This window comes from Oreochromis aureus, linkage group 1 (genome assembly GCF_013358895.1).
Source record: "Oreochromis aureus strain Israel breed Guangdong linkage group 1, ZZ_aureus, whole genome shotgun sequence".
Classification (NCBI taxonomy): Eukaryota; Metazoa; Chordata; class Actinopteri; order Cichliformes; family Cichlidae; genus Oreochromis; species Oreochromis aureus.
The window spans coordinates 36,810,924-36,955,102 of record NC_052942.1 but is presented as its reverse complement, the minus strand read 5'-3'; the positions used below and the strand labels follow the sequence as shown (position 1 = coordinate 36,955,102).

At 39.1% G+C, this 144,179-nt stretch overlaps 1 protein-coding gene and 1 long non-coding RNA gene across 3 annotated transcripts; both read left to right on the top strand.

The window, feature by feature from the left end:
- Positions 1–10,925: 10,925 nt before the first annotated feature.
- Positions 10,926–15,581, top strand: LOC116323673. The gene is made up of 4 exons (XR_005613387.1): positions 10,926–11,232; positions 11,876–11,905; positions 13,274–13,350; positions 15,218–15,581. It is a non-coding gene; the product is annotated as an uncharacterized LOC116323673 (long non-coding RNA).
- Positions 15,582–39,501: 23,920 nt separating this feature from the next.
- On the top strand, positions 39,502–137,736 carry cdh8 (cadherin 8). 2 transcript variants are annotated; one of them, XM_031742768.2, is made up of 11 exons: positions 39,502–40,012; positions 79,923–80,214; positions 106,605–106,724; positions 112,876–113,043; positions 113,311–113,498; positions 119,560–119,807; positions 127,669–127,805; positions 130,325–130,446; positions 131,184–131,301; positions 135,214–135,465; positions 135,642–137,736. In XM_031742768.2, exons 1-11 carry the CDS (start codon positions 39,755–39,757, stop codon positions 136,133–136,135), a joined length of 2,397 nt encoding a protein of 798 aa, XP_031598628.1. In that variant the 5' UTR covers positions 39,502–39,754; the 3' UTR covers positions 136,136–137,736. The 2 variants fall into 2 exon arrangements, with proteins under 2 accessions (XP_031598628.1, XP_039469299.1); XM_039613365.1 differs by lacking the exons at positions 39,502–40,012; positions 79,923–80,214; positions 106,605–106,724; ... (4 more) ...; positions 130,325–130,446; positions 131,184–131,301 and adding an exon at positions 133,465–133,506.
- The last annotated feature ends 6,443 nt before the right edge of the window (positions 137,737–144,179 follow it).

The window sequence follows — 144,179 nt, the reverse complement described above, 5'->3', positions numbered from 1 at the left end:
TTTACTCCAGACTAACTAACACTAGCAAATCTTCTTCCCTAAGATGTATTCAGGTTCTTTTTTTTTTCCTGATTACAATTCCCCAGAAGAAACAAACAAGCACAAGAGAACATGCTGTTTTTGCTCTAGTCAACTGACAGTGTAGCTGGTCAGTGAGGACGCATTTGCCAGGGTCGTCATTTTAAGAGTTGGTAAGTCAGAATGGCAAAAAAACTGTGGAATTTTTAGAAGATAATGTGGCTGTTTGTACTCTTCCCAGATTTCTTTTTTTTTTTTTTTTTTTGAGTAAAAGACATTCAACTGTCAATATACCATATTTTCTTGGATTTGTGACATTTGGGCCCCTAATTCTTAAACAGATTTCAAACTGATAACCCTGCATTATATACTCCTCCATAGCTAATAATCAAAATTATTAACTAATGCACCTTTTTTCTATGGTGTGTGTGTGAGAACAGGTAACAGGTACCTAAAATATACTGTACTCGTTTGCTTTCACAACAGATTGACAGTTTGCTGCCTCACTACTGTGATACTGTCCACATCTATGTGTATGCAAAAACTTTTTATGAATTGCTTTCTGCTCATTTGCCAGGCACCGTGTCTCCCCTGCTTGTCTGCAAGCCCAGTCATCTCCACTGACCTCCCCTCACACCCTACTTCCCCACTTCAGCCCAGTGATTTGGACCCCTCCCTCCACCCCCACCTTGCTGCCAATTTGACTGGAACAGCGAGTGCGGGCTGGGCAGCGTTCCAGGAGCCTTTCTAAAGCAGCTGAATATTCATCTTCATTAGGGGGTATCACCACCCCCGCTCCGTCCAGGGTTGGATCCTTTTAACAAGGAGCAAGTGCTCTAAATGCACTTGGGGAAGGGTTGGGGGGTTAGGCGGCAAGGGGTTGGTGAGATGTGAAGACAAGTTTTTTCCTTCTTTATTTTTTGTCTGGAGGCTGTGTGGGCAGTCTGCCCTTGTCAACATATTTTTAGTATTTTCCCAGACTTGTTGTTTTGACACAGCAGGTAGAAGACTGGGAACAAGATGGCTGCAAATAGTTTTGGAGCTGGTGCCACTGATTTGTCACTGCCTGTTGAACATCAACAAGAGAACAGAACACAGAAACATCAAAGATCTGACAAATCCTCCATAGATGTTCCATTTAAATTACAAATCCCATAGTTTAGGTGCAGAATTCAAAATTCATGGTTTGTCTCCAGAAAAGCAGATTGCTTAGCATTCTCGTTTGGCACAATACTTTCTTTATTTTTCAGTTTGTTTTTGGTTGATTTGTTTTGTTGTGTTTTTTCGGTAGGGGTTCTGATTTCAAATGGACATGGAAATCTATGTCAAAAGGGCAAAACACCACTTGAATTGCTGCATATGCTACCTGCAGTCAAATGATTATCTTTTTAGTGCATACCAACAGAGTGAATACCTGCAGGAAGAGACAATGGACCTATCATTTATCATTTCCAGTTACTGCTATGGAAATGGCTGCCTTGTGGGCATGTATGGGTAAAAATTTGTAGCTATAAAGGCTTTGATTTTTTTTTAATGTAAGGTTGGAGATGACATCTAAACTTTTATTATACATTTTTGCAAGCTAGTGAAATCAGTTGTCATTTTGTCTAGTTTTTCATATGTGGAGGTAAGAGCGTGCAACCTCTTGTTGTACCATAAACAAATTGTTCCAGGTGTAGTGAACTGCAAGTTTTATTTGTTAAAAAAAGGTAACAGATTTGTCCAAATATGTTCAGAGCTGCTGTCTATTATTTTAACTCCTAAAATATGGTCTTTCTGATAACTCCCAAGTATGAAAAGGGATATATTCAGCCACTATCAGTTTTGCAACTGATAGGCTGAAATGAATAATCGTGAGCTCTAGGGGGAATTCTGATAAATTACTTTTAGTTCTATCACACTACCAGTTTGAGATGTGTAAAAATTTACATTTTTACTTCTGTCCCACCAAATCTGTAAGTTAGAGACAGTTAAACACACATATAGCTATCAGTAAAGTAAAAACTGCATTTTGACAACTCAGCCAAGTCAACAGAAATGGAGCACTCGCACAATGCCATGTCAATATGAGTCATATTAGCGCATTAGTGCATCATTTTTTTCCCCCAAGATGCAGTGTTTTTTCTTTCTTTATTTCATTTCAAATGATTAAAATTTCAAGAAAACAAACACAGGAAAAGGAAAACATAAATAAAAAATGTCCAACAAAATGGTCGGTACAACAAAAACAAAAAGTGTTCGAAAGAGAGCAGGAAGAAGCCGTGGATTATCCAGTGCTGTTGCCTACAAATTCTTAATCAAAATGGTAACCACATGTATACACATACACAAACATATATACATATATATATATGTATAAATATACACATATTATGTATAAACTCCTATATTCTCATTCTATACAATAGCACATCTATATACTCCTAATGTGAATCAAAAGACAAAATAAATTATACATCTTTATATCTAATCTCTTTCATTTTAATACCCATCAAATATGTATTGCTCATATTTATTTTTAAATTGTGCAATATTTTTACTTTGTTTAATTTCTTCTTCTATCTAGGCCATTCCACAAGGTCACTCCAAAAACTGATATGCACATACACGAAACATGTTGGGGTTTTTTTGCAAGATGTAAGCTGTTTGTTTGGATCTCTAATACTGATTTGAATCATACTATTTAATTATATTCAATTCAGTTTTTCCTCAACAAAACAGAATTAAGAAAAAAGGCTTTTAAATACGCTGACCCTGTTTCCTGGAATAATTTGCAAAAGGAACTGAAATGATCAGAATTGGTTACCATGGAGGAGTTTAAGTCCATCTTAAAGGAACTAGAGAATAACTCTTTTACTCAGTGTGATTGTTTTTAATGTCACTCTTAATTGATCTGTTATTGTACATTTTTCACATATTTGTACGGGATATTGTATTTGTTTAAATGTTATGTACTTATGTATGTATTTTTGACTTTTGTTGCCATGATGCTGGGTCTCTCTTGAAAATGAGATTTTGAATCTCAATGAGATCTTTACCTGGATAAATAAAGGACTAAAGCCAAATCACAATACCAGTCACCTCAAGGCACTTTATATTGCACTTGGTGACAGTGGGAAGAAAATCCTTGTAACAGGAATAAACCTCCAGTAGAAATAGGCTCAAGCAGGCACAGCTGTTGGTTGGGGGTTAGGGGATAGAGACAAGACAAAATAGTTAAATTTTAAATTTGCACAAAGAAAGTTCATTTCAGTTCAGTCCTTTTTTTTTTCTTATCCATGTTGAAGATTAGCTTCCCTAAAGTAGAAAAAAGGTGATGGCAAAGCAACATGTAATGTAATGTTAATGTAAATGTATGTAGGGGTTCATTTCTGCCCTTTGGTGCAGTATAAATAGCTATGTATTACTATTACTATTATCATTATTATTACTATTAATATTTACCATCTTGCTTTATCTTTCCAAAAAAATGGTTCAGAAAATCAAAAACTGGAGAACTTCAGTATGTTATTCATCCATTGTTAATTTTAATTATCCATCCATCCATCCATACATCCATTCGCTTCCGCTTATTCTTTTCAGGGTCACGAGGGGCCCTGGAGCCTATCCCAGCTGACTTAGAGCGAGAGGCAGTGTACACCCTGGACAGGTTGCCAGTCTGTCGCAGGGCTTAATTTTAATTATTAAGAGCTCAAATTTAATTTGGAATGGTTTTTTATTACAAAAGATATTTAAAAGTATTACATTTGATGTGGACACTCCTCCAAACTACCCAGTGATACCTGCTAAGTTTTGGATTTCATTTCTTGAGAGGGGTGATATAGTGTCTAAAGTTTGGGAGCTTGTAACTCCGTGCATCAAACTTTTCTGTTGTTTTCCCTTTTTTACAATCAGAAGAAAGGTATTCGTCTATTTTCATACAGCTTGACAAGAAAAGAAAATAATGACAGAAGAGTAGCATGCTTTTCTACTGGGAGCACGTCAAGAGTTGGATCATTTTCAGCTCTGGGGTGCTTCCTCAAAACTGCCAGAAGCAGGTGAATGCACAGTGCCTGTGGTGCAAACCAGGATGCTATGCTTCAAATTCAATAGAAAAAAATATTACTGCACAAAAAAGGGTGCATCGCTCTACATAAAATGTCTCATGTGTGATCATGTCAATCCCTTTAAAATAATGCGACAATAGAGCATTTTCAATAAAAGTGATGCACTGAATAACGTTAGCGGTGGGCTGCTACTAAGCTACCAGGCAAAAATGGTTAAAACATATAGGAGTAGTTGTCTTTACAGTATGGTATCTCGGAAGGCTTATCTTGGACCTGAGGGCAAAGAGCCTCATGCACACAGTAGAGTTCCATGCAACCTTTCCAGAGTTAGGGTGATTTCTTAGTTATTGCAGTATGTGTATATATTTTACTCTTTTGCCAAAGTGAATGAAGAACTTCTGCAGAACACAAAGCTTCAGACCCAAGACATTTTCTGCCAATTACATCATTTATTTCTCCCAGTTCTGAGTCTAAAAGGGATTTGCCATTTTTTGCTGCAATTCCCTGATGCTTGTCAGATTGTGCGTTGAGTCTCTGCCTAAACCCTTCCACCAAACACTAAAATATGCATTACTGCTTTGTTTAGGATTTGTTTTACCTACCTGCCAATTACGCACATGATATGTCTAGCCATGATGTTTTATTGATACTTCTAGGCTTTGTTTGTCTCCCTACTTCTGAATATGCTGCACAATTAGAGGTGAAATGTAAAAATGATTTGGACTCACTTGCAGCTCATGATATTTATATGTCATATTTTAGTTTTATATAATCCAGGATGTATTTCTTTCTGTCCTCATGGGAGTAGCCACCTAACAATACATAAATCATAGAATTTAGGCAATATAAACAAGTTCAGAATAGCTGCAGGTTATTAAATCTTTTTTCCCCTTCTTTTTTTCATTCTAACACTGAAATAATTTGCTTTGATATTAAAAAAAGAAAAAAGTTACCTGAACACTTGAAGACCTTTGGGAAATCTAGAATATTCATGCCTTTTACAATTACTTACAAAATAGATCAGCATTAGTTGTGCCAAATTTTCTTCCAACTAAGACTTTGCCTCCTCAAAGGGAATTTTCTACTCCGTGGTAAACAGTCTTTTTCTATAAAAGTATGATAGAAATTGTCTGTGACAACCGCCACTCAAACTGAGCGGCCCATAACGACAAGAGAGCCAAGAACAGGCTTAATACTATTTATAAATCTCTGAAATGGCAGGGTTTGCAGGAAAGTGTGAAGGAATAAGGGATGGAGGGTAGGAGGTGGTACTTTTTTTTTTTTTTACCCCAAAGCTTCTTATGACCTTAGTGTTCCTCCAGTCTAAACATAGCCCCACTCTACACACAATAGAGCCTTCCAATCCAATGCACCCCTTAGACAAGCATGCATTTTAATCGCCATCACACTGCAACATTGCCGTTTTTGTTTATTGGGAATAATTTGAAATTGTTTTCTTTTCTATTTCAGTCCTTAATCATTTGGGGTTTTGATCATGTGTTAATCATCTGTACTCAGACATAAACATTTTCTCCGTTTCTGAGGAGTATTAATTTTCCAAGTGAAATATTCTTAATACCAAAAATAGTTTTATCCTGCACACCATAATTTCAACTCTTGACTCTAAGTCTCCTTACTTTTCCAAGAGCACAGCAAGTGTTCAGTCCTACAACATCCAGTTCTAAGAAGTCCCAAAGGATTAGCCAGATTATTGAATCACGGCTTTAGATAATACCATCAGTTACAGTTTACTTCTGAGAACAGATGCAAAAAGGGGCAATATGGCAATGTTGTGAATGTGCTAATGATAGCAGCAGACTTTTCCTCCAAATAAGCAGATGCAGTGAAGTTTGAACAGCTGTCAAACGTGATGAGCGTGACACAAGCGCCTGCAGTGGAAACTGTGGGACTTCCTATGATATAGCAGCCTACACACCAACAGAACATACCAGATGACAAATCACGCTATCTGTGAAACACCTGGCACTTCTCTTTGAGAGAAGATTCGGAATGCAGAGGAAATATAATTTAATCAAATGCAGCATGAACAGGTAAAGTAAGTATAACAACCCAAAGATTACTCAAAATGACACTACAAGAGCAAAGCATGTGCAGCTTTATGTCAGCTTACTATATATTGTGTAAAGAGTAGAAATTCTGTTATCGTTAGAAGCAAATCTACAGTGCTCTACTGTACTAGAATACATTCACTGGCTTTCAAACATGACAAATTTTATGAGACTGCTTTCATCTGCTTACGTTATTGAAAACAACTGGTGCAATAATCAGTTTAACAAGTATCACTTACCCTTTGTGGTGTCTACACATGCCAGTTATTTTGGTTTTGTGTCCTACTTGTGTGTTGTGTGTGTTTGTGTGTGTGTGCGTTTGACATTTATTCCTCCACCACAAAATGACAATGGTACTTACACTGCCCAAAGTCATGGGAAATTACATTTAAAAGACAATCTGTCCGTATAGCAACATTGTTCCATTTACTCAAGGTAACCCATGGAGGACAAGTTTTCAGGTGGTACTAGTTCCCCCCCTCCCAAGAAACTGCTCCTTTCACTTACCTTGAGCCTTACAAACTGTGTTGTAACAAAACACTTTTGCATTTGCAATTTAAATGTACATATACATATGAGCTACTGTTCTGGCACAAAAAAAGAAAAAAGTCCGTTCATTATTTCAGAAGACCATTTCACTGCATTTTTTTCAAGGTAGCCAACAATCAGTGACTTTGAGGTCTGAAATCTGCGATATCATCTGTTGCAGAACAAATGATTCAAGCTTTTGGACATTAGTGTATGAAATTTTGCTAAAAATTGTAAGCAGCTAGACTATAATATTGTGATTTTGCATCTGGCTTTCAAAAAATCAACATACTTAAGCATGTCATACTAACAAAACAATACCAGTTAGATGTCATCTGCGACCTTAGAATGTCAGTGCTGAAGCAAAAAGAAAGTAAAATGTCTTTATAATGACAGAATGTTTGTTTTGTTTTCCCAAATCTTTTGCAGCTAATTTATTTTACATTTTGCCACTGTGAGAGGCCTGTGGCTTGTCTTGTGAAACAATAGGAAGTGTCAACATAACATCATGTAACACAAGAATACTTTTAGAATTAAATCTTGTTGGTGTTCATGAAGAACTGATTAATTCTATCCTTGTAAATATAGGAACATTATGCTCTCCAGGTATCTTTGCAATGAAATTTCACCTGTGGTAGTCATCCTTAAGACAAATAGTTAAATAAATTATCATGTAGGTCAGTGGTCATGATTTAACAATAAGAAGGATACCAGGCAAAAATGGTATCCCAGGTAGAGTTCCAAGGTCAAAACCACAGCTGACTAAAATGAACATAATGGCTCATTTCACATGTGCCAAAAAAAAAATCTTGATGATCCCCAAGACTTTTGGGAAAATATTCTGTGGACTATCAAGATAGACGGTGAACTTTCTGAAAGATTTGATTCCCATTATATCTGGCATAAAACTAACACAGAACTTCATAAAAAGAACATCACACAAAGAGTCACACATGGTGGTCAGTGTGATGATCTGGGGCTGCTTTCCTGCTTCAGGACCTGGACGACTTGCCATAACTGATGGAACCATGAATTCTACTCTCTACTAAAAAATCCTAACAGAGAATAGCACGAGTATGAATGTCATGGTAAGTATGTATTTCTTTTATTTTTCTCCCATCGGCTCAAGCGATGCACCCCAACTATTACTTATATGTTCCTTAGCAAATCGCACCTTACCAGACACTTTTGTTACCCATCGACACGGATCAGGCATAATTTTGGCTGGATAATTGAACACTGTTCTAATTCATTTAAATTAGCTGCTTTTCTGGCATAGACCCAGCTTTTAAGCATAGTTTTAAGTGTCATATTAGCCTTCTTTATCCATTCTAAAACAAGGTATCCAGTGTCCATGTTTTCCAAAAGTAATTTTACATTTTTCATGTGGCCACAGAACAGCTTTTCACTTTGACCTGAATGAACTTTGGCTGAGAGAAAGTGGTGGCATTTTTCAAACATATTCACATATGGCTTCTTCTTTGCATGATAGAGTTTATATCCAATTACTTGGCTTACCTGTTGTCAACTGAACTAATTAGTCACAAAAGGTTCCTGCAGCTCTTTGGTGTAATGTTTTTTAGCCTTTTGTTGCCATCCCAACTTTCTTGTAAAACCTTGTTTCCATCAAATTTAAATTTGATTATTTTTTTATAAAACAGTATACACAAATCTAGTACAACATTATGACTAACTGTCAAATATTTTGAGACTCTAGCAAAACAGCTCTGACCCGGCGAGGCATGGATTCATCTAGACCTGTCTTGAGGTGTCTGGCACCAAGATGTTGACAAAAGATCCTTTACATCTTCTAAGTTGTGAGGTGTGATCTCCATGGATCAGGCATGTTAGTCCAATCAAGCATTTGTGGGATGTGCTGGACAGAGATCTTGGGAATGGAGGCCAAGTCAACACCTCAAACTTGGTGCTGTGCTCCTTAAACCATCACTAAATCATTGTTGCTTTGTGGTAGGGCACATCACCTTGCTGAAAGAGACCACAGCCATCAGGCAATACAATTTCTATGAAAGCTTTTACACAGCCTGCAACAAGCTTAGTTAGTTGGTAAATGTCAAAGTGACATCCACATTGTTGGCAGTACCCAAGGTTACCCAGCAGAACATTGCCCATAGCATCACACTGCCTCTGCCAATTTCCCTTCTTCCCATCCTGCGCATCCTTGTGCCAGATGTTTCCCTGGCAAGTGACGCATTGTACCTGGCCATCCACTTGATGTAAACAAATGTGATTCATCAGGCCATGCCACCTTCTTCCTTCTTTGCTCTGTGAGGTACATCCTCACATGGATGTACCTGCCTGTCATATAAGCTCAATAGTACCCCCCAGCTGCAGTTATTCAGTTACTCAGTTACAATACTCAGCCTACCACAGTACTGTAATTGACCATGTCCCTTCCTTTATGACCAAAGTGTACACATTTTCAGATAGTTGCTTTCAGCAGGATAGAAAATCATCTCACAAAGCTCAAAGCTCAAATTATCTCAAACATTATCGTGTCAATACGAAACAAAATCTCTGAGCAATTTTTCAGCACTGAATCTGTCTTTTTTGACTTTCTTGGAATTAAGTTAGTTCCAAAACCAAAAGTGGGTACCGTATTTTTCATACACAAGGCGCACTGGATTATAAGGCGCATTAAGCGAAACAAAACAGTCAGAAAAGTGAAACTTTACTCAACTCATTCTTCTTGCTTCCTCCACTTCTGTACCATGGATTCATTAATGTTGAATTCTCTCACAGCTGCTCTATTCCCGTGTTGTTGCAGTATATTATAACTAACCTCATATTGTGGATAGATTACAATATGACTGAAATCAGCTGATTGTAGTGTTCAAGATTGTTCTCCTGACTGAAGTTTGGTCCGTTTACAGTATCCTGCGTTGCGATATAGTGCGGAAAATACAGTATAAAAATAAAGTGTCTGTTGAGTGTATGTTTCTCTGGTCAAAATAAACTAATTCATGTTTTAAACCTGTGTAGGTAGAACTAGCTTGTGATGCTATGCACTACTTTTAGAAATTTTATGGACAAAGCATTTAGTTTAATACTGCATAACTGTCAGTTAAATGCAGTCTTATATATGAATATTTGATCAGTAATGTGTTAAATTCTTTGTGATCAATTTAGAGAATGACTAAATCTCCTTCACCTCACTCTCCCCACTTGACAAGCTGCCACCACTGCCTGCACTTCTCTGTTCTGTTACAATTACAAGATTAATGGACAGGGTGGATTTTGGTGCACAGGAATTAATTGTGTCTCATTTTATTCCCATGCCCCGACAGACGAAACAATCAGGGCAGTAAACCTGGTGGTGATTCTTGTCAACACGAGCGCAGATGCAAATTAATAGATGCTCAACAGGCCATAACTTCCCACAGCAGTCTGGGCAGGTTCAGGATATAGTGGATATACAAAAAACCCTCTTGGCGTGACAGCACTAAAACATTGTTTTGTTGGTTTTCTCCTTCAACCGTTCTCTCAGCTAGGGTCAAAATGTTGTGTACAGCTCATGCATCAACTAAATATTTCTATTTATACTGTAACCTCTAAAAACTATTCTGGCCATTCATTTCAATAAAACATTTACTGCTGAATCTGTAAATGTCAACACATGTTTTGGATTAGACGCCATGCACTAGACACAAGCCTTTAATCCAGTGACCACTTATTTAACTTACGTTGACTTGAACCTGGCAGATCATTTTGAAATGTGATGCTTAGTAGTAGATTTCTTGTAAGTAATGATTACATTTTTTTTCTTTCCTTCTTCTTCTTTTTTTCCTTTTTACAAAGTCCCAAAAGAAAAATAAAAAATAAAACATAATCATATAGACAGACATGCACTTAAATATATAGTATAGTGAATGTTTTCCAGAGAAGAAAAAAAATAATTTTGAAAGTCAGGCAGCCCACTGTTAAACATGCTCTGCATGACTGTTTTTTCTCCCCCCAAAAGGAGGGAGTATGTAATCAGTTTGTTTGTCCGTCTGCCTGTTTGTTAGCAGCCTAGTGTCCACAGTTTTCAAGACATCATTTTCAAACGTTGCGCGATAATGGATACCAATAAGAGCTTGAGCTCTTATTTTTTGTCAAAAATTGGTTAAGGTCAAACTCACATCAAATGTGAAAAATCAGTAAAACCTATATTAGCCAAAACTTTTTATGGAACATTTTCAAACTTCACGACAATGTAATAAGCCCTGGTGGACATGAGTTAATAAGTTGGCCTACACTGTAAACCCAGATTTTGTTTCTAGTTAAACTTCTGAGTGATCATTACTTATACTGTTATGTTTTGTAAAAACCTGCTATCATTACTAAACAACATTAGTTAATTGTACTTTTTAGCTGAAATAGTAAGTGCCACTAATCCGGTTTAGTAGAATTAACTTGGTGTGTTTAGTTTTATAACAAAGGGGAGGGGCCTAATTCAAAACTTCACTGGGCGCCCCACAAGGCCTCTGCAACGGATTCAACGCGGACTCTGCGGGAGGGAAGAAAGCAGACTGTTGCCGACATTTTCTCAGCAGCATTGAACGCCTTGAACGGTTAGTATGTAAAATAAGTAGTATAAATATCTTTGTTGGAACATGCAACACCAAAAAGCTTGGAGGTATTTTTTGACGCTGTCACTTACTGTACGGTTTAAACTTGGTGCATATCGGTAATATATAGGCTACTTATTGCTAGCTAGAGTCCATCTATTATTGTCAGCAGAATAATAAAGTTAGATTTAGTCAGTTTAATTTGTCAACCACAATTACTTTGATATATAGGGTAACATAAGTTTATATTTGCTGAATCAACGATTTAGAACACTATGATGACCCAGGTCAGAAACTCAGAACACGATGTCTTAGAGAAATGATTAACATTAAAAAAAATGTAACAACGTTAAAAACAACATTGTTAGACAAACTTTCTTGTGGCCTTCTGAAGTGTTCTTTAATTTTTCACAACTCTGCTTGGCTTGTTATCAACTTTTACACATACTGCCACCTTTCATTTTTAACATAAAAGGTCTTAAAAGACTAACTAACCTGTAGGAACTCTGTTCTCGTTCTCCCTCACTCTCTCTTACCTATTTACGTGCCAGTTTTATGGTAACACATATATTTTGGTTCTATTACTTTTTGTGTTATACAGCAATATTATTTTGGTCTGATAGTTTTCTTGTTTTATGTTTTACAGATCCTTGTGTTGTGAAGATGCTGTGGAAGTGTAAGTATTGTGAGTTTATGTGTGAGAAAAGGGTTACCTTTTAAAACATTACCGGTTAAAACACGGAAACTATGGAAGAACAGCCCCATTTCCCTGCTTACACCAAGAATGTGTGTGCACATTCAACTCCATGAATGCACTCAAGGTTCACTTAGCAAAGATCCACCAAAAACCCAGGTTCCACAGCCAATATATACTGCACAAGTAACCTTTCAGTGTCAGTCATGTGACTTTTCTGCACCCTGCACAGAAGCAGTCTTCCTCACTCACTTGCGCAGTACACATTTGAAGGTAAATCACAGAGTCCAGTGTCCATTTAATGGCTGCAACTTTCACACCAGTGTGTATTCTACATTTAATGCACACAGAAGTAAAGAGCACAGAACACTCGACTGGAGGATGTTCAGGCCGGAAATTGTTGCTGGTAATGTAACTAATGAAATGGCACAAGAATATCACGAGCCTCCCAATGACACCTCCGAATCGGAAGACAATGAGGACTCTACCAATGAAGATCTTCATGATTTAGAAAAACAGCTGGAGCACAATCTTGCTGCTCTTTTTTAAAGATGCAAACAGTGCTACACATTCCAGAAAATACAGTACAAGAAGTTATAAAACAGCTGCTACAGATTTGTGAACTAGCCCAGCCACTGCTGCATAATGCAGTCAAGGAAATTCTCAAACCACATACAAATGTGGAAGATTCTGTTGTGGAAGAATTAGTAAGGGCTGCTGAAAAGGGTAATGTAATGATGAAATTCTGTGGCAAGAATGGCCCCTTATCAACTACAAAAAGGAGAGCAGCATATGTGAATAAAAACTTTACAGAGGTTAAACCAGTAGAGTACCTTATTGAAAGAGGAAAAAAATGTAGTGCTGTATATGTACCTTTGCATCCAATGCTACAGAAGATGTTGAGTAGGGCAGACATTTTGGATAAAGCTCTTTCCATCCAAAAGCATGTGCAACATGAGTACAGTTCATACAGAGATGGTACATACTGTAATGAAAATGACCTCCTTAAAGGGGATGAATTCAAAATCGCTGTTGGACTATATACAGATGATTTTGAAGTGTCCAACCCTTTGGGAACATCTAGAAAGAAACACAAAATGAGTGCAGTGTATTGGGTGATAGCTAATGTCCCATCAAAGTACAGATCCACACTCCACTCCATCCAGCTTGCTGTCTTGTGTAAAGCCTCTTATGTGAAAGAATTTGGCTATGCAAAAATTCTCCACCCACTCATTCAAGATCTAGCTTCTTTGGAGCAACATGGTGTCTATGTTGAGAAGTTGGGAGAATGTGTTAAAGGGACAGTTGTATATGTGGCTGCAGATAACCTGGCTGCTCATTCTCTGGCAGGATTCTTCGAAAGCTTTACGGTGGACAGATTCTGCAGGTTCTGCATGGCAACAAGGGACGAGATGCAAGCCAAAGAGGTAAATTCAGGTGCTTTTGAACCCCGCACTATTGATGCTCACAATCAGCAGGTGCAGGAGGTAAAGCAGGATCCTACTAAGGCAAAACAATATGGTGTTAAAGGAGAGTGTGTACTGACTGATGGTCTGGAGCATTTTCACGTTGTCCATGGGTATCCCCCGACATCCTCCATGACCTTTTGGAAGGATTGTTCCTGTTGAGCTATCACTCTGCATTTCAAACATGATTTCTAAAAATATTTTACCATAGACACACTGAACTATGCTATAAAAGCTTTTGAATATGCCTTTGATGACAAAACTGACCAGCCTCAGCCAATTTCCCACAGCTTCTCTACCAAAGGGACCATTGGTGGCAATGGCCATGAGAACTGGGCTCTACTTAGGCTGCTCCCACTTATCATTGGCCATAAAGTCCCTGAGGGAGACGATGCATGGAACATTTTACTGCTCCTAAAAGAGATTGTTGAGTTGGCTGTTGCAACAAAGCACACTGAAGAGTCAGTACATTTCCTTGACTGCAAAGTGTCAGAACACAGAGAATTGTTGCAAACAACATTCCCAGATTTTAGATTACGGCCAAAACATCACTACCTCGAGCATTACCCCGAGCTGATCAAAGCATTTGGTCCCCTTTCAGACGTTTGGACAATGCGATTTGAGGGGAAACACAAATTCTTCAAACGGGTCATACGTAATGCCCACAACTTCAAAAAATGTAGCTCTGACATTGGCTGTTAAGCATCAGAAAATGATGGCTTACTATTTGGACACAAGTTCATTTTTCAGGCCATCAGTTGAAATGGACAAGGTCACTACAGCATCAATCAGATCTTATCCTGAGGATGTCCAACAGGTTTTCTGCCGGAAAGTTCCTCAGCTCACATCAGTGCTTGTTGCATCATCAGTCTCTGTAGATGGAGTTACATATCGTTCTGGCATGATAGTCTCTGTTGGTTCATGCGCTGGGCTACCTTCATTTAGGCAGATCAAACAGATAGTGGCACTCAACACCGAGATCCTGTTTATTTGTAATGAGATGACTGCTTGGTACCACGAGCATCTGAGGTCTTTTGAACTCATCTGTGACAGCAGGAACCCCTCTCTGTGTGTGGTGCAGCTGAAAGATCTAAATGATGTGTTCCCTCTTCCAGCATACACATATGGTCAACATTTAGTAGTGACCCTCAAGCGTCATATTATATGCTAAAAAGCAAAAGTGTGGTTTCTGCAATCAGTCTAGACTGTAAGGTTTTTGTCTAATTTTAGAGCTCATGATGAAATATATAATAATACAGTCTGAGAAGGGTTTTATATTTTTCATAAATGTCTGACTATTTTAGTAAATGTTTTTCTTGTACATTTGAGTAGGGGGCTTCTATAGAAATAGACTAAAAATGGAATTACCACTTAAATCTCAGGATAAATCATAATTTTCTTATCTTACATAGAACACCAAGACAAACAACAAAGTCATGTACCACACAGACACAAGCAACACCAACAAAAACAACACACATTTATTGGATGTACAACTTCAATCTCATGGACATCCATAGTTTTTCCCCCTCTGGATAGTACTCATAACTTGTTTCTGTGTTGGTGATAGTTCAGCTTGTTCAGTGTTTTCCAAAGCCCAGTATGATGCTCTCAAATATTTTGACTTGAAATCATAAACACTTCTATCATTTAAGTTATCTTAATTATTTTCATAGTGATGTTTCTTCTGAAGGAAAAAAGTGTACTGAATTTAGGCAACAAATGCATTAATCAACTATTTTTGTGATGCACATAGTGATTGTTTAGCCGTTAAATTCCTTTTTTATATATGTAAAGTTATATTCTAATTGTTGTTTCTATTTCCAAGATGACTGCAAACCAGAAAATGACCATGAGAGTCATTCTAACAGAGGCAGATATAAGGAAAGTCATCCTACATTCAAGGCCTTCTACAGTAAAAGACTTGATAACCAAGCTTCGAGAGTCACTGGGACTTCAATACAACTTCAGTCTCCAATTCCAAGACCCTGAATTCAATAATGAACTATGTAATCTAACAGATCTTCAAGAACTTCCAGAAAAACCAACCATTAAAGTCCTGCCTGTCTTTGACCTGGTGCCTGTCTCATCTGATGACGTCTTTAGCGACACAAGTACTGCAGATACAGAGATACTCTCACATTCACCTCAGGATCGACGTGAACCATGGCCAGAATTTTTTGACATTCCAACATTTTTCTGTTGATGTGGAGTATAGACTGAGGCAAGCAGATTTGCTGTTTATGAGTGAAGGAACACACCTTAAGGTCTCAAAAGAGCTGAAACATGAGATACTAGAGAGACTGGCAGAAAGCATGTATAGCTACACAGCATACCCAACTGCTGCTCAGTTTGAAAGTGTTGCAACAGCACTGATAAACAAACACCCCTGTCTCCAGGAGCGAGGCTCTGTCACTCGCTGTTGTGGTTGGAAAAATAGTCTAAAGCATAAAATGGGAAATTATAGAACAAAGCGCAGGCAATCAGGATGCCTTGATGTTGCAGTAAATGCCGGTAAGCGGGGAAGGCATTCATCAGATGGACAACCAGCAAACAAGCGGATAAAAAGGCAAAGAAAGGTGAAATCAACTACTTGCCCAACTTTCCGGATGGATTTGATCAAGCTGCCCTGGAAGAGGCCCGTAAGGACTTGGCTGATGAAATGCAGAAGAGAACCCCAAATGGACTTCTTGTAAAACAAAAGATGGATCAGACTTTTGCTTTGAGAAGAAAAGAGGTTGTGGACTCTGAACCCCCCATAAACATGATGGTGAAACGCTGGCCTGCCCTCTTCACAGAAGATCAGGTATGTTCACAAAAGCAAAGATAACTAATAACTATCTGTGTTTTATATAATGTGCCTAGATGTCGATTTCTTTTGACCCCTTTAAGGAAAACATGGATGACTTTAATGTGGAGCATGTCGTTTATACATAGAAACATCAAAACTTAAAATTCCACAAAATGACATTCATGGCTGTTTCTCCAGCTCTACTTTGCAGATGGCTTGTCTTGTACAGGTTGGTTATGTTAAGTGCTTTTTTTTTACTCTCTCTCTCTTTCTGTATTTTTCAGGTGTTCATGGAGTTCAGCAGGATTGTGGGCAAGAACCTCAAGCAGGAATTTTATGAGAACATCGATCGGCACAGTCCTCGTTTCCTTGAGTTATTTCGTTCCAAGAGAGGGAATGTTGGACAGTTGTTGACTCAGATTTCACAACAGACCAATGTAAGTTCATACAAATTATGTTTAGTATTGTTCTTTACAGGTTTTACAAACATCATAGTCCCAGTCTATAGTTTGTGTAATTCAGTTTATTGTTGATCAGTAGCTTTCTTACTGATAAGTTATTTTGTTTTATTTTAGTCGTCTAATTTGTTATTCTGTTTCATTCCCAAAGACTACTGACCCAACTGCAATCCGGACACAGGTGCTCAGAGGGCTTCCAATCATCCTGGGGACAATCCTTCAACCTTCTTCAAAGCAGGCTTTGTAAGTACACTCTTGTGTTCTTTTAGCCAAACGTCTCCTGGCACAGCTTCACCCACATGCAAGGTGCACAGAGAAGGTCAAGAGTTGATTGGACAGACGCCTGCAGTAAATAAAACGCTTTGAGGTTATAGGAAACAATAATCAACCTGGAAATGCACAAAATATATTTGGAAAAAGAACAAAAGAAAAATAATATGAAAAATAAAATATCAAAAGGAATGCAAAGAAAGAATGTCTAAGTATAAAAGGAAGTAATTAACACAATTAGAATGGAATTAGAACCGGATCAAGTCTGAAAAATCACTTATACTGATCCAGTTCAAATTGCTTTTGACCCAATTAAATTGAAGGTACCACCCCTACATTTTGATTGGTGTATCGACGTTCCTTCCTATATTATGCTGCATATTTAAACGCTGGTTGGTTGGTTGTTGTTTTTTGTTTCAATAACCCTGTCAATCTACTTATGAAGATTGTTTTATAGCACTTCCAAGTGTTCCCGAAGCCTCTATTCCACTCTTTTCTTTTACATTTCACTATGACACTCTCATGGTATCATGATTGAAGTTTATTTTTGTAACGAGTATTCTAATGATTATGTACTTTTGTTTTACAAGGAATCAGATGCTGATTTTTTCCGTGACCTTGACATCGGGATTCTTCTCACTGAGCGTGAAGAGGCTGTGCTCACATCTGCCCAGCATCCAAGTCCAACCTTGTTGAAAATTATCATTGAGGGAGAAGTCGTGATGGAAAACATCCAAGATCTGCCTAAAGCAATGTGCATTCTGTTTGGACTCACGTATGCACTCCATCTTAACTATCCTAAAAGTATGAAGCTGACCTTTCTGTTCATCCAACAGATTTTGCTCTCATTAGGCCACACTGACCTAAAGCCAAAGATACAATCTTTGAAAAATCAGCTTACAATGTAAAGTGATGTCATCTCTACTGTGACATGTTTGTTTTTTTTTCCTCACCTTTTGGTTCTGTAAAACAGCCCAACAAAAAGGCACAAAACGCAGAAACAGACACATTCAGCACCCAGTCAGAACAGTCCCATACAACACCTACAAACAAAAAACACTACACATAAACTTCTATACACACAAACACACACACACACACACTTAGATGCTTTAGAAGTGAGCAGAAGCATGTGACGTGAAAGTAAAAATTGAAGAGTTGTACCTGAAAGACAGACATTGTTTAAGTTGTTGCATCATAAGTCTTTGTAGATGGAGTTGGATATTGTTCTAATTAGAAAGTCTTTGTTAGTATGTCTGTTGACCTGCCTTAATGTAGGCAGATGGTGCAGATCCTGTTTGTAACAGGGAATTTTTGGGAATTCTGTTTTTTGTTGGTTGTTACATTCACCTACCACACAACACACACACATTCAACTACCACACAAACACACACACATTCAACTACCACACAAACACACACACATTCAACTACCACACAAACACACACACATTCAACTACCACACAGACAAATTAACATTGGCTTTGTTGTGGCTTTTTCTTAAAAATAAAATGCATTGGAGCATTTGAAGATTTTGTTTTTTTTCCTATCCAACTTCATTGTAACAATGTTTTTATAATTCATAAAAAGTTATTTTGTTAGAGGAAAATACAATCTAATTTTTTTAGTAAGTACCAGTAACAAGTAATATCTTGTTATTCAATAATTCTGACTACACAAAAAAATATGAATATGAAAATTCATGTTATATTAATACAGCTAAAAGTATTTAGTTTCAGCTTGTGTAAAAACGTAGTATTCCATGTTAATAAAACTAAAAATATTTAGTTTTAGCTTGTGTAAAAACTTAACATTCCATGTTAGTTAAACTAAACCTATTTAGTTTCAGCTTGTGTAAAAACGTAGTATTCCATGTTAATAAAACTAAAAATATTTAGTTTCAGCTTGTGTAAAAACTTATGATTCCAAGTTGGTCAAACTAAACCTATTTAGTTTCAGCTTGTGTAAAAACTTAACATTCCATGTTAGTTAAACTAAACGTATTTAGTTTCAGCTTGTGTAAAAACTAAAGTGGTATAAGGCAACGGGTTTCCTCGCAATTTGCGAGTAAAGTCAACTAATTCGGGTTAAGAGTGTAAGTATTTGACCATGACTTTCATTGTTAGCGTTCCATGTCAAAGTTGACCTTGGAAAGAAAAATTCAAGAAACCATATTAAGTTATATATCACATAAAAGGGCATGGAGAGAGCTGTAAAACACACTGTTTTATTTCTCAATATGATGCCCTGTGATTTGAAAATGATGCTGTGAAGTTTCACAAAGTCACACACTGCAAAAATACATCTTAGAGTCTTTAGTTTTTACAGCTTACACAAGCCAGAGCTTTCAGTCAGTTCTGCTTCAATCATAAAGATAATCAAAAGCTCAATTTTAGTATGCATTCTTTCAAGGTTATAAGTCAAAGTTCAGGGTCACACAATGTTGGAAAAAGTTTTCTTTTCCATTGGATCATCTCCAAACTTTAAAGTGATCTATTAATAATTGGGGAAATGAGCACTTTCTTTGTTTATTGCTTTAATACATTTTTTTAAATATGTCTACACAATGACACAAAGACAATAATATGCTACACTAGACTGTAGGGATGGAAATAGACCCTGTGCATGAGAAAATGCTAACTTTCTGTTTTAAGACCAGATGTAGAGTTGTACATTTCTGGTAGCTTTATTTTGCGGTCAATCGCTGCTGCGAAGATGGATTCCCAAATCATGTCCAAAACATGAAAAAGGAACGATCGCGTTGAGAGCAGAAGGTGGGAACACTCACCATTACTGTGTCATAAAAAATCAAATGATCAATTTTGACGTTTGAAGAGTGTAGATCGATTGGTTGTTTACATCACTCAACACAAGCAGAACTGCATTACAAAATTAGAAGACACATTGTTCACATTCAGAAGCACATCTCTGCATAGTGATAGTTCTTATGATTTAAACAGGCAAATGTTCAGCACTCAAACTACAGGTGAATAATAGTCAAAGCCAGATGTTTCCCCCGTTATGTCGACATCAGCTAGTCAAGTACACACCTACACAGCATGTCAACAAACAGTGAAATAAAAGCCACAGAAAAAAATGAATGAATGATTGCTGGTAAGGGTCTCTATATATTAGTATTTACAACGGGTATGGTTGTGGCGTACCTTCAAAATTTACAGTGGTCCCTCGCTATGACGCGGTTCACCTTTTGCAGCCTCGCTGTTTTGCAGATTTTTTTGGTGCAATTTTGCATGCTTTTTTTTTTTTTTTTTTTACAGCGCATTGTGTTCTGCGTCCTGATCGGCTGTAGGCCACTGTCGATCTCCTCTGTGCCCTCTCTCCTGTACAGTACAGAATCACTACATCGCTAGCAGTGTGATTCTTAAGTGCTGTACTGTATATTTGTAAGTTTTCTTCCCAACAAGCACAACAATGTCGACGAAACGTTTTGCACCATCAAAGGCACCTGCGATAGCACCCAAAAGGCAGAGGAAGATAACCATCGCACAAAAAATGGACTTCTGATTCATTGATTCATTAATGATTCATTAATGTTGAATTCTCTGGCAGCTGCTCTATTCCCATGTTCTGGACCTGAAAACAGGGTTTGATCTTTGGTTTCATTCTATAATACTGGACTTATTTTTCTACAAAGGTTTGAACTTTGAGAGAGTTTAAACAATAGAGAAAAGTGTGAAAATGTTCATGCCTGTCTGAAGAAAAGTGTGTAGTGAGGAGTTATACAGCCTTAAAACATCTATAATAATTGTAAAATCCCTATGATGACACACATCTCTAAGATCTTTCTCTTAGTAGAATACAAAGCTGACAGCACAAAGCAAAGACGAAAACCAGCACAAAAAAGCAATCGCCACAGTGATTCTGCTTCCAAAACATGAACAGGTAGAAAGGGACGCTGCAGCCTGATTGCTCGTCTGCTTGTTACCTGGTGAAGTTAAGGCTCTGGCTGCTAGGGTTGGCATTCACTCAGTTTTCAATCTGATTTCTTGCTAGCTTAGTGTTAGCATGTCATCTAGCAGCATAATACAGTTGTTTTACACTTTACCATTCATCTTGTCCTTTTGTCCCACAGGCATTTTTAGCCCATATTTGAATGAATGAATGAATGAATCAAAGTACCCCCAAAGATTTCTTACTTTTTTTGACAATATTTGCTGTTTGTGTGACACACTACTAAAAATAAAAAAAACCCATACAGTACTTGGTTGACATGTAATATTCTAACGACAAACGTATAGATATCCGCCCCCGCCCCCGCAAAATAGTTTGTTCCAGCTCACCTCTCCCCTACTCTGGCTCTAGCGCCCTTTCTGCCAGGGCGATGCTGGCTGAGACACAGGGGAGCGGAGGTGTTGACTGCCGGGCTTAAAACAGGACATTTTAGCTGCATTTAACCTTAAGTTACTCTTTATATAGTTAGGTAGGACTCAGGCCATGTTTCTTTTTAGCTGAAAAACCTTACACCCAGGTAACCTACAGTGTTGAAAGCGTGTTTTCCGATGATGTTTGCTACCCTACAATCTGTCCTACTCTGTAGTAAAATCAGTGACATTTCTGTTGCTCCCATTGAAATTTATATAGCCTATTTAAAATCAAAACTTAAAATTGTCCGTAGCCTGCTGTTGTTACCACTGTCCTGTTTGAAATGGAATGAGAGAAGCTGGTTATTTTGTCATATGTGCATGTGCCCAAGGTACTAACTAGCTAACTGACTGGATGCCCATTAACCTTATGACTCCTGTTGTGTGTGTGTCTCTGTGTGTGTGTGTGTGTGTGTGTGTGTGTGTGTGTGTTGTGTGGATGTAATGGATATATGGAAGTTTTTTCAAAAACAGGAACCACATTCAGGTAAAAAGTGTAAGATCAAATGATCCGTCAATAAAGGATAATGTTGGATCAGTGTTTCAATATTTATATCTTTTATTAGATGTTCATGTGGTTTGGTTATTTTTTTCATATTAATGTAATTTTTTTAATCTAATTGAATACAATCTACTTGTGTATGATTGTCAATCTAAAGAGGGAGAGAGGAAAGAGGGGGACGTGAGGAGAAAGGTCAGGAAGAATCAGGTAAGAAAACAGACAGGGAACAGTGACAGGCAAAACAAACTGTTAAAATGACAAAGAAAAAAACCTAATTTTACTCACACAATCTGGAAGTTGTGTCCTCCCTATATTAAAGCTGCTATACAGAATCTGCAAAACAAACTGGGTTGAAACATTTTTGACCCTCTTTAACAACATTCCAACATAACATTATCATTGATTGGGGAGATTAAAATTAATGATATATTTTTATGTGGTTCAGCCACAACTCTCCTAAAACCTCAGCCAGTAATAGGTAGGCCAACTTTTGGACCATCTAGTTGTCTGTATGTCTGCTGCAGTACGTGCACCACATTTGCGCTCTATCAGAAAGTGCCAAACAGCCCTGGTGGAGTGAGGAGCTGTAAAGAGAAGCAGAGTGCTCTGTTTATATTCTAAAAATGTTTTAAGCTATCTTGTTTTAAAAATTTCTGTACAGCAGTTTTAAATGTTTTCCAAAAGCACACATACACTTACCTTATCAGTGTTTCTCAAACTTTTTACAGTGTGTACCACCTGATAAAATATCAAGCTCTCCCAAGTACCACTATGAAAGCATGAAACTCATAAATCTTACAACACAAAATTAGTATTAGTAAATTAGCAAAATTAGTATCTGCAGTAAAGATTTTTTCATACATTGTATACATTGTACCATAGGCAAAGTTGCATAACTTTTTATAATTGTTTTATTAATATTTTGTACATTTGTATATTTCAAGGCCTCTTCTATTTTTGGAGTGTATTTTTATGTATCTGTATTATATTATACATACACATTAAAAGTGAATCTCTGTCCAAAAAATGCACTCAGTTTACTTTTTACTCACTATGAGTATCATGCATTATTCTCCCCCAGTAATTAAGGTTAGGATATGTATTTTTTTTTTTTAATTCCAATTCATTCTTCTTTTGCAGCATTTAAATAACCTTTATGAGATTTGATGGTTTTGTTACAGACCTTTCAAAAAAGTGTTTTGCTTTTCTTTCACAAATGTGGGGATTAAATTGTGTTAAAATGTACAAAACAGTGATGTCATGTTTTGTGATGAGGACCCAGGCACAGAGAGACTTGATGAATTTAAGAATCTTATGATTTAATCAAGAAATTTGCAGACTTGCACAGAGATGGCAAAATTATGATGACTGATAATGGAGACAAAGACAACAGACGATGAGGACAGGGAGGAACAGGGGTTTAAATGCACCAAGGAGACAGTCATAGAGAACTCGGGACAACTGGAGACATTTAGGAATGCAGGGACTGACAGAGACAGGGAAGAAGTCTCATCATGACGAGTAAAGTTTATCTTGCCTGGCTGGGCAGCTCTCTGGGTGCTCAGCACCCCCAAAGCTCTGATCCTAGAATCGCCCCTGTTTTGTCCAATAAAAACAAATGCCCATATCCATGCTCCAGACCACGTAGTTTTTTTTTTCTCCTCTGACACTCAAACTGAAATCAGCTGATTGTAGTGTGAGTTCAAGAACCAATAACCAGGATTGACAGCCAGGTAGACTAATAATTCCAAGGAACTGGGCTACTGAGAACCAGTTTTCCATAAGAACCGGTTCTTGATTCCCATCCCTACTAGACTGCTTGTCCCCTTACAAGGGATTTATAGTTCAGCAGGAAATCTATGTCACAACTACACTGTAAAGTTTATGCTGTAACCTACAGCTATTGTGACTGGCCTGTTCAGTACTATCTATTCCTCCATTCCCGCATCTTCTTTTTCAATTTATAAGTGAGATTATATTATATACAACCACACAGTAATTAACACATAACCTACATTGACCACCTATGGAGGTTATGTTGTAGATGCTACAAACATTCCCAGGAGTCTAAATCAGGTCTAAGAAATCGAGTACTGGGCTGAACACTTTAAATATCAACTCTGTGGGATATAACTTGTTGGCAGCAGGCGGGGCTTAAAGGTAAGCTAAAAAAACAAAAAAACAAACAAAAATAAAAAGAGAAAAACATGTAGGGTATATTTAATGGTGCACTGACTGTGGTCTCTGTTTTATCTTCACAAAGAATGGTGTGCAGTCTTTCAGTCAGTGTGAAGTCTAAAACAATCCTTTTTCACACAGAGAATCTCAACTTGGCCTATTACTGGCTCTACAGTGTTGGAGAATGTCAAGGATCCTTTGAGCCATTTTGAGTTTCCAGTGATAGATATTGGCAAACAGCTTGCCTATGTGAGTAAGGATAACCTTCCATTTGATCAATTTTGCACCCGTCTCTAAGACTATACCCTCCAATAAATCAATAGCCTAGATGTGTTTGTCCTGGTGCTTTTCATTCTCCTCAAGCCCCTTCCATACGCTCCTGTCCTGAAGTACCTTTCTTTCCCTTTGCTACTCTCAACACACTGCCTTTGATATCCATGTTCCTTTGTTCTTTTGCATCTTGGTTTTAAGCTTATTTGTTAGATGTGATCTAGAAGCTGTTGCAAATTAGGTTTTCGTAATTTGTCATGATACAGTATTTCACAGTATTTTCCACTGTTTGTCATCAAACAGTACTTCAGACTTAGCTGCTTGTTTTGGTTAATTTTTTAGGGAACAAAGGAAACTTTCTGTAAGCTGCAGCAAGGGAGAAGGAGTTTGGGACTGTGAAAGCAACAAATATGGAAAACCACAAACAGAAGGAATTTGATTGAGAGTCAGGGCAAGTTTATTATCAAACAATGAAGTAAGGCACTGAAAACAACAAGACTTGGGGTGTTAGTGTATTAATATGTTCCCATAAAGAACAATCTAGCCTGGTGGGGGGGGCAATAACATAAAGATATATATTTTGCTTTTAATTTCACGTTACAACACAGTCATTATTTTGTAATACTCACAGGAACAAGTTTGTAGATGCTGCAATTACATTTCCCGAACAAAATACTCAGCCACACAATTCCCGCAGGATGACTCGTCCCTTTTTATCTCTACTGAGATTCCGAAGAAGGGGGTGTTTTCTAATGTCTTCAAATAATCTCATAGAGCTTCAGCCACATATACCAATTATTAATTAGAAACTAGAAGCTTCACTGGGAGCTTTCCTTGTTGAAAGTAAAGAAAAAAAAAAGGAAAAGAAAAACAAGGCGTACATCATCCCATAGTTCAAACTTCAAGTCATTTAAACGTAGGATGTACAACAGGTGTATAGCTAGATAAATCAAGGCATCTTCACTCAGATTGTGTAGTGTCTTACACAGTGACACAATTTCATGAGATTCTTGTCCTGTGTTTCAGTAACGTCTTATTTAAATGCTTATTACTGCATTTGTATGTATATTAAAAATCCACTTTAAAAATGTAAGTGCTTTGAGAGTATGAATCAGTACGTAGATTAACAGGACATTTCCTAATAAACTTAATAAACACACACACAGTATAAAGTAATGTACAAAACAATTTTTTCAATATATCTTGTGTTTTGCCATGCATTGTCGCAGATTAGCAATTTGGGAGATAAAAGGATGTAATTAACATTTTGCGGGGGGGATCCGACATGCCTTAAAAACCTAGTACTTGCCCTTATCAGAAGTCTAAATAGCCTCCTGGCACCTTTCAATGTGGAGGAATAGTGGTTTTACTCTGAGTCCCTCTCTATGACCAACTCTTCCCCCTAAACCGAAAGGCGGGCCCAGTTAACCTTCAGAGGAAGCTAATTTCCACTGTTTGTATCAGCAGTTTCATTCTTTTGGTTACTACCCAGAGCTTGTGGCCATATAGATCAAATATAGGATGAACTTGTCAATTGTTGTCTTGTCTTTTTTTCTCCATAGCGTTTTTCTGAATTACTCTTTGTCTGGCCCCTTACCCAGGACCAATTTGTCTCGAGAGTCCCTACCAGGAGCAAACCCCTTAACTACTTCAACACACAAGCCTCTCACAGATGCTTACATTTGTGATGTCATGAAAGTTTTAATTTTGCTGCTAACCCGTAATTATTGAGCATCATCGTAATGAAAGAAGCATGTACTCTGATAATTCCAGTTAAATACCCACTACTACACCATTGTAGCTGTTGACCATTTGTTTGCAGTTTGGCTAACACATTTTAGCTACCACAAATCAAACTAACTATATAGCCAAAAATATTAGCTTATCTGCCTTCGTGCACATAGAACTTGAATGACGTCCCATTCTAAACTCATAGGGTTTAATGTGGTGTTGACTCACCCTTTGCAGCTATAACAGGTTTAAGTCTTCTGTGAAGCTTTTCCACAAGGTTTAGAAAAGTGTTTATAGGATTTTTTGACCATTCTTTCAGAACTGAATTTGTTAGGTCAGACACTGATGTTAATGGCAAGGCCTGGCTCACAGCTCAGTAGTAAGTGAAAGTTGGCGACCTCTTCTTAGTATCTGCCCAAGCAACCAGTGGCTCCACTTTGTGATTTTACATGGCCTACCACTTCATGGCTGAGTGGCTGTCATTCCCAGTCACTTCCACTTTTTCATGCTACCATTAACAGTCTGCTTGCCTAGGTGCTTAACTTTCTGTATCTGAAATCTTTAACTATGGAAGCGATTAGAACAACTGAATTCAATGATTTGGGTGGGTGAGTGAATACTTTCGGCAATATGTTGTATTTTGAGTGACATATGATGTTTTCTAAACTTGCAGATCAACAAAAAATAAATAGATATTTACTGTATACAACAGTCCAAACAGATAGAGTCCAAAAACGTGAACAGAGTTTTTTCACAGGTTCCTATGTGAAAAACTAAGTACACCCCTTGAGGTTTTAGCAGCAATTACTTAAAGTAATCATTTTCTTTATGACTTTATTAGTCTGTGGGGGATTTTTGGCAGAGTGGATTTTGGAACCATTTTTTGTAGGAGATTTTGGAAGAGTGCACTCTTCTTTATAACATTGTTTCAGTTTATTGTGGTTTGCAGGCACTTGTCTATGCACAGCCTCATAGGGGGGTGAAGGTTCATTGCAACACCTTGATTCGTTTGTTTTTCGGACAGTCTATTGTGGATTTGCTTGTGTGCTTCAGCCCATTGTCCTTTTACATGAACTACAGCCAAGTTTTAGATGTCAGAAAATGGCCCCAGATTTGACTCTGTGGTAATAAGAAGAGTTTGTGGTCAACCAAAAACTGCAAGGTTTTCAGTGTTTACTTATTTTTTTTTTTTTTTTAAAGCAAGTTATTGTAAGTTATTGTTTGTTCAGTCTCAGACTTTGATTCATGTTCTATGAAGAACATATAATGTAACCCATGTTTAATGATGTCCCACTGTACCCCCCCTACACATTTACATTACATGTTTTTTCCATCCATATATTGGTTAGTGATTTTTTCTTTTTGTCATAAAAAATGAATATACCAATATAATATATAATATATTTGGTATATATAATATACCAAATATAAACCAAGGGTGGGGGGAATCAATACAGCATAGTACCGAAAGTCTTGTGGAAACTTTATTTTTCTCATGAAATTGTGTTCAGTACAGGAAAGCTTTGGTAAAATGATCTTCAAAGCCCTATGTGTTAACATATGCAAGGAATTTGCATATTTTACTGAAAAAAGTGGGTGCAACAAGTAATATACACAAACATTCGATGAGTAGACAATACACAATGCATAGCTTTACAAAGATGAAATGAAACAATATATATATAAAAAAATCAAATACATCTGTTAGCAATGTTACACCCCACCCTAAGCAAAGGTGGTTTGATAAACTAGAGTCCAGAACAGCTGGCAGTTGCCCAAAATGCTAATCAGTTTCCATATCTACCTAAGAAAAAGCAAACAGTTCTGCCAATATTTTATCTATATATGCTTGAAATTAGACATTGGTTGCTCTCATTTATTAGATTTTTAATCGTTGTTGATCTCATATCAGTTTTGTACAAAAAGAATCAGGTTCAGGTATGTATTCTGCTAAAAAGAGAATTCAAATCATTACTGCTACCATTAACCAGAGAGAAAATTAAAGAAAAAAATGTGGGTTGCAAGAATTATTTACTAACGGCTGCACCAGCAATAGACACAGACAGAAGCAGGAAAGCCAGGCTGCAGGAAAGGGACGGAGATCTGAAGAAGTTCCCAATTTATCATTCACTACGACTGCCAAAAGTTCATAAACAAAAAGTGCATATTTCAAAATATGAACCAAATATGTAGAATAGTAGATTTAAAATTACAAAGGAATAAATGGTTAAGATTGCGTTTAATAAATGATATAGCCGCTGGTGAGGAAAGTAAGTTGTTTCAAAGAACTTCATAAATTTGGATTTGTTTATTCAAGATGTGGACATAACTGCACAGCAGGCTATCTCTGACTGAGTATTGTTGTTTAATGAGAAGGAATGAAATAAGCATATATAGCTGTCATGAAACAGCATAAAATCTAAATCATTTGTATTTGTGCTACAGCCACATATGAGACACTTTTACTATGTTGTAAATAGTGCAAATATAGTATAGTCAGACAAAAGCCTGCTGTACTGTGATCACATGCAGACTAAGTTGGACAACAGTTCCAGTTTTTCGACATTTCCTACATTAATTTGTTTCCTAAGTTTGGCTAAGTGTAGATGTTTGAGTGTGTACCACAGCCTAGCCATGTGTCTGTGTAGAATCTCAGTCATCCAGCTCGTGGTAGTCTGAGCATATGAAATGAAAAACCTGCATTTCTTTTCGGTTTATAAAGATGTTTCACCTCTCATCCAATAGGTTTCTTCAGTTCTGCACAAAGAAGTACAGTTGGTGTCAATTTAGCTGCTTAAAACCACAAACTGGGCCCTACTGAAATTTTTCTAGACCAGAAAATTCTTGCGTTTGACTACAAGAGCCTTCTCGTCTCTGTTATTATCCTTCAGAAAATTCATAGTACCTGTGTCCATGATCTTCTTCTGTACAGGGCCTGATGACAAATGGCAAAGTGCATTTCTCATTCTTGTTAACCAAGTGGCTAGTGCTCTTAATGAGAACTATTAAAGGTAAAGTGTCATTACTGGAGTACTGTGTCTATTCATTACAGCCATCAATGTCTATTGATGTCTTTCTTCATCTAATCATAGAAGTTGTCTGTGAGCACTTGTCTTCATCTATAACCTCTGCCTCACATAACACCAGATTAATGTCAAATGACTTCCTTTTTCCTGCATTTAGTTGTGCGAGCACTGTATACCGGTGCTCGCAAAACATGGCTGTTAGACGAGCTAGACAGATGGAGAGATACTCATGTTAATAACCTGAGCTGGTTTACATAAAGTTCTGATACAACTTTCTCTTGATTGCAACAAAAACTGAATGTAGTTTAGCGAGACTTACTAATAAAGCCTCTGAGGTCAATTGAAAACAGAGGTAGTTAGAACTCAGAGGGTTAATATAACTATACACATGCTCTGTATGCTCATATTTGTGTGAATACACACATAAGCCAGACCACTGAAACCATAGAAACACTAAATGGTGAAATGAGTATCTCATAACAAAGTAAGTGTGTATAACAATGCAATGTTCTCTTGGAAAACTTGGTAGTGGCATTCATGTGAATGTTACCTTGACAATACCACTTATTTAAAGATTTTTTGCAAACAGAGCACACTGAAGAAGTCATTTGTATGAGTGACGAAACATTTCTCCAACTAAAAACACTACACCCAGATGAACAGAATCAACTTTTTGGGAAAGCACACCACACCATAGCAACACTCATGCTTTCATGGCTGCCCCAATCCCCACAATGCACTCTGTAACAGTAAAAACTGATCAATAGCAGCTTGGCTTCATCAGTATCCCCAAATCCCAGTCAAATCAAACATCCACATAGGCACCAAACTGCAACATGCAAGACAAAAAAAAAAAAAACTCACTGCCAACCTGGTGCCATATACTGCTTGTATGATAAACCACAGAGCACAGGAAGGACCTATGCAATATTAGGCAAGTGATTTTAATGTTGTTGCAGAACTAGTTTGAAATAAAGCCATTTTCCAAGACATGCTTTAAGCCTAGACCAGCAGAAACATGTATGACATTATGTCCATCTATTCATCCATCCATTTTCTTAAATTAAACTCAGCTCACAGTGGAGCTGGAAGGGTTCCAGCTATATCTTTAACCATTTTTGATAGCAAGGTGATTGCACAGATCAACTCGTGGGAGATGGCCTGTCTCCAAACAATCACTATGTGAGGAGAATCCTTAGAGAAAGAATGGTGAAGGTTTGCTCTGTGGTTTACATATATATATATATATCTATATATATCTATATATAGATATATATAGATATATATAGATATATATATGCGTTTCTGGTTCCAAAGGGTATTCCCCAGTGCAGAAATGTTTGTACGGCTGTGTTGAGGATACTTGCATAGCTCTAACTGTCTACCTGTGCATGCCCCTCTCTAAACTCGACAAAATACTTCCCTGAGAACCCTTGCAGGTTGAGTGCAATTTGTCAGCCACACCCCTTAACAACAGTTCTCCTCAATATGCTTGCTCTTGGTAATTTGGCTGGTTACTACTTCATTGGCCAGGAAAAGAATAGGCCCCAAGGGATCTGCTAATTTTTAAGGGCTTGAGTGACTGGTAACAACCATGGAAGGCACAAACTATAACCTTTACTGTTACACAAAGAGTTGGATTCTTCAGATGTAGTTCTCCACTCATACATGGGAAACTAGATGAAGAACCCCAAACCTTCTTTTATATCCTTTTCATGGGACCATACCATACTCTGTTCCTCTCTTAAGGAAGTGGAAGATATAGCCTACTTCCTATGAGAAGGTTACTATGCCAGTGCCCACTCATATATATTGTTAATGAATTAAATCAGATTTTTCTATGAAGGTATCGGTTTGTTTAAAGTTGAAATTACTCAGTAATCAATGTATATTTACTAGTACAACATAATTTTTTGGATAAATAACCTAAAAAAATACTTACTGTACCTTTAAAAAAAGAAAAATAAATAAGTAGCATGTTTCTTGAGCACCACAGGCTTTTTATGGTTGTTTTCAATGTTCTTTTCTGTGTAATCATAGTTCATTTCATTTATGTTAATCTGTTTGGCAAGGACCTTGGGCAAGATTTAGAAACCATAAAAGTGTGGCACTGTCATGAGTAACACATCTGTGCTGTTTCACCCTGAATAATGATGAATAATAATGACTTCAGAGACTAATGTCTTTTTATTTTGGCTAATGTAATGATATGGTGCCGTCAAGAAGTGATTCACAATGCTGCATGGACCATACGGCAGCAACAGTATATTAGGAGCCCCTCAAGAGAAAATAAACTTATTGCCTTTGTTCACAGTAAAATATAAAACACGGTGACCTCATTAGTGATTTCATAGAATGCGACAAAGCCACTGAGTTATTTGTTATTAAGATAGCTAAAATGAATTGCAGGTCATTGTCTGTTAAAGAATAAATATTTACAACTTAAAAATAAAATTCCAGTTTAATCTGGACTTTCCAACAGTAGCATAGTGGCAAATGATAGGTAGTATAGTGGAAAACAGCTATGTACTACTGATTGAATCACCTTGCAATTTTAATGATTTATAAAGTTGCAGTATGGGCAGGCTGTGGAATGATGTGGAGTTAATTTATTTGCATTAGTAGAGATAAAAGTTGAGCCTCCTTCTTACACATTTCATTACCCCCTCCAGTAGGCGCAGTATATATAGATATGTGACTATTAAGGCAATCTATCAGTCATTTCAGATGCTTTGGATTCTTGTTGTCTACTGCTTTTCAACCTTGGATGCTCATTTGTCCCTCCATCCCCTCGGCGTCCTATTACATGCATCCTCTAATGAAGCAGGAATGGAATTACTGTTTGTTATATCAGCGGGGGTCTGAGGACTGTCCTGCATAATTGGGAAGTAAGTGGAATAGATATGTGAATATGAATAAATAAGCCCAATGTAATTAATGAGGACCAATGATTCGACCGGTGATAATTAAATCTGCCGTGTTTTTCAATTTGCATGATTAAGATGTTAGTTAACGTTATGTTGTACCCACACGTTACAGGTTGTTCATTCTCAAAATGTCAACATATCAGAATTCTCAGCACTGCACTTAATTATCTTCAGGAGCTTTAAAACTATCAGCTAAATCAATTAACTTTAATCTGTAACCAATTAAAGTGTGACTTTTAGGAATGCTAATGTGCCACATGTTGTACTTACAGTATATATCGGTCTGCTCAAGCACATACATCGCCAACAGATTTTTCAGTGACTTCAAGCGTGGGGGACTGGTTGCTTACTGCTCACTGAGTGTTTAAGCAAGAGCCGTATTTTTTCAGATTTTTTTCTCATACTCAAATTTAAGTTGGATTTTTATGCTGTGTTTTATGATTCAAAAGAGGTCAGAAGTGATTTGCATATTTTGACATTTTAAACAATTCACAGTAGCTCTAAAAAGGATTTTAAAAAACTGCCTGAAATGAGCCAGAGTGGTTTTGAAGGAGCCGAATGGAAGGAACCAGCCTGAGTACTCAATTGTGCTGTTAATATCATACTGTCAAATGGAGAGGGCAGCACTTGACAATGAAGAACAATGAGTATTTCCAAGCCTTTCATGTCTACCCGCCACATGCCTATTGAGTAGAGCTCTTTTACTGATATGCTATTTTAATGTTCCATTGACCAAGACAGCAAGAGAAGGTGAAGAGGAGGAAGAAGAGGAAGAAATAAAGGAGAAGAAAATGTTGTCACTTTTAATGCAGAGTTCTTCCACCCACTGCCATTTTGCAGACCAGCCCAACTTCCAGAGGGCATTGTAACACACTGATATCCTATTGTAACCCTTCTATTGGCCTACAGATTGTGTAAATAGCACAAACATTAGCTAGACAAGTTTGTGAATGAGGGAAAACCATGGTACTTTTGATCTTTCAATCACTCGGGAAATCCTGGGAGGAGAGTGATTAAGCACTGGTCCCAATAGTGCCACTCCCTTTAAAGGTTTTTTTTTTTTTTTTTTTTTTTTTTTTTTAAATAGTACCATGTGTTTTTCACTGTTCACAAACTGAATATGACTATTGCAGTGTTGATACCTTAGTAACTGAAGTGACAGTGAGTTACAGGGTTCACTTTTTCTGCCTTTAAACTTTATTTATATAAGAACTACAAAAAAATTGCCCTAATATGATAATCAGTTAATAGTAGGAATAATTTTCTAAGCTAAATGCCTTAAATTGTCTCACTCTAATTTCTGTATTGTGCGGATTTACTGCCTTTCTCTGTTGTATATAGTTAAAATGAAAATCACACGTACACAAACTCCTAGACCCACACAAGTACACATGTGCACTTCTAGATGTACATTTTTGGTACAGTATTTAAAACATATACAAAAACAGAGTTTATACAGTGCTAATAAGTTTGAAAGTGCATTTATTTGAGTGTCTTCATAATTTTATTTTAAGATACATTTTTAAAAACTGCAGCAAAAACAAAAATAGATATTATTGTGCACAATTTGCAAAAAAGCAGCATGTGCAACAAAATAAACTATTTTCAAAAGTACAATCAAAGTTCTAAGTGTCCCAGGAACTATATAGAAAGGCACAAAGTCAAACATGACTTTCAATAGCACCAGTGGAGCTTTGAAAGGCCCCAGAGAAAACTACATTTCCAGCGAAAATGGCATCACTTCCGGTTTCCGCAGGTAATGGTGCACATTAAACCATGTGGTTGTTTGTTTTGATAAGGTGATGACATTTATTCCAACACAGGAAGTCCTATGAACCCATGAAACCTCCACCTGGGACAAACTGAATGCATGATATATAAGTAAAACTCCTCCCTTTTCATATGCAAAAAGAATTATTGCTCTAACTTATTTGGTTGCAATTCTACAGGGAATTTTGAAAAAAATATGCAAATGGGATCGCGGGGGCTCCCTTCAGCTTTTAAGGGTTAAGCAAGCTTTCTTTAAGTAGTTTCTTTTAGTAGTCTTCAGGAATAGTTCTCCAAGCTTCTTGAAGGTCATTTCAAAGGTCTTCTTTGGCTTCCCTTTGTTCCATTTTTCAAGATGATCTCACATTGATTCAGTACTGATGAGGTCCTAGATCTTAGGAGGCTGATCAATAGTTAAAAGTGTTCCATGATTGCTAGGATTTTCTTTTTGCCCCTTTGTTTCTTTTGCTTTTTTTATACAAGTGTGTTTTACTGCATTGGCAATGTGTTTTGGATTACAGTAATGCTGGAAAATGAGGCTGTTGTCAGTCAGAGACTTTCCACATGCATTGGCTCCCTGTCAAGTTCAGGGTCCATTTTAAGATTATAATCATGACCTCTAGGGCCCTGCACGGTGTTGGTCCAACTTACATCAATGATCTTCTTCTTCCTTATCGCCCCAGCAGGTCCCCGAGGTCTTGTGACCAGGGCTTGCTGGTTGTCCAGCATACAAGGTTAAAAACAAAAGGTGACAGAGCGTTTGTATCAGTGGCTCCCAGACTCTGGAACTCGCTCCCTTTGAGTTTGACATATGTGGACTCAGTCATTTCTTTTAAAAAGCAGTTAAAAATCTGTTTAAACTTGCTTTTGGTTGATTTTGTTTGTTTGAGGTTTCTGCTTCTGTAAAGCACTTTGTGATTTTATCTTGAAAGGTGCTATATAACTGTGTTTTATTACTGGCTGTGAACACTCACTGTTGTACCTCTCTCCTGGCTGCACAGAGAGACCTAGAGAGGAGCTAGAAACGATGTGGAAGGAGAAAACAACAATGGTTACCATGGTAATCAGAGAACTCAGTGCACTGACCCCCAAATTTGATGAGTAGCTCCAACAGATCCCAGAAATGACATCAGACATCTCTATCCAGAAGAACCCAGTCCTAGGGACTGCACAGATATTACAGAGGAACCTCAAGCTCCCAGGCCTCTGGTAGAGGACCCAAACTTAAAGGATAAAGACTGCCCACAGAGCAAGTGGGGAAGTGTGTTTGAGTCATCATTGCAAGGCACAACAATAGTGATCAAAGTACTAAGTAAAATGTATGATTATCAGGTGATCAGGATCATATTATTATCAGGAACATTACAATTTTCAAGAGATAACACAGCAGGGAAGATAGAGGTTCACTTAGAAGCTATTAGCAATAACACCAATAAAGTCAAGCAGAGCACAGGAGGGATGTCACGCTAATGGGCTAGTTTAAAGTTTCTAGTTATCTCAACCTTAGCCCAATGCTTTTTCAAGGCTCACTGCTTAGTAAAATGAGTTCTAGTTGTTGGGTTGGAGACTCTGTGAAATTAGTGGGGGCAGCAAAATTATGCCTACTCATGAACTCCTAAACAGAGAATACCCTGGAGTGACTATCCATAAGTGTGGACAAGCTTGTGCTTTAGATGTCGAACAGTCAAGAAATAGCAGAAGAAAACAAACAACAAACTTTATATATGCTAACAATCCCTGTGGTGATGACTTGTTATGTGGAGTCTCAGACGTGGAAATGTGGCACACGCTGCAACAGCTCTGTGATTAATACTACTGACAAAGCAGTAACTAATGATCGATTGAGGATGCTTGGGTTCCAAAGACCATTTCCCCTTCACTTACTTTGCCTTTTTCAAAGCCATCTGATATTTTGATCACTGGCAGGGGCCATGTCAGTGGAATTAATTACTAATTTAAAGCTGAAACCTTCTAATTTGCACAAAACGCTGCTCACAGAAGGAGATTTTTGAATGATTAGTTAGTTTCAGATTCACCTGATGTCAGTGGAGCTGTTACCCTACCTTTGAAAGAACGTGCAATGAATAACGACAATGCAAGTTTTATGATAGTGTATATTCTTGTATTAAACATGAATTAGAGCTTGCGCTTTGAAGTTTGACATCTTGTGTTAGGCAGTGTTTATGTGTGTGTGTGTGTGTGTGTGACAGAGAGAGGAAGATTAGACTGCATCTAAGAAATATTAGCTTCAGCTACTGTAATATGCCTTTTGGCTGTTTTATTTACTTTAAGGTATTAGAGTATTTTTCTGTTTTTTAAATGCACAGCCCCTCCCAAGCAGTCATTCTTATACATTTATCTCTGTCCACACATATCTGCTACGCTTCAAGTGTCAGTTGGTGAAATCTTCATTCATATCGAGAAAGAGTAACATAGCTCAAGATTTACAGCCTTATGCATTATGCAGTAGGAGCTTTTAAAAAAGATGATTGGAGAATTCCCATCTGAAATGCAGCTGCAACATCAAAGCATGAGTGGGAGGAAAATTAAATGGTACAAAAAATAAATAATGGTAGACTTGATGTCTTTGCTAATTGGGTTGTCTGGCACTTGGGTCAAAAGGGCTTCACCAGGAAAAACCTAAGAGGAACAACTCTCGTGTGTTAAGGTGTAACAACTTCTTGTGTTGAAGTGATGGGAACGTGACTTATCATTGCAACAAAGAGAAGGCAAATAAGTCCTCGGTGCTCAGTGGAACAGAGTGAGTTTCACAAAGAGATTTGGGGGGAAAAGACAGCAAGAACGACAGTATACTGACAATCTTTTCCCGCTGCGCTAATGAAGCCCCCCCCCCCCCGTGACTGCTGCCAAGTAGCTATACAAACACTAGAGGGCTCTCTATGTGGACAGCAGCATGGGCCTCTGTTGTCACTCATGCACTTTTCTGCACTCACACACACGCACGCACATTCAGACATGCAATGATGAGCGTGACCTTTTCACTAACAGTCTTAATAAAGACCTGTTTAACCTTTTCCTTTCTCCTTGTTTTCTAAAACTCTGGGCTTTACGCCCTTTTTATTCTTTTCTTTTCTTTTCTTTTTTTATTTACACAAACCTTAGTTTAGAAAAATGCAAATAAATGTGTTCTTTGCTTACCATTGCTTTCCATGGTAGCCCCGCAGTGTGTGTGCCCATCTGTTTACTGCTTAACCATATCAAATGACATTGTAAATGAGCAACTCGACTTCGTTTCACCGGTCGTCTGGCCTATTTCATTTCATTATTAACTCGGAGAAGCGAAGGCCAACGCATGCGTCACTTACTAAAAGAAAAAAAAAAGAGAGAGTAGAGAAAAAACACACGCACACTGCGATAAGAACCGTTTTACCTGCACACATCTAGATAATACCTACAGCTGCAGCCGGCAATGTGAGACGATAACCTTTGAGCGTCCGTGCCTGGGCAGAGCGGCATGCATTCATTTGTGCGCCTGTTGACCCGACTCCTCATCAACCCAATGAGCGCAGTGGAGGGGAGGCTCTCTTCGCCACCGTGCATCTCTCCTCCATCTCTTCCTCACTTTTCCAGTCGGCCAGCAAGCCTCTAGGAGCTCTTAACTACAACACCAACACTGTCACTCCGCACTGACAAACTGCGGGAAGGATTTCTAGCCGTTTGCCTCTCCGCCTTTTGCTTATTTACCCACCGCCTCGAATGAAACGCATTGGAGTTTTTGGCGTTTTAAGGGGAGAAATAATGCAGCAGTGGAAAAGGATGCAAGTCTCACTAGTAAGTACAGCCCACCACCATAATATATAAAGCTAACAGGTATTATTGAGGTAAATTGGTGTTTTGTGGAGAGGTTGAACAGGACTTCTTATAACCCCTTTCTCCAACGCGTGGCTTCAGCGCATTTTACCGGGCTCGTTTACAGGAGCGAGGTGACTCGGAGCGACAGAGCAAGTCTACAGAGAGCTCAACAACTTAGGCTACCTTTTTTGTAATTCATGCTTCCGTCACCAGTATAAGCCGGTCGTGTATGTCTGAATCCTTTTTTTTTTTTTTTTTTTTTTTTTTGAATTCTTATGCACATTTAATGCGATGGCACGGAGTGACTGTCTCCTCAAAGGGTAAAACTTCAGAGAGAGAGCGAATTTGGGTAATCGGGATACTGCCTCAGACTATTTTAAAGCCATGAAAGGCGAGTAGCAGACTCAAACTTTGGGGGTTTATCCTTCCATTTTGCTCGTTGACTAGCAATTAAAATCCCCCTATGTGGGAATTTCCTACCTTGGACAGCTCTTCTTCTTCTTCGCCGCTCTGTTCGCGGCTGAGCTGTCTGGACCGGCTGCTTTCTGGCGGGGAGCTGTTCTGTCTCCGTGGTGCTGAAATCGCTTGCTCAGTCACGCACCACAGTGACTTAAAATGCCGAAGAAAGGATGTGAGTGATTTAATGTGACTGACTCGGAGAGAGGATTTTTAAGTTGGCTACAATTTGGTATTTTACCAGTTTCTCTTACTCTCTCATCTGTATGCAATCCCGTTTTTCTTCTTCTTCAATCTTTTTTTTTTCTTAACCTGGTCCTGGATCTCTTAGTCTCCGGGTCGGTGTCACAGTAATTCGTATCTCTTCACACTTTGTTATAGTGCAGCTTCAGGTGAAATTCATCGTTACTGTCCTTCAGAATGCGACGCTGTAATCACACAGCATATGACCACAGTGACATTCGGTGTGTAGTAAAAGTTACCAAAACTAAGACTGACACCGCGCTGAAAGTAAGCCGTTCTGTGCTCCGGTAGCATCTCCACCTCCATCAGTTTTAGCCGAGGACAACTCAAAGCCAACCCTTTGTGTCTGTGCCTGTTTTACCCTCTGATTTTGCATTCAGCTGAACACTGCCCGTCAGACTGAGCGAAGCATTTAAAGAGCCGAAACTGTTCTTGATTAAAGGGCAAAATTTACATTACTCACTTCCTCTATCATGTGTTCCGGTAACATCAGTCTGTTGTATCCAATTTTGTGTGCTTGTGTTTCTGTGTTTACGGAAACAACTTTATGTTCATGCTTATCAGAAAAAAAGCAGTTCAAGTGTAATATTACATATTTGTTTCAGTGAGTAAACATGGCTTTAAATACCTCAGCAATTATCTCATCTGGATTACTTGGATATCAGTGAGCTGCAGTGCTGTTGACATGGCTCACCTGCTGCCAGCTTCTCTATTTAAACCTGGTGCTATTGCATGCATGCACGCACCAATATCTAAGGAATATGACTGCAGGCTTTAACAATGCTTAACCCGAAATGTATTGTCAAAACATTAATCACAAGGAACGTGTAATTTCTCAAAATCTATCAGGATAATCCCCAGAACAACAGATTAAAGCAAAGCAATCTGATATTTCAGGATGAATAGCCTCAGAGTGGAGACATAGCCATTTGTTCTGTTGTAGCAGAATAATATGAAAACAAGATTGGAGCTAAGGGTCAGGCTGCGACAGATAGATCATTTGTAAAGATGAAGTGACATCCAGACTTCTTATCCTAAAATGAGAATTTATTTTCTTTTTAAAAACATCTTTGTTGTATCTTTTCGCTACTCTAGAAACATTTTTTTTCTTGCCTCTCATGCTATCTGTGTCATCTGATTTCTTCAAATGTTAATTTGACTCTGTTTTTTAGTTTGTTTTTTTGTTTTAATTTTTTTCTGCCTCTCTCTTTCTTCACAATCTTCTGACAGCTCCCCACAAAACCAAGAGACAACTAACAAACTGTGATTGCTTCCTTGCAGGTCCCCCCCTCGGAATAATGCCAAATGGATGCTGTGCTAAGAGAGTCACCCCCTCACCAAATGCTATGGAGGTATGCCAAGGCGTGCAAGTGACCTTTACCACACCATGAATGCAAGCGCTGCTGTTAAAGGAGGACACAAGTAACCTTTTCTTCTTATCTAAGAAGGAGCAGTTGATCTGAAGAGAGGAGGGGGGAAGCAAGAGACGCGGAGAGAAGAATCCCGTAAAACAAACAAACAAACAAACAAACAAAACACACAGCGACAGGATGCCAAAGCGGTCTCAGGAGATGCTCATGGATCTGTGGCTGTCCTTGCTGCTGGTGTGGATTACTTGTGTTCTGTCCGTGTCTATGACTCCTATCATAGGCCAGTCCAAAAGTACACAAACTGGTGGGTCCGCAGTGGTGGCGAGCGGTGTTGGCGAAGGACAAAGATTACTAAGCCGCGCCAAGAGAGGATGGGTTTGGAATCAAATGTTTGTGCTGGAGGAATTTTCTGGACCAGATCCAATTCTAGTTGGCAGGGTGAGTGCTGTGATTGTCAGCATTATATTAAGCTCGCTTATCGTGTGGAAACATTAATTCGGCCATTTGAATGCTCCCTCCATTTTTTTGTTCTTCCCATGGGCAGTGGGAGGGTTGTGGTTGTCAAGGGGAAACAGAGATATGGGGACGAGAGAGGAAGGCAGCGAGAGAGGGTCAGAAAATGCTTATGGAAATAATTAAGCTCCCATCAAATAATAGTGGCACATTTCTTGCTTTTACATTTGGATGTTCTTGCAATCCAAGTTAGTCAGAAACAGAGAAACAAACACAACTGTTAGTTCTTACTACTTTTTTTGCAAAAAGTAAAGGTACACGATGAGGCTGCAGTCCCTGTTTTTTTTTTCTTTTAATTTTAAAATGTTAGTATTGTATTTTGTCATGTAAATGCATTCTTTAGACACAGTTTATAGCATCGATAAAATCCTTTGAAATAATAGGTCTATTTTAGCACTGGTTACATTTTCCATTGCGGCTGTGTAATGGACAGAATTGCAGGCTAATCCTGCAGCTAAAGGCCACCTGCTCCCTGGCCTGTGTGGAAGTGTCAGGCAGGTTTCAGGGGAGGGGAAGGCTGCTGGCCAGCCCGGCCAAAGCAGCTTGTTCACAGCTCATTGCTGGGATTCACCTGGGGAGAGTAAGGCTGGCAACCACGCTCACATCTCTCCCTCAGAATATCACCCAGCCGCTCTGGCATGGGCAGGGATTCAGGCCATCAAGCATAATATTTGATCTTGTTCAGTCGTAGTTTTTGCAAACAGTTTATCACAGCTAATATTTGATAATTGGTTAGTATGTCTTTTTTGTTTGTGACTTTTTGCCACTGCAGTGAGTTTAATTCTTTTTTTTTCACTCCCTCTGTTATAACTGATGGCGGGACTGATGCAAAAAAGTTGCTTCTATTTTTTGTTTAAAGAAAAAACAACAAACAAAAAAAACAAGCCAAGTGCATCATTTTATTCTCACTTTCCGTCTTTTTTTGTTCTTCGTTTATGCTGAGCGTAGTCATATGGCTGCATCAATTAAACATTTAGCACCATGCGGGATTTGCACCTGTGTTTTCTAAATACCATGCTAACACAAAAATGCTGTTAAGTGATGCATTAATTTTTCAAGCGTATCAATTAGGCAGCCACTGCTGAATTTAACAATGGCTGCTCATCAGAATTCTGAAACAAACAAACAGTCACCGGAACCACATTTTCCATTCTTGAGCCTGGATTTCATAGGCTAGATGTTCAGTAGCTCACAGCTGCAATTGAACATTTCACACATCATCACCCAGACAGTTATATATCCACAGATATTTAGCCACATAAAAAAAGTTCCTAAAAACAGAATAAAGTCAGCACCCTTTAATAAAGATAAATATGTGGATAACATGGTTGTGATTTCAGTTCCAAGCTTACACACACTTTTGCTTTGAATACTGTGCTGTGTGCCCCTGGCCAGAGTGTCAAATGTTCTGCACATTGTCAGCAGAGAATTGGTGGCACAAAATCAAGTTATGTTCTCGGTCATGAAGGATGTGTTCTCTCAAGGCCTCAGTTAATGCTTTGCAAAGTTGACTGTAGGATAGGTTAGTCATAGATATAAGCATCTTCCTGTTGAAGGACAGTGCAAGGATTGGGGTAGGGTTGGGGGGCAGCTCTGGGCAGAGAAAAAGGCAGCTAGCCTTTTTTTTGCAAAGCGATGATGATGGGTAGCGTTCACTGCAAGGTTAAGTGCTCATGAGTATGCCTGGCAGAGCTAAGATAAGTCCTGTGTTAGACCAAGATGGCACTGCATCCCTTTAAGACTATAAATCTCTCTTCCTTTCAGTTCCTCTGTCTCCTTTTCTTCCCCTTTCCCAGTGTTTCTCGTGCTTAATTAAAAAATGAATCAAATGGGTGGGAGGTGTGATTCAAATGGGTCACAAAGCTCTCTGTGTATTTTGCACAATTTTCTCTGCTGCGTGAGGCCGCCTGTGTCTGCAGTTGTGGGATGGTTGTCAGGGTAGTCCAGGCCAAGACTGGACTCTTTCCATCCTATAGCTTTTTTTTTTTTTTTGCTGCTGCACTCTGATGACTATACAAATACTGGTAACAAGAGTAAGAGATTGTATTTGAGAGAAATTGTGCCATTGATTTTTAACTGTGTGTCAGCCACGGTGCTCTCTCCCAGCAGAGACTATTAGCATAAATGCAGGAAAGGAGGGAGAGGGCAGGGAGGTGTGGAAGAGTGAGAAGGACGGCCATAAGGCGTGACAGCCCCCTTCCCTTTTGGTGTTCTTCTTCAGCGCATCGTTTCTCGACATTGTGATTACTGAGCGGCGTGCTCGTCAACCCCCGTCAGTCCTGCTTGTGTCGCGGAGGCAGACATGCAGTACCTGTTAAAGTGAAGTCGGGGAGACAGCTGTGAAAGCTTGTTGCTGTAGCTTAAAACGAACATAGCGTTGGAAGGGATTTTAGGATTACTCATCATCAGCTAGGATGGTTCAGAAATATCCCATCATTAAGAACAGAGAGTTAGTTCATATGGACACATGTTTGCTCATCGATGACAATGAGTGGGAGATACCAATACCACTTGAGCGAGTAAAGACTCTTATGGAGACTACTGGAAACCAGGCAGAGGGTAATTTTAGGCAAAGCAGCTCTCGATTTACCATTGCATTATCACGAGGGTGAAAAATAGCTTTTATTTTAGTATAAAAAGAGTTGTGTAGTCGAATTTAGGACATATTTTTCTGCATTTCTGTACAATGCCTGGCAAAGCATTAGCCATGTTTACCAACCATTTTGCATCTTTAATCAGAGCAATTTCAATTATTCAAACATACAACAAAGAAACTCAATTACACCAGGCCATTAAAGGCAAAACATTGCCTTAGAACAGAAGACAAACACTGAACAAATTGCTGTGTTTGCACCAAAGAGATATCAGAATGTGTTTTCTTTGTAGTGCAAGGCAGATTGATGGCAGTTTATGAAGGAATATCTCACAGTCTCAGATTTAACTCTTAGCTTTACTTCCAGGCAATCATTTAGCATATGGTGTGTTAGTATTGCTAATGATGGATTCCAGGGTTGAGTTGTACTCAAAATGTGTTAAACTGAGTGATCCCTCATCCTATTGTCTAGCACTTTTATTCACCACAGGACTGAATGCGTTTTATGTTTTTTTTCACAAAGAGAATAATGCACCATTAATATTCGTCAATTCAGGTGAAACTATAAGATTGCAAAGAGTGACAGTGATGCAGAAAGAAAAATCGGGCTATGATTACCAATTCAGCAAAGACAACAGATGAATCTCTACAAAAAAAGAAGAAAAGAAAATGCTTGGTCTGTCTTCACATACGTTCTTGGGGAAGAAAATGCAAGCTTTATTCTTCCAAACAAGCTGTTTGACAGAACTCCCAACGAGAAGAGCCAGAACACTATCAGATCGGTGGTGTAATATAAGTCTGCTGGGTGTTTTGCTGGAAGCAAAGGTGATATTCTGTAGCTCTGTTCCCCCCTAAAATTGAAGACCTTTTTTCTTGTACCGACTTGTGTGAAATGGTTCAATCTTCCATTCTTGTTTTCCCCTTCAGATGTACGTTCAAGTGAAACTGATAAAAGATCACAGCTTGAATCCATCTGTGTGTTCCTTGGAAAAATATGTGTCCCTAGTATGTGTTTATTTATTTATTGAATTTTGTATTTGAAAAGGTAAAATTCCCATCATGTTATTTTTTCTGTCTGTTTACCATCTCAGTCTGGACCTGAATAGATTACGATTAGCTAGCACAGTTTTTCGAATTCGGTTCAGATCTTTTTGTTACTTTCTGCACTTTGGACTGCTAGTACAAGATGTGGGACATCACTCTATAAATACTGATGCAAGCTACTTTTGCTCAGCTGGATTGCCTCTCTCAGTCTCTGTCCCCCACTTCTACCTCCACCTCTTTCTCCTTCTTTCTCTCTGTGAAGGGGTGATTATGGAGAGAGTGGCTCTTGAGCCCAAGTAAGCTTGCCTCCGGGGCTGATGGGGTGTGGTACGATGACATTGTTAAAATTTCTCAGAGTGTTTGGCTTTGGCGATGTGAAGCAGTGAGGCAAAGCTAAGGCGAGATTGAGTCCTGAATACAGCTGCCAGAGAAGCCTCAGACTCCCTGGTCCCGCTAAAGGCACCACTGTTGCCGCTCGAGCAGATCAAAGGTTGAGCTTGCTCCTTGACTCAGTCAAGTCTCAGTCTCAGGCCGATTTGGCCTGATGTTAATGAGGATCGCCCACCTTTATCTGAATTTACTCTGGCTCCAACAGTTGAACGGATATCTGGCTATGTCTTTGATTGATGGATGAGGAGTGGGAGTTAATGAGAATATTAGCCGATTTATTGCCAGTGATTGATAGCCATTATGACACATAAATTATAAGCATTGGCTCAGATATAATTAATTCTGAAATATAGCCCAAATTAGACACAGGTTCCAGTGCCATAGTGAGAGGGTTGAATAAAAAAAGCTGTCATTAAATCCAGAAAAGGAAAGCCCATCAATGTTTGTTGGACTTCATTTCATTCCATTTGGTTTCTCACACCCACAACAGCTCCTGGAATACAGCTCTGTAATCTCTCTTCAGGCAGCACCACACAGATCCATATTGAGCTACAGCTCCTCTGTCTTTCAGCTCTTAGATCTCCATTCCCTCTTCATTTGCAGTTTAGAGAAAAAAGCAACCCCCCTCCCCTTAAAAAACAAACAAACAAACAAACATTAAAAACACTCTAACATATCCCTGTCCACTACTTCCTGCACCTTTCCCTGCCCTGGTACCACACTCTCCTCTTTCCCTGTGTGCCTCACCTGTACAGTACATCACTAATGCCAGCAGGGCCATTATATCAGTGGGCCATGGTCACATTCCCCCCCCCTTTCCTTTTTTCCAATCTCTCTCTCTGTCTGTCCCTCCCAGTCTGTAATAAAATACTGGGCCCAGTGATGGCTCTGATAGAGCTGTGGGATCACATTAGTGTTGCCCTCGAAGAGCTTGACAGGTTGTCTATGGCTTTGTATTGTCATCCTGGTTCCCATTAACAAGCTGCATATGTGTATGCGCATGCGTGTGTTGTACTCCAGTCCATTCAGCAGTGTTGAGACAGACTAAAATGAGATGAGCGGGCACCAGCTTGGATGGAGTATATTTAGACATTAGGGTTATGTGTGCAAGAGTAAATACAGTGTGTCCACAAAGCCTTATAGCCGGTCTATCTTAGCAAACATTTGCTGGGCTTTCACTGTGGTCATATTTCTGAAAGATTTCTCTCTAAACTGCACAAGATGTGCTTTGAGCAGAAATTGCAGGTTGAAATCTACAGTGTTTCAAATTTCCAGGTGATCTCATCCTCACTGGCCTGATTACTTTTCAGTGTACTGACAGTGCTTGTAGCTTAAATGTTATTGCCAAGAATTTTATTTTTACCAGCGTGTCATTTAGTACAAGTATGATATGCCATATTTAAAAATGTCACTGATTTCATTTCCCCCTTTATGTGTTTTTAAACACACACTCACACACACCTCACAACCAGACTTCCACAGATCACAATTTCCTGCTTCTCCTCTCACATACAGCCACTGCCGGGGCATTACATACAATTACACACTATATTTCCTCCTTGTGTATTTTCTTATGGGAGCTGAAATAATGTTTCAGTTCAGTGTATCATAAGGGGGCACATGATGCACCTCGTCCGCCATCCCTGGAAACTCTCTTGTGTACATGCATCAGCTGCAATAATAATTTAACAGGAAAGCACATCCATTCACATGGCTTCAGAGTCCCTGAGCAAAGTAACAAGCTTGCTGCTATCACTCACATCTGTGGCTCAGCATGATTAAATCCATGTTGTACAGTGAGTAGCTCACGTGGGGGCCACTTTCCCGAGCTTCTGCATCAGTACTAATTCATAACAAATGGTCCCTTTATGGTTTCACCTTGGACTGCATTGCTGCGATTAGCTTGCTCCCATGTCACTGTTTGTCAGTCAACAGTGTCGAACTCTTCCAGCTATAATCCAGAGAAACACTATCCTCTCATTAAGTCCGAATCTTAACTACCCCAGCCCTCTCTTAACTGCCTTCCCTCCCCTCAGCTCTCATCTCCTCCTGCTTCCCTCACTCTCCCTGGCTCACCGGGCTTGGCCTGTGTTGGCTGTGCGGAGGTGGAGCGCTTAGTGGGCTAAATCATCTGGCACTCTGCCTTGAACTTTGCTCTAACTAATTTATAGGAATTAAAGCGGTTCACCTCAAAGGCTTGGCTGATGCATTGTTTTCTCTAAATTAGCCAAGCCTTTGAAAGATGGGCTCAATTTTGCTTTTTTTGATTACATCTTTTTTTTCATCAAGAGTAAAATTTAACAGACTCGAGTTTTGTCTGTGCTGAAAATTTGTCGATTTCTTAGGCAAAATACTATGGGCGGCTAAATTAGGCAACAAGTTATCTGAATGACGTTGGACATTCTGCTTACTTATAAATATGGATTGTGTTTTCAAGTCAAATCGCTGGCCAAGCATTAGTAGCAGTAAATGAGGTTACAATTATTCAAATCTGATTTTTCAGATGAACAGATTATGAATATCTGAAACCTGCTAATTGGCCCTTGCCTCTGCCATAGTCTTTTGTGGGCATAAGCCACAGAACCAACAGTAGTAGCTAAAGATTCTTGCTTCCCGTGCCAGTGTGCTCTTGTGGGCTGGATGTTTGGCTCAACTCCCTAGGAAGCTCCTCTCCTATGGATAGATCCCAGCGTATGTGAAATGCTGCAGGCAGCTGCAGGCAGCTTATCCCTGCGCCTCTGCTCCCATGCACGTCCCATCAGCCAAACTGGGACTGCCGGAGTAATCTTGTTAAGAATGGATGTTGTTATTGTGTGACTGGATGTGCATTTGGCTTCGCGGTTAGCTGGGAGCGCACGTGGGCTGGAGCAGGAGAGACAATGGGGAGGGAGTTCTGGATCAGTTGGAAGGTGAGTGCCTATTTCTGGCACTTAAAAGATGACAGTCCTCAACATTTTTCCTCTGCTTCCTTACTGGCACGCCTTGGCTTCCCTCCTATTTCTTCCCTAGCTAGTCCCTAGCCCCCTCCTCACATGCCTCATGCAATATAAAAACAAAGCGGCCTTAGTAAACAGTGGGTGTGACATTTACTTGAAGATTGGTGTCTTCACCTATAACGGGTGTTAAAGATGATGATTATCATTACTGCTGAGTCGAAGGCACGGGGTTGCTCACCTCAATCACGGACGTGACAATAAAAGAAAACACACACATACATAAGGAGAATTGGTGGCTCCATCCTTTGTGCTTGCTTCTGTCTTAATGCAACCACTCCTGACTCGGGTATCTGGGTGCCAACAGACTGTGGCTTTGACCTTTCTCACAAATGAATTATTTTGGTTTAATGATCCTTTCTGCAGAAAGAACAAAAAGATTGCTGAAATAATAGCCAACGGAGGCGACAGAGAACGTAAAAGGGCAGCACCCACACACCCGCCATACTTTACTACCCAACCTTACTTGCATTCTACCTGTGAATACACCTGTATCCCTTTAATAATCCTTCTTCCTAGTGTTTGTGTCTCGAAGGTGCATGCGATACATCTAGCCTGTGTCTTATAAATCAACTAACTTCAAGAAAAAAAGTATCTGGGATGTAACAAGCAGGTGGCGATGATGGAAACACATGCGTCTTTGTGTGTGTGAAAGTGACACTTTGGATAGTTCCCCCTCCTCCGATGTTTGATTAAGTCTTCTTTTTTCTGTCAGATCAGAAAAGGGGGTGGGATGTGAAGAGGAAGGGGGGGATGGAGTGTGTGTGTGGGGGGGGGGTTGGTGGCTGCATGAAAAATTCAAAACGTTATAATATAAAATCCAGATGAATCATGAATGCTTAATGGGAATCAGGGCCGAGCATGCAGGATGTTGAAAGTGTTCTCAAAGATTCCTGGTGTATGTGTGTCTACTAGTGGCGCATGCACAACGAGGGACACGGCATGTTACGTTGCCTCTCTCAGCTGCTCTCTGCTCTCAATGGCAACAAAATGATGTGCTGAGGGACACCGAATAGAGGATGCCAGAAACATGTGAAAAGCTTTTAGGGGCTATAGGCCGTCTGTTACTGAAGTCTGGCTAATTGCCTTTATCCTAGTGGTAAATGCTTGTTGTTCTGCTTGTGGAGCGGACATGCACCAATAGTCTATCTGATGAAATATTAAAAAATCTTCGCCAATGCGTGGTCTTCTCTATTGTGGTTTAATGAAATGCAGAGTTCCAAGAAAAACTGCTGCTATTATGAATAATAGAAGATCCAATTAGTGTAACATCATCGTAAATGAGTTTGATGAAAGACTGGACTTGTGTAATGTTGGAGGAGGGTGAACATTTAGTTAAGTTATCAAAGCGTTTAAATGTAGTATCATTGCAGAGGTTGATTGCTTATGGCTTAATGGTGATGTCATACATAAACAGGAATATTTCTTTATGTTAAAGCTAACAAGGATGATTCCACAGACAAACTGAAGTATGAATTCTTTACTTTTGTTTTTTGTTTTTTTTGGTTTTACACAAAAAGGTTGGAACCATTTTTGTACATAAATGTAGAAACAGCACTGAGGGCCCAAGCACTTAAGTGATATCTGAAAGCCAGAATTATTTTCTATGGTAAGCTAGTGACTGAAGAATCTTGTGTTACATGAATGTTGACACAAGACTCTCAAGAAGGTCTCAAAAGCTGGTTATCTAATATTGCCCTGAAGGCTGGACTACCAACTGGGTTATTGCCCTCAGCCTCCAGACCCAGAGCCCTGGGTTTAGTCTACTTCATTTATGTTTGCGTAATTTCTTTAACTGCAAATTTGTTACAAATTTGTAACTTTGATGTAGAGTATGAACTATTACATCATCACAGACCTCGCAGCACCACTTGTACAATCTTGTTCAGAGACCTTATTTACTGTGTTTAGTAATGAACTCATTTGTCCTAATGATGTTTCAAATCAAATTGCTTTATTTTTTTCCTGTTTCTTCAATTAACACACAGAAAACATCTCACAAGGTTACATTATTTCTTAATTGATGCATTGTATGGGTCTTGTACTTCTATGATGACATTAATCATTTTTAAAATGCATTGTTCACTGTGTAAAATTAGTCATAAATGGCCTAATTTACATATTCAAGAAATCTGGCAAATGTTCACAATTTGTGGCATTTTTAATTACTTGAAGTGGATGTATTACTTACCAAGTTGTTTCTTTGTCAGATCAAGAGTGCCAGTTGGTTTCTGGTTAACAGAGGAAATAGATGAAGGGAAATATTTAGTAGTTTCAGCACAAGCCAACAAGAATCTTTATGCCCTTGGGCACCTTAAGAGGTTAATTCAGCCATAGTTCCTTCTCATTCAGCATCACAGTAATATCAACAAGAAGATTGATTGTTTCACTCACTGCTTGATTAGATCATGAGATATTTCAGAACAAAGATCGTGGTTTTGGTAAATATTCACAATGTCACCCCTGAATGTTAAAAGGGAACTTCCAATTTAATGCCCAAGTGTGAGCATGTGATGAGCTCAAAGTAAGAGCAGCATTGTTTATCCCACATTATGCAAAGTGGGTGTCTTTAATTTTTTGTCCTGTAACCTCAGTCATACTGGCTGTATCAAAGGAGTTGGTGCTTTGATTTCTGCTTCCTGTGGTCTGCATGTCAGAGTCCTCGGATAAGATACATGATAATGAAAGTGCTGCATGTATACAGTAAAAGTATTGTGTGTGTGTGTATGTGTGTGCGTGTGTGTGTGAACAGGTGAATATAGCTTGTAGTGTAAAGCAATTTGAGTAATCAATAAAGCCCTATATAGATGCAGGTATTTTCATTTGTGTGTTACCCTGTAATTGAATCCTTACACAGAGGAACAAATGAAGTGCTCAAATGTCAAATAGCAGATGGGACTGAGAACTGGTAACAATTTCAGCCCACTAGCAGGGTTAGCAGACTGTGTGGTCAGTGAATCTGAAGCAAAATCATTTTTACTGGTCACCCACACAAAATTTGTAGATATCAAATGACTGTATATTACAAAGCATAACCAATAGTGTATGCACTCTGGAGACTTTGTTTGTCTGTAGGCAACAAATTATGCTATATTATCTAAATATTATATAAAGTAAAATTAAGGAAGTTAATATTTTATACTGAGTTCTTATTTGCATATGATCCCTTAAATATTGGTAATTGTATACCAATGGAGAACCAATATGTCTTACAAACAGCTTGGAGTCATATGGGGCTTGGAGCCTGCCCCAGTACCCATTGGGCAGGAGGTGATAGTTTGGCACTATTACAGGTTGCCAATCTATCACAGTCGAACACACAAACTCTCTCACACACACAACACATTCACACCTACAGGCAATTTAGAATTTCCAGTTCACCCAACATACATCTGTGAGTGGAAACTGGAGCAAAGTCATAGATGCATAGCAATGCAACTTCTGATAATAATAATAATAACAATAATAATAATAATAATAATAATAATAATAATAATGATGATGTTTTGTTTTATTTTTCTTTATTTATGTTAACTTTTAGAATTACATTTTGGAAATTATAATTTACAACAAAAGAAAACAAAGAAGAAAAGAAAAGTAGAGAAGCTTTTGTTTTCACGTTTGTCATTAATAATTCTATTTGAGTAATGCAGTGAACCAAATGCATCCAAAAAATGTAGCAGCGTCAATAACATAGTATGCTTTGTGGAAATTCTTTGCAAGTATTGAAGAGTGAGACTAGAAAGTGCAAAGATGCTTTAAAGCTAACAAAAACAAAGAGCTGTGTCTTAGAGGGACCCCCCCCGAGTCTCCTGAGATGTCTCTCCTTGACACCAAGAAGAAGAACCCTTTGCCAAATGGCACAGTGCCCTTTCATGTTACTTTCTCTGCTTTATCCACGTCACGAAACCGCATTGCTGGTGTTAGCTGATGAAGACAAGGAACAGCTGTGGTGAACAGAGATGGGCAGTAACGCGTTACTTGTAACGCGTTACTGTAATCTGATTACTTTTTTCAAGTAACGAGTAATGTAAGGGATTACTATTGCAAAAACGGTAATTAGATTACCGTTACTTTCACGTAGGAACGCTGCGTTACTGCGTTACTAAAACCGTGATTTTTTGCGAGAACGTCTCATGACAGTGACGTGGCGAGTGCGACGTTCGTGACAACAGCTGTCTGCAGATCATAATATATCGAGTGCGGGACAGAGTGTAGCATGCAGCGTTTAAAGCGTGGAAGTACTGACCTTATTTTGAGTTTGATTCCATAAAAGTGACAAAAACATTAGTGTCCGTTGTGCGTGGGAAGAAAACTTCTTTTACAGCGAAAAAACCCTAAACTTCCAAGCAAGCACCGAGTGTACTACGACGTAATGTGAAATTCACAGAGAAACTCGCGGATTCTTCCACTGACCGCTGCGGCACACCTGCACCAGGGTAAACCTCCTCCGCCTACCCCAGTCCTGCTTTACAGGTGAAAATAGAGCAACAGGACCGCTAGTCTTTGATTTTATTTATTTTCTGCTGTGTTTTACTTGCATCTATTTGAAAGAGTGAGTGTAAACACAAAAAAATATTTTATTTTATGTGCTGGAATGTGCAGAAAATAGGTTTAAATGTTAAACAAATTTCTTCCAGTCAGAGAATGTTGCATATAATTTAATTTTTGCTTGATGCATAAAGTTAAAAGATTAAAACTAATAAAACAAGTTTTAAAAAGAGACTTTTCCATTTGATTACATTTTGTATGATGAATTATGCAGAAAAAGTAGAATTGGGCTGAAAGATCTATCACTTTATCACCTATTCAGGTTGTAAATCGTGTTTTAAAAAGTAACTAAGTAACTAAGTAACTAAGTAATCGATTACTTTTGAAAATAAGTAATCAGTAAAGTAACGGGATTACTTTTTGGGGGAAGTAATCAGTAATTAGTAACTGATTACTTTTTTCAAGTAACTTGACCAACACTGGTGGTGAAGCAGCAATATTTTAATGGCTCCACAGATCTTTGAATGGTTTGTCATTGGGGGAAACGACCTGGGCCAACCCCAAAATCATTGTAGCCTCCATCTGGATGGAAGCAGTCACATAGGTCCTCGTTTCTCTCCATCTCAATCTGTGCAGCCCTCTCTGTGTTTACAGAAGCCGGGCCCGCTTGAACCACCACTTGCCAAGATGTGGCATGTTTATCAGCGTCTCTCTCTGCACACAGTTACATGCAGACACATAAACACAGATGCACATGCAAACACAAACACAAACACACATTGTCTATGTGTTTCATTGAGTGGCCAGATAAGAAAACATGACATTATCTTTTCGGTGTGCCCGTGTACCAATGCATGCCCACTCACACATGCACGTTTCTGTCCATGTGTGAACACACTTAATGTGTATACTGTCAAAATGCTAATGCCATATCTGCCTTGATGACCTTTTCTTCTTTGTTGATGCCCAGTGTTTTTATAAATACTGTGCTGATATCCTGGGATGTGTAATTACCGCACTGCAGCAACACACTGCCTCTTTATTAGTTTTCTGACAATGGCCTTCCTCATCACTGCTGAGCACTCTGTGTATGCGTGTGTGTTTTAGTGTGTGACAGGGTATTCTGTTGTCCTGTTTACACAGCTGAATCCTATAGTACACTAGCAGTTCTCATGCTGCTGCTCTGTGGTTTAAGTGTGTGATGTTGCTTCTATTTATATGTTAGTGTAGCTCAACAATACTCATAATATCCATAATATCCCATTTCTTATCCAGTTATTCATCTACAGGAGCTTCTTAGAAATTATCTCTGGGGATTCATAAATGGATCATATCCAGTCCAACACACAGATGAAAATAGGATGGAGGGATTTAACTGAGCAGATGTGTGAGTGTGCGGGATTGCTTCAACAAATACCACATCGGATCAAGTTAGGATTCGGATCAGGTTTTATCAACACAAAATGTGTGCTAACATTTACAATGCAAAAATAGAAGTGGGTTTCCTGTCTTTGTTGCATCACTGGTGCGTAGGGAAAATGCGTGTCAAAAAGGTCTATGTGAATACGTAATGGGATTTTGGTCTGCACTGGCTCGGCATTTGTCGATAAGGATCACACTCCCCAGGTTCGACCCAGGGGATTAGGGCAGAGGCCGTTTGATCTTAGTGGTTTTGCATAAAAATCACAAGTCTCCAGAATCCTGTAGCAAAGGAGCTGAGTTAGCTAATTGGTGGGGAGTGGGGTGCTGCTACATGCCGGGCTGGACTTCATGTGGTGTCCTCAAGATGCCTTTGACAATGCTGCAATTACAGTAAAGTCAGAGTGCTGTGTTAATGACGCTTTCAAAGTAGAGGAGACTAGAGGGTATTTTGGGTCATGGAGCAATTTACACATTGTAACAATGCTTTTAAATATAGCTAACAAACTCTCTCAATACTGCGGATGTGTAAGCACAAATAACAACTTATCCCAATCAGACAGGAAACTAAACTTATCCATCATCAAATAAAAGCTGTGGTCAGCCGCAGCGTATCAGAGCGTATCCTTCTCTCAAACTGCATTCAGGGTCCCCTGCGTCCACATCGGATCCACATGTGCCTAAGCAGCCAACACAGCAAAAGCAGAGGGGGTGTGCCAGTTACGGAACATAATTGCTACTAATGACCATTAGGAGTTTGGTTTTCATCCTCCGGGGACTGCAGAAAAGGCCTTCCGTCTTATCAGTTGATTAGAAACAAATAGAGGGGGCCGGATCCTGCATATTAAGTAAACAGGGGGCTAAAATGGTGTTACTCTATCAGGAGAAAGCCTAATGGAGTTGCTGGTAGCTCATCCTCTGCTAATGTGTCAGCAAATGGACAGCTACTCAGAAACCCCCGATCCACTTGTCAAATATTGGTAGCAGTTTGGGTTTTCTTTTCTCCTGCCAGTTGAAATTGTATCTGAAAAAAAACAAACAGCAACAAAAAAATCATTCCATCAGCCGCGTCTTAGAGTTTAGTTTCCTGCTTCTAACAGTGAAATGCTGTAGACCTTTGCGCTGCTCTGTAGTAAAGACACTTATGTTTTTCCAGCAGCAGTGCTGGTATCCAACTGTCAGCGATGGCAGCAAAGTTGTTTTTTCCTCTCAGAGGATTCATTTGCATTATGCAAATGAACAATTGATATGGATCTTCTCCCCTCCGATGAACATTTTGCACAGCAATTTGCCAAGCAAGTAATTACTTATTGACAGAATGATATTACACAGGAAATTGTTGTATAAAATGGCAAACTCATCTCATTGAAATGGTGGCAAAAATAATAAGAATAACAATAATAAAATTAGAAGTCATCAGTTAAATGGACATGAGTTATGGGGGCTTGCACTCATCACAGCTCTTAGTGCGCTCACTTCACTGCCACCTGTGGTTGCACTCTGGGCTCGTGGCTTTGCATTTTAATTAATTCCAAACATTATTAAGGATACAAATTCACTGTCTCACTCGACTGCACTACGCAATGTAGTTGAGCTGCAGGAATATCAGCAATTATCCATATTGTGATGGAATATTTATGCTGTGTTTGTGTACCCTGCATGTCATATTGTGTTCTACCTACTGATAACACTTTCTTTTTTACTTGTTGTAACATGCTAAAACTGGAGAAATGCAAAATATTTGAAAGTGAATAACAACTCTCAGTATGTGCATATGAAAAAGTGAAAATGAGACTTTTCAACTCTTAGTCACACCTACCCCTTTTTTTGGCGGGGGGCATTTTCTCCTGTTAAAATATAAATCAAAGACTGGCTTCAAAAACTATGAATATGTCCATATATCTGATATTGTTTTTTAAGGTTAGTGTAATATCAGCTCTGAGGGAACGTCGATGCATTCATCAACAGACAGCATTTGAACACTGTGACCTTTGATAACCTTGGTTGAAAAAAAGCTTCACAAAGCGAGTAAGGAAGGCTCTCTGGTCAGCAGGACAAACTCGGACTTCTTTTTAATCACCTAATTCATAAGGACCATTTATATTTCCTTTTTTCTGTTTCCACCTTTGTTGCAGAAAGAAATTATTTTTTCAATGCGCTTGTGTCAGCGCCATTCCAGCTCTAATATCGAGCATCCCGAGAGATTGGCACCTGGAGGAAAACAGAGAGGGAAAAAGAAAAAAAAGGGCCAGTGTGCAGCTGCATTTTCTTCCTCAGTAATCGAATCCCTCAAAAGGGGTCCATTTTTCTTCATCTCCCCAGGTCCACAGGACCTTTAAACAGAGCAAGGCACCAAAAGAAGGCGCCATAGAACACAATTATAATTCCAATATAGTCTTGTAAAGAAATGTAAACAGATAGCCAGGCTGCAAAGCTGCCCCCATTTTCCCAGAAGACTGGTAATAAAGTAGAAAAGATGTAATACTGGAAGAGGCTTTTTACCCCCTGTCCTTTTCTCACTCCAGAAATTGAAAAGTGTGGCTCTCTGCAGTGGTGCTGGTAGAAGAAGGGATGCTCCGAGATTTATGAGAGATTTAAAGGGGAGACAGAGCCGGGGTAGATTTTACCAGAGGCGTTAATGTGGTTTTGCAAATGAACTTTAATGCACGAGTATTGATAAGAATAAATGCTGCTATGCAGCACTAGCAGAATGCTTTTTTCTAGTACAGTAACTGCATGTTTTGTCACAAGCTTAATTTCAGAACCCTCCAGACTCTGACAGGGGACACAAACAAGCCACCAACCCCTCCAGAAGTCTGAACAAGAGCAAATTGGTGGCAAATTTTGATTTGTAAGAGCGTGCAGCTTTCCTATTGGCAAATCTTGAATTCTCAGAGCGAGACATTTTTATCCCTTCCTATACAGTAGTTTCCCCCACTCGTGAATATTCTGTTTGTTGTGTGATGTCTTGGGGGTAGTGTTTGTTTTATGCCCGGTTTTGTTTTTTCTCCAGTTTATTCTCCAATCATTGGAATGCAGAGAAAAACAGCAATAGGCTACTTATGATAATTTCCTGGCAGCGGTTGCAACTGTTCTAATAATTATTACTGGTACTGGAAGCTGCTGGGGCACACAGCTCAGGGGTTTGTGCATGTGTGTGCACGTACCAGGGACCAGTGTCTTTCTGTTAGACTCATTCAGAGCAGTCCTCAAACTTGAAGTCATCCATCATTTATACTTCAGTAACAGTCATGTAAGGTCAGGAATGTTCAGTCTGTGAAACAAGCTGGATGCTTAAACAGTGTTGCTGGATTTTCAGCTGTTTTAGGAAAAGTCTATTCTTATTATGCAAAAGAGTTGATGACCGACATCTGCTGCCGCTCTTTGCCATATGGGCTGTTTGGTAAGATCCAGTGACGTGACCTTTAGCATTTCAGTGTGAATCCAGTCTTGTAGAGTTACTCACTTTGCCTGAGAGAAAATAGGCTCGAAGAGTTGTTTAGTGGGATGAATGTGTGGCTATGCAGTTTCCCACCAAGTGTAAATCACAGAGAGAAAGAGAAAGGCATGGATGCTTGTTCTTGTGAGAGTGTGCATGTATGAATATCCATGTACCTTCCTGTGTGTGTGTGTGTGTGTGTGTGTGTGTGTGTGTGTCTGTGTGTCTGTGCCGATCTCAGTCCGGGCCAAGAAGCAGTAAGGCCCGGCAGGCTGGGAACGAGTGGAGAAGGGGGGTGTGACAGTTTAGTGTGAGAAGGGGAAATGGCATGGTGCTAGTGAAGCTAGTCATCCGTCTGCTGTGACACCCAGCATGCATGGGAGATGTCCCCAGGACTCGGCAAAGGCAGAGGAAGTGTGGTCTTGCAGAAGAGTAGGAAGTGTCATTCTCTCTGTAAGTGTCACTGTCTCTGGTTCGTTGTCTTTCTGTTACACATGGCCACCATATCCCTGATTAAGATTTGCTGTCACATTCTAAATTTCCAGCCACGTTATTGTACAAACATTTTTATAATCTGCTGCACCCTGGACTACTCTCCGGACCTATGAAATACATACCCATGAAGTATATTGTCAGCTGTGACACTAACTCTTATGAATGAAAGGACTGAAGGGTCCAGTTTGCTGCTTATTCTTAGATGTTAGGAACTATCACCACTTTTGCCACACCAGTTTTTTCTTGCTGCAGGGAAATATACATATTTCTTGCTTATTTTATGTCCAAAATTCTGATTTCTGTCTCCCAAGGACCCAGCCAATTCTTTTAAGTGTTCTATTTCATTGGATTAAGGAAAATATATTCCACAACAAATTAGCTCTTCATGACATACAAAGTTTAATATATCTCAATTCACATTTTCAGTAAATAGAACTTTTAATGGACTTTTATTTTTAATGATGGCAGTATTTTGAAGGAAGTATTCAATTGCTTGTGAATCCTTGTGAGGCAGTAAACACTACACAAACATGATCATCCTATCTATTGAAGAGTGAAGGATAGCTCACTTTGAGAACACTTGTTTAGATTAGTTTTTCAGATGAGAAACATAGGAAAGGAACAGAAGGATGAAGGTCCATTCTGGAAAAGCATTGAGGATGTTGCCCTGTGTATCTGAGGACACTACTCATAGAAATAAGGGTTTTACACTAATTGAATGTGCTTTTTTGAAGGGGGGTGGGGGGGTATTTGTATTTGTTTTTTGTTCACTCATACGCCCGTGGGCTTCCGATACACAGTATATATGTATCACTAACAGAACAAATACAACAAACAAAAGATAAGAAAAAAATACATGCCCTTTCATTTCTAAGGTCTTAGGTCTCAATGCATATGGTCCGTAATCAGTGTTGGGTAAGTTACTTTAAATTAGTAACTTAGTTACATTACTAGTTACTTCTCTAAAAAAGTAACTCAGTTACTTCAAGTTACTCGTTACTTTCAGAGTAACTAGTTACTAGGGAAAGTAACTTTGGTTTTACTCAGAATTCTCTTGTTAATGTGTTGCTTTCGTAACTGGATACCCAGCAAGTTTGCCAGTCTTCTATCTTGCTTACTTGCCACAAGTGCACTGTGCCACCTACCAATAGAAAGGAAAAAATAATGTGCATATTTCCATGAGAGAAATCCCACGCCTGGACCGTCGTTGACCACCGCCATGATTCTAGCCTGCTTTTTACATCCAACACAAAAACTGCAGTCGTGGTGCTTTTGATTGTACTCAGAACTTGGAAATTCTGCCTTCTGAATAGGAAGATGTAGGTAACACCAGACTGCAGATGAGCTGCATACAGGGCTGGACTGGGACAAAACAATCGTCCCGGGCATTTTGACTAGAGACCGGCCCACCATTATAGGAAAAATCATAAAGCCTTTGAATGAAAATAAACACTGTTGTGACAGTGATGTACACTGTTCTGATGGTATATATGTATCAATCTATCAATTGTTTGTTGTAAGACTCAGATAATTATTTTTTTTTTTTTTAAAAGCGAGACATTTTAAATGAGAATAAGAAAGAAAAGTATTTCTTTGTCCCCCCCTTTCCCTGTTAATGCCCTACCTGGCCCCTGGCATCACTTTGCTAGACCCGCCCCTGCACAGTTACCAGCTGTCAGCTACATAGAAAAGGATCCTGGTGTTATTTGTCTCTCAGAAACAGTTCATAACTTCCTTCAACTCATTCATGTCACCTAAAAGGTAAACCTGTTTCTCCATCACCTGTTCAGCTCTGATGATTCAGTAAGGACATCTCCTGGTTTCATCTTCATGTTTCCCTCTCACCAGATAACCAAACCGATATCATGACCAGCAGCTTTACAGCTGTGGCTCCAGCAAACATCAGCTGATACTAGAAATTAATATTAAATAAATTCTAACAACAGCTGATCAAGCTTAAACGTGCTGCTGTTGTTTAACGCACATCCGCTGGTTTCCTCTTTCTGGCGCAAAGTGGGCGATAAATAAACAAGAGAGAAAAGCCGATCAGCTGATCATTGATCAGTTTCGTGATTGAAGTAGAAACAGGAGAGAATGAGAGAAGAAGAGGCAGCTGTGCAGCTTCAGCTTTGTGTCTTTTTCATTGTAGCTGAAGTCCGGGACAAACTGTGTTCCTTTTCACCTCAGTACGAAACGCGTAATATTTTCTCTGAATACGAGACGATTCTGTTTTTTAGGGGACGGTTGGAAACTCTAATAATTAACCGTATGAACAAAATAAAGTTCAACATCAGTAACATAGCACCCACACAGCTGTATAGAAACTCCGTCATGCTAGCTAGCACGCAGATACGAAAAAGTCAGCATACCGAAAATAAACTCCACCTAAACTTGGTTTATATCTGACCCAGATAGACTGCAGGTCATAACTTCTTACCTGAAGTTCAGTTCACCTGACACGCGGACCGGCGGCGCTTGGGTCTCTCCTCTTGCCTCCTTTTCCTTCATCCACCTGCTGGCCTCCACCACTTGCTAATGTTATTGAATCTGTGGAGCTCCGCGATATCCACCACACGAGTAACGAGTAACGAGCCTATCTAAATCCCAGTAACGAGTAACGCGTTCCTGGTTTTGGCATAATAACTAGTTACCGTGCTCGTTACCACAATAATAACGTAGTTACTGTAACGCGTTACTTAATAACGCGTTAGTCCCAACACTGTCCGTAATAGGTCTTAAAATTAGGTACAACCTAATTTTTACCTTACTCTAAAGTACAACCTGTACAACCGATGAATAACAACATATGACATGTTACACTGTGCCATTATTTATTTAACAAAAATGATTATTACTTCCATGGAAGTTAAATCAGGAATTAAGAAGGGAAGTGGCAGGCAGGTGCTGATAATCACAAGCATTTCATTAACCAATTATCAGAGTGACTGCCTCTAGAAAAGCAGTTATAGTTTGGAAAGATGGGAAGAGATGTCAGCAATGATCTCAAAAAAGCAACTGTTGCTGCTCATCAATCTGGGAAGGGTTATAACACCATTTCCAAGTCCATCATTCTACAGAGAGATTATTCACAAGTGGAAAATGTTTAGGACAGCTATCAATCTTCCCAGGAGTGGACATCGCAGCAAATTTACCCCATGGTCTAAGCATGCAGAAAACCTCCCAAAAACCACAAGAGCTAAATCTCTGGCTCTACAGGCCTCAATTAGCATGTTTAAATATTAATGTCCATGATAGTAAAAATAGAAATTAAATGAAGAATAATAGCTTATTTGGAAAGGTTGCCAGGATAAACCCTCTTTTCTGTGGAAAGAACATGGCAGCACAGGTTAGCTTTGCAAAACTGCATCTCAACAAACAAAGACTTTTGGTGTCCTTTGGACAGATCAGAGCAGAGTGAAGATGTTCAGCCGTAATGCACAGTGCCATGACATATCAGCACAAACACAAACACCTCATTGCAGCTGTAAGCACAGTGGTGGAGGATGATGATTTGGGCTTGTTTTGTAGCCACAGGACCTTTGCACCTTGCAGTCATTGAGTTGACCATGAACTGCTCTGTGTATCAAAGTACTCTAGAGTCAGATGTCAAACCAAATCAACAACAGAATGACTGAATAAAAAAAGAAAAAGAACGGTGGTTTTGCAATGACCCCATCAAAGTCCAGACCTCAAACTGATTGAAATGCTATGTCAGGAGAGATAACGTGCATAGATGAATACACATAAACCCCAATGAACTGAAGTAATGTAAAGAAGAGTGAGTCAAAGGTCTCTAAAATGTGAGAGGCCGATGAAGTCATACAGAAAATCATTACTTGAAGTTACTACTGCTAAATGTGTTTCTACAGGCTACTAAATCATGAGCTGTACTTTTAACAACACTAACTGCTAATGACAAGATTATTTGCGTTTACGTTATTTATTTACTTTTAGTTTCTGTTTTTATACTTTATGTGTGCTTTCTTCTTAACTTCGTTGTATATATTTGTAAATCAATACTTGTTTATTTGGGGATTTATAAACTTTTTTTTTTTTGCTGAGACAAAAGTCTTTAAAAACCATTAGAAACCAGGTACAAAAAAAATCTTAAAAATAGTCCTGCCTTTAAAAAATACAGCAGTAGTGGTGGAAAAATGCAGTTGAGGAATTAAAATAATTAATTTTGAAGATTTAAATATATCTGGTATATACATATACACACAAATATTATATATACACAAATATTTAAATAGTAATACTGAATACACTAGAATGTTTCAGAAGAGATACAAGTTACACTTGTTCTTTCAGTAATGATCTGCTTGGTTCAAGATAAATAATTCTTCTTCTATGAATAATTTTAACTCATTTAATGTTTTTAGAAGAACAACCTATTACCTTCAGTATCACGTTTCTCGCAGGGCTGACCCAGTTGGGAGAGCGAGAAAGACAAAGAGAGATGGTGGGATTGAGAGGGGAGCCAAGGTTGCTGGGATTTTAATGGCTCCTGTCTGCCAAGTGTGGTCATGAGCCTCCAGTGCACAGACAAGTCCTAATCAAAAGTCTCATACCGTGTGAGTGACAGCATCAAAGTGCATCTGCACACTGAAGTGAATTCTCCCAACTTTCTGATTTCTTCACAATTAAAGTGTATACACGAATGGAAATGCACGCTGTGATGATTTCTTCCGCCTTATTTTTTTCAACCCTCTCTTTCTATTTCCTCTATCCTATCGTAAACAACTCGAGCACTTCTCCCGTTTGCCTGCTATGTTTGTGTACATTATTTCCCAACCCTCAGGAGGCCCAGGGGAGTAGATGGAAAATTAAAAAGGGAGAGGAAGAGCTGAGGGGTGAAAATGCAGAAAAGACACGGAGAGAAATGTAGCTGAGAGGAAGACGAAGAGAGGCAGTCAAAGCTAAGAGAATGTGAGAGGGCTGTATTTTCACACCATTACTGTTTGAAGAACATTTTAGCACCCTGAGAAACTACGCTACATCCAAAAAAAAGATGTGCTACTGCATAAAAACATCTTTCTGGAAGACAACAGTGTGACCACAGCAACAACAGTTGACCAACAAACTATAAACAGAACTTGAATAATTTCCCATCTCAAAGACACGACACAGTAGCTTGTCTTTGTTCAGTGGTGTTCAAATTTTCCTCTGCTATTGCACAGTTTGCCATAAATATTTCAGGCAATACAAGTTCATCTAAAACATTTCTTTGAGTGGTAGGAAGCAAAAACTTCAACAGGATAAAATTTAGTTGTCAGGTTTATAGTTTCTATCTCTATTTCCCAACCTCCCATTAGTGGATTGGCTACTTAAGTGCTGTTTCCTATCAAGGGAACAACAAAACTGCACAAAATAAAATGATGAAAATTACTTTTCTGGCTTCTATTTTTCTGTATGGCAACCGTAACATGCCTGGAGTGTATTTCAAATGCAATTGAGTTTAGTACGTTCACAAAGGCGTAATAGTGTGCTTGTGAAAATCTGCACATTATTTCACTTTTGGATATGCTGCCAAACTTTTTACCCAGGTATATTTGCCTCCTTCCAAAATCCACCTGGGACTCGCTGACACTGTCATGTGGCTGGTTTTGTTTCATACCCGTGTCCTTTAGACCTTTCAGTCCACCCTAATCTCTTCCTCCAAAGTGACTCCAAAGCTCTTCCAGTTGGCTTTGATGATATTAAATGAAAAGACCTCAGGTAGCAGTGGTTATGCTGGCACTTGCTCACAGCATCACACTTGACAGCAGCCTTTGGGAACACACCAAATTCAATTTCTTTTACTGCCAGCCTAATGACGATGACGACCTCACAGAGTAACTGCAAAGTTAAACTTTTATTTATTACAGACTCTTAGAGATTATCCCTGATGCTGTGACATCCTTTGTTTTTTCATCCACCCGTACTGAGAGTGCAGGTCAATAGGTTTGGCCACCCTGTTTCTGTGTATGTAAGCATTTTTGCCAGCATCTGGAGCGACTAAATGGATATTGGAAGCTGTTGCTGGAGTCGAAAGAATGTTGGACAATGGTTGAGATTGATGAGTGTTTGGGCGCTTTCCCTGTGACCCCACCGCATCTGGCAGGAACAAAGTCAGGCAGGTGTGACAGCCAGCATCCATCTACTAGTCAGCTGTAATAGGGAGGGGGCATTTGTACAGGGACACACACATACAAATACACACAAACTAATATGCACACTACAGGCTGTGTTTTCCACACAGTTTAGCAAGCAAGGATGCACACACTTATGTCTCCGTCTCTCTCACTCACTCACGCACGCACGCATAAAAAAAAAACAGAAAACAAAGAAAAAGAAAAAGAAAGAACAGTAAATTGTGCACACATTTATTTAAGTACACATGCACACTCAGAGTGACTCACTGAGGAAAAAAAAGCCTTCCTGGCAAGCTTCACTGTGTGTCTTTCCAGGAAGGAGTCGTTTTGCAGTGCTGAGTTTCTTCAAATGTCTGCGAGCTCTCATGTCTTATTACGGGAGACAAATGGCATGTCGTACCAACGGCGCATCCCAACTGGTTAGCTCCGGACATGACAACCATCGCAACACATTTCACTTCACTGTGTGCGCTCTTCTGTTGGTTAAACATCTGAAACAGTCAGACAGAACACATGTTGGGATTTGACATGTAATCACTGAAATATATGCAGCTTATTTGGGGTTTCGGTTAATTAATAGACAGTAGCATGTGCGTTTAATTGCTCCTTAAACAGAGGTCTTGAACCCAAGTTGCATTACATAAAATGTGACTGAAATGTACACCATTCAGTTATGCCTTTAATTTATGGTTGTTTTTTTCTTCCTGGAAATAAGGAGTAATAGATCACATTTATTCTGAAGTTCACACAACAATTCTGAGATTTTTTTTAGTACAATATACACACTTTTTTTTTTTTAAATATATACATTTTTAAATTATTAGAATGATAAGTTCAAAAGGTTATCCTAGTGATAGCTACTGAAATATAAGTCCCTTACAGCTTAAATGACACTATTATTTAGCTGTATTAAAATTAGGAAATGTGGCTCCGCACTGCTGTATTCTACACATTTTCCTAATAAGGAAAAGAGCCCCAGTTTGATCCTGGGAGGAGACACAAATCCCGTGAGTGTTGTGTCAGGAAGGGCATCTAGCGTAAAAATCTGCCAAATCACATATGTGGCGCTACCTGCTGTGACAACCCCTCGTGAACAAGGGAGCAGCTGAAAGTAGCTCATTATGAGTAGGAAACCATTTTGAAAGTGATAGCATTCTCTAATCCTTTGCCTAAAGTCATATTATGCTACTGCAAAGGTTTGGGGTAGCGCTCACTTATGGATACTAGTCTATTATACATGTCATGATTTCCCTCAAAAAACACTAGAAAAAAAGAGTATATAACAGTATAGCAAAATTAAAATTCCTGCCAGTGGTTCTGGTGGGCCAACAGAAATAAATTCAGAAATGATTTACAGATGCAGTCCACAGATAAGGTCCATTATGATTTTCTTTTTACAGAACTTACTCCATGTAATAGAATATAACATTCAGTTTCAGGCTGGCTGTCTTAGCACACAAAAGCAGAATCGGTTCCCCACCAGCACAAGCAGTGAAACTAGGCATCCATGAAAAGAGGTTACTTTAATTTTGCTCATAAAACACAACATTATGTAAGCTTTTCTTAATATTGGAATCAAAGTAACATGATTTTCCACCTTTATTTTATTTTCAGGATTCAATTAAGACCTGGAAAAAACTGACATAAACAGTTTTGTAAAGCCTTATGGCAAAAGCAAGATAGTGTAAATAGAGTACTATGAGAAAATAGGCAGAACTATGTGAGACAGTGCTACACTTAGTTAGTGAAACCCCTAACAACCACCATGGATGCATCGGTTTGCACTTGCGGTTTGCACTTGATGCAGTTATTCTTACAGGCATGACAGTGGGTGCAGTAAATGGAGTACAGAGACTCGTCTAGCATGGGGCCCAGATTTAGTGTGGCGCCACTTCGTTGATAGATATGATTACAGGTGTTCTACAAAATGTTTTCTCCATCTTTTTATTGAAGTTCTGAGACGTAACAATCAAACTATAATCCAGTTCTTCATCTTACCCAATTTAACAGACACAAAAACGCAGCAGGCATGAAACCACAACACACAGTTAATTTCATCCCAGAGGATCCACAGTGTCTGTGACTGGCTGGTGTTAGTATTCTGCTCACCTTATACCAAGTTTTTCACTGAAGAGGCATGTTTGGAAATCCAAAACTATGCTCAGTATATAATCACTACTGTCTACCTGAGTTTTTAATTTACATAGTAACTGCTAAATAATCACAGTCTTAATACTATTTTGGTTTGGTGGAGTGTTCACCATGCCACCATATGGCTAAAACCATTAAAACAATTGCTGTGCAGATTTTTTTTTGTTTTGTTTTTTGAATATATCTTAAAAAATTGTCTACATATAAGGGAAAAAAATTAATTTAAGCCAGCGGAAACACAGTATATACTGATTATATGCAGGAAATAACTCAGTCCTGTGTGCTGTATAGGGAAAATGGTGACATTTAAGGAGGAAGGCCTGAATGCAGTCATGCTGGTTCCCTTTGCAGTAAAAGCATCTCTCAGCCGGGTGGTCGACGCCACTATTGTTAGAGTGCCTTACTGCGTCAAGCCCCAGGGTACTGGCTCCATTCACCCCCACCTCCTACTTACCCTCCACCACCATCACCGTCACAGCTCCCATCCCTCTGCTGGCATGGAAAATCCCCCATGAGCCTCTTCTCTGATGTAAATCACAGGTAGGGGAAATGTGAGCCTGGCTGATGCACCGGCACTGTGCCGTGAAATCTCTGTTGACATTACCGACGGGCGATTCCAGAAAAAGACACAGTGCGAGAGCAGGAGAGGAGGAAGAGAGTGATAAAGACGGGAAAGGAGCGAAGGAGAGAGAGATGTGAAGAGACGTGAGCATTTCAGAGAGTCACTTTTGACTTTCTTACTTTTTGACTCACTGTCTTGCCCACGTCTCCAAGATGATGGACTGAACTCAGTAGGCTGCGTGCTGTCAACCCCAATCTTGCATTGTGATTTGGCATCTTTAATGATTTTTACCTTACTCTTTATAAGCTGACAGAGAGAAACTGCCATTTTTTTGGCTCTTAAAAAAGCTTCTTTAATTCAACTGCATCTCACTGTTATAATACCCTTAAGACCTAACCTGCTTTCTTACTTTTTGCTAGGCAACCTTTTAACAGACAAAGATTGATTCTTTTTTCTTTTTTTTTTCCAGAGATGGTAGCTTTGTTTTATGATACCAAGTAGTAGAAAGATGAGGATAACTTGAAAATGAAGTGAAGGCAACAAGGGAATCAGGGAAATGGGTTATGAGAGGCAATTTTTATGCCCACTCCCATCTTATGTGCAGCAAAGGGAAGAGTAAATGACTTTTACTTTACTGTATAAAAATATTTAGTTGTACTTCATCGCAAGTGCAGCATTCTAGGAGAACCTTTAATATAATTTCTCTTTCTAGTTTGTGTTTTTGGCATGTTGCAACTGGAAGCAAAAGTTGGCCCCTTTTAGCCAAAAGATTTTATTATGTAAGTGAGAGTCCTTAGTTGTTTGTTGTGGCACATGAAGTTCGGGGATTTTGTCCCTGAGCAATGTGGCAATGCACTCGATGGTTGTTTGTGTTAGGTGAGTTAAGGCATAAAAAGAATGTCATTGCAATCTGCCATGTAAGACAACAGAAATGACTCTGTCTCCTTTCTCTTGTCTACTTTTTCTCTGTTCCTTGTGCCTTTGTTCTTTTTCTCTCCCGCCCTCCCCACTCTATGTCTCTGGGTCTGTGTTCCAGACAGAGTGTGAAACACGTATAGTGGCATCATGACACACAGAAGGAGTGCTTGTTCTTGTAGCAGCCGTCCACTCCAAGGTGATCTGACATCTTAAAGCAATGCTCTGTGCAATTGCACATTCACTCAGACAAGCGTGTTGACATTGCTGCCTAGCCAAAAGACCCCTCCTGTCCTCCCTTACCAATCTGAAGCTGGCTGCCAAGTGCTTCCGCGAAGAGGATGGCTTAATTGTTTCTGCCACAGCCATGCCTCTTCTTCATTTTTCTCTCTTTCCTTCCTAATCCCATGGACGGGAAAATGGAGCTGTTATTTGCATGTCTAATGATACTCGATATCACAGGCCTCTCAAAGGAGAAGGCACAGATGATTATTAATATAGCCAACGAAGCCCTCATTTATACTGCCTTTTGTTCTTAGGCCTGTGCAAATACTGCTTTCCAGTACCTGCATTTTTAAAGCCGTATCCCATAGAGAGATACGCTAGCTTTGAATATGGTAAAACTACAGCTGATAAGTGCAAAGCTTTTTTGTGACTCTATGAGTTTGGACTTTGTGGATCTCTTTGTAAACCTGGCATAGATTACTGATATGCAAAAAAAAAAAAAAAAAAGTCTTAGTCAACATAATGTAGCTGTGATATTGATCATGCTGGACATGATATCGATGTTCCTATCCTTAGATGCTTTTTACACATGCACAATATATATTTTTTTTCTTTTTTGGCAAATGTTACTTGTAAAACCTATTCTGACTTTATGGGGCGATTTTTGGCATTCAAAGAAGATTAGAGTAATTTCTTGCATTTATCATCATTAACAAATAATAAATCCATAGTCTGCATCTGTTTTAAGAAAGAATAAAGATGAAATGAAATATAGCAGAATTTTGCTCCAAGTCAAAAAAGTGGTTAGCCAAGGCTGTCAGAACCCATTATTTAAACTTACATAAAGATAATGTATTGTATACGGTACCTGCAGGAATTTTCAACACCAGCAATGCATGCCTTTCCAGCAGTGGCAGCTGGCATTGAAACTGGCTAATTTGCAAGACTTCTCAGGTTGAGAACAATGACTTTGACAGCTCGAACAGGCACTGTGGAGCACATCTGCATTTTTCCACAGGAATAAGCCCAAAAGAATGGCTCCGACTCTGCATGCCTTCCAATTATGGAAATCTGAGCATATCTACATATGCTATACATGAAACATATTTGAAAATATGTTTTCAAAATTGTAACTTTGATTATTGCCCATTGCAGGTTTGTCCACTAATTTATCTAACAATTTATGGCTCTAACTTTTTATTTATTTATTAAATATTCATAATCCCACTTATACAATCCTTAATCTGAATATGACTTGCCACCCTTAGGAGACGTAAGTTTGTTTTTTAGTGTTTTTGGTTAAAAGATTGCATGATTTATTTTTTTTTAAACCATCTTGTTATATTAGTTATTTACCTGAAATGACGGATTTGCAAAAACTGTTACATTTGAACTGTTTCTACAGAGTCAGAAACAATTCTATAGAAATCTTTTTAAATAGTTTACCACATAACATAATTCTATACGAAGGCTATATTTTCAGTTTATACAGATCACTTTTTCCTGCTTTGCTTTCCAACAATTGAGCTCCAAGATCTCTTCGACGAAACTCACCAGCCGGCATGTGTTGTTTGTGACATTTAACAAGATCACGGGATCACAAGCTTGACAGATGAGTTTATGATACTTATCCACATCAGTACACATTTACTTGGTTGTTAAACGACGAGCAAAAATCAGAAAAAAAGAGAGTGAAAGAGAGAGGGAAGAAGGAAGAAAGAGAGAGGGAGGAAGGGGGAGTAAAATGTTGAAATATGAATTACAAACCCGAGCAGCACCATCTGGACCGAGAAAACACACATCATAGTGGAGAGCCGGCACATTAAATTAGACTTGCTACGGGATCCATCTGCACCTCGTGAAATCAATCTCATTCCTTGATTTGATTAGGTCGGCCACACAGAAGAAAGAGAAAACTGTTGTGGTCCTTGATTAAGCTCGTTTTGTTTAGCACCTCTCCACACCCACCCACTTTCGGCATGCTGTGTATACCGATAAGTTTGTGGCCCACAGGTAGGGTAATGGCAGCAGTCGAGGTTAATGTTAAAAAATCTCCCTCTATTTAACACTCGGCATGTGTGCCGTAGCCCTGTAGCTGAGCTCATTTACACTTTTCACACACTGTCTCTTTATTGTTCACATTATTTCTTCCTTTTTTTTGTTTGTTTGTTTGCGTTTTTGCAAAGCACAGGTTTTTCTCACAAAGGCTTAAATCTGACTGCTAAGCTCTTCAGGGGCCACATGTGGAGCAGCCATGGATTGGACAAATGTGTTATATCAGAAGTCGTGTTGCTTTAATTTACCTTTGTTTTCTGGTTATATCAAGCACACACCAACCAACAAACTGATTGTCCAGTTCTCTCTTGTTCTAACACCAGGATATAATGAGCAGGCGGTAAAAATCTATACTGAAGATTACTTGCATACAACAGGTCTTTCTTGAACTGAGAGCCAATATTGCCGACAGCCTGAATGCATAATGCGCCATTGTTTTTATTTTCCTGTTTCCCATTCTCATTGCGGTGACACTGTACCCCGCTATGATTAAAATGCATCCTCCAATGTATCAACACTCACAAACAAAAGGCTTTTCATGGGTGGCTTAATCTAATTGTGTTGCCCTCTTTTACTAAAGGTAGCTGCTTTGACTTTGACTTATTCTCCAGAAGCAATAAAGTGCCAGTGGCAGTGAATGGAACACATGTGCCATTGCTCAAAGTGCATGGATAGACATGAAACACATTAGCCCTGATTGACCTTGGTACAGACCGCGCACAAATGCAGTACAAATTGTTGCCTTTTTTGTTTGTCTCATTAATTCATTGTTGTCTGGGAGAAAAACTAAAGCAGAACGAAAGCAAAAGGTGATAGCTTGCTGACAATTCAGTTCTGTGCATGTGTGTGTGGAGGGCTATAACACTGGGAGACTCTTTACTGATTGTAATTACTGTACCTTTTCTGTGTGGAGTTGGCTTCAATTACAGACCATCACCTTTCCCTGTATATGGGTCGTGACACCATCTCTCTCTCATTGTCTCAATAAAGCAAGAGTGTCAGCAGTAATAATAAATGAAGAGGAAAATATGTGAGGCACTCTTCTCTCTTTTTGGCCTCTGTGAATACTGCGATTGACCTCTGAAAAAAAGCAATATTGATTATTGTTATATGGCAACCAATGGCCACAAATCCCAAAGGAATCAGTTCCTTTGTGTCATGTGCAAGGGAGCAGCAGTAGATAATAGAGCCTTTAAAACAGTTTATCTTGATTGGGGTATGTAAAAAAATCTATATTTGCTCACCACAGAAGTAAAAATGATTGAGTCACATAGCATCTGAACGCATTTACTTAACGCCTTTAAATTTGGTCTCATTTGTGGTATAAAGAATTGAAGAGCTGACAGCATTTCACGTTATGATATTTCTGAATTAAACTTTCTATTTCCAATGCCCCGGCATCACAGAGCTTCACTATATGATTTCCTCCAATAAAGTCTTTTGTGGTTCACACCAGAAGGGAACTTTTCTGTCCAATTTGATAAACCGCTACGTGCCATGAGACAGACTGGAGGGAAAATGTTTCCAAGAATAGCTAAGTGTATCATATATCATGCATCGCACCATCTGTTCCGTACATTCAAAATGTTATTGCAATATTTAGAATTACAGATTATTCATGTAGGTGTAATTAACAGAGTCAAAATCCAACAAATGGGAGGAAGCTACAATTAATTCCAGACATGTTTGAGTAGAATCTATCTGGAGTAACTATTTAGGCTACAGTTGCCTGAGGGTGTACAGATGGAACAAAAAAGCTCTAATTTTATCAGTGGCAATGAATTACCCTCTATTGATCCCTCATTGCAGTATGGGGCCCTCTCAAATTAATTCTTTGGATTTCTTCTGTGAGATGGCATTACACTGAACAGATGAGGAGAACTGGGCCATATTAACTGCCTGAGCTGAACAGAAAAGGTCAACATCTGGCTCTTACAAAAGGTGCTATGTGAACTAGTTCATGCAGTGCACGGCCTTGAGGGGTTCGTATACATTTTACATAACAACATGCCGTCTTCTCCATATTTAATGGTTAACATGGCATTTCTACTCCGCATTATCGCCCGGTCAGACCACGCAACCTCAGTTAAACAAACCCACATCAGGATTGTGCTAAACATGACATTTAGAGTCAACACAGTGATGCATTATACAGCACTTCTTCATGCTGTCCTGCACTTTTGGCAGTGTGCTACATTAAATGTGTTCAGAATGCTTGTATTATGTAATAACAGTGGAAAGAATCTAAGTGCTTTTTCTAATTTAGTGGGCAATTTGGGGTACTAGTACTGTATTGGTACCTCTTTCTGATTCTTGGAGTTTCCACTCTTTGATATTTTAGAAAGGAATGTGTAGTTTTAAATAGCACAGTATTTGAACTGTTACTATAGCTCTTATAGATGGATTACTGTTCAGCTTTTCAGCAAACTGTAGCTGGCTTTTGTTAAAAATAAATCTGTTTTTCAGCACCGCCAAAACATTAATCTTCTTTTCAGATTGTTTGCAACTGTTTAATGGCTATAAGGAATAAAATTATATATATATATATATATATATATATATATATATATATATATATATATATATATATGTGTGTGTGTGTGTGTGTGTCAGTCTAACCACTACGCAGCTGGATATGTGGTTGATATTTATGCTAAAGTGAGCCTACCGCAGACATGAGCGAGACAGATAAATATGAAGGCATGCCCGGCTCGGACGTCGCCCGGATCAACAAGGTCGCGTCAGGTGTTGAGGAACCAGGGCACCCTGACGACAAGTGGGCTACTGGAACAAGAAGGCATCGGTGGGCAAGAGGCGAAAACAGGGCGTTGTTGGAATGCTACTACGCAAAGTAACCCTGGCGGAAGGGGTTACATGAATAGGATGAGGACCTATGGATTCTTGATACCCAACATCCACAATGACGGCGAAACAACTAGTAGCTCAGTGTTCCAACATTCGAAAGAAGGACTGCTCTCACAGCTAGAGATTGACGAGTACAACATAAATGCTACGGCAAGGAGGAGTCAGGGCGCCAGGTCAGGGGGAGATATCATCACCCCCACCCGAGATTGGGTACAAGAGGGCTGACCTGAAAGATAGGATCATGGCCAAGCTTGAAACCTGGACCCCCCCTGGCCGGTTTGTCCAAGATTACGTGAAGTACCCTCAGAAGGTCTGCTAGATGATGTTAATGCAGCGCTGGACGGACCCCCCTTTACCAAGATGCGGGACACAAGAAGGTGCATAAGAAATACAGCACTACGGCAGCAGTGATCAGTGAGATAACAGCCACAAGGGCAGTACCCTCCATGGAGAAGGAGGCTGAGAGGCAAGATTAAAGTAGCACGGAGGAGGTTAGCCAACTCAAAGGCGGGACAAAGAAGGTGCATCAAATACAGCAAGCTGTCCATACCTGAGGCCTTGGCCAGCAAAGACTCACAGCCTTGGCCAGCCACTTGAGGAGGTACACCAGGCGATAGAAGGCAGGAGAATAAACCAGCTGTTCTCCACAGAACCAGCAAAGGTGTACTCTCAGTGGCAAGGGAACAATAACAGAACAGCACCACCAAGGCTGGAGGCAGAACAATACTGGAAGAGCATATGGGAGAAGGACGCAACCCATAACGGCAATGCTCATGGCTAGTGGATCTGAGGGCAGACCATAGCGACCTCCTGAACAGGGTCCAGTAACCATCACAGTGGCAGATATCCAAGAAAGGGTCTCCAGTATGAAGAGTTGGACAGCACCAGGGCCCGACATGGTTCACGCCTACTGGCTGAAGAAGCTGACTGCACTTTCTGGCAGCACAAATGAACCAGCTGCTAGTTAACGAGAGACACCGAATGGCTAACCGAAGGTCGGACGGTCCTGATCCCCAAGGACCCCAAGAAGGGACCGGTCCCATCCAACTACCGACCAATAACCTGCCTCAGTACTACATGGAAACTCCTGTCAGCAACTACCGCGCCATAACATCATATCGGCTAAGATGAACAGGCACATGGGTCAATACATGAGCGGGGCACAGAAAGGGATTGGCAAGAATACCAGAGGCGCAAAACACCAGCTACTGGTAGACAGAACAGTCAGCCGAGACTGCAAGACCAGACTGACCAACCTGTGCACAGCCTGGATTGATTACAAGAAGGCCTATGACTCAATGCCCCACAGCTGGATACTGGAATGCCTAGAATTGTACAAGATCAACAGGACCCTAAGAGCCTTCATCAGGAACTCAATGGGGATGTGGCACACAACACTAGAGGCCAACTCTAGCACAAGTCACCATCAAGTGCGGGATCTACCAAGGAGATGCTCTGTCCCCACTGCTGTTCTGCATAGGCCTGAACCCCCTCAGTGAGATCATTAACAAGACTGGCTATGGATACCGACTACGGAACGGAGCGGTTGTCAGCCACCTCCTGTACATGGATGACATCAAGCTGTATGCCAAGAGTGAACGAGACATCGATTCACTGATACACACTACCAGGCTATACAGCAATGACATTGAATGTCATTCGGGCTGGAGAAGTGTAGTCGGATGGTAACAAAGAGAGGGAAGGTAGTCAGAACTGAAGGGATTGAACTACCAGAAGGCAACATTGCAGACATAGAGGACAGTTACAAGTACCTGGGGATCCCACAGGCGAATGGGAACCATGAAGAGCCGCTAGGAAAGCTGCAACCACCAAGTACCTGCAGAGGGTCAGGCAAGTCCTGAGGAGTCAGCTGAACGGTAAGAACAAGATCCGGGCCATCAACACCTACACGCCTGCCCGTGATCAGGTACCCTGCTGGGGTAATAGGCTGGCCAAAGGAGGAGATAGAAGCCACTGACATCAAGACAAGAAAGCTCCTTACCATGCATGGAGGGTTTCACCCCAAGTCTAGCACCCTGAGGTTGTACGCTAAGCGGAAGGAAGGGGGCCGAGGACTGGTGAGTGTCAGCACCACAGTCCAGGATGAGACAAGAAACATCCACGAATACATCACGAAGATGGCCCCAACTGACAGTGTGCTCAGTGAATACCTCAGGCAGCAGAAACCCAAGAAAGAGGAGGAAGGCGAGGAACCATCATGGAAGGACAGGCCCCTGCACGGTATGTACCACCGGCAGATAGAGGAGGTGGCTGATATCCAGAAATCCTACCAGTGGCTGGACAAAGCTGGACTGAAAGACAGCACAGAGGCACTAATCATGGCAGCACAAGAACAAGCTCTGAGTACAAGATCCATAGAGGCTGGGGTCTATCACACCAGGCAAGACCCCAGTGCAGGCTGTGTAAAGATGCCCCAGAGACAATCCAGCACATAACAGCAGGGTGCAAGATGCTAGCAGGCAAGGCATACATGGAACGCCATAACCAAGTGGCCGGCATAGTGTACAGGAACATCTGTACCGAGTATAACCTGGAAGTCCCGAGGTCAAAATGGGAGATGCCCCCAAGGGTGATGGAGAATGACCGAGCTAAGATCCTGTGGGACTTCCAGATACAGACGGACAAAATGGTGGTGGCTAACCAACCGGACATAGTGGTGGTAGACAAACAGAAGAAGACGGCTGTAGTGATCGATGTAGCGGTTCCGAATGACAGCAATATCAGGAAGAAGGAACACGAGAAGCTGGAGAAATACCAAGGGCTCAGAGAAGAGCTCGAGAGGATGTGGAGGGTGAAGGTAACGGTGGTCCCCGTGGTAATCGGAGCACTAGGTGCGGTGACTCCCAAGCTAGGCGAGTGGCTCCAGCAGATCCCGGGAACAACATCGAGATCTCTGTCCAGAAGAGCGCAGTCCTGGGAACAGCTAAGATACTGCGCAGGACCCTCAAGCTCCCAGGCCTCTGGTAGAGGACCCGAGCTTGAAGGATAAACCGCCCGCAGGGGCGTGCTGGGTGTAAAATATGTATATATTTTCTTTTTTTTTTTTAAACTACCTGGTATAATAAGACAAAATCGTTTGTGTGTTTGTCAGTAACAGAATGTAATTAGTATTTGGTATCATATGATAATTTGTTACATATCATATTCATTCATTCTTTTTTGGCAGAACAAATGCTTTTACTTTTCCTGCTTATCATATATTTTGCTAGAACACTGTGATTCCATGTATAATATTAACCGCAGACCTGGAACATTTTTACATTTTTGTACATTTCCGTAAACAAAAGTAATGGATCTGAGTTCTTCCACCACTGATAAAAACCAACACAGTTGCAGATCGAATTCATCAACCTCTGACCCCTACTCCAACTGAAGTAGACTTTGCAGAAAGCAATCCGACGTACTGTGTGAAGTCTATTCTTGCAGACGGTAGCTGACAAGCATCACAGTGACAGTATCTCCTCCCTTTCCCTCTTTGCGTCAGTCTTTCTCTCTCCTTCTACACTCCTACTGGTACATACATAGGAGGAGAACATGTCCTATCTACCATTTGGCCTGACAACTAGGGAAATCATTAGTTCCTTCTGTAGGGCTACACTTAAGCATCCGGAGCCCAGGCCCATGGCGGGGGTGGGGGCGGGCGATATGTGGGAGTAGAGTCTGTAGAATCTTCCTCATTAGGACACAGTGATTGTTCAAGTGATTGCCGTAAAAGCTCATCTTCAGCAGGGACTGACATGTTTCCTCCTCCGCTGACAGGATAAGCAGTCCCATGCAGCCCCTGATTGGGAGTTGCGGTTGGCAAATGGAGGTGTGCAGTTCTCTATGTGTATGTGTGTGTCTGTGTGTGTGTGTGTGTGTGTGTGTGTGTGTGTGTGTGTACTGGCAGACATCAGAGCACACAAGTATTGCCACAGGAAAATATCTTCTGTCAACCAAGGCTTTTTTTCTGAACTGGAGCTTCAAAACATATGGATGCCTGTCTTTTCAACAACCTGACCTACAGCGGCTAAGGCCAGAGATATAATAACTTTCCCAGCCTGGATGCACTTGCTGCACTTACAGACAACATTATTTCTTCTTTGTGATAGATTTAGTTTACGTTCATGGAATAATGCAGTCGATGCTTACTTTAGTTATGAGAAGACTGGACATACACATGACAGCTGTAGTATGTTTGAGTATTATTTGAGTTTTAGCAATGCGCAAAATCAACACAGACACAACAGACATTGTGGTGTAAGCTTTCCTCACCCTGTGCTCAGAATACTTGTTGTTTTCTGACACCAGTGTAGCACATAATCATCACAACTACAGTGTTGTTATCCATTATCTGTTAGTTTCCTGAATGCCACAGTCAATGTCACTGATTGTTGGTGCTGTTTTAGTTGCCCAGGCAACTCAGTTAATGACAGGGACCTGTGACAGACTTTTTTTTTTCACGTAATTGTACTCTTTGATGAGAATTTGTGCACTCTAGTGTGAAGGCTGTGTACGAAGTGGGTTCCCAGGGCATTTAGAGGAGACAGTTTTGAGGATTGTTGGTGGTTATAGCTAGCTCAACTCAACCCTTCGTGAATTTAAAGTCAAAAGTGGCAGCTTCTGGGAAAATGACTGAATGTGGGACTTTTCTTTTTCAAAAGAAACACAGCGTGCCTTTCTATAAAGCTTTTATTCATCTTCTGAATTTTTGTTAGTTGTCAGTGACAAGGCAACATTGCTCTACCTTGAAGCTATACAATGGTTTAATGTCATTTTTAAAAAAAAAGAAAAAAATACTTATAGAAGCTAAGAGAAAAAGATTGAACCCCATCTTAGCTCAAAATGTGTTTTAATCAGTGGTACTTAACTTCAGTGGGCATTAATTTTTTTCTAAATGTTTTTTTTTTTTTTTCAGATTATTCAGCTTCAAAACTGTCTTTGCTATCTTATGTTTACTGGGTGGGAAACAGGGGTTTGCTGTTTGACACAGTCTATTTAATTTAGCAACTTCATTTTAATATTTTTCATTATGTTTGGTTCCTTGGTTAATTAATGAGGAAAAACAATCTGACATGCCATGTCTCAAGCATCCATGTGTACAAGGTGTTGTGCCCCATCCTGACCAGTACGTGAGAAACACAGACAGGCACCAACATCCATACCCATGATCAAATTAAATTTAAAATCAGCTTTTATGATTTAACTGTATGTGAGAAAACCACAGCATCTTATTTCGTCACATGATAATACTGTAAGTCGTTTTCAGCATGCTATGAGTTTATAGCATACAACCATGGATAAGCATTTCAGACAGCAAGAATTAATCTCCACACTCATCACATTTTCAGCCAGTACTGGGACCATAATAAAATACAAACTTGATTATTTTTAAATAAATATTTATTTATTTAAATATTTATTTATTTAAATATTTATTTATTTTTACCTAGGTTCGACCTATTCACTTGTTTGTTCAAACTATTCAAGTGTCATGAGGTTGTAGTAATTATAACACTTTGCAGTGTTATTTTTATGGTGTGTTTTTTTTATTAAAATATTTTGATTGCTTTATAACTTGCATGTTTTGTTGTTGTTCTTTAGAGTAGTTTTTTAGACACTTTTTATTGCATTTTTGTTTTTGAAAATGTTTAAAATTTCTTACATACAATTCCACAAAATTATCTACACCTGTGCAAGTGCTCTGGGGTTAAAAGGAGAACAGGCACAGAACAGATGTACATGACAGTGTGACTCAGTGGAGCAACCTCCAGCTTGGAATAAACATGGGCCGTAATTTTATTTGAATTTTATTTGGGGCAAGCAGGCAACAGTGGGCTTGATTTTTAAGACTCTCAGACACTGAGATGGAGGCAGGGGAAGACAGACGTGAAAAGTGGTCCAGTCCTCAAGACAAAGCTAGCAGACAAGCAGGATTCAGCTTGCCTCAAGGCCAAATTATGGTTCAGCGGTGGTAGCACCTGGAGAGAGCAAGTAGTGGGGCAAATGGGGTATTATTAAAATATGTGGGGGAAGTGTCAAAAATATACAACCAGTCTTTGGGCTACTCTTCTTTAAACTGTTTTTGGTCCATCAGCCAGCCACAGAGAAGAGTGGGATTATAGCAGACACAGTACTGAAGTGAAACAGAGTGTTAAAAACAATAAAAAAACGTTTCCACTGCAGCCACTGTCTGTACTTTTATATAGAGCAAAGTGCAGTTGGATGACAGCACGGAAGCACGTTTGCGTTGGTTGAAAACGTCTCTCTGTAAGCTCTCTGTGGGCATTACATATGGAAACAGACACAATCACAGTACTATAAAATCACAGTACTGCTCTCCATCTGATCAAAAAGGTTTTCTTTTTCTCTTTTTTTTCTTTACATAAGTACCGAGTGAAGAAGTGGAGCGTCACATTGAAACAAACCAGGATTAAATCCAGGATGCTTACCTAAAAATATTTATGATTCATGAATAAACCAAAACCAATATGCAGCTAAAATAGTCAGTTTGCCTCCCGCTGCGGGAAGCACCAACATGCGGTCATATATGCTGAGCTGCAGGCTTTAGACTTCACACAAGTAGTTATGCATTGGATTAAAAAAAAAAAAAAAAAAACTATGACAGACCATCATTAATTTGAGCTCATTTAAAGAGTTTCTCAGTGTGCAGGATGTTGCGAGGCATTTGTGTTAATGAGCTACATCATTCATGTGAAATGATGGCACAATTAGGAAAACAAAAGTGCAAGGTGTGACAATTTAAGCGAATGTGCTTTGTCAGTGTCTGCAAACAACACCTCGGAGACAGTATATGCATAAAAGCCAGGTTCTGAAAACATTGCAGGGGGTTTAGGGGTCTGTAGTCACCAACACATTTCTACCTTGCTATTCTATACCCTAAGCGTGCTCCCACAGGAACCTCTGTTGAAACGCCGTGGCAGGGAATGAAATTAAAGCTGCTGAATACAGATGTTTTGATGTATGACTGTGTACTTGGTCATGTGTGTGTGTGTGTGTGCATGTGTGTTTTTAAGAGACGCATAAGTTGACAAAAATACAAAGTGAAAAGAAGAGTGCTGCCAGCCATGTCCCAGTTATATTGTTGGATTTGTAAATGTTGCTTCTCCTCCCCTCTGAAAGTCACTCACTTTAGGGATCAAGAGGCTTATATGAAAGGTGACTTTAAAGTACAGGAAATGTTCTGTCTGTTTATAGAAGCAAAAATTAAATTCTTTGCTTCTTTTGAGTCAAAAGGCGGCTCTTCCTCTTTTCCCCTGACCTCTTTGTGTCCATACCATTGTATCCTGTGCCCTTTCAGTTGACCCTTTTAACTTGAAACAGCAGAATATTTTGCCTGCTCTTCTGAGCGCAGATATTTGAACAGCTTCATGCTGCATTGTCAAATTCATTAGTTATACTCAGCCCGTGCAGTGAGTGGGATCCAACCACTCAGCCGGGCATGCAGTTCTAGTGAACTAATGAAACGGTAATTACAAAAATAATGAGAAATATGAACCATCGTCCAGTATCTTTGGGGCTAGTTTGAGAGAATGCATCATTGTGTGCAGAGTTTCCTGTTGAATTTTTAATGGATTTCTTATTTTTCCAGCGTAGTACGATGAACATTGAAAGGACATCTAACGTCTTTGTCCGGTAAATTTCATACTGTAGGGAGCAATATAGCCCATAACACATGTTTGTATGATGTATTTGTGATGTATAACGAGGAACAACCTAGACTAAGGTCCATTTCCTGTGCAACTTATAAAGTTATTGTCCCCAGCGGGCCTCATTTAGCAAAGTGTAGGCTATGCTGAGCCACGTTTAGTATCTAGTTTCCACAGAGTACAGCAGCAGCAACAACGCATTATGGTCATACTGTATACTTAACTGCATTTATGTGGTGAGAACTTGTAGAATCTGCTGAGCATATCAGCTTGCATTCATTAAAAGCTCTTCACACCCGGCTCCCTAAGTTTGTCTTTACACTCTGGGAAAAAACTGAGACCTTTGCAACAAAATTGAACTTATCCTTTACTTTTCTTGTCTTTTTAATTGCAGCTTCACACAGACAAGGTGGAAAATGACACAGCCAGATACAGCCTTTCAGGTGAGGGGGCAGGCACCATCTTTGCCATCAATGAGAAGACAGGTGACATCCACGCGATGAAGAGGTTGGACCGCGAGGAGAAGGCTGAATACACACTAACCGCCAAAGTCACTAATGCTATTACAGGCCAGCTTCTGGAGCCCATGACTGAGTTCATCATCAAAGTCCAGGACATAAATGACAATGCACCAAAGTTCACTGAAGGCCCGTATCATGCCGCTGTTGAAGAAATGTCTGCTGTTGGTAAGTCACAATACAGACAGAGCTCATTTCTGCTCCCTGCCTCACACAGCAGCCTAATCAGTGTGTGAGATTTCCGAGACGGCTGATCTCTAATGGGCTATTGCATAAAAATAATGAGTGAATAAGAACAAGAGGAAATGAGTATGCCTATTTACACGCTTGCCTGCTATGAGTATTTTTCCACAAATGAAAATACAAGAATGATAAATCAAATCAAATCACTAGGACTTCACCCATAGCTCAGTGCTGTGACTGAACATCGAGCGTCAGTGTCGACACACACTTAGGGAAGGCTCTCAACAAACAGCTCACTTACAAAGAACTAACAATATGGAAACATGAGCCAGACATTAGATTGTAAAATTAAATAACTCACCACATGTGGCAAGCATAAAATACCTTATTAAAATTTTCATACACAATCAAAATTCTGCACGAGCTGAAAGGCACCAGTGGCACATTTCGGACATGCTACAGCAGCATATGTAGATACTGCCCTAGGGCATGCATAAATCTGCTATTGTCCACTTTGTGTAGGTCAGGGGCCATTTTGGGTTAGTTTTTTTTTTTTTTGTTGGGGGCGGGGGTATTGTACTTTCCATCAGTTACTGTAAAATGATTATAGCACACTATAATAGATGTTTATGCAAGGATTTGAAAGTGCAGAATATAATACTGATTGATGTTGAAAACAATGGCAAGGAGATTAAGAGGGTGAACCTCTGTGGACTGCATTATTTTGTGTCAAAAGCATTTACAATAAGTCTTTTTTTCTGTCTTACACAACAGTAAATCCTAACAGTCCTCAAAGTAGGAAAGGCTTTATATGGACGGCTGTTACTTCAAGATTTAAGCATTATAATAATATTGTGGTTGAGAAACATGTTTGCATGTGCACCCATAAACTGTCAGTTAGCTCGACAATACTGACGGATGCTAATTGCAAGCTACTATTCCTCAAGCCCCCTCAAACTGGTACGCAAAACTTTTGCCCTTGCACTGTATGCTAATATATTCATATATTCTCCTTCTTATTTCATTGCATTTAAATGACCACTGCATGATGATAATGCAGCTCATCTAGGACAGACAGAAGCCTGTAAGTGGATTGTTACACTGTTTTGAGAGCCTCACTACTGACCCCGGCACAGCAGGAGTCTTGTAGAAAAAAAATGCTTCCATCAGTAGCAGGAAGGAGATCACAGTGTGTCTTTATGCTGTTTTGACATTGCAGGAGTTCAGCAAGGATGCTGGGGTCCGTTGTTGGGTGGTATACACTTGTTATTGTGTTTCCTCAATGAGCTTCCTCTTGTTACCTGTCACAAAGCTGACATAACTCGCCAGGACAGATGGTGTTAGGAGTGTAATGGAGTCTATTTGGTACATCCCATAGGATGCAGTCTTTGCATCGGTTCTCAGAGGGAAAGCTATATAAATATATATTTCTCTGCAGCTTCTCATGATAACTGTATCTGACTCTTATTAGCTGCTGCTGTGGAAGCAAAAAGGAACAAAACACAATGCAAAAGTATCCATGTAAACACAAAGTAACAGTGAACTGTTCTTGTCTGAACTCTGTTACTTGATCCCTGCTGCTCAGCTTTGGATCTCAAATGAAATGTACTGTAGTTCTCCAAGGGTTTTGTCAGTGGAGTGCGGTAACAACCATAGTGATAGGGTAGAGAGCAAAGTGGTAGTTGACAGCACTCTGTGATTTGCCAGTGGGAATAATGCATAAGAAATGGAAATCGGCATCTCTTTGTTGATTGTTGTTCCCTTTTGTCACTACTGATTAATTAAACATTCATGAAGGCTCAGTTGTTAGCTTGAAAGGCTTTTCTTTTAGCAACTGGTTTCCTTCTTGTTAAGTTTTCATGTGCTGTGGTATTATGAGAAGAATTAGGCTCTCTGGACAAACAAACAATAAGTCGTTCATCTCGCTCGCCTCATATTCATAAATCACCGGTTTCTTTACAGTAGTGTTTCATCTTTATCAAGCTGAAATTAGAATTTGCACAGGACTCGGTGGATTACTGCGTTTTGAGTGGCGCATAACTAATAAAGTCCATGGGAAAGAGAGCAGAACAGAGATGAAGATGGTGAAGGCGTATGAGCAAATCTTCACAGTGACAAGAAACTGGGAAATATTAAAATGCATTTATTGCACATGCTAAAAGACGTTGCATTACATTTTCTACTAAGCTGAGACAATGCTGAGTGTGCTGATGAATTTCTGCTTAGCGTGAACCCACCTGTGTCAAATAATCAAAATCTAATCCAGACCGTAACAGCCTGCTTCTCCTGATGATGTTATCCACTTACAGAGCTTGTCAGTTCCACTTCAGACTTCATCAATGTCTTAGCAGCTCCTTGCTTATCGGGAGTGTATCCACACAGTATCAGCGAGACCAGGGACAAATATCAACACCTACCTTTTATCTGTCAAGGACTATGGCTAGATAGAGAATCCTCGTACTGAATGTCACCATCCCCTATAGGAAACGGTCCCCGCAGCCGCATGAGATATGTGACACGGGTCACCGAGGTCACCATGTTTCCTGTGTGTGCAGGAGCATAGAGGTTAATGGGAAATGAAGGAGAAATACCTTTTGTTCTTCCTTTAAAAAGGGCCAGTCGGATAAGATGTGTGGCTTTCTGTGACTTTTGTCTGACTTTCATTTTCCTGAATAGCTGAAAATGGAGGTGACTAACATTTTAATTGTTTAGTGAATTGTCTCTGTAGGTACAGTGGAACAATAAGATGAAGGGGAAAGCAAAGGTTTTAACTTCACTAAATCTGCCAAATCTGTCAGAACACATTTGAAATCATTAGCATAAGCCGCTAGAACTTCTGTGAGTGCATTACATTGAATTGTTTTTTAGGGGTAAAATGCTCCTACAAAATTTCTTCAAAACTGTGTTAACTGACTTTTTTATTTTTATTTTTTTGGCTGCTCAAACCCTTTATGAATAATTCCACTTCATTTCCCATTAGTGTGGCTAATGCTAGCTATGAACTCTCCACCTAGAATGGATAGATTTATGATTAAGCACAATAAGAAGTGAATACCTGAGCAAATTCTGTACAGCTTTCTGAAAATTAGATTTTTCCTAAACTCATGGTGAAGTTGTCAGATCACAAGAAATTGCCCACTTTCAAAAGTCAATTTGCTTTTTGTATCATCTTTTATTTTGTTTTGTCCGTTCCTCTGTGTTCTGGTTTGAATGGGATCAGTTGTCAACAATAAAATGATTGCACCAGAAAAGACCCCCTCCCTCAAATTTCACATCTACCCTACTGTCAACGTTGTCTTTCGTGGTGTCTTTCGTGGTGTCCCCTAAAAACTTTGTTGTAATTCAGTTGTCTTGCGCATGACTTGTAGTCTTCCTATATTTTTGCATTTTTATTTACTTCGACATATGTGGCATATGTTACAAAATTGTTGTTTATTTCTTAATACTGTATCGTGTTGCTTGTAATTCCTTTAGGGACGATTGTTTTAACATTGTGAGCAATCTCAGTTCATCACTATGAGAAACCATGCCCAGAATACTCATGCTAATTTGATCTGCGCAAAATTATTTTAGAGATTTAAAGAAAAATGTTAATAATTGCAGTTTTAATAATGGACACTAAATATAATTTGGATAATTCTGTTTTGTATGTTTTTATAAAATCATCTAATCCTCAGGCAAATAGGGTGGAAATTATTATCCATTCATTTGATCAAATAAACAATATACGTAGGTATACTACCTGTCCTCCATGTTTCTCCTACACTCTTACTTACAGAAGTTTATTCATTACATTGTAATTTTTTAGTGTCACTTGAGGGAGTTAGCTGCTTATTTGTGCAAGCCAGTCCATGATTAGAATTTTAATTCTTTCACATGGATTGCAAAGAGCTCACAAGATTAAGAGATTTTGTTCTCCTGTTAATGGGGTCTTCAACTTTAAGGCCAGTACAAGCTGACAAATTCCCTTGTATGTCTGTCGACCATATGCTGGAATTATGAGGCTCTGCCACCCGTCTGCAGCTAACAAGGGGGTTGTGATGTAGTTGGAAATTACAAAATCTGCTTGAAGTGACACAACAGGTAATTAGGAGGAGGTTGCTAGACCCTCCTTCCTGTGCTAAGGGGGGTGCAGATGACAATAATTGCCACATTGCGAAACAAACTTGCTGAAAGTTGTTCTGCCGGTTGGAACTCATGTGAGAGTTGCCCCAGGAGTGTGAGTTCGCTTCATTATCAGGGCGATTAATAAACGGGCACGTAGACAGATGGCCCATCTCCTCTTTGCATGGGCCATGCTCTGTGAAACCTCAGCAAAATGAATACCTGTATGAGAGCACAGATCCTTGCCAAATGTGTCAAGATCTGCTAAATTGGAGTGTAGACATAAAATTGAAGTGACATTAATAGATTACCTGGAGTTGATTTGCATTTTCAGAGTTATTATGGGTGCGGATAAAAGGACTAACAGGCACAGCCATCTATGTAGGACCTAATGATGTTTCTGATTACGCTCTCATCACCATCGGCAGCTGGGAAAATAAGTAAAGGCTTGTCATCTCAGATTTGGACGATAAATGAGCAGACTTGATCAAGGGGAGACATATGGAAATGAGCAGTATGCAGACCTTTATCAGAGCTGATCATCTCATGCTTCCAACATACAGGAGTACACTGTGATCACAGCTGATTTAATATGCTTGCAGTTTTCAAAGTGATCCATAGATACATAACCTCAACGAAGCATAACGATATTAAATACTGCTGTATATTTTGTCATAGCTTGTGCCTTTCTGTGTGTTCGAGCATATCTATCTATCTATCTATCTATCTGTTCTTTCGTCTCATGAATTTTTCTGCACATTGCAGTCGGTCAGATCAATACAGGGACAGCTGAGATATTTTCAGACCATTTCATGCTTCACTTGGGCCAGATGTTCTATAAAAATCCTCTTTCTCGATATACCAAAAATATCATTGTTCTGTGCTGATCTTGCAGTAAATCTTGAACATACCTTGCTCTTGGAAAGTATGACTCTGAATGCATTAAAAACAGCTTAACTTGAATAAACCCTAACAGTATTTCAGGGTCACAGCAACCCACATAAGCAAAAGAAGCCCATTTATAGTGCATCTTTTATCTGGCATTTCTCAGTTGAGCTTTGAGCTGAGAGCTGAGAAAGAGGATGTCTGGTGTTTGTGTCTCTCTTCTCTGATCCTAGGCTCTGGTCTGCAGCTTGGCAGATGGGCTGAGTGGCAGGGGGCCCCTGGCCCTTTAACATAGTGGGCAGCTGGGCCAGAGCTAGGCCAGGGCCGGGCTGGGGCACATCTGACGAGTAGGCTCCTGGGCTGGACAGGGATGCGGCAGACCGGGACCATGATGATGGTGGTGGGTGGCTCACAGGCTGAACTGGGGTGAGAAGGGGTCAGAGCAGTGAACCTGGCCAAGGCTCTGACTCTCACAGGCCTGTCTAACTGCCAGGAAGCGTCCGTGCCAGCCTGCCCTTTTTGTGGCCATGCTAAATGGGAATAGGACAGGCCTCTGAGGCAGAAAGGATTTAACTGACATGGTGGAGTTTGTCTGTAAATAACCTGCTACGACTATCTATCTCACCTCATTTGGCACCAGCATTCTGCATATCTGAGTGTATTTACATGCTTGATTTGGTTACTTTCATTTGCATTTGTGATACCAGTTAATTGCCCAGTCACTTCTTTTTTTCCTTTTACTGCTACATTCTTTTTACATTCGCTTGTATGTTATTAACTTAGCTTTCTTTGTTTCAGACTAAGCTGCAAATCACATGGTATTCAAGAGTTAAAATAAAAAAAAATCATATTACCTACAAATGTGTATTACTAATTCATCAAATATTGTTTATTATCCAATGTACCTCTGAATTATGCATGTAACATCATCAGTCATTGGTCCAGATACAGTAATATGAGCTTTTTAAAGCCCCCTGGGGTATGTTTTCTTTTTTGAGAATACACAAAGGCATCCACGCACATACACACATACTAAACTGTGTGTTTCACGCGCACATACATCTCTAACGTGCATCTCTGTTAGCATGAACCCACAGTGCAGATGTAAAGATGGTGTTGTTCAGGTGTAATTTGTCCCTTCTCCCCTGTGTAGCCTGCAGAGATGCACTCTATTTGCAACCCCCCGCACATATTTTTCCTCCTGTTCTGTACCTCTGCCACCCTCGCACTCTCTCCTTTTTGCTCACCATTGCTTTCCATTGCTAAGCTAATGCTCTCCTTCACTCTTCCCTTGAGGGAGAACAAAAAGTAGCTGGCTTCTAGGTAATGAAGCCCTTCAATGTGATCTGCATAAGATTGCCTCCCTTGCTGGACTGGCTGCCTTGCCCCAATGAATAGCAAGAGGCTCTCAATGAGAATAAGGACAAAAAGCTGCCTTCTCTTTAGCCACAGTATCATCGCTCAAACAAAGTCTGTCTTCTTTTTTTTCTTTTTCCTATGGAGTAGAAAGAGAAGAAAAATGAAAGGCAAGGAGGATAAATAACAAACAAAGTTCATGAAAGGGAAGGTAAATGAGAGAGAGAGTGCATGTTTATTTATGTGTGAGAGCATGTGCGTAGGCTCTTGTGTGCATGCTTTTGTAATGACGAGGAGACGGATGTGAATAACTGAGGCTGTCACGAGTGTCACCCTCTGTGTTGTCGCACTGAGTGGATGTGATTAAATGAATTTCATGCAACAGGGTCAACAGTAGTACAATGGGACATGAGAAAATCAAAGGTTAAATTTTAAATTTGTTTGTATGAATGCTCTTTTTTAAAATATTTATAAGGCTGCGGTATTAACCTGAATAATAATTAGGAAAAAAGTTTAATCAGATACAACTAACCTGTCACATTTCCAGGTTTTTTGCTTTTCAATTAAGTATTAGTCATGAACGTTTTGTTGCTTTGAAATTCATGTAAGGATGATTTGTGGTTGTCATACTATCACACACCACTGTTCATTATTTCAAGGTCAGCTAATCATTCTGAGAACAGAAACAAGGACGCAGCATCCTCAATTCAGCATTAGTGCAGAGAAGGAGAGGGGCTGATTCAGTTCAGTGTGTCATCTAAAGATAGTGTAATGCCTTCTAATGGCCACTGGTGGGCATGCAGATTAACTGTAAATATTTCATTGTATAGATTAATGTAATAAGACTTACACAAACTGATGCAACAGTAACTAAGGGTAAAAAATATTAGCTAATTATTCAATGAGCAGAAAATGAATCAGTAACTAATACAGTAGTGGAAGTCGTTTATTATTGTTTAAGCCATTCCTTGTTCTACGACCAAATTTTTAATCAATTAATGGATTTTTTAGGAGAATAAACAGATGATGAATCAGTGACGAAATTGCTAGTTGCAGTAGTAGCTCTAACCATCGCTGCCCTTTACTTGGATGGTTAAGCCTTTGTCATGCATCAGCTTTGAATTGGCATGCTTCTGATGCCAGCATTAGAGACGGCTTATGCACAATGAAAGACTCATTTAATACTGTGAATGAAACACTTATTGAGATGGGTACTTCTCATTATAAAAGGCTACTATAGGCATGTAGAGTTGGCCTTCCTGTCATTTCCCTGGAGTTGGCACTTTAAAGACACCAAAATAATTAAAAAAAAAATCTTCAGAAGAAGGGTGAAATATCCTAAAAAAAACCCTAAAATTCCCATAATGTCACTCTATGCAGTTACTGGTTCACCAAAGTTTTCTTGCATGACAACACATAGAATGCATACATTTTTATTAGTTTTGAGCTGGATCAGCACTTACAGTACACAAAGCTAATCATGTGTAGCCTACAGTGCATCCTGTTACGATTGTGTCCAGAAATGTAACAAGATGTGTGCAAGATGCAGACTTCAACAGGCTGCCTGGATAAAATCCCAAATCAGTATTACATGACATACTAATTTGCACAAAACTATATCTTTCATGTAAAAAAAAATAAAATAAAAAATTACCTAATAAGCTGTGATGGGCTATGATGGTCGAATAATGCTAAAACAGTAGCTGTAGTCTGTCATATTCACAGCTATGCCAATCCATGTACATACTTTCCAAGGTCATTCTCCCTGTTGTCATTATTTTGTTAGAGTAATTTTGGTAACACGGTGCTTAAGTTCAACATTTATTAACTGTAAATCCCACGCGATTTATCCAGTTCATTTGAAAGGCATTTGAAACACTCTTAAGTCTAACACTGCATTATAAAACCATCACTGCCTCCTAGCCTTTTGGAGGTTTAATTACCAAACACATTAATGCATATCTGTGGGGAAAATGACAGTTTCCTTGCAGATGAATTGTAATTTCACATAAGTCATGTAAAACCTCAATCACATACGCCTAAAGACCAGTTGGCAACCCCCTGGCAACTTCTGGTCGCTAGGGAAAAATGTGTATTCCCTGTCCAGTTGTAAATGAGCTTGCAACCTTCACCTGGCAGCAACCAGCTGGAGGCTGCTGGATGCTGCCAGGTTAAATCAGTCATCAAGAGGGTGTTTATACAAAAACCTCAGTGTGATTGCTTTGCTAGCAGATTGCCACAGTCATCAGACTCTTACATGGGAGATGTCAACTGGTGATCTGCAAACACACACTGTTTACTCTGTCAGCTGTACTAAAATTTGAAAAAGTATGACACAAAATATAAATGGTAGTGATGTAGTGACACCTTTTTCCCTCACAACCACTAATTGCCATATGCCTACAAAAAGCATTTCGGCCTGTGCGACCAGGGCCCAGTCATTGTTTTATTCGGCACATAAATTAAAACATTAATTAGAGAAAGGTTTAAAAACACATCTGATCAAATATTCTTAGAAAGAAAATATAACTGTCCCAAAAAGAGGAAAATTTGAATCGGCCAGGTAAGCCTTCAGTTAGTTCATGTGCCTGTTTTTAGTAGACTGTTGCTAGAACTTTAATTCAACATGTCTAACTGGTAGAGTAATACTTTAAATAACACTATAATTACTGTTAATGTAAAGGGGAATAGTTCCATTGTTTGGATCAATCAACTACTTACTGTATCAGCTTATATTCAATCTGTTGTCACTGATGCTGCATTGAAAGCAATAGATGTGATTGTCAAGGAAGATTTGTAGCATGGCGATCAATCTTTAATTAATCTTTAATGGACATGACCTATTTAATGTAAGGGTTTTTTGTGTATGTGTTTTACAAGTTTGTTACAACACATCTGCAGAGGCTGGCCTTCTGCTATTGTGTATATCAACTCTAGCGGTACCACACAGGACTTTGGCACAGCCTTGAGTGTGTTATTGCTTTACACAGTACTCAAGCACTTGTAGCCACAGACATTGAATCTCTACAATACTGAAAATGTATATTTAACTTTTTGTACCACAGTATTGCAGTGTATTTAAAACTATGGAGGTTTTTTTTTTTTTTAGCCATTTTAGCCTCTTTCTAAATACACTAAAGCCTTGTACTCAGTAACAGAGAACTAACTAATATTAAGCTAAAAAAATATACCTTCAAAAAGTAGTACTGGAAAACAGTGCTTTTTACAGCAACAAATCTTCAAGAAAGCAATAGCATCTTTTGTATGTGAAAGAGAGAGCGAAAAATAGGGAGATCTGATTAATGATTGATAACATGATGAGTGTATTTCAGAGAAAGACCTGAATAAATTGTAAAACTCAAAATGAGTCCTGTAAGCACCTTGAATGAATTCTGTGTATGGGAGAGATAGCAGGAGTATGATAAATGACTGATCAGATAATCAGCATCTTCTAGATAAAGATAGAATTGAAAAAACTGTACAGCCACACAAAAAGCTGACTGCCCAAAAATGTGTTTTTTTTTCTAGACTCCCAAAGAGAGCTGTAGCATGATCAATAAACAAATCAAATAATAATTCAAACAGAAAATGCTGCTATCTGACTTACTAGTAATGCTGGAGGTGACTTCCAACGGGAAATGGTATCAGAAAGGAAAGTTCCTTCATTAGGGGGCTTTTTCCATTAGCTTCTGCAATTTTGTGCAACAATAAACACAGAAAAACAATTTTTACATTAAAACAGACATTTTCAAGTGTCATTTTGCACCCGTTTGTGGTAAATGTTTCATTAAATACAGTTTCTCTGGTTCTCTTTTGGACTATGTCTACTTTGTTACTGACTTTTTTTGCTGTTAAAATATGGTCCTGAGGCCAAATGTGCAGGGGTTTAGAGAAATAATTGGGCACACCACATGTTAAGTTATCCATCCATCCATCCAACCAGATTCTTCAGCTTATTTAGAGTTATGGTGGTCGAGGCTGCCTATCCCAGCTGTAATGGGAAAAGAGACAGGGTACAACCCAGACAGGTTGCAAATTTATTACAGGGCTAACACAGAGAGACACAGACAACTTTTCACATTCACTGTCACATTCACACCCACAACCAATTTAGAATCATCAATAAACCTAACATGCTTTTGCTTGGACTGTGGAAGGAAGCCTGAAGTACCTGAAGAGAAATCACCCAGACATGAGGAAACATGCAGTCCTAACCACTGCACTACTGTGGTATTGATGTAAAGCAAATTTTTTAAAAGAATCATTGCACTATGGTAACTGTTTTTAGATGTAGTTTGGCTCTACCTCATTGGCTATTCCAGCCCGGATAAAAAAAACCAAAACTCAGTGGCATCAACAGTGAATCAACAGGTGTAGCTGACAGTACTAGAATTCATATCTTCATCCGAGATCTGTGAAGTTTGCTGTGGATGCCATCAGATACATTTATTAAGCAGGTCACATCTTACTGGAAATAGATCTGGTGTAGCTCAGCTGAAACAGTCATTGTCTTACACAGCCAATCATATACTTGCTCACTAATTGCCTACAGGCCCCCTGCTCTGCAGATAACAGACTGAGATGCGACCATTTGCTGCACATTCTCTGCTATGCTGAACTGTACAATATGTTCTTATTTATAATCTTACACAGATTACACGTTCATTTTGGTTTTGATATCTCTTCACTTATAAATGCATAAACACAGTGGGGAAAAATTTATTATTAGCATGTAGATGTAGATTTTCTCCCTTTTTTAAAGTTTAGAGCTGTTAATTCTTCAATATCACACTTCAAAAGTTAATTGTCAGATGTTTTTGATGAAATTCAAATACTTTGTGGATGTGTGTATGTGTGTGTCTGTGCATGTACCATGTTTACATATCTTTGTGGGCACCAGCAGTCCTTATGGGGACAAAATCCTCGTCCCCAAGAGTTTGAAGGCATTTTTTAGGCTCAAAATGCAGTTTTAGTGCCAGAGTTACAATTAGGCTATGGTTAAGTTTAGGCTAAGGGTTAGAGTTAGGCATTCATTTTTGATTGTTAGTGTTAGGGTAAGCAGCTAGGGAAAGCATTATGTCAGTTAGATGTCCTCACTAAGATATGAAAACAAGTGTGTGTGTGTGTGTGTGTGTGTGTGTGTGTGTGTGTGTACGGGTTCGTACTATACTGGTGGGGACTTTCTGCACAGTGGGGACCAAAATCCAGGTCCCCTCGGGGTTGAAAGCAATTTTCACACTCAAAATGTGGTTTTAGTGTCAGGGTTACAATTAGGTTATGGTTAGGTTTAGGGTAAGGGTTAGGGTTAGGCATTCATTTTTGATGGTTAGGGTTAGGGTAAGGGGCTAGGGAAAGCATTATGTCAATGGGATGTCCCCACGAGGATAGCAAACCAGACATCTGTGTGTGTGTGTGTGTGTGTGTGTACTATCAGCTGTGATACATACCAGCTGAAAATGACTGAAAGAGACTGTTTGAAGTCATGCTGGTGAGTGGGAGGTCCTCTCTACATTACTGCTATAGCGTGCACACTGAGGATGGTTCCAGATAGCACCTTAAACTTGGCACATGCTTACTCATATCTGCTGAGATGCCAGAAAGCTTTCTACTTCAGTACACAGCCATGGCTCACCTTTTAATTATTCAAGAAGAATGTTGTGGATTTTTAATGTATTGTTGTAGGGCCTTTTTTGGTGCATTTTTCCTGTGGTGTGTTCAGTCCTCTTTGCTCCTTTGCGTCTATTTCCTGCTGTATCTGGCACTGCGTCCGTCAATCCCACTTACTTTTGTTGCTTCAAAAACAGCAAGGATTTTGCTCACTGGTTTTCCACTCAACATAGTGTGTGCAGGTATGTGTGTGTGAGTTAGAGTTTGTGTGTGCATGTTTTTTTTTTTTTTACATCTAATTTTACAGTGATGAAAAGAAAGAAAAGAATCCCCATACTCTCATCCCTCCATGTCTGCATTATTAATTGTCTGAGCTATCAACTATAGCTATTTGGACCCCGCAGGCACCCAACAGTCAGTACCTAAAATTAAAAGCAGCAATTGCTTCCCAATGAATGCCATAATAACACTCTTTAAAGTTACATTTTGCTCCCACAAAAGAGCATAGACTTAATTTAACTGCAGAAGAAATAAAGCAGAAACTGCATAAAGAGAGACAAAAAAAAGGTCTTAGCAAAAATCTTTATTAGCTGTTTGTGTGTGTGTGAGTGTTCGTGTGTGTGTGTGTGGCTACAGCTAAGATTTGTGTAGCCTACTGTAGCTTGTAGTAGAGCGGGATTGGTCAATGCAACATAAATGAGGGTGGAACACATTCATCAAGGTGGCAGAGATTTGAGACTAGAGAGTCCCATCCAATCACTGACAGAGAATAAAGGGGAGAGGCATAAAAGTCTGTACAGCAAGGTCATTTGAAAAAGAAGCTGATAAGACGAAAGGATCAAATCTCCAGTGCGGGCGAGGCCTTACTCTTGATGTCTCTCCCCATTAACTAAAGCCCTGGCTTGGCACATACAGTCGTTGCCACGGCTCAGCTGTCTGATACAATGACGAGAAAGTAAAACATTAAATAAATCAAGTAAGTCTTTGCAGTGTTTGTCATCAAAATGTATGTCCCTGAAAATTCATATTTCTGTTTTTATTTTATATTTTTGTTCATGTATGACTTTAAATGATGAATCTTTATTGTGGTTTTTTTGCAAAGTGATACAAAATTCCACTTGTGTTACTGTGTGTTTTACCCTCCTGTCTTACTATCACATGGGCTGCTGATTTTTGGCATCAGGCAACCTTGTTGAGCTCTACCTTTTTGTGTTTTGGAGCATTGGCAGCTGTATTGCTCTCAACACTGCAGTATGGATTTAGTCAGTTTGTAGTTTTACCACAGTCACAGTCTGGTGTCCACACGAGTATGCACACGCACACACACACACAGACACACACACGCACAACCAAATACACAGTCAATCCTACAGCAGGTTTGCTATGTCACACTGGGGGCTGCTGTGTAATTGGGTGAATCTGCTCTCCAGCACGCAACAGAGATAGCCCTTTAAAATTTCACTTCACTTCTGGGAGTGTAAACAAACCTTGGGATTACTAGGGGTGTAAATCCACATTCCACCATCTTTTCTTCTGTCATTTCACCCCCCCCCTTTTGTTTGTTGGCCATGTCCTTTTGAGAGTTTATTGCTGTGCCGGATGTTTGCTCAGTATTTGGAGAGGGTTTCTGTGTGTCTCACTGTGATTTGTGACATGTTAACAAGCATGATAACAAGTCCACGTCTGTGTGCCTATGTTCATTATAGATCTGCATGCGCATCTGTGTCAGCACGAGTCAGTAGGCGTGCACTCTAGGCATGTATTTTAGCATGTCTTATGTGTGGACACTTTATGTGGCTGCGTGCAGCTTTCTGTCTGTGTGTTCTCTGTGATGGATTGCTTGTCAGATGCCAGCATAGCACCGCTCTTACCGGCTGACGGAGACATTAAGTCACCAGTCACGTAGATGTAGTATGTTTCAAGATTCCTCAGGGAAAATACTTTAACCCTTCCCGCTCCAGGACGACTGTCAGACGACAGTGTATATTACTTAGAAGGTGCTCCCTGCTAAGACCCACAGTATGGCTGGATTCAGTTGAGTTCGGTGTCCTAATGCAGTTGTGTGGGAGGTGGAAGACCTCTGTCACACATTACTTTTAGATGGGCCAATTGCAAGAGTTATGGGCTGCAGACTGTGTAGTATGACTGTCTCTCAGAGGCTTGGATTTTTATTTTATTTAATTTACCTCTGCCAGCTGTACGAATAGAAAATATGTAATCGACAGAGAACATCTTCTAGTAGCAGCAGCCTGGGGGAGTCGTTGCTGAGGGAGGGATTTTAATGCTCCCCTCCAGTTCTGTCCTTTGTTTTTAATGCTATATTATTCTCACTGCTGCTGCTCTCCCTAGAATGTGAAAATAACACACTCTGAATGAATGTGAATGTTCACGCTGGCAACTAAAGCAAATCAATTTTTTTTCATTAGAAATATCTAAACTAAGTCTATTTATTTGCAAAGGCTATTGTCGATCAGTATACTATCCAGTTTTACAAGGACTTGAGTGTTATTTTATAAACTATTAATGCATACAAAAATCTACTTTTTGAAATATTTATTTTTTGCTTTTAGATTAAATTTAGCCTTTTACTTACTTTTAAGAACATTTGAAAGATTCACCATCATGTGATTGACAGAGGCCTGGTAAGATAATCAAACAGTCTGTGAACTCCCAGTCACTTTTAAATAAATAAATCTGTTGTAATTCTGATCATTATAACTGACCCCCACTTGCTTCAAAACACAGATAAGAGGACAGAAACACACACACACAGACACACGCGCACAAATACACACTCAGAAATATCTCAGTGAAAATAACCCAAACAGTCAGACTTCTTTATGTTTATCTAGACTAGGTCTTCAAAAGCTTGCAAGAAAATGGTTTCAGAGCCTTTAAGCATAACCACAACTGAACATTAAGAGACATAACTCATTGAAGGAAAAAAATTCTCATTTTCAAGTTCCTCTGGCTTGGTAGTGCTTTTTCCTTATATTGACTCAGCAAGTCTTCTTCATGTCTGCATAGCACTGCCTATTTTCTTGCCTGGGTTTCAAGGGAACCTTGCTGAGTTATCTGCTGCTCTTTTTCTCCCTACTGATGTGGCCTGATGTTTTTTAGGAAGATTTGATCCTGAGGACATTTGCTGCTAATGCACTGTGAGGAGCTTGAACTTGATCAGCAGGGAAACCGCACAGTTTGTGTTTGTGTTTAAACAAGAATTTGAAATAGGATGTTAGACTGTGCAATATCATGCATAGATATATATAAATATACCACATCCCAATAACTGTGTTATTCTACTGTGGCTTTCAATTGAAAGGATGCGTATACTATTGTCCGTGCTAGCATGTACAGAATAAATCAGCGTACGCACAGGGATTTGTCTTCCCCAAAGTTCTCATGGCCACTGAACACCTCAGCTGGAACAGTACAGGGCTACATACACTGTTAAGGGTATTTTGGAACAATGTACACAAGTAATTCATTTCTGATATTAAGTAATAACTTTGATCTTTGGTTTCCGCACTCAGGAGCTGGTGGTAAAAATATTAACCGCAAGTTCATTTCCTACCTCAGTTTTACATTGTGCTGAAACATGTTTTTTTTTTTTTTTGTTCCATTGAGGAAGAATAATTCACGTTAAACACCCTCACCCCTGTGGCAGAGTTCCCAAATTAAGCAACATTTTGTTCATTTACCCATGATAAAGTTGTTCATTAGACAATATACTTTGCCTTATTCTTTGTTATTACCTTGCCATTGTAAATGCCTTGGGAGCAATTAAATATGTGAAGTGCCCAATTTTCCGTCCTCGACTTCCAGTCCTGAACTCTATCTGCATGTTGCACACATTTCCTATGAACTAATTAAAGTGAATCAATGACACAACCCTTTAAAATGGCGGCATATGTCAGGGCCATCAGTGGGGAACAAAAGACCCTCTTAATTATTTTGTTCCTGCCGTTCCTGTAAATGGCTTGTCAAGGCAGCAGACTCAGTAGCCGACTACTTGAAAAGGAGATGTCATGTACACACAGAGACACACGTACCAGCACATAAACACATACACAAACACTGGCTCCAGTTTCTCTGTGATGGCTCCCTCTCTGTCTTATAAAAGACTAGTAATTGTACTACAACAATGACAATGTAAGTGCTTAAGTGTAACGGTCCCCTTACTCTTCAAAGGTGCAGCATCCCTTATCCATCATTGGCTCTGGGGAACTATTTCTTGGATGCTGACAACCATATCTTATCTTGAAAAAAAGAAACATCTCCCCCTCACCCCTCAGGGGGAAGACACTCTTCCAGTTTCAGGATACCCAGGTACTTCTAGCTCTCCCATATATCTGCTATTCTGCCTTCTGGAAACTCCACTCGTTCAGTCCCAATCACTTTCCCTGTGTTTGTAGCCGTTCAGCCAAATCAGAGTGATATCATGATTTCCTCATCATGGATCACCGTGAGCTGATATCTCGTTCACTTTTGGCATACAGGTAAATCTATATCAGTATTCACTCTTAGTGATAAGCTGGCTCAGAGGGCATATGTAGAACAGCAGCAGGGACATTGCTTCACTTTGGTATCTCTACACTTGATGGCGACTTGTGTCATTGCCTTGGAGTTGGCCTCCAGTGTTGCCTTCCACAGTCCTGCTGAGTTTATGATGATACAGCTGGAAACTGTAGTGGCAGCATCACTGTTTTTGGAACGTTAGGTCAGCATTTGAATCCCAGTCAGGGCATGCACACTAGATACCCAATGCTACCCAATGCTACCCAAGCCTACCGCGGAACATGAGCGAGAGACAAATTAATTATAGCCATTACATTTTTTAAAGAAAAAATCTAGTGCAATTTGTCCCTTGCTGTTCCTCATTCGTTTAACCCGTTCTTCACCTGCATGCTGAAGCCCTGCTGAAACATGCAGGTTACCATGAGTATGCATTAGTCCTGTTATAAACACTGATGTGTTACAGGAGACTTTGTTTCCCCCCCCCCCTTTTTCCCTGCTTTGCAGTTATTAACCTCACCATCCTGCTTTGTAAAATACTTACATCTGCCTCATATTAATCTAAATCATCTTTGTGAAGATGTCTGGGCTGTAGATGGGTGAAAATGGTGACAAATGAAAGCACGGGAGTTGCGAGGCTGCACTGGTAAATGAGAAAAGTTCTCACGTGCCAGGTGTTTATGAGCATGCTTATTTGTTTAAGGGTTTTTCCTAATGCCCATCTGCATTGTTGCCATAAATGCCCATCTGTAGCCCAGGAATCTCAAAGTGGCTTTGACTACTGTCAGAAAATCAACTGGCAGTGCTCCAAGTATGTCATCTTCTCCTCTGAGAGAATAAATGGACGGGGATGGTTGGATGGATGAAAGGATGCCTCGACACGCTTGTTTTCTCCACCTCGTTACAACCGTTTTCTGTGTTATCAAGAGCTTTGGCCTGCCACACTACAGCACCGCGCTACACTTTGTGTTTGACAATACTCTGCCTCACAGTGCTAATCGCCTCTTAATTCTTGCATTACTCCCCATCCGTGAACATGAATTTCAATTGCATAGGTGGTACTGTCCAAAAATAGTGCTTGCAGCACTGCCTGGAGAGATGGGCTGTCAGTCTACCTGTCTGATCATGAGCTATTATCCTCTCTGCCCACAGACAGGAGGGAGAGCTACACCAGTGTCTATGTGATCATGATCAATACATAATCACTTTCCTGTCACTGCAATGGTGCTATCGGGGGAACGTCCAGCCTCATAGACAAGCCATTTCACAAAAAGGGATTTGGCAGACCATCTTTTTGACCTAGAAAAAGGGTGGGGTGTGTTGTAGTGTGTGTGTGTGTGTGTGTGTGTGTGTGGTGGGGGTGGTGGGGGCTGGATTCATTTAATCAGTAAGTACTATGTAGTAAGTACCAGTAAGATTATTGCATGGTCAGTATGCTTGGATAAATTGCACAAGTTTCAATGTCCTGTGATGCTTATGAGAAACATAGTTTCTGACAAAGACAGCGTCAATAAAGATATTTACAGCTACAGTAAACATGTTAACAATTGTCAACAGTTGCTCCATTTGGACCTTCTCTGTTTCTTAATAGATTTGAATTCATTTAATCTGCACTCCACAGCTGAAAGTGTATTGCTGATAGTAATGAAATAATCCCTGGCAGCAAGCTGGAAAAAAAAGAAATTTCTGTGAAGATTTTTCCAGTACACTGTCAAATTGACCTTAGGACATGATATATCATAATACCAGTTAGACTCAAAAGTCCCTTTGGATTTCAGACAGATTATTTACTATTTACTAACTATTATAATATTGAAATTTATGAAAAACTAACACATTGTCATATAGCTGAGAGAAACAAAGGGATTTAAAACATGATGTAAGATTCAGAAAATATTTTGTAAATAGTATCTCATTCTTGTTTGGACACACACACACACACACACACACACACACACACACATACACATATATATATATATATATATATATATATATATATATATATATATATATATATATATATATATATATATATATATATATACATATATATATATATATATATATGCGGGCGGTTTATCCTTCAAGCTCGGGTCCTCTACCAGAGGCCTGGGAGCTTGAGGGTCCTGCGCAGTATCTTAGCTGTTCCCAGGACTGCGCTCTTCTGGACAGAGATCTCCGATGTTGTTCCCGGGATCTGCTGGAGCCACTCGCCTAGCTTGGGAGTCACCGCACCTAGTGCTCCGATTACCACGGGGACCACCGTTACCTTCACCCTCCACATCCTCTCGAGCTCTTCTCTGAGCCCTTGGTATTTCTCCAGCTTCTCGTGTTCCTTCTTCCTGATATTGCTGTCATTCGAACCGCTACATCGATCACTACGGCCGTCTTCTCCTGTTTGTCTACCACCACTATGTCCGGTTGGTTAGCCACCACCATTTTGTCCGTCTGCATCTGGAAGTCCCACAGGATCTTAGCTCGGTCACTCCCATTTTGACCTCGGGACTTCCAGGTTATACTCGGCACAGATGTTCCTGTACACTATGCCGGCCACTTGGTTATGGCGTTCCATGTATGCCTTGCCTGCTAGCATCTTGCACCCTGCTGTTATGTGCTGGATTGTCTCAGGGGCATCTTTACACAGCCTGCACCTGGGGTCTTGCCTGGTGTGATAGACCCCAGCCTCTATGGATCTTATACTCAGAGCTTGTTCTTGTGCTGCCATGATTAGTGCGTCTGTGCTGTCTTTCAGTCCAGCTTTGTCCAGCCACTGGTAGGATTTCTGGATATCAGCCACCTCCTCTATCTGCCGGTGGTACATACCGTGCAGGGGCCTGTCCTTCCATGATGGTTCCTCGTCTCCCTCCTCTTTCTTTGGTTTCTGCTGCCTGAGGTATTCACTGAGCACTCGGTCAGTTGGGGCCATCTTCCCAATGTATTCTTGGATGTTCGTTGTCTCATCCTGGACTGTGGTGCTGACACTCACCAGTCCTCGGCCCCTCCTTCCGCTTAGCGTACAGCCTCAGGGTGCTGGACTTGGGGTGAAACCCTCCATGCATGGTAAGGAGCTTTCTTGTCTTTATGTCAGTGGCTTCTATCTCCTCCTTTGGCCAGCCTATTACCCCAGCAGGGTACCTGATCACGGGCAGGGCGTGGGGTGTTGATAGCCCGGATCTTGTTCTTACCGCTCAGCTGACTCCTCAGGACTTGCCTGACCCTCTGCAGGTACTTGGTGGTTGCAGCTTTCCTAGCGGCCTCTTCATGGTTCCCATTCGCCTCGCGGGATCCCCAGGTACTTGTAACTGTCCTCTATGTCTGCAATGTTGCCTTCTGGTAGTTCGATCCCCTCAGTTCTGACTACCTTTCCTCTCTTTGTTACCATCCGACTACACTTCTCCAGCCCGAATGACATCCCGATGTCATTGCTGTATAGCCTGGTAGTGTGTATCAGTGAATCGATGTCTCGCTCACTCTTGGCATACAGCTTGATGTCATCCATGTACAGGAGGTGGCTGACAACTGCTCCGTAGCAGCTGCTACATATATCTATATATATCTATATCTATATATATATATATATATATATATATATATATATATATATATATATATATATATATATATATATATAAAACGTAACTAAATCAGTATATATACTGATCTATCTATCTATCTATCTATCTCTATATCTATCTATATATATATATATATATATATATATATATATATATATATATATATATATATATATAGTTACGTGATTATATTACTTAAATCACTTACATTTTATTTTGGCACTGTCCAGAGCATCACATTGCTTAGATTCTGTGCTGGTACAGCTGGCATCAATCTGCTGATGTAAGTATGCTGGGTGTAATGATAAATACAACGGCACTTTTCACATTTTCCTCTATTACATTTTTCTTAATCGTGTACACTGAAGTGACTGATAGTTTTACTTGCTTCAAACATACAATACAGTAAAATATGGGCAAAAACCATACATCAGTAGTTGTTTTTCAGATGAGAAGATGAATGCATGTCCATTATTCAATCTTGTTTAAGTTCTACTTTGCTCCACTATGGTCACCACCTGATTGGCAGCTTTGAGTTTGTGCTTTTTGATGCTGGGCCAGATTTATTTATTCATTGACTGATTTAGTTTCATTTTGATAAAATTAGTTAGTTGAGCAGATAGTTAAAGAAAATCTGACAGCTTTATAGCAAACACACTATGGCCATTAGGAGCTAACAAAATTTTTGTTACTAAATTTTCAAATATGACTTTTTAATTTTTCTCCTCTGAAAAAGGTTGTTTTAATAGAATCTATTTTGTTTTATCAACTTTTTCCTCAAAGAAAATATTGTAATATCAGTGTCTAATCTGCATATTAAGCAACAAGCTATTTAATCTTCTGTGCACTTATGTGTACACCGCCCATCTTCTTTTCTGTCTATCCATCCTGGTTTCTCTCTCTCTCGCTCTCTTTCAACACCCACAGTGTAAAGCCAGTCAGACATAAACAGTATTGTTTTACCCGGGTAGGGCTCACAGCAGGGCACTGTTACCCCCACGCCTCATGCAGCCCACAGCTCTCCCCATGCTTCAGTGATATCCCTTCTCCATGGCTCAGTGGCTGCATACATATGAATGCCCCCTGTCTTCCACCCTTCACGGTTCTGAGCTGGTCCAAGCTGAGAAGAGCTGAGATGTTACACAGCTGCCATGCTTGTTGGACAGACAGTTGTGGAGGAGAATTGTAGCATTCCAGTGCTAGTAAATGAACTGTAATGACACATTCTTTGGAGTGATTATAGGTGTGATGGTACTTGAACTCAGGAGTGCTTTCCTGCGGTGTGATTTGCTGAATTGTACTAAGCATGCTGAGGGTGAATTTGGGGCAATAAAGGAAAAAGAGGAGTTTATGTTCCTGGCATATCAGTTAGAAAATGCAACCAGTATGTGTATGCAGTAAACATTATAATGAAGACTTAGTGCAGTGTCAGAAACTGGGCAAAGGTTTTTGTAGAGCAGCTGATCCTACAGTATATCCTAGCTGTGGAAAATGAGCATAATAATGGAACTTTCACATTTCTGGACACTTAATAATGCTTTCTTTATGACAGAAATCTTGTGGTTTAAAAGTGAAGATTCTGCTGACAGGTAAATGTGTAAAATAAAAATCTTGATTTGAAGATAAAGCTCCAGAAGATTGTAATGCTAAAACTTTCTTTTTTCCTTGTTCTGCACATCAGATTTTACTACTTTGGTCTGTTTGATTATACTTATATTTCTTCTAAGGAAATAAGCAGATTATACAGATCAAGCTGTGTTACAGTACAATGTGTTATTGAAAATAAGTTGCAGCGTCCTTCCGCAGCCATTGTGTGTCACACCGGGCTGCATCTCCCAATTTATCCCCTCTCTGGTTCAAGAAAGATTCCTATTGATTTCCTATCACAGAGCCAGTGTACAGAGTAAATAGGAAGTGTGAGCCCTATTATTTCTGTCGCTTGGTAAAACATAAGGATAGACCCCCGTGTCTTTATCACGAGGAACCTTTTAGCCACCACATGCCCTTCAACCAAAACACTATGGCTGTAAATTTTCACACACTGTACAGTAATGATGTCCTTTGAGAATGAGTTTGTGTTTAAATTATTGGTGTGGTATTAAATCCTGTGAACTTCAGAACATGATTAATGAGATTACACTTAACGTGGGAAAACACCCGTAAACGCAGGCTGTATTTTCATACAGGCTTAATGTGCATTCCCCTGCGGGCCACTGCCCAAACCAATAGAGGGAGATTTGCTTTCCCAGGAGAAGCTTCTGTGCACTCTTTCTGTGTCTTTGCATGTGCTAAGCAATAAGAAACAGGTGAGACAAATCCCTTTAGACACCAAATAGTGCAATTACACATTTCTTCCATATATGTAACAGGTCTGACCAAGAATATGCAACACTTTTGAGGAAGAAAGATGTGTGCAAGACATTCCACTGAATAGTTTTCATATTCCATTGTAGGCTTTTTACATCCTTAATCCGTTCCTGCAAGTTTTTTGTTTTTAGCAACCATTCATATTTTTCATCCCTGGACATTTATACTGTAGGTGTTGTGTTGCTATTATTGTAGTCGCCACAATGCTACAGGCTTCAAATAAAAGCCAGAGACAATATTCCTCCTACAATTGAGTTTCTGTGCCCATTGCCTGGCCTACAGCTGCATCCATTTCTGCAGTGTCCCTGAATTCTCTGTGCATTATCAAGGGGAAGGACGAGCTAATCTGCACTGATTTGAAACAGGACCAAAACACTGGCTTTCCTAATCCCTCATTTTTTTATCAGGGGTAGTGAGGAGCATTTTACCCCTGTGGGAGGGAAAGAAAGAGGGAGCTATTTCATGCCTCACTGGTTCCACTGTTTTTATGAAGATTTTTTTCCTACCCCTACTTCCCTACTTCAATCCATAGTGTAACTGAATTTCTAAAGCCTGTTTGCAATAGTCAGACACCTTTTAGAAGTACGAAGGTACTTTTCATAATTAGGGATGTGTAGATGGCTGCCTCCTCCCTCTGTAGTAGTAGTAATTTAACTTTAAGGCAGATAAGGCTCTGTATCTCTGAAAAAGGGAGGTGCAATTTCCTTGCTGTCTTTCATTTTATTCATTTGACAATTGGCAAACACCTATGGCACACAGGATATAATTTGCTTCCTGAAAATACTGCATGAGCGCTCCAATTTGGATTAATGCACACATCTGTGAGATATAATTCAAATAATTGTTTCCTTAAATTCTGTCAACCAATTTATGTAATACTTTATTCACTTATGTAGCGCGTTTGTTGGAAATTTCCACTTTACATCAGGTGCTCTGGCAGGGCTGTCAGTTGTAGACATGGAGGCCCTCATACTGATCATACTGATTCTTCTTCAGCGCACATGCAGTTTCTGTTGAGTGGAGTTAGCAGCATTAATAGATACTGAAATGTGAGAAATGCCCTGTTTCTATTTAACGTAGACTGAGAACAGTTCATGTGAATGACAGTTTCAGCAGATTAAAGCAATGCATCTATTTAAGTGTATTAGCAGCTGAAGCTCAAGTTGCGCTGGGTGTTGTTGTTTTTTTGTTTTGGTTCTTTTCTTCTTTTCTTTTTTTTTTTTTTTGCCAGTGCTAGTGCAGCGAGCAGAAACACAGAAAAAGAGTTCATTGATCTGCTATGATCTAAACACTGCAAAAGGCATGGGGTGTAACAAGCTCAGGAAATTTACAAGGTAAGCCTTGGCAACACAACAGCACGGGTCATCATAAGACTATGAATTACTGGAACACCTCAGTCTCAGAGGACCACTTGAGGTTCTCTCACTGTGAAATAATTGGGTTGCAACAGTGAAACTGCTACACCAGTTAGAGTGCAAAGGTGGCTTTTGCTTTGTTTTGCTGTTACAAGACCGCAGACACGGCTGTGACTATTAATCAGCGGGTGACACGTGTAGCTGACGGCATAAAATGGGAGATAAGATCAAAAACTGCACCACATGGATGTGAAAATCATCTTATTTGTAATTTTTTAACCCATTTTCTTTTGCAGTTGGTAAACACTACTGAAGCTATTTGATCTGAATATTAAACGTGTATTTTCAGATTGTTTGAATTCTTTTTGGTTAGAAGTAGTAAGTCATTACTGTGGTGCACACTGGTGAGCAGGCTTGATGAAAATTGTTTCGGTGGTTGTAAAGGTAGCAGAAGATGATACACCAACAGAATACAGATGTCTGATTTGTGGGTTACACTTTGTAAACTATGGAACAACTGCTCATATCACATCTGGCACATTAATTTTATTTTTTTATTTATTTTTCATTATTTACTCCATAGCTGGAGCATCTGAATCAGAGTTCTGGAGACAGAGCACTTAACTTGCCACAGGTCTTTGCGCAACAAGCATTTTCAGTTGCAGTGGACAGATTTAGGTGCCTATGGCAGGACCTCCGCCGTCTGCGACTGGGGACATCTCACTTTGTTGTCAGAACACCTCTAAACATCTTTCACAGAAACAATTACCATACCATCTGTAGCTTTCTGCCAGCATGTTGCTCACTGTCAGCATGTCGGCTTCTTTTCTCTTCTTTCTTCTCAGATGCTCTCCCTCACCCTGTGACTCATGAGGAGCTAGGTCACGTTGGATTAAAATGGGTGATTTTAATTACATGAATTGCCTCTTTATATTAAGATTTTCAGTGCTCTTTTTGTCCCGATACCTTTTAATGGACAGGTGAATGGTGGATTGAATTGCCACTAACGTATTTCCTGATTTGAGCATTTGACTGACTTGGAATACTGATGAAAGTCCTTGGATACATTTTACTTATAAAGACCTTATAAAGCTGGTGTAAAAAAGAAGTTTATTTATGTTTGAATACTGATGGTATGAAGGTCATTCTTAATTGCTGCAATTGATAAAGAATGCTTGATATCCCATAAGAATTTAAAAATACATGAGCCAACACTTACACCAACACAGCCTTTAATTTAATTTTAAACTTAAAAACTTTTATTTGACAAACTAAACTTAATAAACAAACTACTTTAATAGAAGGAGAAGTGTTTTCTTTGTGGTTACATCCAAATATCAAATAACCATCAACAGAGTGATTTCAGGTACACGATACTTATGCTGTCTGCTGTTCTGAAAGATCAAAAGCTGTGAAAAAAGTAGCCTAATTTGCCAATATATGTCTGCGATTGCTTTGCCTGCTATATTAATATCTAACACACTAATATCTGTCACACTGACACACTAGATAGAATAGAATAGAATAGAATAGAATAGAATTCAACTTTATTGTCATTGCACATGTCACAGGAACAGGGCAACGAAATGCAGTTTGCATCCATCCATGCTTTAGCCATGATATAGATATATTACAATGATGCCACCAAAAGGACAATTAATTAACAATTAAATAACTTCTTTGCATACTTAACTGAAACTTTCATTATAAAATCTTTTGAGAGCCATATTCATGCCATTTTCATGTCATATTTACCACAAGTCAGCTGACACTCCTGAACTATAAATTAAAGATATGTATCAACACATTACCAAAGCAATGTTTAACTACTTAGGTCTCCATCACAAAGTAACCCAACTGGCAACCTCTGGTCAAAACAGAAAAATGTTTCTGTTTGGCAAGTAGTTGCTGGAGGTTCCTGGTTGTTGCCATGTGAAATCGTCCACAAATTGGGTGCTGCACCAAACACTTCCTTGTGATTGCTTTTACTGCTAACAGATTGCTGCGGTTACCCATAGTTTGAATGGAATACACTGACACGTCTGCACACACTCATCAAATCCGGCAAGAGAATGTTTGCTTCCAAAGCAGGAATTTCAGACTTTAAAATGTATCGGTCGCAGTAGTAAGACAGAACAAATGTTCTTATTTCCAGTTTGTATTGCAGTTTTCAATACTTGGCCAGTAATGCCTGCAGACAAGTCAGTGTTTTTCATGTAAATTTTCCATGTAAATGACCACTTCAGAAACCAGCTACAATGACCAATTTTATGACAACAAGCAACCTCAACTAGGCTCAACTAGGCTAATGTTTGCAGAATACACACTTATATCTTGCAAAAGGTGGTTACTAGGATTGTTCTCTAGGCCTCCACAAATGGGCCTTTAGTAATTGATTTTACAGCAACTGTCAGCAACCTCTGGCAACCACTTGCATTCACGAGGCTGGTCTCTAGGCCTGTGTGATTGGGGCTTTACGTGGCACAAGATGGGATAAATGGGACTAGAGTCTCATCTGGATTCACTCAGCACTTAGCATTTTAGTTTACAGAGACATGGAGATCATTTCCTGTAGGGATGTTTATACATTTGTCTTTCTGCACCACAGGTACCTCAGTTATCACAGTAACAGCTACAGATGCCGATGATCCAGTGTATGGAAACAGCGCTAAACTAGTCTACAGCATACTGGAGGGACAACCATATTTCTCTGTTGACCCCAACTCAGGTAAGTCTAATTTCTTGATAATCGCTGAATTTTAAGCTTAAGCTAAAGTATTAGTTTGATTAAATACTCCACTGCGTTCATGAAGGAAAAGCTGATTGAACCTCAGATTCCAAGTCTTGTGTGAGTTAACAATCATGTGGGTTAAAAAATTCATACATTTAAAATATTTGCACATGCAAACTAAGAAAATTTATTTTCAAATTTGGTAGTATGTTTTTAGGAGCCATCTGTGCAGGATGACATTTAATTGCATATTAAGTAAAAAAACAAAAGAAAAAAAGGGAAACATGCAATAGTTTATAGGTCTCATGTAATCACAGTGATTTTAAATAAGGAGAAAAAGATGGAGGGCACCTTTATGGGGCAGGCAAAGCCCTTTGTGCTGTTATTCATTGTTTGCTTGACAAAGCCTGACGAAGATTTCTGTGAGATCAAAACGTGGCTTCATTAAATTTAATGGGAGCTAATACAATGTGCAAGTCCTTTGTCTGCTTCTAACCAATGGAGAGCATAATGTATTACAAAATGCAATGAATGAACACGGCGTTCATAACGGGACAAAAAGGAAAGAAATAGGTTTTACACAGAGATGGTGATTACATCTAAGGATTATTTCACAAGTCTTTTTCTTCTAGACAGGGCCATGCACATCAGGCCAGAACCTTTTAGTATTTAAACACTGTCCTTTTTCATTACCTGCTTTGAGTTAGATAAATGAGCTTACAATGTCATCTCAGGTCAAGTTGTGGTCTATCACTATGTGGACAAGTCTCTGGTTAAGTATGTCCAAATGGCAGGAATAACTTTACCAAGGTCAAGCTTATACATAAATGCAAGTATTTTAAGGACACACCTGAACTATAAGGACTGCTTTAAGCTTTATGGACCCAACTCTGTATCTGATCAGCTATCAAAAAGTTTGAAAGTTTAAACAGTAACTGAAACATTTTGAAAGTTATCTCACTAAACAGCTGATTTTAGAGGTTTTAGGGTTACGCAGCACAAATTGCATTAATACCTGACTGGATTTTTAAGCCCTTTGCAGTCACTACAAGGCTTAATTGTTTTCCCATTTAAACTCACTATAATAAAACACTGATGCATACTATGAGTTGATACTGAACCCACTGCAAACCAGTGGCTGACTTGCAGTAAGATCCATTCATGATATGAAACACTGTGAGGAACCTCCCCTCCATTGTGTTATTTAGGCTGTATACTTATCCAATCTGAATTATATTTTAATGGAAGTTTAGTTTGGAACCGCTCATTTCCAATGTAGTCGACTTTCTGGTACCTCATATCTATGTGCTGCCAATACTTGGGATTCAAATACAAAATAAATACTAACAGAAGAGCTGAGAGTGAGATCCTGCTTTTAACACTGCTAGCAGGTGCTACAGGTTGTACAAATTCCAACAGGTGGAGATGCAACAGCTTCCCCACCTGCTTGCCCACCTGAGGTGATAGCAGTCTGTTCCATTGCATTTATGCATAAAGTGCAAACACTTTCTGAAAGGACTAAAAGAGGATATAGTCTGACACTTAACTATTATAACAAATGCTGTATGTCTGCATTATCATGCAACTTCAACTGGCTGTAAGGGACAAAATTACATGTCTGTAAAAAGGCGGCCTGACAATATTATAGCTTGAAAAGTTGTGTAAAAACAGTTCTGCAGGTAACTCAGACCATCTGTTTTTTTCATGCTTGTAAATTATTGCTGCATGGGGCTGCTGTTAAATGTGGCTTCCTGGCTCACTCCCTTTTGCTACAATTCCCCTCACAGCTGTTCATTCATGTACATTTATGTTTCAATATTCATACCATACGCAGTGGCAAACATGTCTTTTTCTGGGAGCACTGTAACTGTTCCAAGGCGTGTACAGATTTGATTGAAACAATAGATATGAATGTAATGGAGCAACTTGATAGAAATGAATGAAACACAAATACAGTCCACACACACTGGTTCATAAAATATTGCTTAACATATCATTTTGATTTAACAAAAACACTATCCAAGTATGCAAAAATATTTTTATGAAATAAAAATAAAATATTGTATATTGGCAGTATTAATTAAAGGGGATCTTTATAATGAATTAACTAACCATGGCGTTTGTACTCAGTCACTCGGGATGGCACTGAACAATACTGAATGGACCTTATACATTCATAGCCTTTTATAAAAGGAAGGATAGAATTTGCATGCATTTTCAATTCAATTGAATTTCATTTCATTTATACAGCACCAAATCACAACAACAGTTCCCTCAAGGTCCTTAATATTGTAAGGAACAGATCCTACAATATTAATAAGAAAACAGAGAAAACCCCAACAATCATATGACCCCCTATCAGCAAGTGCTTTGGCCACAGTGGGAATGTATGTGGCTAAAGATAATGGATAAATCAAGCAACGAGGTTTAACTTGGATAAGTAATGTCAACTCATTTGAACAGTGAACAGTACTGTACAGTTCCACAACGAGTTGCGTGGAATTCATTATTGAAACCCAAATGAGATTTACATGAGGAGAGCTTTGCATCAGTGAGATGCATGTTTCGCTCAGCTGACTTCAAGTCCTAAGTACTAAATGGGCCAGTACTTCTATGATGCTGTGGTCCATAACATCACTGGGTTATGAATTCCAAATAATGGCAATGATAATAATTACTTCTTCCTTTCACATGGCAGACTCTTCAGCAGCGTCATGATGCATAAAGTTATCTGAAAACATATTCTAGATTGGATCTTTAATTGCTTTTTCAGCTGACTTTTTAACATGTGTCTGTAAGCAATATGATTAAATAATGGTGAAATTACATTAATAAGAAATGAGATGGAAATCGACGGCTCACAATTTGGAAAACAACACACAATAAACAAGCTTCAAGAAAGGAGGACTCAAAATTTATGTACATAATTAGAATGAACATTCATAAGTTCAACACATAAAAACCGGGCTTGTCCTCACTGGTATAGGTGTCGTAATCTCGAAGCCTCTACAGGCGGAACGTGGCTGTTGAGAAGGGGCTGAATGGACAGTTTAAGGATTAGCATTCATGCTTTGTGTGATCACTGTGCACGTGCAGATGGCTCATTCAAGTGAGCCAGATGTTTTAATGAATGTTAATGAAAAATAAAAGGTAAGGGGAAAACAACCATTAGAATGCATTTGACACTTACAACACCACACTGGAAATGAAAAGCATTCAATAAATAAATAAACATCATGCCCCAATTCATCACTTGGTTAATGGTCGATGAAAAAAAAAAAAAAAAAGTTGAAACAAATATCTATGGAAATGAGTGTTTGTCTATCTTCCCTTTTCAGTGATTAGGAATTAATTTGAATAATTAACGATGATCAACAGAGATGACGGTGTTGCTTGTAGCAGGATGACGGAAGTGTGTTTGTGTGTGTTTGTGTAGCTCTTTTTCCTTATTGATTTGTTTGTTTGCATTTCGGGTGGTAGGTCTACCTTGTTATTGCGCATCAGAGCTCAGAGCTAAAATTAGAGAGAAGTAATTTAAAATCCTATTTCTCTATATAATATCTGCCTATTCATTAAAACTGCAATGACTTGGTGATGCTTATGAAATGCTGGTTTTACACGCTTCATCTTTGAGGCCATCTTAGGGTGTTCCATGGACACCCTAAGAGAGAGTATATACATTTAATACAAGAGCTGTGTTGTTGTGATATTATTTGAAAGAATAATTACAGAAAATCTATTTGAATTTTTTTTTTAAAAAGTAACACAACTGTGTCCTTGGTGTAATCATCTATAGCTCTATTCATATCATTCTACTTCACTGATTTAAAAAAAAAGGATTCTCTAATGTTTTCAAGCTTATTTTGTTGACGTGACACTACATGCTGTTTATTAAATATACAAACATATAGAAGTTTGGTTTTACCCAAGATGGTTGCTCAATAATTTTATACATAGCATGTTTGTAACCAGTATGTAACAAAAATAATAAACGATGGCCAAATCAGAAGACTTCAGGAACGTCAGGAGCCAAGAGGATGGGCAGCCACAATGAAAACACAACCGCATAAACGATGAAGCAATGCTTAAGTTGTGTTAGAAAGTTTTTGTGCACTGTATTACAACTAACAACAATACCCAAAATAGTGTGTGCACACAGAAACCCAAAAAAAAGAAAGAAAAGAAAGTTAGACCAGGATCTCTTAAATTGTCAGTGTGATCCAGTTCAGGCCTGTTAGTGATCCAGTTCAGGCCTGTTAGGTGATCTGGGCAGTTTATTGGTGCGAGCTCAATCCGAAGATCCATGTATGATTTGCACAGTTTGTCCTACCACAATTCAGGCAACCAGACTGCAAGATTCAGTTCCATATGGGCTGTGGCTTGCCATCCATTGCAATGGAAGATCATTCTTCTTCTATGGATTTTCCAGAAGGTCTGTAATTCGAAGCTCTCTGTAGAGTCTCAGCTCCTTGATCTCAAAATCAAAAAACCTGACCTAAGAGTGAGGTCAGAGTTACTCCAAATGAACATTGTACACACTTAACAATTATCCATAAACATTTCTGCTTAAGGAACAAAGCATGAACAAAATCTGTTTCAAATTCAAGTTCTGTTTGCGTTATTCAACTATCAAATTCAATGCTGTGATTGCAGCCATTCCCCAACTCTCTGTGAATGGTACTTGATCATGACCATTGATCAACAACCAGTGACCAAGACCCACTGATCAAAGACCACTGATCAATGGCCATGAGAATTTGCATAATTATGATTAAGAAACTGACCTCCCAGCCCATTGTTCCTTCAGTGGGCTGGGTTCAGTCATTATGCAAATGTACTGTTTATAAGACTGGGGAAACCTGCAGTCAGCTGAGACTGAAGAAGTCACTTGGATGAGTGACGAAACGTTTCTCCCACAAAACGCTACGTCCAGATGAACAGAATCAACTTTTGGAGAAAAATCAAGACATCACATTTGGTGGACAGAAAAATCTCGTTCAAGGTTAGGACATGGGAGTAGTAATCAATTACCCCAGTGTTATCAACTGGTCCAAGTCACATTGGTCTTTTCACCCCACAGTCACTAAATGCATTTTTTTCTTGTGAAAATAATAAATAATAATTTATTTTTTTTTTAACCTTTATTTAACCAGGAAGATCCCATTGAGATTAAAAACCTCTTTTTCAAGGGAGACCTGGCCAAGATAGGCAGCAGCAAGTGTCTCACAGTTACGGAAATTACTCAGTTAAACACAGGCAGCAACAACACAATAATAACACAATAATAACATACTTGAAAAAGACTTCCATTAATAAATTACTCGAACAACAAGGGCATTCGTTCTTTTCAGTACAGTCTTAATGAAGAGGTGTACAACTCTTGTCCTTCATTTTCTCTTTTTGTTTAAATCATCTGTGTCGTGTGTGACCTCCAAAAGCGCAACTGACCCTGAAATTTCTCTGAGGAAAAATCTATCTGAAGAATAAAATGCAGACACAGACAACATTCTAACCTCTCCCATGTTTCCCATCATAGCCAAGCATATTATCATTGTCTGAGGCAGCTCAGGACCAAGGCAGGGTGTCATGCCAAAGCCTGGCTTTTATGAGGGGTTTTATATTCATTTGATGATCCTGCGGGCCTCTGTTTCCTGAGTGGATTATCCGTATATGCCGGTGCTGAGCCCTTTTTATATTCAGTGCTGTGGCAGAGTCAATAAGGTCCATTCTGCATACAATATTCAAGATTATACAAGACAGACAGCATAATTCACACTCAATCAGAATACAAATGACTTCAGATCGTGGAACAACACATTGAAAAACAAACACAGCTGATTCTCAGTGCTGCGACTGGCTCAGTCGTGGGCACCTTACTACATTCACTCAGACTGTGCTTTTTCTGAGACTAAGTCTTCAGGGAAATCTTTACCCCTGCTTGGTATGGGGTTCATGTTTAGTAAGGTCATGGTCTAAAATAATGCATGTTATAAACTGGGGAATAATGTGAGCATGAAGGTGATTGAATGCCTTCTTTTCCTTGAGCTTTCTTACGTTTACTCACATGAGCATCATTGCAATTATGTGCAGAGTATATCAGTCATATTTATAAATGTATGAATGTGTTATGAACTGTTTCCACCTCCAGCAACCATAAGAATTGCTCTGCATGGGATGGATCGTGAGATGAGAGAGGATTATCAGGTGGTCATTCAAGCTAAAGACATGGGAGGTCACATGGGTGGTTTGTCTGGAACTACTACTGTCAGCATCACACTACAAGACATCAATGACAATCCACCAAAGTTCTCTAAAAGTAAGTAACTTCATAACCTTACCCATCCCAAATTGAATAAAGAGGGAAAAGAAATTACTGCCGCTCTAAATGAGTATTTCTCTGATTGGTAATAATTAGGAAAAATAAATGTTATTTTGTAAATTTCATCAAACGTGCTCCTCGGAAACTAATTCCTCTTACTGTGAAATGTCTAATGATGATGCAGTAGCGTAATATGCTTCCGTAATTGTGCTTAATTTGATCAACGTTTCTAGAAACCAAAAAGCTGTGTCTGTTCATCCTCAGGTTTGTATGAGTTTGTGATCCCTGAAGACCTACCATTAGGGAAAGAGGGTGGCAAGGTGAAAGCAAATGACCGTGACATCGGTGAGAATGCCAAGTCGACGTACAGCATCATTGAAGGAGACGACCAAGGCGTGTTTGAGATTATCACAAACGCAACGACACAAGAAGGGATTCTACAGCTCAGAAAAGTAAGACCCGCATGATGTCAAGATAAGAGCTAATTGGCTTTTTTCTGTCTCTTTCTTTTCTGTTTCTATAATCAATTTAAGTAAATCAGTTATTTTACTTCCCATACATATAAGTCAATACAGGATAAAGATTGATGTTTAAATCCCCTTCTCAGTAGGTCTCGCTCTTCTGTACTTCTTCTAGTGATTTTTTTTTCATATATATGCTTTTAGATAAGGCAGTACTCAACAGTACACCATCAAATATTAAACACTGAAGCCTGCCCCCTGAGTAGCTTGGAGGCTAAAGGAGCACTTTTTAATACATGTCTAAAACCTACTTTTCTTTTATTCAGAAAAATCTATGAAAGAAGATAAATAGCAAATAGTAGGAATAAGTTTAAAGGTAATTTTTAACAATATTGCTTTTGCCAGAAGTAATGCAGACTGCGTGTGAATGGACATTAAGTTGGAGAATACATTGGACTAAGAGTTGAGAGAAGACACTTTTATTTTGCATTACAGTCCATTTAGCTGTATTTTTCTTAGCTCAAGGTAAACTGGTACATATTGTAAATTTGTTCTGCCCACATTCAAAGTTTGCTCAAATTCAGTTTTGCTGGCATCATCACCATAACAGCAGATGGACTGAACACAAAGCTGCAGTATGAAAGTTTGGCCCCAAAGCAACTTTAGTAAAACAGTTGCTTGTTAATCGCCTTGCTCAAAGGTACAGTTGCAATATTTTAGAGAAGAAAAGACAATACTCACTGTTCATCAAGATGTTTTCAGATGTATGGTTTTGAGAAAAATCAAAGAATATTATTTCTGTCACAAAACATAACCTTTCACCTCGAGGCACTACATCAGGCCAACAGTACAGCATATAAGACACATCCTTTGGTGCTAGTAGAACAAGTATCCAAGAACCCCAGCAATTTTCACACAGTATTATACATTATTATACATTTTTAGCCACGGAATATGAATATTTCCTCCAGGTTCAGACCTTGAGAAGTTTAGATGTCATCACTTGCCTGTAAACACTTGGAGCATCCCCTCCCATACTGTGCTTAATACAGAAGTATACTAAATTCAAATTTGAAAAGTACAATGCATTTTAATAACCTGCAGGAAAATCTGGATGCACCTGTATCACAAGGACATCTGTAGAAAATCAAACTGAGATTTCAACAATATCAAACATACAACGGCACATGCTATTTATATATCTATTATATATGTATGTATTCTATATATTCAAAGTCCACAGAAGCTCAGCTTGGTAGAAGATATTTACATAGACTGAATCATACACATGATTGATGGAGGGGGTTTTTAAGTCTTAAGCCATGGTTGGTTCAGTGTCTGTTGAAGACAACATATCAGTCAAATGCACAATGCTTTTGCGTTATGATGTAAAATGACATTACCCCAAGGACATGTGGTGTGACTTTGTCAAAGAGTGAACAATGAACTGTGTGGGGGGTGGAATGTATAAGAGCTAAGGCAATCTGCTGGGACTACAATTCATTGCCACTAAAGAAAACATCAGCGCTGCAGAACAAACTTGACACAAAGTCATAAAATCTCTAACTGTTGACAAAGCAAATGTCAAATGTGTTAGTCTTTTAGGCAACCTCCACTTCCATGTCCCACAGAGACACTCAGTCTTCCCATGTCTACTCAGTTTTCTCTCTGTGGCCCTGAGTTGGCTGCCTACATAACTGAAGCAAGATAGATGATAATGCACTGGGAAAGTAGCAAGACATTTGCACACTTACTGTTTTCTCATCCCTCCAGATGACAGTGTCTCAAGTTGAAAGGAATTTACGAAGCAGTTGTTTCACTTTCCTTCTTCTATTCTGTACCTTCACCAGTTATCCACCATCCAGTGTGACAGATTAAACTTTAACATAATGGTTTTTCCCAAACACGCCTAGTCTCTGTCAACAAGGGAACACGTCTATGAACTCCCATCTAATGCAGAATTAAAATTATTAAAGATACTTTGCGGCAAGGTTAAATCATATTGATCTGAGGCTGGAGAGGCACAAACCAGGGGAGAGATTCTTTTCTGTTTGAGTTTTAAGCTTTTTATCTACTAGCCCCCAGGCCTGTCGAGAGATGTTAGTGGGATGCTGAGCTTTCACCCCTGCAGCCAGTGCTGAACTTTGAAGTCTCTAAATGGCCTGTGTACATACTGATTTGATGCTAACGCTTGAGTGAGAAAGAAGAATGACACAGTGGGGTGGGACACGACAGCAAAGATAGTGTTAACATTGAAAAAACAGGAACGATTCTTCTTTTGCTGTTTGTGCCTTTTCTTTATCTGTTTTAAATACTCGCAGATGTTCAATTAAGCTATATTGTTTGGTGGGAACATTGGAGAATATAGCTTGACTATGCAAAGTTTGCTGCGTAATGTCTCGTAGTTCTACTCATTTGATTTTGCACTTATGAATCTCTCAACACTAGCTCTATAACAGTACCGCCATGCATGCTAATAAAAATCAAAGTGGCTCTCCCTGGACTATTCAGTGAAAGCACTGTGTTCGTTTATTGAATTAATAATTTGAACTGGTCATAATATGACTTGAATTCTGTTTTCATGCTATTAAATAGTTTTAAAATAGAAGTTTGAATAGATGCTTTATTTGATTTTGCAATTTGTATCAAAAAATAATTAAAATTACTTAGTAACAAGGGTAATTAAAGAAGCTGTTTACAACTATGTTTTCCTTAAAGTGGATTTGGTATAATTAAATATGCCTCAAAGCCTCTCTCTTCCCCTTTGCTGTTAGGACACTGGAAACAAATGTAATGAGTTCTTTCTACATAATATCACATGGGAGTTATACTGAAATATGTTAATAAGAGAAAAGCAAACCCATGTGAGTAAATTTAGTGAGTAACTATATTGTAAAGAAAGAAAATAGCCATACTTATACCAAGTTCACTTTAATCTCAGACTGCAGACTTATTTTTGTTTCCTAACAAAATTAAAAGTAGAATGAGAGGCAGACACATAAACTGTCAGGGCCTTATACTGTGCAACCAGCTTCCAGTTTGGATTCAGGAGACAGACACCCTCTCTACTATTAAGATTAGGCTGAAAACTTTCCTTTTTCATGAAGCTGACAGTTAGTTCTTGAGCAGGTGACCCTGAACTCTCCCTTAGTTATGCTAATTATGCTTATGTCCCAGAATGCACTGGATGTTTCCTTTTCACTCATTTTTTTCTTTTTTTTAAAACATTAGCAACTGCTAACCTCTCTCTCCTAAATTTGCCTCTTGTCCTGTCTCTCTCTTGAGTTTAAAATAATGTGGCAGATAACTGTGTCTCCTTGTGCCCGTTTCTGCTGGACTTTCGTCTTTTTAAAAGGGAGTTTTTCCTTCCCACTATCACTAAGTCCTTGCTCATAGAGAGTTGTGTGATTGTTGGGGTCTCTTTGTAAGCTTGTTGGGTCATTAGCTTGTAATATTAAGTGCCATTGGTGCTATATATATAAGAAGCAGCTCAGAAAAGTACTTTTAAGCCTACAATTATCACCATTTTTATAATATGGAATTGGTTTCTCAAAGTTAGACTCATATCAATTTTTTTAACCTCAACATAATTCCTAAATTATATTAACTAAACATCTGCTAAAGCATAGAGTAGCCATTTGCTAAAACATAATTTAATTACATATATCTGTGTTAAATTTAAAAAAGCAAAACGAAACCACAGCTTTAATGGGCCAAAATGTTTGCTGAGATGATAATGATATACAGATGAAAAATTGGAATTTCTAATATTCCAGACCAATTATTATTTGTTATCAGTAAGATAGTGGAAAGTCTAAAATAATAAATAGATGTATGAATTGGAGAAACCACTTTAAGAATCCAAACATAAGAATTTGGTTCACCCCTGCTGAACACCAACACTTTAAAATCTGTATTATTAAATGCCATTGCAAAAATAATTAATATTAAAATTTGGGTCTTCCCCCTCTCTCCATTTCCATAGAATCATTTCAAGTGTCCAGCCAAACATTATACAAGCTCTTACTCTCCACTACCTCTGAATTAAAGCGTAATCCATTGGCTCAAGATCCAGCCACACTCTGTACTTTCTCAGCACAGAAGGCAGGATCAGTGAGAGAGAAAAAGAAGGGATGGCAGAAGAGGGTGGGTGTCAAGTGAGGAGGAGGGTGAGGAGGAAAAGAAGAGGAGGTTAATAATGAGTGTTCCGAAGAGCTCCTCCGACTGTGGAGAGGCCTCAAAGCCTTTGGTCTACTAGTGGCCTGATGACAGAAATGTAGAAGTGTAGATGTCAGAGCCTCAGGTCACTTCCAGTGTCCCTTCAGCTCTTGCTGGTGTCTCAAAGCCGGGCCCCAAGACACCCCTCCACCCACCTGCCCATTCTGGCCCCTGATCTCTCAGCACTGGCCCTCTAGGAGCTCAGGGACAATTCCTCTTGCTCACTCCTACCTTCTCTAACTGAATACATTTCTCGTTTTGTTCATCTCTCTCTTCCAAGTCCTTCTCTCTCCCCCAAGCCAGCTCTTGTCCCCTCAAGCGGCAAGGCCCAGTTTTGATTTCCCTATAAATCCTGGTTATGGAGCGTGGAAGTGACTTGATCCCATTATTCTAGTAGTATGAGAGCGACCAGAGGTGATTCAGAATGAAATTGTGACAGTCTGGGGTGCCCTCAGAGATGCCAAGAGAGTAAAATTGTTACTATCCTCTTTCTTTGAAATATTAATGATGGGCCATCAATTGAGGGAAAAAAAAAAAAAAAGATTAAATAGATATTCCAGTCACACAATAAGATGTTCCTGTACAAAGTGTTTTTATTTCCCTTTGTAAAATTACTCCTTTCATCGGTAGTCTTCTATAAACACCGGTCTCATTTACTTTTTGTGAGCTGGTTGTGATAGCAGTATGAAAGTGCCAATAATGTACTCTAACTGAAAGCTTTAGCGATGAGATTTGTGTTCTTTCATGTTGATAATGGTTGAAAAATATTTTCAGGTTATATATCTGTGAAAATTGCACGGTGACTAATTGATGTGTTGTGATGTTGAAATAAATTCTGGCCAAATAAAAAGACTTGCTACAATATACAAATAGCTTAGACATTATCATAGGCAGTCACAATAGCCATCTCTTCAAAAATGATGTCTGTGTGCAATATGAATATGCTTAGAGCAGGTTAAAGCAAGTGTCCTTTAGAGTACGGTAAGTTTTTACACGCTGAGACTTTGTGTGTGAATTGTGGCTGGTCTGGGCACGGATGCTGCCAGGGGTTTGGGGACATGTAAAAAACAAATATCACTTTGGTTCTTGCCACTTTAATGTTAGATAAAGAGATTTTTTTTGATATTGTCCATTGATATTGATATTGTGTGTGATTGATGAGGTATGTGTGAGCCATTTTATTTACATTTTAATAATTTAATGATAACATTATTAGATTTTTTTGATTGATTGATTGGTACCTGACACCAAATACATTAATATTAATTATAATAATATTATTAATTATAACATTTTTTTTAAAATAGTGTATTATTACAAATTATTTAATTATTTAAAAATTTGAATTTAAGAACATTAAAGAGGTAAACCCTTTTAGACTCTTTTTATGTTTTTATAACCTGGCAGAGTTCGAGGTAATATTAACTGGATTGTATATAGTTAATTAGATTAAAGGGGTAAATGTAGGTTCCCTTTACTCCAGCTCCAAAAACACAGGCTCTTACATCTCACATAATAAAACCCATCATTGTCTTTCATTGGACCCTTACTGCATAGTGAACATCCATACCTTTCAAACACCAGCTGCAATTTAATATTTTTTTCAAAAGCTGAAAACATTATCTGAATACATAATATAACACCATGTGTCTTGATCATATGTCAAGGGTGTTCAGTTTTATTTTGAATGACAATCAGTATTAAAGTTATCAATGCCGAGGATATACAATCCTTAAACACTTGCACTCCACTGTACACCCCGGACTGTACATCACATTTTGGTGCAGTGTTATTTAATTGAAATAAAACTTCTGTTTCATCTGTTCATTTACAGCCTTTAGACTATGAGAGCAAGAGAAACTACACACTCAAAGTTGAAGCTACCAACATCCGCTCAGAACCCAGGAGTAATGGGCCCTTTAAGGACACAGCTACAGTGAAAATTGTGGTTGAAGACTCAGATGAGCCTCCTGTTTTCTCCAAACCTATGTACTTATTAGAAGTGGATGAGAACGCACCCATCAACAAGATCATAGGCACAGTCACTGCCAGGGACCCGGATGCTACTGGGAGCCCTATCAGGTAAGATGCAGTTAACATTAAGCCTGTGACAGAACTTCCACCTTTGCCTCAAAATTATTTGCTGTTAACTGACCACAGCAAAATGGTGGCAAAATCTGCACAAAAAAAAAAAGTACGTTGACTTCAAGCAGTGGAGAGAATAGGTTAACAAAATGAGCCTTTTCAGGCTATAATGACTTGTTTTAATAAAAGGGTTGACAGTGAGGCATGCAATTAAATCTCTTCATGTCTCTGACCTTTGGAGAATGTGGTAGTGTCTTCTGCAGTGAAAAAGGGACTCAATGATTGTTCTCATTTCCACAAATGTACAGAAAAAAAAGTAGATTATGAGTTGAAGGCCGCACAACTTTATCTTTCATTGTGTGACCAGGCCTGTTGTACTCTCTTCTAGTGTGACTTAGTCTTGGAAATACCACAAGGGCACCTTGAGGATAGGTTATACAGGCAATTTCTCTCCCTCCATCTTGGCATTTCATTAATTCTCCAGTGACTTGCTGACCGCATTCCCGGGACAACACTCAACAGGTTGTGTGTAATTGCATGGCGGAGAGCAGGCTGGGTTTCATAGATTGGCTGAGGTTATAGAGCAGTGGCCGTTCGTTCTATTTTTTTCTTTTTTCTTTTCTGGTGTCATCCTCATGTTTAGTGATGAGATTGCCAGGAGGAATTGAACCCCACAGATGCATGTCGCTTCCCTGGTAAATAGAGAAGGATATTTCATATATAATGACATCCTTGGCCTTAAAACTCAATTTTATGTCACAGTGCTCTTATGTTTGAAAGTCTGTGTTGGGGAGAGAGACAATGTAGTCTATAAATTAGTGAAATTATATTCTAAGTGTGTGAAAGTCCACTTTATAATTAAATACAATAATCTCATAATTGCGTTTTACTCTGAAGTGGGTGTAGCTTTAATAGCTAGTTGTGTTCACATACTTTTGCTATTTGCTCTCTTCAGTGGATCATTATTGAAAGAAAAAGTAATTAAATAACGAATGAGTGTGACTGCAGATGACAGAACCCTGCTGACACGATCTCTTTGGCCATTTGCTGCAATGAAACTGTCCACATATCAACACATTCTTGGAACAGTCTTGGCACATTTTAACTGTTTTGAACATGAGACAGTGAAAATTGAGTGATTGACTGCCATATCACTGCACCAGATCATTTGCATATTTGCGATTTATATTTCATTTTTCTTTCTTTATTAGTTGAACTTATTGCAGAAAAAATCTCTAAGCTCTTAATCACTAATTTAATAATTTTGCGGTTGCATTGCTTTAAGTTTTTTTTTTTAATAAAGCTAATTTTAATCTAAAATAGAAAGCAGAAGAAATGGTGACCAGTTCATAGAATGCAGGAAAAAAACATTATGTGCCATTCTTCATGGGAAACAACATACAAACAAACACACTTGCCAGGTTGCATTTTGCCAGAACAATTTGCTTTAAACTAGCACATTTTGCTGAGAAAATAATTCAGTGAGCTTTTGGTCCTTATAAATATATTGGCTGACAGAAGACTATAGCTTCATGCCTCATAAGAGATCCCAAGTCTTTTGTACATTACAGAAAATCTAAACAAAGCCACATCATACAACAAGTCAAACACTGAGTCGTCATTTGGTCTCAAGAATATCATAGAAATCAAAAAAAATGTTAGAGGTGTCTTTCTCAAATGATTTACTTTGTGCAATAAAACCAAAAGAAAGCTCAATGACTCACAATGATAGAAAACTGAACCAAAGTAGAACATTTACACACCACAGAAGCCATGTTTTGAAACTGGAATGATTGATAAACATTAAATGTGCTGTATGCAATTTCTTCACAGTATCCAATTTCTTCTGCTAGGGTCCTCTCAATCAAAATAATAAAATAGATAATTTAATGATGTTTTCAAGTAGTGTGAGAATATTGCCAATTAAAATCTGTCATACCTCAGGCAGAAATCATGTTCATGAACAGGGTGATATATTGGTTTAACACACATTGTGTTTGGTGACACATACACACATTTTTAGTTGGGGCAGCTGAGTGTTGTTACCTGTGGTCAAAGCAGTAAAAAAAGAACTAAAACCAAAAATTGAATGAACTAAATCTTAATGAACATGTTGAACATTGTTGTACAACTAGAAAGTGACAATCATTGTTTCCATGAAAGTAGAAACTAGAAGGGGCAATGTCAAGTCAAAATGTATTTATACAGTTTTAAACAACCTCTGTTGACCAAGGTGCTGTACAAGTTATACAAAATATACACTAAATAGAAACAGTCACTGAATACAAAATAAATATAAGCTAAGTAAATATTCAGAAATGTGGCTTAAGCCCAACTGTAAGTTGACCACAATCAAACACACTATTCTTATTAAATAAGAAACTTACAAAATTTAAGTTGTTTTTTTGGGGGGGAAATTCAAAAAGTTCAGGATAATCTTAATTCTGAAGTCACCCTGATCATTTCAAAGTCTAAGCTCATCTTTGCAAAGAAATGGCCATGACACAGAAACCCTCTCTACTTTCAAGATTAGGTTTAAACCTTTTCTTTTTGACAAATCATATAGTTAGGTCTGGATCAGGTGATCCCGAATCCTCCCTTAGTAGTGCTGCAATAGGCTTAAAATGCTGGGGGCCTCACGTGATGCACTGAGTGTTTCTGCTTCAGTCACATTTTTTCACTCAATATGCCCAGTTAATCATTAGTTCTGTATTATTGTAGGGTGTTTATCTTAAGATATAAAGAGGCTTGAGGCAACAACTGTTTTGATTTGGGGCTATCCATCCATTCATATCCGTTTCTCCTTGTCAGGCTTGTGGGGGTGCTGGAGCCTATCCCAGCTGTCTTAGGGCAAGAGGCAGGGTACACCTTGCACAGGTTTCCAGTCTAACACATAGGCACAGACAACCATCTGCACTCACATTCACACCTATGGACAATTTAGAGTTACCAATTAATCTATCCCCACTAACTGCATGTCTTTAGAATGTGGGAGGAAGCCGGAGTACCTGGAGAGAACCCACACAAACACAGGGAGAACATGCAAAATCCACACAGAAAGACCCCGGTCTGATGGTGGAACTGAATTCAGGACCTTCTTCCTGTGAGGCAACAGTGCTAACCACCATGTTATTGTACCACTGTGATTTGGGGCAATATAAATAAAATTGAAGTGACTTGAACTGAATCCACAGCAGTCTAGTCTGATAAGAAATGAGGCTTTATGCCATCCATTGACGATGGCCTATTCAAGTAGGTTTTGGTACTTTCTTTATAACATGAGAAACAGAGAGCCTATCCTTCCATGACAAAGTGAGGTCCAGCTGGCGAGATGTTTTTAGTAACCATGTCCTGACTGCCACACTTCTGGAAATAGAGGCTTTCTTCTGACATTGACTTGAACGCCTCAGTCAAAAGTTTGGTGCAGCATAGAGGAAAAGTACTTGGCTGTTGTTCTTGCATTTGCAGTCTTATTTACTGTCCTTTAAAACTTAATATTTTCGATTGGTAGGACTTAATGTTTATTACCTTTGACCCTTTGGAAGACTGTCCATTTGGGGATTACTGCAAGAACCTTATTGTGACCCCACCAGTAACGGCTATCTCCCAGAGCTTTGGGGCAGCTAGTTAATATATGATTAAAACACTGGTTTGAAATACACAGTTTATTAATCTGTATTTTGCTCTGTTCTCATCTCTTTGTTTTTCTCTTCTTAGTCTCTTAATTTCTTAGGTTTTCTAAAAGAACAGGTTCCTACAAAAGAAAGCTGTCGTTAGTAAAGTTGGATCTATAGCTGTGGAGTGGCAGCAGTAATAGCAGCTTCAGTTAGACGCTCTCCTGCCATCATCTGAACAAGCTCCTGATTCGACCCCTCTGATTAGAATCACTTTCTGTCTTAATCTCCCCCTGCCAGACCAGACCAAACCAGTTTGAGTCGAAACCACTCGAGGCGAGTGCTCTGGTGGGCTGCCATGTCCTCTGCACTCAGGAGACAAACAACCCCTTAGCTGTACTTAATGCATCCAACCAATAACATTTCAGGTGCACTCCATGAAATACTTCCTTACTACAGCTTCTCTCTGGAGCCTGTGCTCTGTCGTTTTATACCTGACTGATCACAAATAAAAAGCAATGTGACATCTGGCAGTCACTAAGGTTGTCTGACACAAACTGTTGGATTTCATATAATATGTGTATTTTATATCAAAAATATTGATACAGTGACAAGGATTGGCAAAAGATTTTAAACATGTTTGATTTTCATCTTTTTGTTCATTCTTGTTTTGTTTTTGTTTTTTTAGTTTTACTTTGAAGTGAATTACAGGAGCATAATGGAATTCTGAAGCATGTTTGTTTATGCTCAATATGTTATGGCACAGCTGACAGTTGGCATACTACGTATGGTAATACAAGTAGTCAAGCAAAGGAGATGGTTTTGAAACAAATGGAAATTTAATGTCACTTAAGAAAAGACCTTCTACTTCACAGGGATATTTTCCTATATTTTTAATATTTTGTTATTTATACTATACATTATTTCTAACTCTCAAGCAAATCACCATCTCCATTAAAAGAGCTTGGAAATGAAACTAAATAAGATGCTGTGTTCAAACGTAAATGGTCAGCATTTAAGAGTCGGGAAAACTAATAACTGACCTAATAGCAAGCAGGATTATCAGGGGCATTTTGTTTGCTGCCGACAAAAAATAATATTCTCAATCTTCTCACCTTATAGTCTTCCAACTTGTACAGGCGTTCAGTCACTCACATTCACACTGTAACAGAGATAAAACCCCAGCCACTCAGAGTTGTGGAAAAACACAAATGGACATAAAACCCTTTCCATGGCTGCTTAGCCTATAATAGATAGACCACAGGTAGACATACATATCCGTAGCACATGTTGTGTAGCATGATTATATGATATATCTGACGGATGCATAATGGTACATCAAACAATTAACGGTAACAGTTAAGTGGGAGGCATCACTATCATGCATAGTTTGGCCACAGTAAACCACTCATGTATGTCTTTCATTCTGAAATTAGAGTAATAAGAATTCTTCCACAATGACTAAATAACTTTTTTGAACTTTTAACTCTAACCGATTTGTACTAATGAAACTTTTACAAATGTTTCATTTATTATTATCATAACATTTTCTCTTGGTTTTTCATTGTATTTGAATATTTTAATTCATCACGCTTTAGAAAACTCCCTCCAACGTTACCAAAGCCATATGTAAAATTGTTTAATTTTAATTTTTTAGCAAATTCTTCTGTTTTATGTGTACATTTTTTTCCACACACATATAAAATTGGTTATAGAGAAACTGAATTGGAGCCTAATTTTGGGAAAGGAAATAAAACCCCATAATATATTCATTTTATAATAGAATCATTAGTGTCATCTTAATGATTCATTTTGCACTTTATGAATAGGCCCACTGCACAGAAATGTGAACAAAAGCAAACTTGACTTTTTTGTTACTTTAACAAATAAAGACAAAAAAATATTTAATAATATATAATACATAGACTAGGAACAAAAACTGATTATGTTATTGACTGAAGAAAATTTTGTGACAGAAGAGAAATCACTGTGTATAGTAAGCATGATCAATGATAGCTAGCATGGCAAAAGGATGCCATCCTCATAAACTGCAACAGAGAAGTCCCATCCTGGCCACACTGTTTGATAGATGGCACTCTGTGAAAAATGCAGCGCACATCAAAGTTCTAATTACAAAAAAACAAACAAAAACAGTCTAATTATAGCTTGTAGCTATTTTGCTATTTGAGCTTATGTTCCACTAATGTATGATGATGATGTTTATAGTGATTCTGAATATATTTGGATGTCAGCTGCAGCACTTATAAAATATTTGGCACAAACAACCTCAACATGATGGATAACTGTTTGACCTAGGCCCGTCCAGTGCCTTGGAAAAAAAAATCTTCTGAAACATAAAGCAAAGCTGAAATGATGTGATAGAAATACACGGACGCGTGAATACATTTGCACCTGTTCTCACATCACACTCGGGAAAGCTGCACACGTATAATGTTGGAGATCATTTTTTTTATTTGCTTTTAATTCTTTTCACATCACATTGTCAGTTTGAGTGACAGGTGGCAGAACATTTCAGGGTCTGTCTCCTCTCTTCCACGTGAGGCTGTCAGACTTTGACTGGGATCCACTCAGTCTGCAGGAGAGAGGCTGCTCCCAGGTGGGTTGCTGCTGTCTGCCTGTCTTGAAAGTGCTTTGCGTCTGCAGGCCAAGAGAGAAAGAGAAGGAGCGGTGGGGTGTTGGTAGGGGGGGTGGGGTCCTTATGGACCTCTTCCAGCCTGGCGTCTAGAGGATTTTACACCATTTCATCTCAAAAATGGAAATGTCACGGCTCGGTACATCTCCCCAACAATTGGAATCTGGGCCAGTGGTTTATTTATTTCATTCCCTACCATTCTTGTATAAGCAGCAACCTTCTTCATATAAATAGTTATTGTGACTTTGTCTTTGCCATTTTCTGGTGCTCTTTTTCTGTTTCTCTTTCCTTTCCTCTGCATTCCTTTCCATTCTGTCTTTTCATTCATTCTCTCACATAAATACTGTAGACTCCCTGCCAACAGGTCTACAGTGATAGGGATGAGCAGTTCCAGTGTGAGACAGAATGAGACCCAGGGTGAGGAAGGAGGAGAGACAGGGCGAGCAGTGTGCCTGATGGCCGGGATGTCTGTGTGGGGAAGGGGGTTTGCTCAGAATTGGATAGGGGGATTGGATTAGTAAGAGCTTGTGACCCAGCTGGATAGAAAAGGAAGAAAAAAAATACTTTTGCAATATTGTGGGTGGGTAGGTGGGGTACTGTGAGGAAACAGAGAGAAAGTAACAGGGACAATGTGTCCTGGAGGTATGGAAACACTTGTGCTGTGCAGTACATGTAATTAGTTCACGTGAATCAGTGCAGCCTTGTGTTTTGGGTGAGTAGGATGTTTATGACAGTCACACATAATGGCAAATGAAACGTGTGAAACCAAAGATGACCCATAATGACAGATTCTTTTTTAGTCAGTTTTGTGTGGGCTTGTCCCAAGAATTGGCGCTGTGCGTGCTGCAACATGAAAGAGCGATTTCACAGCTTCAAGTGGCATCAGAAAATTCTCTTTTATGTGCATTCCAGTGCTTCTGCTTTTTTTTGGGGGGGGGAGAGTTTTATGTGTTGCCACTATATTTTTTTTTTAAACTGGGAGACTGGGAGACAGTGTGTCACAGGCAGGGTCATAGATTAATTCAATCTGAAAAAGGACAGCTTGACAAAAATACGTAAATTAAAAATGAATTAAGCATCTCCTTCTACTAGTTTAAAAAGAAAAAAAAATGTTTTGCTGAAATCGGACAAGGGCACTCTTAACAGGCAGGTCACTGTTTAACTTCTGTTATATTCATTACCTCCCCACCCCCATGCCCCTCTGTTGTTGGTGTTGCATGTGACACAATGCTGTCCTAACTCATTAATGCAAAGCCTTTGGGAGCCATTGAGTGTTGACAGATCCCAAACAGGGTTAACAGCACCACATCTCTTACCCTGACATAACATGTACTAATGGTCTTTTTTGCAGGAAGGAGGCATCGCCTTGATGGGGGGAGGGCTTCTAGGCTGTAATGCCCCCTGCTGTTCATGGGGAGGCAATAATTATCCCTCAGATGATAATTATTGATTTCCGATTGTTTTTAAATGAACATTGATCTACAGGTTTCTTCTGTTAGGCACAACACCCCAATGATTAGAAAAGATGCTTCAGTGGTGCTGCTGCAACAGTGTTTTGGCTCAAATTTCTGGTGTTTGTTTATCTTGGTAGGTACTTCATTGATCGACACACAGATCTGGAGAGGCAGTTCAACATCAATGTGGACAATGGCAGGATCACGCTGGCCAAACCATTGGACAGAGAGACAGACATGTGGCACAATATCACAGTAACAGCCACAGAAGTCAGTAAGTAACATTTGCTGTTCTCCCCTGCTGTGCACACTGTCCGTAATGATTTATAATGTCCGCACTATCCTCAGCGTACAATCAGACAGTCATAGAAAATAAAGCTTTGGGGTTTTTTTTTTATAATGGGTAACAGCAGAAACACATGTATGCTATCTTATTCCTTTGAACAACTTTATGGGTGTTCTCAGTCAAAGGAATCACTGACCTGCTTCACAAAGTTCTCCATTCAACAGTATAGAGCTGCTTTCTAAACCAGCACTTTTAATCGCTCCAAGAGTATGGCACAAACAATTAGCATTTGAATCCACAGAGGCATTAAATACGTTAATTTGCTGAGTTTTGATTGAATTAAACAGCTCAGTAGTCAATTTGTGAAAGTGCAAGAACATTAAGACGTATCAAATAAACAGTTTTAAAGACATGCTCCAGAGTGGATTGCTCCAACGCCAGCATCCATTACAGATTAGAGAACATCTGCGAACCGCAAAACTCACTGACTACGTAGAAAATCTTGCCGGCAGAGCTACAAACAGCTCCAACCATATGTAAGGCTTTATTTGCATACAGATTGTTTCAGGGGGGCTGTATGTTGTGATAAAGCTTAATGTACCCCTTTAAGCTATTGGAATAGAAATTTACACAGCTTGTAACTTTTTTCTGTCTGATTCTTCTCTTCTATCTCTTCCTCCTCTCTATGTCTCATCATCTATCTGTCGCTTTCTTTCTTTAATCAAAGAAAACGCATATTAATTGTCAGAAAATAGAAAGAAAAAAAGAAAGAAAGTCCGTACACTGTCGCAATGTTTTGGCCATGCGGAAAAGACAAATCCCACCATCGCAGCAGCCTATTGGAGAAACTGAATGTGTCTCATTTGATAAGCTGGTTCCCTTGTCATGTCGTGCACCCTTACATTGAAAGCACATTTTCATGCCTCTTGGCAAAGTAACTGTGGCTTGAGATAGTGGCATCTCTGAGAACACCTAATAGGAATTTGCCAAAATAAATACAGCAGTTTTGCTATTCTTCACGGATGGGGAGGGGAAGCCGGTGTCTTCTCTGGCGTGAAAAGCAATAGATGTGTTCCCAGTTCTATCCCGATGCCATTTGCCACCCAAACTGAGGAGCGTTCTGCTGCCTCGCACCAGTTGACATCTGACTAATCAGATTCTATTCCCTGTCTGCTACTAGGGGAAAATCGCTTGCAAGGGGAGGGCACACTGTCTCCCCTCCCTCTGCTCTAATCCATCTATCACTGTCTATCAGACTGTCAATTTCCACTCACCTCACTGCTTACCTCTTTTTCAATTCATCTCCTGGAAAGGCCCTGAGTTTCTACTGCGTCTACTGCTTCATTTTTAGGTTTTACTGAAATTAGATTACAATGAATGAGAAAAAAAACAATAAATAAATAATTTGGTATTTCATGCTCAGAAATGTATATTAATGTAATCCTCTGTGACAGTGGTTTAATTTCTTCATAGAAATGTGACAGTGTAACTTTAAAAGACAACAGCTGTTGGAATGGCGGGAATTATCCTAGTACATAAGCAGTGAAAGGCAGTGTGGCACTTTTCACGGCACACGGGATTTCTGCTGCTGCAGCTTCACTGCGTCTGGTATGGCCCGATGTTTATGGCAGATGAAATCGGAGAACTTTGGGAAAATATGATCACATATGCTGACTTTATAATGTGTTACCTGGTATACAGCATAAAGTATGTTGTAGATAAGCATGTCCTCAAGGTAGCTAATCTGTAAAAATGAAAGCAAATTACAAAAACACAAGCACGGTTCAAGAAAAATGCAGTGTATGTCTAAAATAACATTGCAAAGCATTCTCTTAAATGATTAATTTTCCAAATCAATAAAAATAATTTAAACAAAAATCACTATTGTCACTGGCCACAGTGACACAACCCTCCTGGGTCCACATTAATAGATAATTGCTTTTAAAGTTGGCATTTGCACCACTGATTAATAAATACACCATTCACAGGGACTCTCGAAAGCGACTGTCAATTACCAGTGATGAATAATTCCAATCAAAATCTAATCTAATTAAACTGCCTTTTATTGTCTTTTTAGACTTCAGTTACCAATGACTCATTAATATGCATGTTTTAACCCTCATGTTTTAAACATTACAGTGTACAGGGGATTTTCAAAAGCACTTTGAATAGGATTTTTTTTTTCCATTTCTGTTGCCTAGAATCCTGCTTTGCATCGTTGATACTGGCTGAAATTTAGATTGATGTGGCTTATCATCTGTCCTCCCATCAGCCCAGGAAATGAAGGGAGAATAAAGATGGAAAATAAAGGAAATTAAAACTAGGTCACAGAATTTACCTGGGATTTCAAGTATAACATTTTTTTTCCCATCACTGTCTCTTCTTATTTATTCATCTCCACTTTTCCTCTACATCTTTCTTCTGATTCTATCTATCTATCTATCTATCTATCTATCTATCTATCTATCTATCTATCTATCTATCTATCTATCTATCTATCTAATCAGGAAATCACAGTCAGATATCAAGGGCAGTTGTGGCCATCAGAGTAATGGACATTAACGACAATGCACCTGAATTTGCCACCGAATACGAGGCCTTTTTATGTGAAAATGGAAAGCCTGGACAGGTAAGGAAAGAAGACGCTCATTCATCAAAGCAGTTATCTATCAATTTCTTACTCTCTGTCCTTTTCTTTCTCTTTCTCCTCCTTTGTAATGATTGGCCACAGTGAATTATAGGCTATTTATTTCACTGGGAAACTACAGAGGTGGGAGTACGGTCCTTTCTCTCCACAACAGTCCTCCCTCCATACAGCGTGCGCTGAGCAAAGGGGAAATGAGAGCAGTCAGGATTGATCAGAGTGGATCATAATTCAAGACTGTCTTTCATGTCCTCCTCCAGATGGCACAATGCTTCCCCCAGCCAAAAATCGTGGACAAGTACTTAGCATTCTCCTTTTCATCAATCGACCTCATTCATGGGACCTGTGTATATACCATAGGGAGTTTTATTGAAAGGAGGAGAGAGAGAAAAAAAGTAAACAGAGAAAAGATGAAACTGTCCTGCCGGGCCTGAATTCTAATTTCCAATAAATCATAAAGACATACAGTGTGATAAGACCTATGATGACAGATTAACAGATAGAGCCAGGAGCCTGAAAGTGTGCCAGACTAGACAGGACCTCATTGATAATAATCTCAAACTCCAGGAATGAATAGGGCATATATTTCATCAGGTATGATCCAGCCACTATTACACTGAGGCAATCTGCGGTGGCAAAAACAGAGTAATGAATAGGCTGCCTCCTCTAATGGCTTAGAGCCCTCCTCTGTAAATCTGCTTTTCTATCTGTTTTCAACACAGGTGATCCAGACTGTCAGTGCGGTGGACAAAGATGACCCAATCCAAGGCCATTACTTTGACTATCGTTTAGTCCCTGAGATGCTAAACAACCCCAATTTTACCATCAAAAACAACCAAGGTGAGAAGCAAGTGACATCAGAGAAAAATAAGTCTTTTGTGGCAGAATGACTGAAGTTTCTGCAAATTTTTTCAATGGCTTTCCAGTCTAATCTCTAACCCGCGGCACGTTAGCCAAACTGGAGATGAAATCTGGTGGATCAGTGTAGCTCACAATTAGCAGATGTGAAATTGTCTGGACACCAGCTTCTTTTTACTCCCCAGCGCGTTTTGAGGGAAACTAAATGAATGGGATCCAAATGGCTTTTCCTGGTATTCTTTCAGCTAAATGTAGGGTGACTTCCTAGGAGCTGTTGCAGTGTGGCAGATGGTACTAAATTTATTTGCTAAATACTCTGATTGGTTTTTTTTTGCCATTTTCTCATGTTTTTTATTCCATTCCTCTTCTCTTGCCTCTCCTTCATTACCGACTCTGAACCGACTGTGTTCACCATGAGTTGTGTAATAGTTTCAGCTTGGGGCAGAAAGATCTTCATATGGTACTAGCCTTCTGTTTCGATGTGGAAGCTGTAGGCGAAGTTACTGCTACCTCTCTTTGATGCAAGATGAGTTTGTATAAATCAGGTCAAGTGGGCTACCATTTTTTATTATTATAATATTTTTTAATAAACCTTGCGCTTCCGAACAGCAGTGGCAGGATATGTGTATAACATCCCATCTTGTTATGAATAAAAGGCTGCACCAGCACAGACTTGTTTCAGATTATTTAGTCTTAACTCTGGATCAACTTCAAAGTTTATAAAACATGCATGCTCCTGAATCCTGTCCTTTTGTGTAGAGGAGATTTATTAGTTTCTTAAGATGATGTAACAGATAAAACCTCCACTAGAAATGATTCACCTCTAAAAGCACAGCTCTGTGTTTGACCAGTGAACAAAAAGCCTCCTCTCTTCCTCAAATGCCTGAAACCAAAGTAAATATGTGTTGTGGTTTGGCTCCATATATTACATACCACACCACAGCGGCCACTTGTCTATGGTAATGTTAATTCTCAACAGAAAAAAGCCCATTGCACCATATTCCTCTGCACTTGAGTGACTATTTCTATCTGAGGCGGCAGCTGTGGGAGACACTTCAGTGAAGAGCGTCGGGCTCCTGTGAGCCTCTGTGTGCTGCTTTTGTTTGTGATGATGAGTCTAATTGTAGGGAATGCACAGTGAAGAGGTTAGGGGTAGCCTGCCACAGGGAAAATGGCGAAGGTTCTGACCAGCTATATAGAAGATACTGAGCGTCCTCACAACTGAGTATTCAGTAGGCGGGATGCAACAGAGCAGGGCGTCCTATCCTCGGTAGCTGAGACAACATACTCACCATGATGCCAAAAATGTAATTCTGCTGATAGACATTATTTTCACACTAACGTTTGTATGAGGAAATAACACAATGTTCCATTTAGAAATGCAATGTTCAACACATTAGGAATAAAATGTACTATTGCTAAATTCATCATGCTCAAGGGTTTTACCGCTACAGTTTCTGGTGGCTAATGTCAAATAATCTTTGACAGGTACTGCTTTATCGTCATTAATAGAATAGAATCATCTCCTTTCAATTCTACATCACCTTTTAGCATTATCGTTATACTTGTGACTATTCAGAGTGATCCTTGTTTATTAAAAAATTAAAGGGTCCATCAAAAATTTAATTCCTACTTTTCCTGGGTGCCTCCAGTGAGGTTCATCTCTAGGTGCCCTCGTATTTCAATGACCATCAAGATATATTATGAATAAATGTCATACATACATGCACCGTACATGTGTTTATCTGCTTTTCATTGCCAGATTGCCAGAGTGCCTGCTGAACACAATCTACATATGCAATCCACACAGTATATCCAATTTTAAACTGCAACCTTGCAATCCAGGACCTAATTCAGTTAGACAGACAGTTAGATGCTGAATAATTTTCTCTAAAATTGCTCCTTCACTTTACCTCTACTTAAAACCATGTTGCCTCTTTTTAACATCATTGTGAGTAGGACAAGTAGCACTGGCCAGTAACTGCAGCAGTCCATATTGCAGTTACTGGTTATGATACATTGCTGATAAATCGTCTCTTACAAATTTAAATATAAACAGACTTTTCAAATAAGAGTGTAACTATTCAGACTGCCCAAAGTTTTGTCATTATGCCCCCTCTTTCCTCCTACAAGCATCAAGGAATTGTATCTTGCACCCCGACTTGCTGAACCAGCTACAAGACAAAGGTTAGCAAAGGAAAAGTGCTTGCTAATGTAATTTTACAGGCTAATTAGCCAATTAGCTGTACACCGAACAGCTTCAAACTTTACCTGCAAGTGTCAGTCAGTTTAAATATTAATTGTTGTAGTCCTTATTCTTCATCACCACTGCTGAATGAGCCTTTACTGCATGTTAACACAAAATTGTCTCCGGCCCTATAAACAACATTTACTGCTGCAAGTTAATTTTCTTAATGTTGTGATGCTGAAAGATTGTCAGTGAAACATGTAATCTTACACTCAGATTTAAGGAAAGGCTTTTTTAGGGACTAATTAATGTGTCTGTGATTATACAGCATACAATGACATGCCAATAATGAGGACACAATACAACTCTGACACAAACTGACACCATAACCATTTTGTATATTTATTTCTAGGCAAATTTGGCCCTACCAATATGACCTCTTTCACGTCTTAGATCCTTTCATGTTAGGTTATAAAACATTTAATTTATGTAGGTTTGGAGACTTCAGAGGCATCGGGAATTTGAAAGTGTTTAGACTGTTGATGTCACTTTTGCTGTCACTGCTGTCATTTGTAGCCTCCCACATAATACGTTATTTATAGCAAATCTTAATTTAAATAAGGCTTTGCTTTTGTCATAGTGACAATTAATATTTCAATGTACACAGTGTTCATCAGAACGCTAACAGTCAGTAGATGAAACACTGTTCAAGTGGCCTAATATATAAAAGATAATAAAAACAGCATTGTTGTAAACCTAGTGAGTTCAGTCTGTTTGAAGGTTATGTGCACAGCTGTCTTTCTCTTTGAGTAGAAACTCCATCTGTCTATTGGCAATTCTATTTTTTACCATCAATAGTTGCTAGGAAAATGCAAATCATCTGCATATCAGAACATGCCCTAATGGTTTACTTCACTATAGTTTATACTTCTTACTATGCAGTGCTCAATGATCTAAATAAAAAGGGACATGTTGGTGCTCACAAAGCAGAGTGTATCACTTTGTGGCAGCACTCATAAGAAAATAAATCTGAGCATATGTTCACATCAATTACAGATTGTGCAAAGCAAATAATTCTATCATGAAGTCTTCCATCTTTTGATTAAGTTTGCTCTGTCAACACGAATGTTTCAACTTGGCCCTTCTCTCTGTATCACCAGATCTGTTTCCCCCCTCTCTTCCGCATACCCTCAAGCTGTGAGGCAAAGGTTAGACTATCAGAAATCTTGTATGTTTTCCATAAGATCAGCAGGAGTAGGTTCTTATGGGACTGCAAGTGTTTGATAATGTGAGCAGGCTAAGGAGTGCCAGCTAATGAGCTGACAGCTTCACAGAAGTGCCATCAAAGAGCAGCTGGCACCTTTCTGGGTCGACATGTGCCATCTTCTTAGTCAGTGTCGCCTGCCGTGGTCCCTTCATTTCCTCCAATTCAAAGAGGGACAGCGAATTCAGGTTCACCTTTCTTCAGAATCCTCAAATTGGACTGTAGAGAAACGAAGGAAGGTGGTTGGTTCTATCTACAGCATTGGAATGTGAGAATGCTAAAAAGCCTAATGGCGATTGATGTGAAATTAGTTTACCCTCATGCTGCACTGATCTTCACACAATTTAATAATAGAACTTCAGTCTGTCACCACCATGAATAATAATGGGTTTTTCTCACGCCCTTGCAAAAATTCATCTCTGGCTTTACATCTCTCTGACAGACAATTCAATCAGTGTTCTAGCCAAGCATGATACCTTCCGACGACAGAAACAGGAGATGTACTTCCTGCCAATCATTGTGACGGACAATGGGAATCCACCGATGAGCAGCACCAACACCTTGACGATCAGAGTCTGTGGGTGCAGTAAGGATGGCATTGTCCAGTCTTGCAACGTGGAGGCGTATGTCTTACCCATTGGACTTAGTATGGGGGCTTTAATTGCCATCCTTGCCTGCATTATACTACTGCTAGGTGAGGTATCCGTTCTGTTGTGCATCATTCCATTGAAGTGGTTTTAATGGATGTTGTAGACATCATAGATTTTTTCATAAAAGATGTACTTGTACTAACACAAAATCCACTTGACCAATCCTAACCTAGTTTTCCGTGTATTTTTCTACCTATTTTTCAATCTTTCTTTCTGACAGTAATAGTAGTACTATTCGTGACCTTGAGGAGACACAAGAACGAGCCTTTGATTATCAAGGATGACGAAGATGTGAGGGAGAATATTATCCGTTACGATGATGAAGGAGGAGGTGAGGAGGACACTGAAGCATTTGACATCGCCACGCTGCAGAACCCAGATGGCATCAATGGGTACCTGCCACGCAAGGATATCAAGCCTGACCTGCAGTTTATGCCACGGGCAGGCCAACATTCGGGTCCAAATGGTGTGGATGTAGATGAATTCATCAACGTACGGCTCCACGAGGCAGACAATGATCCAACAGCACCACCTTACGACTCCATCCAGATCTATGGATACGAGGGCCGGGGATCCATTGCTGGCTCCCTCAGCTCACTGGAGACAGCGTCATCAGACTCTGACCAGAACTATGACTATCTCAGAGAATGGGGTCCACGCTTCAGAAGACTTGGGGAGCTCTACTCTGTGGGTGAGAGTGACCGTGAGACCTGACCTTTGATTTCTTAAAAACGAACAAACAAACAAAAAAAAGACTTAAGATTTTTTTTTTCTGTCCACATACTTGTGTATTGAACGCTAGGGGGTTTGTTGGCTTTTAGAAACTGGTGTTTAAAAAGAAAAAAAAACAGTTAATAACAAGGGAGGCCACCTTTTTGTAAACTTTTTAGAGTGAGGTATAGCAGTTGTCATCTACTATGTCAAGCGCATTATAATTGTTCAGCCAAACAATGTCTTTATTAGGAGATCTATGATTCTTGTGGAGTGTAACTTAGATTCCGTTGTGGAGTGTCTAGCAGTATTTTGGGTGTTAGTCATTTACTGTGACTACCAGTAGCAGAAAAACCCTGGCATTGCTGGTAGTTGCTCAGTGAACAGATATTTTTGGGTTCTCTTAAGCTTGAGCCGACACCATGCTCGATGCTCCATGGACAACAAGCTGGACTACAGAAGGTGGAGAGGGTTTCCTGTCTCCCTAAGTCACCCAGCTGATGGTGATTGCAAGGAACAAGACAATGACAAAGCAATATATGGTCTTCATTACAATGATGAATGTATGTATGATTTGAAAAAAAGCAAAAAGACAAACCAGTATTGGCTTTAAGGTGAATTTGTTATCATTTGATATGTTCTCTGGTGGCCACATTTATAAACTATCTAAAGCCCAGAAAGGCTTGCTTTATACAACTCTTTGTATTTACATGCTACAGGTGTGGGTTGCAAGCGTTACTAGCCTATAAAAGACTGAAGTGAAGACAAAAAAGAGAAATGTAGAAACTCTGAGGCCTTCTTTTTACAGAAGCAACATTAAATACAATTGTAATCTACTGTTTTTGACAAGAGATGTGTTGATTCTTCATTATTGTTCTGAGTTTTTGTATATCTGCTCCTAAGTCTTTTTTTCTGTGCTGACTATTTGAAGTGAGTGTGTTCAGATTATTTCACATTCAACAGTTTTTTTCTAACCACTCGAACACTATTTCATAACAGCCCAACCATATCATAAACCTATTGCAGTTGATGATGTAGATTAGATTTAAGCAGGCAAACAAGACCTCTAGGTTACTGTAGCAATACAGATGAATTCATTAATTGGGACTTCAGAAATGGGATCTTTCTGACACATGCTAATTCTGTGTAAAATATATTTCGTAATATATTCCGAGGTGCAGCGTCTGAGCACAGTGGTCCAATTGAGAACTAAGTGACTCTTTTTAAACATCAAATCTCATTTAGGAAACACAGATTGTGTTAGCCCAACAAAAATTAATTTGCGGATCAAGACCATGTGCATATTGTGCTTACACTGTATGATATCAATGAAAAGACTTGTACTGTACATAGAGTTACTGCTAACGTCATTAGCTTTCAATGAGGTGGTAGGTTTTGTCTCTGCACGTTAGCTCTTGCACATTATGAGAATTTCAATGGCACTACAGCTGCGTGCATACTCAGTTTGTACTGATACAGTATTATGGCAGTTCTCGGTAGACTAAACAATATATATGGAATAGTCCTACATGCAGATCATATTTTCTACTGTGCTTTAATGCTTATAAATGTGTATGTTCAATTATTTACTCCCTGTACTGTAATCTAAGATACCCTGTATTGTTTCCTACTTTGTGAAATATATTTTTATAAATATTGCCGAATGAGTGTGCTTTTCTTATACAGACTAGAGGTCAACACTACAAAAAGTTGAAGACAGTGCTATGAGGATAATGTTCAGGTCAGCTTAGTGACACAAAGCACAGAGTCATCCTTGGGAAAATATTTGAGAAAATAACCCTGATGACATCATGCCAGTGTCATCAAGGTTATTCTTGCCTGGAGACTACAAAAAGTATAGCAGAAAGCATGTTTTACAGACTTAACAAAACAGGACCACGGTCATCAAGTACTGATATTCTCTTTGGTGTCACAGGCATTGCTAAGATACGTTAGACACAAGGTGTACACTACTGACAGACTGCCCCACCACTGGACTTTGAGAGCTAATCTGCCATTTTTAAAGAACAAGAACGCATACATTTGATTGCGATATTGTAGAACAGAGAGAAAGCTGGGGAGACAAAGTGAGGGAATGACATGCAGCAAATGGCCTGGGGGTGACTGAAACCCGGCAGCTACAGCAACAACTACATCCTTTAGGATATAATGCATTTGCTCTGTCAGGTATGCTACAGGGGTAGCCCCACCACCTATGGTTTTCAATGGGACTCCTTCACCAACCTCCATATGTGATAAGTTGGGACCTATCTGTAAGATACAAGCAGCTTTGATAAAATGTCAGTAAGACATCTGAGAACAGGCCGACTTGGCTGACTTCTGAAATATTAGGATACCACTGTTGTTTAAGTTATGTTCATTACCTTGTGCCTGCAAGTTCCTAAACTTCCTCAAAGTAAGATTCAAGTATATAAATTACTTGAAGAAGACATATTTAAAAAAGCAAAATCATTTACATTTTCACACAAAAATGCACACAGATTTAAAGGAAATACACCGGAAGGGATACTGCAAGACATCAGCACAAAATAGCTCCTGCAATGTTTTGGATGTTCAACAAACAGACAAATACAAAACAACAGAATCTAAGATCAGCAGACACAAGTGGACCCATTCTCCAAACACCGGGATGGCTGTGCTGGTTCTCTAAAAATGCTTCTGGCAAGTTTGTGCATCATCAGACAGTATGATAAAGACAGAAGCTGCCCTGTAGCATTATATTTCCCACACCGTTCTTCACTTAGTCACCTAGCATACTTTGGCCCTGCGCTGCTTGAATGCTATAAAAGTCAGTTTTGCTGTGTTGTTGATGTTGCTTTGGAAAGCAAAAATGGACTTCTAACCCACTTGACATGTTAAAACAGCCTTAGACTAAACCTGCATCCTAAAAGCAGCATCAAGATAGGGAAATACATCAATAGAGAAAAAGAATGTCAGTGCTTATCATTTTCCCCTTTCCCAGCCAGTTTACTTGCCTTGAAAACAGCTGTCATGTAGAAGGTAACCTTTCATCCTTAAAAGTTGCCACTTACTTGAAGAAATTGTGCTGTCTTAAGAATTTGGTTTATCATTTTGACATTATGAAGATGGAACAGTTCTAGTTTTGCGAGAATGTAGCCAACAGTGCAGCAGGACTGAACTTTGTACTGCTTTGTCACACAGATTGGAATACAGCAGTAATTTATGGTTGCAGAGTCAGTGAGGGAAAGAAGGATAGAATCAAGAAGCATTGCACATGCTGTGTGCATTTTTACACATTTGTCAATATCTAAAACATTTTGTTAGTCTTAACATTTAAACTGCGCCATATCAAGATTCCATTGTGTATTAAACCTGATTTATTACTCCTCTCAGATATAAACCAGAGAGATTGTAGTGTGTTACAGTAAAGCTCATCTGACCCTGCTATTTATTTATTTTTGTTTTTGAAGCAAGATCTCCTGTTTCCTGGCCTTTATAGTGTTATTTCTTAACGTTATTTCCTTTTCTTGAAAGATGTCTTCTTTTTGTTAATCTTGTTGGAAGATTAGAGTTTTTACAGGTTTATCTGATATCAAGGTTTCTCATAAATACAAAAAAAGCTTTGATCGTATCAAATACAGACACTGCCTCACTGAAGTGAAAGACAAAAAAAAAAATCTGCTTGCACATATGCCTACAGCTTATAAAGCAGTCCATATTGCTAATACTGCTGCGATGAAAACAATACGAATACTAGTTATAGTGATTAGTTACATTGAAATTACAAACCAAAAAAATGTATCTGATTCTACACACTATTATTCACCATTTAGTTTTCCAAACTTGCCAGAGTGGTCTTAGTTTTTCAGATGCTATTGCCCTCTGGGTTTGGATATAATGTTAAGCCTGAAGGCTGTTATCTTTATGCACCTGAACCATTAGTCAAAATCAGCCATGGAACACATTTTAGCAACTGATATCTTCAGCTAAATGATAGCACAAATTGTTTTTTGGAATGTGCGACCCCGGCAGGTCAGCAAACTCATTTGTAGTCAATCTTCATGCTCCCCCACTGCTGTGTATGGCTGCAGGTTTGACAGAAGTTGCCTAACTAAAGAGTAAATCAAATTACCTTCTCACTTTTGTCACGTAATGGAAGTGTCCCTCGGGTGACAACTTTGCGCTCGTTGTTCCCTGCTGATATGTGCCAGATTTTATATGGCAGCCCTGTGGCTCCAACTCGTGTGGTGTAGAAACTGTAATTACTGTTGCCTGGCAGAGATGCCCCCAATTATAAACAAACTTTGGTGCATACAAATTAAGAAAGCTGCTTCCTATTCTGGCTTTGAGCTACAGATATCACATTTGTTTTCTTTTTGTTTGTTTTTTTTTGTTTGTTTGTTTTTGTGTGTATGTTTAGTTTTTTGTGTTTGTTTTATTTATTTATTTATTTCATATTCACCTTGGCTTTATTAATATTTACTGGTAGTGTTGGAACGGGTGAGGACTGCTGATGGGGGATTAGGGAAAATTGGAGGTGGTTTCCACTGATCTAATTTTAAAAGTGTCAGAGAAGAGAGAAATGAGAAGTACGGTAGCAAAATGATTGGCAGCAGTCTGAATGGGAGGAATTCCTTCAGTGAGCTGAAGTCTTGAGTTAGGAATCATCTTGCTAATTCAAGATCATGTCTAACACTAAGCTTCATGATAAAGCAATTAATCAAAGAGCTAATGAGCTTGAATAGAACAAAGCTTGATTGAAACATGCTATACTGCTGCAGAACACTATTCATCCTATCAGCTATTGCTATTTTAAAAAAGTGTTATGATTCAGAATTTCAGTAATGACAATTAAAAACTTTAACAAATCAAATGTAACACATTTCTGCCAGAATATAAGTAATATAGAAATTTATCCTAATGTTCTCAACATTTTAGCTGCAGATTTAGTTCCCAAAGTTAAATTAACAATGACCTACCGAAAAACAATAATTGTGCAGCTTTTAGTAGGACTTTCATTTGCCTATTAGCACATACTCTTCTCCCCTGTCTTAGGATTGAAAATAACTCTAAAAATTAAATGTTTGTAATCTAACTCACTGAACTCCTCACACAGATATTGCTAAAAGAAATCATTAGCCTTCCAAATACATACTGTACATATTACTGTATGAAGAACTAAGCCCTGTACAGTTTCTCTTAAATACTTTTCTTACCTTTTCTCTCAATAAAATCCCAACAGAATTCACAAACAAACCTGTTTCTTTAGTCTATGAATTTATTCACTCATTATGATTGAACTTATTCAGAGAGGATAACCTTAAAAGTAACTTTTTAATTATGTTCCATCAAAAAGTGTTTACATATCTAATTTAGTCCACTTTGATCTTCACTACAAAAGAAAATCAAAGTAAACACTGGATTCAGGTACAGCTATAATGGAATACATGGATGTTTCTACACAAATGATAATAGCAAAAAACAAAAAACAGAAAAGAAAACACCCAACATTAAAGAAAAACTGTCTCTAGGCTTGTTTCCAGAATGGAAAGCGATTTGAAGGGATTAAATCTTACCAGGAAAAGAATCATGAGAATGGTCTAACTAATCTTGTGTTTTCACCACTGGTCACTGAACCGCCAAACCACACAAACACCATATGGTCCCAGCTGCTGGACTAATTCATTCTCCTAGCACTGTTCAAAGTTTTCTTGACATGCAACACTGTGTGACCAAATCTCAGTCAGCAAACTTTGACATTCAGTTAAGCTACAGTTGGAACTTCCATTCCTTCTGGTTTGTTGACTTGTGTCAGCTGGTAACTAAAAAAAACATATAGATAAATTTTGTGCTGTATAGCATAGAATGCAAAACAAAAAAAAAGCTACAGCTGAAATCCAGCCACAAAAACCAGAGAATTCAGACTCTTTTTTTTTCTTTTTTTAGTATCCTCAGCTACAAGCAGGCAAAAATGCACGAAACAAAATTTTTCTTTATGTACATTTATTGTTCAAGAGCATGGAAGGTAGTTTTTAGTCAGAAATGTATTCACAAATCCAAGTATGTGTTAAATTATGGTTTCAAAAATATTCTGGTCATTCCTTGGACAAACATAAAGTCTCTCTTATTATACCTTTAATTCAGCGCCAATATGGTTTTAGTTTTTTTTGTTTTTTAGGTGTGTGTTTGTGTGTGCACTCCAGTTTTAGCAGCAGAGAGGATAGCTGTTGTTTTGATTCATTGGTCGCTAACACGGTGGTCCTAATCATGCACCATGGAGTGTATAATTGACCCCTCTTGCAATTAGCATTAATTAGCACCTCTGTTGGTGGATAGCACAGCCAGCAGAAATGCACCATAACTGTCCTGCCGTTTCTGTCATGCACTGTTTTCTCAGCTTCAGCCAAAAACCTGCTGGAATCCAAATTGGTTCCTGAGCAGATCGGAACCCTCACAGCTGCTCTTGGGATGAAAGAAATTTGGTCCTGCTGGAGTACAGTTCAGGTTTTATGAGCAGAGACATAGAGCTGGTTAGACACTGCGCTATTGAAAGTTATAGCTGCTCACACCTACATCTTGACATCTATTGTTGTTTTTTTTAATTTAGTTTCTTTTCAATAAAAGCTCCATAAAACTAATAAGCAGCCAGAACTGTAAATGACAATTAAAAATATGGGCTGAAATATGTACTTTTTCAATGCTTTCCATAATGTCCAAATGGAAAACAAGTTTAGTCTATGCACCTCTGTATTTAGTACTGTAAATCAGTAATTACCATAAACCTAAATATTTAACACAACTCAACTCTTTCTACACCATGACCAACCAGTACAGCACCGGCAGTAATGAACCAATCCATCTTTCACTTTCTTGTTCCACTCTCCATTCACTTGTGAACAAGGCCCCAGATACTTAAACGTCTGTTTATTAAGCTTTGTCTAAAGGGTGGATGGGTTCTCCCTTAAAGATAAGGTGAGGATCACAGTCATTCAGGAGATGCTCAAAGCAGAATCGCATCTCCTTATCACTGAGGTGGTCTGCACATCTAACTAGGATGCCTCCTGGGTGCCTCCCAGGTGAGGTTTACAAGCATATCCTAGCAGAGGCCACTGGGCAGATCCAGGACATGGCGCAGAAATTGAGTTTTGAACTCAGTTCCTGGCTCCTGGTCTCTGTTTTCATGTCTGATGTGAGTCCATCTCACATCTCCCATCTCCATGTTTAGTGTGTCTTTTGAGTTGCTACATTTTTTTACTGGGTTTTAGTTCATCTCTTGCATTGGTTAAAATAAATAAAAAAAACAACTCATATTTTGTTTTAAAATCAGCCTGCAGTAACCCACATTTGGTTCATCTCCTCTTCATGAAAGCATATTATTCTTAATAGATGACAGCAGCAATGGATTAGGGGCATGGAGTATTTTACATATATATGTTTTGTAAATTCCAAATGTTTTTCCTTACTTTTAACAAAATAAGACTGTGACATAAATGATTCTTACATGCTGATTTTTTAGTTGATAGCATTAAATACTAAATACAATTTAAAAACAAACAAGTATTGCTCACACCCTATTTAAGGGGACGTAAAAGCAGTTACTAATGGCCAAGTAATAATGGAGTAGTATTGACATAAACTGCACCATTTTAAAGAATGTAAAAAATCTAATCTGAAAATAAAGAAGTAATGGTTAGTTATTTGCTATCTAAGCAGCTGATGCACACATAATCATTAAAGATTCATAATCATAATGGAGACATGGCATACATGAGTTGATCATAAGGTCTACTGCAATGCTCTCCAGTAACATGGAAAATGTTTTAAGTTTTGATGTAGTTAATTACATAGCAATTAAACTTCCTTTATCAGCACTTTTTTCAATGATATATTAGCCTCTGTGGTAAGTAGGGATGGGTATCGAAACCCGGTTCTTGTTGAGAACCAGTTCCCACTGTTTCAATTCCTTGGAATTGTTTGCCATTTTTGCAAACGATTCCCTTATCGATTCCAGTCTCCCCGAAAGACGTCACCACGTTGCGGAGCATCATTTACCTGGCAGGGCGCC

Excerpts from the sequence above, each read along its gene's own strand:
- cdh8 (XM_031742768.2), top strand. The coding sequence starts at position 39,755 with ATGCCAAAGCGGTCTCAGGAGATGCTCATGGATCTGTGGCTGTCCTTG. Across the intron at positions 106,725-112,875 it reads CTCTGTTGACCCCAACTCAG|CAACCATAAGAATTGCTCTG; the intron begins GTAAGTCTAATT and ends TTCCACCTCCAG. Across the intron at positions 130,447-131,183 it reads AAAATGGAAAGCCTGGACAG|GTGATCCAGACTGTCAGTGC; the intron begins GTAAGGAAAGAA and ends TTTTCAACACAG.